This window comes from Coturnix japonica, unplaced genomic scaffold, assembly GCF_054131305.1.
Source record: "Coturnix japonica strain WE unplaced genomic scaffold, WE-NBRP24 Scf139, whole genome shotgun sequence".
NCBI classification, from domain to species: domain Eukaryota; kingdom Metazoa; phylum Chordata; class Aves; order Galliformes; family Phasianidae; genus Coturnix; species Coturnix japonica.
In genome coordinates this window covers 2,603-130,205 of record NW_028189042.1, presented here as the reverse complement: position 1 = coordinate 130,205, position 127,603 = coordinate 2,603, and the positions used below count along the sequence as shown (strand labels likewise).

Genomic DNA, 127,603 nt, shown 5'->3' with positions numbered 1-127,603 from the left:
TAGGGCCGCTATGGGGGGATATGGGGTGTATATGGGGCCGCTATGGGGTCAGTGGGGGGATATGGGGGTATAGGGCCGCTATGGGGGGATATGGGGGGTATATGGGGTCAATAGGGGGATATATGGCCGCTATGGGGGGATATGGGGGGATATAGGGCCGCTATGGGGGGATATGGGGGGTATAGGGCCAATATGGGGGGATATGGGGCCAGTATGGGGGGATATGGGGGGTATATGGGGGGATATGGGGCCAATATGGGGGGATATGGGGGTATGGGGCCAATATGGGGGGATATGGGGGGATATGGGGGGATATGGGGGGTATAGGGCCGGTATGGGGCCAATATGGGGGGATATGGGGGGATATGGGGTCAGTGTGGGGGGATATGGGGGGTATAGGGCCAATATGGGGGGATATGGGGCCAATATGGGGGGATATGGGGGGTATAGGGCCGCTATGGGGGGATATGGGGGGTATAGGGCCAATATGGGGGGATATGGGGCCGGTATGGGGGATATGGGGGGATATAGGGCCAATATGGGGGGATATGGGGGTATAGGGCCAATATGGGGGGATATGGGGGGTATATGGGGTCAATATGGGGGGATATGGGGGGATATGGGGGGATATGGGGGGATATGGGGCCAATATGGGGGGATATGGGGGGCATAGGGCCAATATGGGGGGATATGGGGGGTATATGGGGTCAATAGGGGGATATATGGCCGCTATGGGGGGATATGGGGGGATATAGGGCCAATATGGGGGGATATGGGGGGTATATGGGGTCAATAGGGGGATATAGGGCCAATATGGGGGGATATGGGGGGATATAGGGCCAATATGGGGGATATGGGGGGATATAGGGCCAGTATGGGGGGATATGGGGGATATAGGGGGTCAGTGGGGACTATAGGGGTCAATGGGGGGATATAGGGCCGCTATGGGGGGATATGGGGGGATATGGGGGGTATAGGGCCGGTATGGGGTCAGTGGGGAGATATAGGGCCAGTATGGGGTCAGTGGGGACTATAGGGGGTCAGTGGGGACTATATGGGGTCAATGGGGGGATATAGGGCCGCTATGGGGGGATATGGGGGGATATGGGGGGATATAGGGCCGCTATGGGGTCAGTGGGGAGATATAGGGCCGCTATGGGGGGATATGGGGCCGGTATGGGGTCAGTCGGGGGATATAGGGTCGCTATGGGGGGATATGGGGGGATATGGGGGGCTATGGGGGGATACAGGGCCGGTATGAAAGGATATGGGGGGATATGAGGGGTATAGGGCCGCTATGGGGTCAGTGGGGGGATATGGGGGATATAGGGCCGCTATGGGAGGATATGGGGGATATAGGGCCGCTATGGGGGGATATGGGGGCATATAGGGCCGCTATGGGGGGATATGGGGGGATATAGGGCCGATATGGGGGGATATGGGGGGTATAGGGCCGCTATGGGGTCAGTGAGGGGATATAGGGCCACTATGGGGGATATGGGGGATATAGGGCCGCTATGGGGTTAATGGGGGCTATATGGGTCAATAGGGGGATATAGGGCCGCTATGGGGTCAGTGGGGACTATATGGGGTCAATGGGGGGATATAGGGCCGATATGGGGGGATATGGGGACTATATGGGGTCAATGGGGGATATAGGGCCGATATGGGGGGATATGGGGGATATAGGGCCGCTATGGGGTCAGTGGGGGGATATAGGGCCGCTATGGGGGATAGTGGGGGGATATGGGGGGCTATGGGGGGATATGGGGGATATAGGGCCGCTATGGGGGGATATGGGGGATATAGGGCCGCTATGGGGGATATGGGGGGATATGGGGTCAATATGGGGGGATATGGGGGGTATAGGGCCAATATGGGGGGATATGGGGGGTATATGGGGTCAGTGGGGGATATAGGGCCGCTATGGGGGGATATGGGGGGTATATGGGGTCAATAGGGGGATATAGGGCTGCTATGGGGGGATATGGGGCTGGTATGGGGTCAGTGGGGGGATATAGGGCCGCTATGGGGGGATATGGGGGGATATAGGGCCAATATGGGGGGATATGGGGGGTATATGGGGTCAATGGGGAGATATAGGGCCGCTATGGGGGCAATAGGGGGGATATAGGGCCAATATGGGGGGATATGGGGGGTATATGGGGTCAATAGGGGGATATAGGGCCGCTATGGGGGGATATGGGGGGATATAGGCCAATATAGGGGGATATGGGGCCGGTATGGGGTCAGTGGGGGGATATAGGGCCGCTATGGGGGGATATGGGGTCGGTATGGGGTCAGTGGGGGGATATAGGGCTGCTATGGGGGGATATGGGGCCGGTAATGGGGTCAGTGGGGGGATATAGGGCCGCTATGGGGGAATATGGGGGGATATGGGGGGCTATGGGGGGATATAGGGCCGGTATGAAAGGATATGGGGGGATATGGGGGGTATAGGGCCGCTACGGGGTCAGTGGGGGGATATGGGGGGTATAGGGCTGCTATGGGGGGATATGGGGGGTATAGGGCTGCTATGGGGTCAGTGGGGAGATATAGGGCCGCTATGGGGTCAGTGGGGGATATAGGGCGCTATGGGGTCAGTGGGAGGATATAGGGCTGCTATGGGGGGATATGGGGGGTATAGGGGGGGATATGGGGGGATATAGGGCCGCTATGGGGGGATATGGGGGGTATAGGGGGGATATGGGGGGATATAGGGCCGCTATGGGGGATATGGGGGATATAGGGCCGCTATGGGGCCAATATGGGGGATATGGGGGGTATAGGGGGGGATATGGGGGGATATAGGGCCGCTATGGGGGGATATGGGGGGTATAGGGGGGGATATGGGGGGATATAGGGCCGCTATGGGGGGATATGGGGGATATAGGGCCGCTATGGGGCCAATATGGGGGGATATGGGGGGTATAGGGGGGGATATGGGGGGATATAGGGCCGCTATGGGGGGATATGGGGGGTATAGGGGGGGATATGGGGGGATATAGGGCCGCTATGGGGGGATATGGGGGAATATAGGGCCGCTATGGGGCCAATATGGGGGGATATGGGGGGATATGGGGTCAGTGTGGGGGGATATGGGGGGTATATGGGGTCAATAGGGGATATGGGGCCAATATGGGGGGATATGGGGGATATAGGGCCGCTATGGGGGGATATGGGGGTATATGGGGTCAATAGGGGGATATAGGGCTGCTATGGGGGATATGGGGCTGGTATGGGGTCAGTGGGGGATATAGGGCCGCTATGGGGGGATATGGGGGGATATAGGGCCAATATGGGGGATATGGGGGGTATAGGGCCGCTATGGGGGGATATGGGGGGCTATGGGGGGATATAGGGCCGCTATGGGGGGATATGGGGGGATATGGGGGATATAGGGCCGCTATGGGGGAATATGGGGGATATAGGGCGCCTATGGGGGGATATGGGGGGTATAGGGCCGCTATGGGGGATATGGGGGGATATAGGGCCGCTATGGGGGGATATGGGGGGTATAGGGCTGCTATGGGTCAGTGGGGAGATATAGGGCCGCTATGGGGGGATATGGGGGGATATGGGGGGCTATGGGGAGATATGGGGGGTATAGGGCCAATATGGGGTCAGTGGGGGGATATAGAGCTGGTATGGGGTCAGTGGGGACTATATGGGGTCAATGGGGGATATAGGGCCGCTATGGGGGGATATGGGGGGATATGGGGGGTATAGGGCCGGTATGGGGTCAGTGGGGGGATATAGGGCCGGTATGGGGGGATATGGGGACTATATGGGGTCAGTGTGGGGATATAGGGCCGCTATGGGGTCAGTGGGGGGATATAGGGCCGCTATGGGGTCAGTGGGGAGATATGGGGCCGCTATGGGGTCAGTGGGGAGATATAGGGCCGCTATGGGGTCAGTGGGGGGATATAGGGCCGCTATGGGGGGATATGGGGGATATAGGGCCGCTATGGGGGGATATGGGGGGATATGGGGTCAATGGGGGGATATAGGGCCGCTATGGGGGGATATGGGGGATATAGGGCTGCTATGGGGTCAGTGGGGAGATATAGGGCCAGTATGGGGTCAGTGGGGACTATATGGGGTCAATGGGGGGATATAGGGCCGGTATGGGGTCAGTGGGGGGATATAGGGTCGCTATGGGGGGATATGGGGGGATATGGGGGGTATAGGGCCGCTATGGGGTCAGTGGGGGGATATAGGGCCGATATGGGGGGATATGGGGGATATAGGGCCGCTATGGGGGGATATGGGGGGATATAGGGCCGATATGGGGTCAGTGGGGGGATATAGGGCCTCTATGGGGTCAGTGGGGAGATATAGGGCCGCTATGGGGTCAGTGGGGACTGTATGGGGTCAATAAGGGGATATAGGGCCGCTATGGGGTCAGTGGGGGGATATAGGGCCGCTATGGGGGGATATGGGGGGTATAGGGCCGCTATGGGGGGATATGGGGGATATAGGGCCAATATGGGGCCAATATGGGGGGATATGGGTGGTATAGGGCCGCTATGGGGTCAGTGGGGAGATATAGGGCCGGTATGGGGGGACATGGGCGGTATAGGGCTGCTATGGGGGATATGGGGGATATAGGGCCGCTATGGGGTCAGTGGGGACTATATGGGGTCAATAAGGGGATATAGGACCGCTACGGGGTCAGTGGGGGGATATAGGGCCGCTATGGGGGGATATGGGGGATATAGGGCCGCTATGGGGTCAGTGGGGGGATATAGGGCCGCTATGGGGGGATATGGGGGGATATAGGGCCGCTATGGGGGGATATGGGGGGATATAGGGCCGCTATGGGGGTATATGGGGGATATAGGGCCGCTATGGGGGGATATGGGGGGATATAGGGCCGCTATGGGGTCAGTGGGGAGATATAGGGCCGCTATGGAGGGATATGGGGGATATAGGGCCGCTATGGAGGGATATGGGGGGATATAGGGCCGCTATGGGGGGATATGGGGGGTATAGGGCCGCTATGGGGTCAGTGGGGAGATACAGGGCCACTATGGGGGGATATGGGGGATATAGGGCCGCTATGGGGGGATATGGGGGGATATAGGGCTGCTATGGGGTCAGTGGGGAGATATAGGGCCGCTATGGAGGGATATGGGGGATATAGGGCCGCTATGGAGGGATATGGGGGGATATAGGGCCGCTATGGGGGGATATGGGGGGTACAGGGCCAATGTGGGGTCAGTGGGGGGATATAGGGCCAATATGGGGGGATATGGGGGGATATAGGGCCGCTATGGGGTCAATGGGGAGATATAGGACCGCTATGGGGTCAGTGGGGACATTATGGGGTCAATAGGGACAATATGGGGTCAGTGGGGACTATATGGGGTCAATGGGGGGATATAGGGCCGGTATGGGGTCAATGGGGTCAATGGGGACTATATGGGGTCAATGGGGCCAATATGGGGTCAATGGGGGGATATAGGGCCGATATGGGGTCAGTGGGGGGATATAGGGCCAGTATGGGGACTATATGGGGTCAGTAGGGGATCAATGGGGACAATATGGGGTCAATGGGGACTATATGGGGTCAATAGGGACTATATGGGGTCAGTGGGGACTATATGGGGTCAATAGGGACTATATGGGGTCAGTGGGGACTATATGGGGTCAATAGGGACTATATGGGGTCAGTGGGGAATATATGGGGTCAGTGGGGGCTATATGGGGTCAGTAGGGACAATATGGGGTCAGTGGGGACATAATGGGGTCAGTGGGGACTATATGGGGTCAGTGGGGGCTATATGGGGTCAATAGGGACTATATGGGGTCAGTGGGGGCTATATGGGGTCAGTGGGGGCTATATGGGGTCAGTGGGGACAATAGGGGGTCAATGGGGACTATATGGGGTCAATGGGGAGATATAGGGCCGGTATGGGGTCAGTGGGGAGATATAGGGCCGGTATGGGGTCAGTGGGGACTATATGGGGTCAGTGGGGAGATATAGGGCCGGTATGGGGTCAGTGGGGACTATATGGGGTCAGTGGGGACAATAGGGGGTCAATGGGGACAATAGGGGGTCAATGGGGACTATATGGGGTCAATGGGGAGATATAGGGCCGCTATGGGGTCAGTGGGGACTATATGGGGGATATAGGGGCTATAGGGTGGTACAGGAGGGATATGGGGGGCTATGGGGCGGGATATGGGGGGATATGGGGGGTATGGGGGGATATGGGGGGATACAGGGGGAATATGGGGGCTATAGGGGGGGATATGGGGGGATTATAGGGACTATAAAGGGGTACAGGGGGGATATGGGGGATATGGGGGGATATGGGGGACTATAGGGGGTATGGGGGAGGTATGGGGACAATATGGGTCCATCTATGGGTCGATCTATGGGGCCGTCTATGGGGCCATCTATGGGGCCATCTATGGGGCCCATATGGGTCCATCTATGGGTCCATCTATGGGGCACCCATGGGTCCATCAATGGGTCCATCTATGGGGTCCATATGGGTCCATCTATGGGGCCCATATGGATCCCATCTATGGGTCCATCTATGGGTCCATCTATGGGGCCCATATGGATCCCATATAGGTCCATCTATGGGTCCATCTATGGGTCCATCTATGGGTCCCATATGGATCCCATATAGGTCCATCTATGGGTCCATCTATGGGTCCATCTATGGGTCCCATATGGATCCCATATAGGTCCATCTATGGGTCCATCTATGGGTCCATCTATGGGTCCCATATGGATCCCATATAGGTCCATCTATGGGTCCATCTATGGGTCCATCTATGGGTCCCATATGGATCCCATATAGGTCCATCTATGGGTCCATCTATGGGTCCATCTATGGGTCCATCTATGGGTCCCATATGGATCCCATATAGGTCCATCTATGGGTCCATCTATGGGACACCCATGGGTCCATCAATGGGTCTATCTATGGGGTCCATATGGGTCCATCTATGGGTCCATCTATGGGTCCCATATGGGTCGATCTATGGGTCCATCTATGGGGCCCATATGGGTCCATCTATGGGTCCCATATGGGTCGATCTATGGGTCCATCTATTGGTCCATCTGTGGGTCCATCTATGGGGCCCATATGGGTCCATCTATGGGTCCATCTATGGGTCCATCTATGGGGTCCATATGGGTCGATCTATGGGGCACCCATATGTCCCATATGGGTCCATCTATGGGTCCCATATGGATCCATCTATGGGTCCATCTATGGGTCCATCTATGGGTCCATATGGGTCGATCTATGGGTCCATCAATGGGTCTATCTATGGGGTCCATATGGGTCCATCTATGGGGTCCATATGGGTCCATCTATGGGGTCCATATGGGTCCATCTATGGGTCCATCTATGGGGCCCATATGGGTCCATCTATGGGTCCATCTATGGGTCCATCAATGGGTCTATCTATGGGGTCCATATGGGTCCATCTATGGGTCCATATGGGTCGATCTATGGGTCCATCAATGGGGCCCATATGGGTCGATCTGTGGGTCCCATGGGTCCAACTATGGGTCCATCAATGGGGCCCATATGGGTCCATCTATGGGGCACCCATGGGTCCATCAATGGGTCTATCTATGGGGTCCATATGGGTCCATCTATGGGGCACCCATGGGTCCATCAATGGGTCTATCTATGGGGTCCATATGGGTCCATCTATGGGTCCCATGGGTCCATCTATGGGTCCATCTATGGGGCCTATATGGGTCAATCTATGGGTCGATCTATGGGGCACCCATATGTCCCATATGGGTCCATCTATGGGTCCATCTATGGGTCCATCTATGGGGTCCATATGGGTCCATCTATGGGTCCATCTATGGGTCCATCTATGGGTCCCATATGGATCCCATATGGGTCGATCTATGGGTCCATCTATGGGTCCATCTATGGGTCCCATATGGATCCCATATGGGTCGATCTATGGGTCCATCTATGGGGCACCCATGGGTCCATCAATGGGTCCATCTATGGGGTCAATATGGGTCCATCTATGGGTCGATCTATGGGGCACCCATGGGTCCATCAATGGGTCTATCTATGGGGTCCATATGGGTCCATCTATGGGGTCCATATGGGTCCATCTATGGGTCCATCTATGGGTCCATCTATGGGTCCATATGGGTCCATCTATGGGTCCATCAATGGATCCATCTATGGGGTCCATCTATGGGTCCATCTATGGGGCACCCATGGGTTCATCAATGGGTCTATCTATGGGGTCCATATGGGTCCATCTATAGGGTCCATATAGGTCGATCTATGGGTCCATCTATGGGTCCATATGGGTCGATCTATGGGTCCATCAATGGGGCCCATATGGGTCGATCTGTGGGTCCCATGGGTCCAACTATGGGTCCATCTATGGGGCCTATATGGGTCAATCTATGGGTCCATCAATGGGGCCCATATGGGTCCATCTATGGGTCCCATATGGATCCCATATGGGTCCATCTATGGGTCCATCTATGGGTCCATCTATGGGTCAATCTATGGGTCCATCTATGGGTCAATCTATGGGTCCATCTATGGGGCCCATATGGGTCCATCTATGGGTCCATCTATGGGGCCCATATGGGTCCATCTATGGGTCCATATATGGGTCCATCAATGGGTCCATCTATGGGTCCATCTATGGGTCCCATATGGATCCCATATAGGTCCATCTATGGGTCCATCTATGGGGCACCCATGGGTCCATCAATGGGTCTATCTATGGGGTCCATATGGATCCATCTATGGGTCCATCTATGGGTCCATCTATGGGTCCATCTATGGGTCCATCTATGGGGCACCTGTGGGTCCCATATGGATCCCATATGGGTCCATCTATGGGTCCATCTATGGGTCCCATATGGGTCCATCTATGGGTCCATCTATGGGTCCATCTATGGGTCCATCAATGGATCCATCTATGGGTCTATGTATGGGGCCCATATGGGTCCATCTATGGGTCCATCTATGGGTCCCATATGGGTCGATCTATGGGTCCATCTATGGGGCCCATATGGGTCCATCTATGGGTCCCATATGGGTCGATCTATGGGTCCATCTATTGGTCCATCTGTGGGTCCATCTATGGGGCCCATATGGGTCCATCTATGGGTCCATCTATGGGTCCATCTATGGGGTCCATATGGGTCGATCTATGGGGCACCCATATGTCCCATATGGGTCCATCTATGGGTCCCATATGGATCCATCTATGGGTCCATCTATGGGTCCATCTATGGGTCCATATGGGTCGATCTATGGGTCCATCAATGGGTCTATCTATGGGGTCCATATGGGTCCATCTATGGGGTCCATATGGGTCCATCTATGGGGTCCATATGGGTCCATCTATGGGTCCATCTATGGGGCCCATATGGGTCCATCTATGGGTCCATCTATGGGTCCATCAATGGGTCTATCTATGGGGTCCATATGGGTCCATCTATGGGTCCATATGGGTCGATCTATGGGTCCATCAATGGGGCCCATATGGGTCGATCTGTGGGTCCCATGGGTCCAACTATGGGTCCATCAATGGGGCCCATATGGGTCCATCTATGGGGCACCCATGGGTCCATCAATGGGTCTATCTATGGGGTCCATATGGGTCCATCTATGGGGCACCCATGGGTCCATCAATGGGTCTATCTATGGGGTCCATATGGGTCCATCTATGGGTCCCATGGGTCCATCTATGGGTCCATCTATGGGGCCTATATGGGTCAATCTATGGGTCGATCTATGGGGCACCCATATGTCCCATATGGGTCCATCTATGGGTCCATCTATGGGTCCATCTATGGGGTCCATATGGGTCCATCTATGGGTCCATCTATGGGTCCATCTATGGGTCCCATATGGATCCCATATGGGTCGATCTATGGGTCCATCTATGGGTCCATCTATGGGTCCCATATGGATCCCATATGGGTCGATCTATGGGTCCATCTATGGGGCACCCATGGGTCCATCAATGGGTCCATCTATGGGGTCAATATGGGTCCATCTATGGGTCGATCTATGGGGCACCCATGGGTCCATCAATGGGTCTATCTATGGGGTCCATATGGGTCCATCTATGGGGTCCATATGGGTCCATCTATGGGTCCATCTATGGGTCCATCTATGGGTCCATATGGGTCCATCTATGGGTCCATCAATGGATCCATCTATGGGGTCCATCTATGGGTCCATCTATGGGGCACCCATGGGTTCATCAATGGGTCTATCTATGGGGTCCATATGGGTCCATCTATAGGGTCCATATAGGTCGATCTATGGGTCCATCTATGGGTCCATATGGGTCGATCTATGGGTCCATCAATGGGGCCCATATGGGTCGATCTGTGGGTCCCATGGGTCCAACTATGGGTCCATCTATGGGGCCTATATGGGTCAATCTATGGGTCCATCAATGGGGCCCATATGGGTCCATCTATGGGTCCCATATGGATCCCATATGGGTCCATCTATGGGTCCATCTATGGGTCCATCTATGGGTCAATCTATGGGTCCATCTATGGGTCAATCTATGGGTCCATCTATGGGGCCCATATGGGTCCATCTATGGGTCCATCTATGGGGCCCATATGGGTCCATCTATGGGTCCATATATGGGTCCATCAATGGGTCCATCTATGGGTCCATCTATGGGTCCCATATGGATCCCATATAGGTCCATCTATGGGTCCATCTATGGGGCACCCATGGGTCCATCAATGGGTCTATCTATGGGGTCCATATGGATCCATCTATGGGTCCATCTATGGGTCCATCTATGGGTCCATCTATGGGTCCATCTATGGGGCACCTGTGGGTCCCATATGGATCCCATATGGGTCCATCTATGGGTCCATCTATGGGTCCCATATGGGTCCATCTATGGGTCCATCTATGGGTCCATCTATGGGTCCATCAATGGATCCATCTATGGGTCTATGTATGGGGCCCATATGGGTCCATCTATGGGTCCATCTATGGGGCCCATATGGGTCGATCTATGGGGCACCCATATGTCCCATATGGGTCCATCAATGGGTCCCATATGGGTCCATCAATGGGGTCCATATGGGTCCATCTATGGGTCGATCTATGGGTCCCATGGGTCGATCTATGGGTCCATGTGTGGGTCCCCCCGCCCCATAGATACGGGTTCCTGCTGGACCAGGCCTTGAGACTATAGGGGGATCTATGGGGCCATCAATGGGTCCATCTATGGGTCCATCTATGGGTCCAACAATGGGGCCCATATGGGTCCATCTATGAGTCCATCTATGGGGCCATCAATGGGTCGATCTATGGGTCCATCTATGGGTCCATCTATGGGGCCCATATGGGTCCATCTATGGGTCCATCTATGAGTCCATCTATGGGTCCATCTATGGGTCCATCTATGGGTCAATCTATGGGTCCATCTATGGGGCCCATATGGGTCGATCTATGGGTCCATCTATGGGTCCATCTATGGGTCCATCTATGGGTCCATCTATGGGTCCATTTATGGGGTCGATCTATGGGGCACACATGGGTCCATATGGGTCGATCTATGGGTCCATCAATGGGTCCATCTATGGGGTCCATATGGGTCCATCTATGGGTCCATATGGGTCGATCTATGGGTCCATCAATGGGGCCCATATGGGTCGATCTGTGGGTCCCATGGGTCCATCTATGGGTCCATCTATGGGGCCTATATGGGTCAATCTATGGGTCCATCTATGGGGCCCATATGGGTCCATCTATGGGTCCATCTATGGGTCAATCTATGGGTCCATCTATGGGGCCCATATGGGTCGATCTATGGGTCCATCTATGGGTCCATCTATGGGGTCCATCTATGGGTCCATATGGGTCGATCTATGGGTCCATCAATGGGGCCCATATGGGTCGATCTATGGGTCCATCTATGGGTCCCATGGGTCGATCTATGGGGCACCCATGGGTCCATATGGGTCCATCTATGGGGCCCATATGGATCCCATATAGGTCCATCTATGGGTCCATCTATGGGGCACCCATGGGTCCATCAATGGGTCCATCAATGAGTCCATCTATGGGTCCATCTATGGGTCCATCTATGGGTCAATCTATGGGTCCATCTATGGGGCCCATATGGGTCGATCTATGGGTCCATCTATGGGTCCATCTATGGGTCCATCTATGGGTCCCATATGGGTCCATGTGTGGGTCCCCCCGCCCCATAGATACGGGTTCCTGCTGGACCAGGCCCTGATCATCTGTAAGCGCCGCGGGGACAATTACGAGACCAAGGACGTGGTGGAACTTCAGCACCACCAGGTGCGGGACAGCGACAGCGGAGCCAAGGACGGAAAGAAGGTCCCACATCCAACCCCATAGAGACCGACCCCATAGAGACCGACCCCATAACCTGCCCCATAACCTGCCCCATAACCTGCCCCATAACCACCCCTATAACCCCATAGAGACCCCATCCCATAACCTGCCCCATAACCTGCCCCATAACCTGCCCTATAACCTGCCCCATAACCACCCCTATAACCCCATAACCTGCCCCATAACCTGCCCCATAACCTGCCCCATAACCTGCCCCATAACCCCATAACCCCATAGAGACCCCACCCCATAACCCCATATTAACCCCATAACCTGCCCCATAACCACCCCTATAACCCCATATTAATCCCATAACCTGCCCCATAACCTGCCCCATAACCTGCCCCATAACCACCCCTATAACCCCATAGAGACCGACCCTATAACCTGCCCCATAACCTGCCCCATAACCTGCCCCATAACCTGCCCCATAACCACCCCTATAACCCCATAACCTGCCCTATAACCTGCCCCATAACCTGCCCCATAACCTGCCCCATAACCTGCCCCATAACCTGCCCTATAACCCCATAACCTGCCCTATAACCTGCCCCATAACCTGCCCCATAACCTGCCCCATAACCAACCCTATAACCCCATAGAGACCCCACCCCATAACCCCATAACCCCATAACCTGCCCCATAACCACCCTTATAACCCCATAACCCCATAGAGACCCCACCCCATAACCCCATAACCCCATAGAGACCCCACCCCATAACCACCCCTATAACCCCATAACCTGCCCTATAACCCCATAGAGACCCCACCCCATAACCCCATATTAACCCCATAACCTGCCCCATAACCTGCCCCATAACCTGCCCCATAACCACCCCTATAACCCCATAACCTGCCCTATAACCCCATAACCTGCCCTATAACCCCATAGAGACCCCACCCCATAACCTGCCCCATAACCTGCCCCATAACCTGCCCCATAACCACCCCTATAACCTGCCCCATAACCACCCCTATAACCCCATAACCCCATAGAGAACCCCACCCTATAACCCTATAACCCCATAGAGACCCCACCCCATAACCTGCCCCATAACCTGCCCCATAACCTGCCCCATAACCCCATAACCCCATAGAGACCCCACCCCATAACCTGCCCCATAACCTGCCCCATAACCTGCCCCATAACCACCCCTATAACCCCATAACTTGCCCCATAACCTGCCCCATAACCTGCCCCATAACCACCCCTATAACCCCATAACCTGCCCCGTAACCACCCCTATAACCCCATAGAGACCCCACCCCATAACCTGCCCCATAACCTGCCCCATAACCCCATAACCTGCCCCATAACCTGCCCCATAACCTGCCCCATAACCTGCCCCATAACCACCCCTATAACCCCATAGAGACCCCACCCTATAACCTGCCCCATAACCTGCCCCATAACCCCATAACCCCATAGAGACCCGACCCTATAACCTGCCCCATAACCTGCCCCATAACCTGCCCCATAACCCCATATTAACCCCATAACCTGCCCCATAACCTGCCCCATAACCACCCCTATAACCACCCCTATAACCCCATAGAGACCGACCCTATAACCTGCCCCATAACCTGCCCCATAACCTGCCCCATAACCACCCCTATAACCCCATAACCCCATAGAGAACCCCACCCTATAACCCTATAACCCCATAGAGACCCCACCCTATAACCTGCCCCATAACCTGCCCCATAACCTGCCCCATAACCACCCCTATAACCCCATATTAACCCCATAACCTGCCCCATAACCTGCCCCATAACCTGCCCCATAACCTGCCCTATAACCCCATAACCCCATAACCTGCCCCATAACCTGCCCTATAACCCTATAGAGACCCCCACCCCATAACCTGCCCTATAACCCCATAACCTGCCCTATAACCCCATAACCCCATAGAGAACCCCACCCTATAACCCCATATTAACCCCATAACCCCATAGAGACCCCCACCCCATAACCTGCCCTATAACCCCATAGAGAACCCCACCCCATAACCCCATAACCACCCCTATAACCCCATATTGGACCCCATAACCCCATAACCTGCCCTATAACCCCATAACCCCATAGAGAACCCCACCCCATAACCTGCCCCATAACCCCATAGAAGACCCCACCCCATAACCACCCCTATAACCCCATAGAGAACCCCACCCCATAACCTGCCCTATAACCCCATAACCCCATAGAGAACCCCACCCTATAACCTGCCCTATAACCCCACTCCATAACCTCATAGAGAACCCCACCCTATAACCTGCTCTATATCCCCATAACCCCATATCCACCCCATAACCCCATAACCCCATATTGGATCCTATAACCCCATAACCCTATATCCACCCCACAACCCCATAACCCCATATCCACCCCATAACCCCATAACCCCATAACCCCATAACCCCATATCCACCCCATAACCCCATAACCCCATAACCACCCCATAACCCCATAACCCCATAACCCCATATCCACCCCATAACCCCATAACCCCATAACCCCATAACCACCCCATAACCCCATAACCCCATAACCCCATACCCACCCCATAACCCCATAACCCCATAACCCCATATCCACCCCATAACGCCATAACCCCATAACCCCATAACCCCATAACCCCATATCCACCCCATAACCCCATATAACCCCATAACCCCATAACCCCATAACCCCATATAACCCCATAACCCCATATCCACCCCATAACCCCATATAACCCCATAACCCCATAACCCCATATCCACCCCATAACCCCATATAACCCCATAACCCCATAACCCCATAACCCCATAACCCCATATAACCCCATAACCCCATATCCACCCCATAACCCCATAACCTGCCCTATAACCCCATAACCCCATATCCACCCCATAACCCCATAACCCCATAACCCCATAACCCCATAACCCCATATCCACCCCATAACCCCATAACCCCATAACCCCATATCCACCCCATAACCCCACAACCCCATATCCACCCCATAACCCCATATCCACCCCATAACCCCATATCCACCCCATAACCCCATAACCCCATATCCACCCCATAACCCCATATCCACCCCATAACCCCATAACCCCATAACCCCATAACCCCATATCCACCCCATAACCCCATAACCCCATAACCCCATAACCCCATATCCACCCCATATCCACCCCATAACCCCATAACCCCATAACCCCATAGACCCCATAACCCCATAACCCCATATCCACCCCACAACCCCATAACCCCATAACCCCATAACCCCATAACCCCATATCCACCCCATAACCCCATAACCCCATAACCTGCCCTATAACCCCATAACCCCATAACCCCATAACCCCATATCCACCCCATAACCCCATAACCCCATAACCCCATAACCCCATATAACCCCATATAACCCCATAACCCCATAACCCCATAACCCCATATAACCCCATAACCCCATAACCCCATATAACCCCATAACCCCATAGACCCCATAACCCCATAACCCCATAACCCCATAGACCCCATAACCCCATAACCCCATATCCACCCCATAACCCCATAACCCCATAACCCCATAACCTGCCCTATAACCCCATAACCCCATAACCCCATAACCCCATAACCCCATAACCCCATAACCCCACAACCCCATAACCCCATATAACCCCATATAACCCCATATAACCCCATATAACCCCATAACCCCATATAACCCCATAACCCCATAACCCCATATAACCCCATAACCCCATATAACCCCATAACCCCATAACCCCATATAACCCCATAACCCCATATAACCCCATAACCCCATAACCCCATATAACCCCATAACCCCATATAACCCCATAACCCCATAACCCCATATAACCCCATAACCCCATAACCCCATATAACCCCATAACCCCATATAACCCCATAACCCCATAACCCCATATAACCCCATAACCCCATAACCCCATATAACCCCATAACCCCATATAACCCCATAACCCCATATAACCCCATATAACCCCATATAACCCCATAACCCCATATAACCCCATAACCCCATAACCCCATAACCCCATAACCCCATATAACCCCATAACCCCATAACCCCTATAAACCCCATAACCCCATACCCCATAACCCCATAACCCCATATCCACCCCATAACCCCATAACCCCTATAAACCCCATAACCCCATACCCCATAACCCCATAACCCCATATCCACCCCATAACCCCATAACCCCATAACCCCATAACCCCATAACCCCACAACCCCATAACCCCATAACCCCATAACCCCATAACCCCATATCCACCCCATAACCCCATAACCCCATAACCTGCCCTATAACCCCATATCCCCATAACCCCATAACCCCATAACCCCATATCCACCCCATAACCCCATAACCCCATAACCCCATAACCCCATAACCCCATAACCCCATAACCCCATAACCCCATAGACCCCATAACCCCATAACCCCATATCCACCCCATAACCCCATAACCCCATAACCCCATAACCTGCCCTATAACCCCATAACCCCATAACCCCATAACCCCATAACCCCATAACCCCATAACCCCATATCCACCCCATAACCCCATAACCCCATAACCCCACAACCCCATAACCCCATATAACCCCATATAACCCCATATAACCCCATATAACCCCATAACCCCATATAACCCCATAACCCCATAACCCCATATAACCCCATAACCCCATATAACCCCATAACCCCATAACCCCATATAACCCCATAACCCCATATAACCCCATAACCCCATAACCCCATATAACCCCATAACCCCATATAACCCCATAACCCCATAACCCCATATAACCCCATAACCCCATATAACCCCATAACCCCATAACCCCATATAACCCCATAACCCCATAACCCCATATAACCCCATAACCCCATATAACCCCATAACCCCATAACCCCATATAACCCCATAACCCCATATAACCCCATAACCCCATAACCCCATATAACCCCATAACCCCATATAACCCCATAACCCCATAACCCCATATAACCCCATAACCCCATATAACCCCATAACCCCATAACCCCATATAACCCCATAACCCCATAACCCCATATAACCCCATAACCCCATATAACCCCATAACCCCATAACCCCATATAACCCCATAACCCCATAACCCCATATAACCCCATAACCCCATATAACCCCATAACCCCATATAACCCCATATAACCCCATATAACCCCATAACCCCATATAACCCCATAACCCCATAACCCCATAACCCCATAACCCCATATAACCCCATAACCCCATAACCCCTATAAACCCCATAACCCCATACCCCATAACCCCATAACCCCATATCCACCCCATAACCCCATAACCCCATAACCCCATAACCCCATATCCACCCCATAACCCCATAACCCCATATAACCCCATAACCCCATAACCCCATATAACCCCATATAACCCCATATAACCCCATAGTGGTCCCACACATTACTGCTGGTTCCCAATGGCGGCCTTCAGGGCTACGAGCTGCACTTCAAGACCCGCGACATCAAGAACAAATGGCTGGAGCAGTTTGAGATGGCGCTGTATGGAAACCCCATAGATCTTATGGGGTTATGGGGTTATGGGGTTATGGGGTCTCTATGGGGGTATGGGGTATATGGGGTCTATGCGGTATATGGGGTTTGGGTGACTCTATATGGGGTCTATGGGGTCTATGGGGTTGGATGTGGCTGGAGCAGTTTGAGATGGCGCTGTATGGAAACCCCATAGATCTTATGGGGTTATGGGGTTTATAGGGTCTGTGGGGTTATGGGGTTATGGGGTTATGGGGTTATGGGGTATATGGGGTCTATGGGGTCTGTGGGGTCTGTGGGGTCTGTGGGGTCTGTGGGGTATATGGGGTCTATGGGGTCTATGGGGTTGGATGTGGCTGGAGCAGTTTGAGATGGCGCTGTAGGGCACCCTATAGATTTATTCTATAGGGTTATATAGGGTTATATAGGGGATATGGGGTTATTATGGGGTTATGGGGTTTATAGGGTATATGGGGTCTGTGGGGGCTATGGGGTATATGGGATATATGGGGTATATGGGGTATATGGGGGCTAAGGGGTATATGGGGTATATGGGGTATATGGGGTTGTGGGGTGGATATGGGGTTATGGGGTGGATATGGGGTATATGGGGTTATGGGGTTATGGGGTGGATATGGGGTTATGGGGTTATGGGGTTATGGGGTTATGGGGTGGATATGGGGTTATGGGGTTATGGGGGTTATGGGGTTGTGGGGTTATGGGGTTATGGGGTTATGGGGTTATGGGGTTGTGGGGTTATGGGGTGGATATGGGGTTATGGGGTTATGGGGGTTATGGGGTTGTGGGGTTATGGGGTTATGGGGTTGTGGGGTTATGGGGTGGATATGGGGTTATGGGGTTATGGGGGTTATGGGGTTGTGGGGTTATGGGGTTATGGGGTTATGGGGTTATGGGGTTATGGGGTTGTGGGGTTATGGGGAGGATATGGGGTTATGGGGAGGATATGGGGTTATGGGGTTATGGGGTGGATATGGGGTTATGGGGTTATGGGGTTATGGGGTTAATATGGGGTTATGGGGTTATGGGGTTTATAGGGGATATGGGGTGGATATGGAGTTATGGGGTGGATATGGGGTTATGGGGTTATGGGGTTATGGGGTTATGGGGTTATGGGGTTATGGGGTTATGGGGTATGGGGTTATGGGGTTATGGGGTATGGGGTTATGGGGTTATGGGGTGGATATGGGGTTATGGGGTTATGGGGTTATGGGGTTATGGGGTTATGGGGTTATGGGGTTATGGGGTTGTGGGGTGGATATGGGGTTATGGGGTGGATATGGGGTGGATATGGGGTTATGGGGTGGTGGGGTGGATATGGGGTTATGGGGTTATGGGGTGGATATGGGGTTATGGGGTTGTGGGGTGGATATGGGGTTATGGGGTGGATATGGGGTTATGGGGTTATGGGGTTTATGGGGTATATGGGGGCTATGGGGTCTATGGGGTCTATGGGGTCTATGGGGGCTATGGGGTATATGGGGTCTATGGGGGCTATGGGGACTATGGGGTCTATGGGGTCTATGGGGTTTGGGTGACCCTATATGGGGGCTATGGGGTTTATGGGGTTTGGGTGACCCTATATGGGGGCTATGGGAGCTATGGGGTCTATGGGGGCTATGGGAGCTATGGGCTCTATGGGGTCTGTGGGGTCTATGGGGTCTGTAGGGCCTATGGGGTCTATGGGGTCTATGGGGTCTATGGGTTGGATATGGGGTTATGGGGTTATGGGGTCTGTGGGGTATATGGGGTCTGTGGGGTCTATGGGGGTGTATGGGGTCTGTGGGGTTTATAGGGTCTATGGGGGTCTATGGGTTCTATGGGGTATATGGGGTCTGTGGGGTCTATGGGGGCTATGGGGTTTGGGTGACCCTATATGGGGCCTATGGGGTCTATGGGGTTGGATGTGGCTGGAGCAGTTCGAGATGGCGCTGTAGGGAAACCCCATAGATGTTATGGGGTTATGGGGTTATGGGGTCTGTGGGGTCTGTGGGGTCTGTGGGGTCTATGGGGGTATATGGGAGCTATGGGGTCTATGGGGTCTATGGGAGCTATGGGGTCTATGGGGGTTGGGTGACCCTATATGGGGAGCTATGGGGTCTATGGGGGCTATGGGGTCTATGGGGTTTGGGTGACCCTATATGGGGGCTATGGGATCTGTGGGGTCTATGGGGTTATGGAGTTTATAGGGTATATGGGGTCTATGGGGTATATGGGGTCTATGGGGTCTATGGGGTTTATAGGGTATATGGGGTCTGTGGGGTATATGGAGTCTATGGGGTTGGATGTGACTGGAGCAGTTCGAGATGGCGCTGTAGGGAAACCCCATAGATGTTATGGGGTTATGGGGGCTATGGGGTATATGGGGTGGATATGGGGTTATGGGGTTATGAGGTTAATATGGGGTTATGGGGTTATGGGGTTATGGGGTTATGGGGTGGATATGGGGTTATGGGGTTATGGGATTAATATGGGGTTATGGGGTTATGGGGTTTATAGGGGATATGGAGTTATGGGGTCTGAGGGGTCTGTGGGGTGTATGGGGTATATGGGGTATATGGGATATATGGGGTCTATGGGGTCTATGGGCTCTATGGGGTTATTATGGGGTCATTATGGGCTCTATAGGGCTCTATAGGGCTCTATGTTGTCTATGGGGTGTGTGCTGTGCCCCCGCAGCTCCAACGTGTTTCCCGCACACGCTCAGTCGGACGGACACGACTTCGCCATGTGCTCATTCGAGGAGACCACGACATGCAGGGCCTGTACCATGCTATTGAGGTGGGTATAGGGGATATAGGGTTATATAGGGTTATTATGGGGTCATATAGGGGATATAGGGTCATATAGGGTTATTATGGGGTTATGGGTTACTGCAGGGCCTGTACCATGCTATTGAGGTGGGATATAGGGGATATAGGGGATATGGGGTTATATAGGGTCATATAGGGGATATAGGGTATGGGGAGACCACAACCTGCAGGGCCTGTACCACGTTAATGAGGTGGGACATATAGGGTTATATGGGGTTATATAGGGTTATTATGGGGTCATATAGGGTTATATAGGGGATATAGGGTCATATAGGGTTATTATGGGGTTATTATGGGGTCATATAGGGTTATATGGGGTTATATGGGGTTATATGGGGTTATATGGGGTTATATGGGGTTATATAGGGTTATTATGGGGTCATATTGGGTTATTATAGGGTTATATGGGGTTATATGGGGTTATATGGGGTTATATGGGGTTATATGGGGTTATATGGGGTTATTATGGGGTTATATAGGGTTATTATGGGGTTATATAGGGTTATTATGGGGTTATATAGGGTTATTATGGGGTTATATGGGGTTATATGGGGTTATAGGGTTATATGGGGTTATATGGGGTTATATGGGGTTATATAGGGTTATTATGGGGTTATATAGGGTTATTATGGGGTTATTATGGGGTTATGGGGTTATTATGGGGTTATATGGGGTTATGGGGTTATATAGGGTTATATGGGGTTATATGGGGTTATATAGGGTTATAGGGTTATATGGGGTTATATGGGGTTATATGGGGTTATATGGGGTTATATGGGGTTATATGGGGGATATATGGGGTTATATGGGGTTATATGGGGTTATATGGGGTTATATGGGGTTATATGGGGTTATATGGGGTTATATAGGGGATATATGGGGTTATATGGGGTTATATGGGGGATATATGGGGTTATATGGGGTTATATGGGGTTATATGGGGTTATATGGGGTTATTATGGGGTTATATGGGGTTATATAGGGTTATATGGGGTTATATGGGGTTATAGGGTTATATGGGGTTATATGGGGTTATATGGGGTTATGGGGTTATATGGGGTTATATGGGGTTATTATGGGGTTATATGGGGTTATAGGGTTATATAGGGTCATATGGGGTCATATAGGGTCATATAGGGTTATTATGGGGTTATGGGTTACTGTAGGGCCTGTACCATGCTAATGAGGTGGGATATGGGGTTATATAGGGGACATAGGGTCATATAGGGTTATAGGGTTATTATGGGGCCTGTACAATGCTATTGAGGTGGGACATATAGGGTTATATGGGGTTATATGGGGTTATATGGGGGATATAGGGTCATATAGGGGATATAGGGTTATAGGGTTATAGGGTTATATATAGGGTTATATAGGGTTATATAGGGTTATAGGGTATGGGGAAACAATGACCTGCAGGGCCTGTGCCATGTTATTGAGGTGGGTATGGGGTTATATGGGGTTATGGGGTTATAGGGTTATATAGGGTTATATGGGGTTATTATGGGGTTATATAGGGTTATATGGGGTTATATGGGGGATATAGGGGATATAGGGTATGGGGAAACAATGACCTGCAGGGCCTGTACCATGCTAATGAGGTGGGGTATATGGGGTTATATGGGGTTATAGGGTTATATAGGGGATATAGGGTTATATAGGGGATATAGGGTTATATAGGGGATATAGGGTTATATAGGGGATATGGGGTTATTGTTATGGGGTTATGGGATTATGGGGCTTTGGGGTGGGGGGATATAAGGGGTATGGGGTTATGGGGTTATTATGGGGTTATAGGGTTATTATGGGGTTATATAGGGTTATTATGGGGTTATTATGGGGTTATGGGTTACTGTAGGGCCTGTGCCATGCTAATGAGGTGGGATATATGGGGTTATATGGGGTTATATAGGGGATATAGGGTTATTATGGGGTTATATAGGGGATATAGGGTCATATAGGGTTATTATGGGGTTATGGGGTTATGGGGTTATAGGGGATATAGGGTTATAGGGGATATAGGGTATGGGGAGACCACAACGTGCAGGGCCTGTACCATGCTATTGAGGTGGGGTATAGGGTTATATGGGGTTATATAGGGGATATAGGGTCATATAGGGTTATATAGGGGATACAGGGTCATATAGGGTTATATAGGGGATACAGGGTCATATAGGGTTATATAGGGGATATAGGGTCATATAGGGTTATATAGGGGATATAGGGTCATATAGGGTTATATAGGGGATACAGGGTCATATAGGGTTATTATGGGGTTATGGGGTTATTATGGGGTTATGGGTTACTGCAGGGCCTGTACCATGCTAATGAGGTGGGATATATAGGGTTATATGGGGGATATAGGGTTATAGGGTCATATAGGGTCATATAGGGTTATTATGGGGTTATGGGGTTATTATGGGGTTATTATGGGGTTATTATGGGGTTATGGGTTACTGCAGGGCCTCTGCCATGCTAATGAGGTGGGATATAGGGTTATATAGGGTTATATAGGGGATATATGGGGTCATATAGGGTTATATAGGGGATATATGGGGTTATATAGGGTTATATAGGGTCATATAGGGTTATATAGGGGATATATGGGGTTATATAGGGTTATATAGGGGATATATGGGGTTATATAGGGTTATATAGGGGATATATGGGGTTATATAGGGTTATATAGGGGATATATGGGGTTATATAGGGTTATATAGAGGATATATGGGGTTATATAGGGTTATATAGGGGATATGGGGTTATTATGGGGTTATTATGGGGTAATGGGTTACTGTAGGGCCTGTACCATGTTATTGAGGTGGGGTATATGGGGTTATATGGGGTTATATGGGGTTATATAGGGTTATAGGGGATATAGGGTTATAGGGGTTATAGGGTTATTATGGGGTTATTATGGGGTTATGGGGTTATATAGGGTTATAGGGTTATTATGGGGTTATTATGGGGTTATATGGGGTTATATAGGGTTATTATGGGGTTATGGGGTTATTATGGGGTTATGGGGTTATTATGGGGTTATATAGGGTTATTATGGGGTTATATGGGGTTATTATGGGGTCATATAGGGTTATATGGGGTTATATAGGGTTATTATGGGGTTATATAGGGTTATATGGGGTCATATAGGGTTATTATGGGGTTATGGGTTACTGCAGGGCCTGTACAATGCTAATGAGGTGGGGATATATAGGGTTATATGGGGTTATATAGGGGATATAGGGTCATATAGGGTTATAGGGTCATATAGGGTTATATGGGGTTATGGGTTACTGTAGGGCCTGTGCCATGCTAATGAGGTGGGTTATGGGGTTATATGGGGTTATTATGGGGTTATAGGGTTATATGGGGTTATATAGGGTTATAGGGTTATATGGGGTTATATAGGGTTATAGGGTTATATGGGGTTATATAGGGTTATAGGGTTATGATGGGGTTATGATGGGGTTATGATGGGGTTATGATGGGGTTATGATGGGGTTATTATGGGGTTATTATGGGGTTATTATGGGGTTATTATGGGGTTATGGGGTTATAGGGGATATAGGGTTATAGGGGATATAGGGTTATAAGGGATATAGGGTATGGGGAAACAACGACCTACAGGGCCTGTACCATGCTAATGAGGTGGGGATATATGGGGTTATATAGGGTTATATAGGGGATATAGGGTTATTATGGGGTCATATAGGGTTATTATGGGGTTATGGGGTTATAGGGGATATAGGGTTATTATGGGGTTATTATGGGGTTATTATGGGGTTATTATGGGGTTATGGGGAAACAACGACCTGCAGGGCCTGTGCCATGCTAATGAGGTGGGACATATGGGGTTATATAGGGTTATATAGGGGATATAGGGGATATAGGGTTATAGGGTTATATAGGGGATATAGGGTTATATAGGGTTATAGGGGATATAGGGTTATTGTGGGGTTATTATGGGGTTATTATGGAGTTATGGGTTACTGCAGGGCCTGTACCATGTTAATGAGGTGGGATATATAGGGTTATATGGGGGATATAGGGGATATAGGGTTATTATGGGGTTATAGGGTTATGGGTTATGGGGTTATTATGGGGTTATAGGGTTATATAGGGTTATAGGGTCATATAGGGGATATAGGGTTATTATGGGGTTATGGGGTTATGGGGTTATTATTGGGTTATTATGGGGTTATTATGGGGTTACGGGGTTATTATGGGGTTATAGGGTTATTATGGGGTTATTATGGGGTTATGGGGTAACAACGACCTGCAGGGCCTGTACAATGCTAATGAGGTGGGGATATATAGGGTTATATGGGGGATATAGGGTTATAGGGTTATAGGGGATATAGGGTTATAGGGTTATAGGGGATATAGGGTTATAGGGTTATAGGGGATATAGGGTTATAGGGTTATTATGGGGTTATGGGGTTATAGGGGATATGGGGTATGGGGAAACAACGACCTGCAGGGCCTGTACCATGCTAATGAGGTGGGATATAGGGTTATATAGGGGATATAGGGTTATATAGGGTTATATAGGGTTATAGGGTCATATAGGGGATATGGGGTTATTATGGGGTTATGGGGTGGGGGCATATAGGGTTATGGGGTTATGGGGTTATGGGGGGGGGTGATATAGGGGGTATGGGGTATGGGGTTATGGGGGGGTTATGGGGTTATGGGGGTATGGGGTGGAGGGATATAGGGGGTATTTGGTTATGGGGTTATAGGGGGTTATGGGGTCTGGGGGGGTTATGGGGTGGTTATGGTGTATTTGGGGGGGGGTTATAGGGTGGGGGGTTATGGGGTGGTTATGGGGTTATTGGGTGGGGGGGGTTATGGGGTGGTTATGGGGTTATTGGGTGGGGGGGGTTATGGGGTGGTTATGGGGTTATGGGGGGGTTATGGTGTATTAGGGGGGGGTTATAGGGTGGGGGGGTTTTGGGGTGGTTATGGGGTTATGGGGGGGTTATGGGGATATGGGGGATTATGGGGGGGTGATATAGGGGGTATGGGGGGGGTTATGGGGTTATAGGGTGGTTATGGGGTTGGGGGGGAATGAAGTGGTTTGGGGACATGGGGGGATATAGGGGGTATGGGGGGGTTATGGGGGGGAATGGGGGCTATGGGGAAGGGGGGGGTTATGGGGTGGGGGGCGTTATAGGGTGGGGTGGGGGTGGATGGGAGGGTTATAGAGTTATGGGGTGGAGGGGGATATGGGGGGGTTATAGGGTAGGGGGTGTTATGGGGTTGGGGGTAGGGTTATGGGGTGGGGGGTTAATGGAGTGGGGGGGTTATGGGGTGGGTGTGGTTATGGGGTGGGGGGGTTGGATGTACTAATGGTTCCCCTTTTTTCCCCCCCCCAACCCATTAACCCCCCCCCAAATCCCACTGAACCCATAACCCACCCCACATCCCACCCCATAACCTGCCCCATAACCCACCCCATAACCCCACCCCATAACCCACCCCATAACCCACCCTATAATCCTATAACCCACCCCATAACCCACCCTATAACCCACCCCATAACCCCTATAACCCACCCTATAACCCACCCCATAACCCCATAACCCCCATAACCCCATAACCCCATAACCCCATAACCCCATAACCCTATAACCCACCCCATAACCCCATAACCCCATAACCCCATAACCCCATAACCCTATAACCCCATAACCCCATAACCCCATAACCCCATAACCCCATAACCCCATAACCCATAACCCCATAACCCCATAACCCCATATCCCACCCCATAACCCCATAACCCCATAACCCCATAACCCCATAACCCCATAACCCATAACCCCATAACCCCATAACCCCATAACCCCATATCCCACCCCATAACCCCATAACCCCATAACCCCATAACCCCATAACCCCATAACCCCATAACCCACCCCATAATCCCATAACCCACCCCACAACCCTATAACCCCATAACCCCGTATCCCATAACCCTATATCCCACCCCATAACCCACCCCATAACCCCATAACCCCATAACCCTATAACCCCACATCCCATAACCCCATATCCCATATCCTATAACCCCATAACCCTATAACCCACCCCATAACCCCATATCCCATAACCCCATAACCCCCATAACCCCAAAACCCCATAACCCCATAACCCCATATCTCACCCCATATCCCACCCCATAACCCCATAACCCCATAACCCACCCCATAACCCCATAACCCCATAACCCACCCCATAACCCTATAACCCACCATATAACCCACCCCATAACCCCATAACCCCATAACCCACCCTATATCCCACCCCATATCCCATAACCCCATAACCCCATAACCCTATAACCCCATAACCCCATAACCCCACATCCCATAACCCCATATCCCATATCCCATAACCCCATACCCCGCCCCACACCCCGCCCCATAGAGGCACGTTCTATCAGGGCTATCGCTGCTCCCGTTGCCGGGCGCCGGCTCATAAGGAATGTCTGGGCAGGGTGGGCAGCTGTGGGGCCGGTGAGTTATAGGGCCGCTATGGGGCGGGTATAGGGCGGGTATAGGGCGGGTATAGGGCGGGTATAGGGCCGGTGAGTTATAGGGCCGCTATGGGGCCGCTATAGGGCCGGTATAGGGCCGGTATAGGGCCGGTATAGGGCGGGTATAGGGCGGGTATAGGGCGGGTATAGGGCGGGTATAGGGCGGGTATAGGGCCGGTGAGTTATAGGGCCGCTATAGGGCCGCTATAGGGCGGGTATAGGGCCGGTATAGGGCGGGTATAGGGCCGGTGAGTTATAGGGCCGCTATAGGGCGGGTATAGGGCCGGTATAGGGCGGGTATAGGGCCGGTGAGTTATAGGGCCGCTATAGGGCTGCTATAGGGCGGGTATAGGGCCGGTATAGGGCGGGTATAGGGCCGGTGAGTTATAGGGCCGCTATAGGGCGGGTATAGGGCCGGTATAGGGCGGGTATAGGGCCGGTGAGTTATAGGGCCGCTATAGGGCTGCTATAGGGCGGGTATAGGGCGGGTATAGGGCCAGTGAGTTATAGGGCCGCTATGGGGCCGCTATAGGGCGGGTATAGGGCGGGTATAGGGCGGGTATAGGGCGGGTATAGGGCCAGTGAGTTATAGGGCCGCTATAGGGCCACTATAGGGCCGCTATAGGGCGGGTATAGGGCGGGTATAGGGCCGCTATAGGGCGGGTATAGGGGCGGTGAGTTATAGGGCCGCTATAGGGCGGGTATAGGGGCGGTATAGGGTTATGGGGTGGGTTATAGGGTGGGGGTTATGGGGTTATAGGGTGGGTTATGGGGTGGGTTATGGGGTTATGGGGTGGGTTATGGGGTTATAGGGTGGGCTATGGGGTGGGTTATGGGGTTATAGGGTGGGTTATGGGGTTGTGGGGTGGGTTATGGGGTTATGGGGTTATAGGGTTATGGGGTGGGTTATAGGGTGGGTTATGGGGTTATGGGGTTATGGGGTTATGGGGTGGGTTATGGGGTGGGTTATGGGGTTATAGGGTGGGTTATGGGGTTATGGGGTGGGATATGGGGTTATAGGGTGGGTTATGGGGTTATAGGGTTATGGGGTGGGATATAGGGTGGGTTATGGGGTTATGGGGTGGGTTATGGGGATATGGGGTGGGTTATGGGGTGGGTTATGGGGTTATAGGGTGGGTTATGGGGTTATGGGGTTATGGGGTGGGTTATAGGGTGTGTTATAGGGTTATGGGGTGGGTTATAGGGTGGGTTATAGGGTGGGTTATGGGGTGGGTTATAGGGTGGGTTATGGGGTTATGGGGTGGGTTATAGGGTGGGTTATGGGGTTATGGGGTGGGTTATAGGGTGGGTTATGGGGTTATGGGGTGGGTTATGGGGTTATGGGGTTATGGGGTGGGTTATAGGGTGGGTTATGGGGTGGGTTATGGGGTGGGTTATGGGGTTATAGGGTGGCTTATGGGGTTATGGGGTGGGTTATGGGGTTATGGGGTGGGTTATAGTGTGGGGGTTATAGGGGGGGTTATAGGGTGGGTTATGGGGTGGGTTATGGGGTGGGGTTATAGGGGCAGTTATAGGGCCGGTATAGGGCCGCTATGGGGCGGGTATAGGGCCGGTGAGTTATAGGGCCGCTATGGGGCTGCTATAGGGCGGGTATAGGGCGGGTATAGGGCCGGTGAGTTATAGGGCCGCTATAGGGCCGGTATAGGGCCACTATAGGGCGGGTATAGGGTCGCTATAGGGCGGGTATAGGGCGGGTATAGGGCCGGTGAGTTATAGGGCCGCTATAGGGCCGCTATAGGGCGGGTATAGGGTCGCTATAGGGTCGGTATAGGGCCGCTATAGGGCCGGTATAGGGCCGGTATAGGGCCGGTATGGGGTCGGTTATGGGGTGGGTTATGGGGTGGGGTTATAGGGGCGGTTATAGGGGCTGGTATAGGGCCGGTATAGGGGCGGGTATAGGGGCGGTATAGGGCCGTTATAGGGCGGGTTATGGGGTGGGTTATGGGGTGGGGTTATAGGGGCGGTTATAGGGCCGTTATAGGGGCAGGTATAGGGCAGGTTATAGGGTCGGTTATAGGGGTGGGGATATGGGGATATGGGATATGGGGTGGGTTATGGGGTTATAGGGTGGGTTATGGGGTGGGGTTATGGGGTGGGGGGGTTAAAAGGGGTCTGGGGGGGATATGGGGTGGGTTATGGGGTTATGGGGTGGGGTTATGGGGTGGGGTTATGGGGTGGGTTATGGGGTGGGTTATAGGGCGGGGTATGGGGTAGGTTATGGGGTTATGGGGTGGGTTATGGGGTTATAGGGTGGGTTATGGGGTTATGGGGTGGGTTATGGGGTTATAGGGTGGGATATGGGGTTATGGGGTGGGATATAGGGTTATAGGGTGGGTTATGGGGTGGGTTATGGGGTTATGGGGTGGGGTATGGGGTGGGTTATAGGGTGGGTTATGGGGTTATGGGGTGGGTTATGGGGTTATAGGGTGGGTTATGGGGTGGGTTATGGGGTTATGGGGTGGGTTATAGGGTGGGTTATGGGGTTATAGGGTGGGTTATGGGGTGGGTTATGGGGTTATGGGGTGGGTTATGGGGTGGGTTATGGGGTTATAGGGTGGGTTATGGGGTTATAGGGTTATGGGGTGGGTTATGGGGTGGGTTATGGGGTTATAGGGTGGCTTATGGGGATATAGAGTGGGGTATGGGGTTATGGGGTGGGATATGGGGTTGGTTATAGGGTCGGTTATGGGGTGGGGTATGGGGTTATGGGGTGGGATATAGGGTGGATTATGGGGTGGGGTTATAGGGTGGGGGGGATTTTGGGTATGGGGTGGGTTGTGGGGTAGGTTATAGGGTGGGTTATGGGGTTATGGGGTGGGTTATGGGGTGGGTTGTGGGGTTATGGGGTGGGTTATAGGGTGGGGTTATGGGGTGGGTTATGGGGTTATGGGGTGGGGTTATGGGTTGGGTTATAGGGTGGGGATATGGGGATATGGGGTGGGTTATGGGGTTATAGGGTGGGTTATGGGGTTATGGGGTGGGTTATGGGGTTATGGGGTGGGTTATGGGGTTATAGGGTGGGTTATGGGGTTATAGGGTGGGTTATGGGGTTATGGGGTGGGTTATGGGGTTATAGGGTGGGTTATAGGCTTATGGGGTGGGTTATAGGGTTATGGGGTGGGCTATGGGGTGGGTTATAGGGTGGGGTTATGGGGTGGGTTATAGGGTGGGGTTATGGGGTGGGTTATGGGGCCAACAGCCCCCCGCCCCGTAACTAACATTCCTCTCCCTATATCAGATCCCAGCTCCGGAACCAGGAAGGTAATGGGGTCAATGGGGTTTTGGGGTCCCCTTTATGGGGTCTCAATGGGGTTTGGGGTCTCAATGGGGTTTGGGGTCCCAATGGGGCTTGGGGTCTCAATGGGGTTCTATGGGGTTCCCCTTTTAGGGTCTCAATAGGGTTTGGGGTCCCCTTATGGGGTCTCAGTGGGGTTTGGGGTCCTAATGGGGTTTGGGGTCCCCCTTTTGGGGTCTTAATGGGGTTTGGGGTCTCAATGGGGTTTGGGGTCTTAATGGGGTTTGGGGTCCTCCTTATAGGGTCTCAATGGGGTTCTATGGGGTCCCCCTTATGGGGTCCCAATGGGGTTTGGGATCTCAGTGGGGTTTGGGGTCCCCTTTATGGGGTCTTAATGGGGTTTGGGGTCCCCCTTATAGGGTCTCTATGGGGTTTGGGGTCTCAATGGGGTTTGGGGTCTTAATGGGGTTTGGGGTCTCAATGGGGTTCTATGGGGTCCCCCTTATGGGGTCTCAATGGGGTTTGGGGTCCCAATGGGGTTTGGGGTCTCAATGGGGTTTGGGGTCCCCCTTTAGGGTCTCAATGGGGTTTGGGGTCTCAATGGGGTTCTATGGGGTCCCCCTTATGGGGTCTCAATGGGGTTTTCTATGGGGTCTCAATGTGGTTCTATGGGGTCTCACTGTGTTTCTATGGGGTCTCAATGGGGTTTTCTATGGGGTCTCAATGGGGTTTGGGGTCTCAATGGGGTTTGGGGTCCCCCTTTTAGGGTCCCAATGGGGTTTGGGGTCTCAATGGGGTATTAGGTTCCCCCTTATGGGGTCTCACTGTGGTTCTATGGGGTCTCAATGGGGTTTTCTATGGGGTCTCAATGGGGTTTTCTATGGGGTCTCAATGGGGTTTGGGGTCTCAATGGGGTTTGGGGTCTCTATGGGGTTTTCTATGGGGTCTCAATGGGGTTTGGGGTCTCACTGTGGTTCTATGGGGTCTCAATGGGGTTTGGGGTCTCAATGGGGTTTTCTATGGGGTCTCAGTGGGGTTTTCTATGGGGTCTCAATGGGGTTTGGGGTCTCAATGGGGTTTGGGGTCTCAATGGGGTTTTGGGGTCTCTATGGGGTTTTCTATGGGGTCTCAATGGGGTTTGGGGTCTCAATGGGGTTTTCTATGGGGTCTCAATGGGGTTTGGGGTCTCAATGGGGTTTGGGGTCTCAATGGGGTTTTCTATGGGGTCTCAATGGGGTTTTCTATGGGGTCTCAATGGGGTTTGGGGTCTCAATGGGTTTCTATGGGGTCTCAATGGGGTTTGGGGTCTCAATGGGGTTTTCTATGGGGTCTCAATGGGTTTCTATGGGGTCTCAATGGGGTTTGGGGTCTCAATGGGGTTTTGGGGTCTCTATGGGGTTTTCTATGGGGTCTCAATGGGGTTTGGGGTCTCAATGGGGTTTTCTATGGGGTCTCAATGGGGTTTGGGGTCTCAATGGGGTTTGGGGTCTCAATGGGGTTTTCTATGGGGTCTCAATGGGGTTTTCTATGGGGTCTCAATGGGGTTTGGGGTCTCAATGGGTTTCTATGGGGTCTCAATGGGGTTTGGGGTCTCAATGGGGTTTTCTATGGGGTCTCAATGGGTTTCTATGGGGTCTCAATGGGGTTTGGGGTCTCAATGGGGTTTTGGGGTCTCTATGGGGTTTTCTATGGGGTCTCAATGGGGTTTGGGGTCTCAATGGGGTTCTATGGGGTCTCAATTGGGTTCTATGGGGTCTCAATGGGGTTTGGGGACTCAATGGGGTTTGGGGTCTCAATGGGGTTTTCTATGGGGTCTCAATGGGGTTTGGGGTCTCAGTGGGGTTTTCTATGGGGTCTCAATGGGGTTTGGGGTCTCAATGGGGTTTGGGGTCTCAATGGGGTTTGGGATCTCAATGGGGTTTGGGGTCTCAATGGGGTTTTCTATGGGGTCTCAGTGGGGTTTTCTATGGGGTCTCAATGGGGTTTGGGGTCTCAATGGGGTTTGGGGTCTCAATGGGGTTTTGGGGTCTCTATGGGGTTTTCTATGGGGTCTCAATGGGGTTTGGGGTCTCAATGGGGTTTTCTATGGGGTCTCAATGGGGTTTGGGGTCTCAATGGGGTTTGGGGTCTCAATGGGGTTTTCTATGGGGTCTCAATGGGGTTTTCTATGGGGTCTCAATGGGGTTTGGGGTCTCAATGGGTTTCTATGGGGTCTCAATGGGGTTTGGGGTCTCAATGGGGTTTTCTATGGGGTCTCAATGGGTTTCTATGGGGTCTCAATGGGGTTTGGGGTCTCAATGGGGTTTTGGGGTCTCTATGGGGTTTTCTATGGGGTCTCAATGGGGTTTGGGGTCTCAATGGGGTTTTCTATGGGGTCTCAATGGGGTTTGGGGTCTCAATGGGGTTTGGGGTCTCAATGGGGTTTTCTATGGGGTCTCAATGGGGTTTTCTATGGGGTCTCAATGGGGTTTGGGGTCTCAATGGGTTTCTATGGGGTCTCAATGGGGTTTGGGGTCTCAATGGGGTTTTCTATGGGGTCTCAATGGGTTTCTATGGGGTCTCAATGGGGTTTGGGGTCTCAATGGGGTTTTGGGGTCTCTATGGGGTTTTCTATGGGGTCTCAATGGGGTTTGGGGTCTCAATGGGGTTCTATGGGGTCTCAATTGGGTTCTATGGGGTCTCAATGGGGTTTGGGGACTCAATGGGGTTTGGGGTCTCAATGGGGTTTTCTATGGGGTCTCAATGGGGTTTGGGGTCTCAGTGGGGTTTTCTATGGGGTCTCAATGGGGTTTGGGGTCTCAATGGGGTTTTCTATGGGGTCTCAATGGGGTTTTGGGGTCTCAATGGGGTTTTCTATGGGGTCTCAATGGGGTTTGGGGTCTCAATGGGGTTTGGGGTCTCAATGGGGTTTGGGATCTCAATGGGGTTTTGGGGTCTCTATGGGGTTTTCTATGGGGTCTCAATGGGGTTTGGGGTCTCAATGGGGTTTTCTATGGGGTCTCAATGGGGTTTGGGGTCTCAATGGGGTTCTATGGGGTCTCAATTGGGTTCTATGGGGTCTCAATGGGGTTTTGGGGTCCCCCTTATGGGGTCTCAATGGGGTTTGGGGTCTCAATGGGGTTTGGGGTCTCTATGGGGTTTTCTATGGGGTCCCACAGGTGAAATCCCACAGGCCGGGCCATGACAAACAGGATCTGGGTGAGTAAAGATTTGGGGTCGGGGGGTTTATGGGGTCAAACCTTATAGGGTCGGGTTCTATGGGGTCTCATGTTGGGTTCTATGGGGTCAAACCTTATAGGGTCGGGATTTATGGGGTCACAGGTTGGGTTCTATGGGGTCAAACCTTATAGGGTCGGGATTTATGGGGTCTCATGTTGGGTTCTATGGGGTCAAACCTTATAGGGTCGGGATTTATGGGGTCTCATGTTGGGTTCTATGGGGTCAAACCTTATAGGGTCGGGATTTATGGGGTCTCATGTTGGGTTCTATGGGGTCAAACCTTATAGGGTCGGGTTCTATGGGGTCTCATGTTGGGTTCTATGGGGTTAAACCTCATAGGGTCGGGATTTATGGGGTCTCATGTTGGGTTCTATGGGGTCAAACCTTATAGGGTCGGGATTTATGGGGTCGCAGGTTGGGTTCTATGGGGTCAGACCTTATAGGGTCGGGTTCTATGGGGTCTCATGTTGGGTTCTATGGGGTCAAACCTTATAGGGTCGGGATTTATGGGGTCTCATGTTGGGTTCTATGGGGTCAAACCTTATAGGGTCGGGATTTATGGGGTCACAGGTTGGGTTCTATGGGGTCAAACCTTATAGGGTCGGGTTCTATGGGGTCTCAGGTTGGGTTCTATGGGGTCAAACCTTATAGGGTCGGGTTCTATGGGGTCTCATGTTGGGTTCAATGGGGTCAAACCTTATAGGGTCGGGATTTATGGGGTCTCATGTTGGGTTCTATGGGGTCAAACCTTATAGGGTCGGGATTTATGGGGTCTCATGTTGGGTTCTATGGGGTCAAACCTTATAGGGTCGGGATTTATGGGGTCTCATGTTGGGTTCTATGGGGTCAAACCTTATAGGGTCGGGATTTATGGGGTCTCATGTTGAGTTCTATGGGGTCAAACCTTATAGGGTCGGGATTTATGGGGTCTCATGTTGGGTTCTATGGGGTCAAACCTTATAGGGTCGGGATTTATGGGGTCACAGGTTGGGTTCTATGGGATCAAACCTTATAGGGTCGGGATTTATGGGGTCACAGGTTGGGTTCTATGGGGTCAAACCTTATAGGGTCGGGTTCTATGGGGTCTCATGTTGGGTTCTATGGGGTCAAACCTTATAGGGTCGGGTTCTATGGGGTCTCATGTTGGGTTCTATGGGGTCAAACCTTATAGGGTCGGGTTCTATGGGGTCTCATGTTGGGTTCTATGGGGTCAAACCTTATAGGGTCGGGATTTATGGGGTCTCATGTTGGGTTCTATGGGGTCAAACCTTATAGGGTCGGGATTTATGGGGTCACAGGTTGGGTTCTATGGGATCAAACCTTATAGGGTCGGGATTTATGGGGTCTCATGTTGGGTTCTATGGGGTCAAACCTTATAGGGTCGGGATTTATGGGGTCTCATGTTGGGTTCTATGGGGTCAAACCTTATAGGGTCGGGATTTATGGGGTCTCATGTTGGGTTCTATGGGGTCAAACCTTATAGGGTCGGGTTCTATGGGGTCTCATGTTGGGTTCTATGGGGTCAAACCTTATAGGGTCGGGTTCTATGGGGTCTCATGTTGGGTTCTATGGGGTTAAACCTTATAGGGTCGGGATTTATGGGGTCGCTGGTTGGGTTCTATGGGGTCAAACCTTATAGGGTCGGGTTCTATGGGGTCTCATGTTGGGTTCTATGGGGTCAAACCTTATAGGGTCGGGATTTATGGGGTCTCATGTTGGGTTCTATGGGGTCAAACCTTATAGGGTCGGGTTCTATGGGGTCAAACCTTATAGGGTCGGGATTTATGGGGTCTCATGTTGGGTTCTATGGGGTCAAACCTTATAGGGTCGGGATCTATGGGGTCTCATGTTGGGTTCTATGGGGTCAAACCTTATAGGGTCGGGTTCTATGGGGTCTCATGTTGGGTTCTATGGGGTCAAACCTTATAGGGTCGGGATCTATGGGGTCTCATGTTGGGTTCTATGGGGTCAAACCTTATAGGGTCGGGATTTATGGGGTCTCATGTTGGGTTCTATGGGGTCAAACCTTATAGGGTCGGGATTTATGGGGTCACAGGTTGGGTTCTATGGGGTCAAACCTTATAGGGTCGGGATGTATGGGGTCACAGGTTGGGTTCTATGGGGTCAAACCTTATAGGGTCGGGTTCTATGGGGTCACAGGTTGGGTTCTATGGGGTCAAACCTTATAGGGTCGGGTTCTATGGGGTCTCATGTTGGGTTCTATGGGGTCAAACCTTATAGGGTCGGGTTCTATGGGGTCTCATGTTGGGTTCTATGGGGTCAAACCTTATAGGGTCGGGTTCTATGGGGTCTCATGTTGGGTTCTATGGGGTCAAACCTTATAGGGTCGGGATTTATGGGGTCACAGGTTGGGTTCTATGGGGTCAAACCTTATAGGGTCGGGATGTATGGGGTCACAGGTTGGGTTCTATGGGGTCAAACCTTATAGGGTCGGGTTCTATGGGGTCTCATGTTGGGTTCTATGGGGTCAAACCTTATAGGGTCGGGATTTATGGGGTCTCATGTTGGGTTCTATGGGGTCAAACCTTATAGGGTCGGGATTTATGGGGTCACAGGTTGGGTTCTATGGGGTCAAACCTTATAGGGTCGGGATTTATGGGGTCTCATGTTGGGTTCTATGGGGTCAAACCTTATAGGGTCGGGTTCTATGGGGTCTCATGTTGGGTTCTATGGGGTCAAACCTTATAGGGTCGGGATTTATGGGGTCTCATGTAGGGTTCTATGGGGTCAAACCTTATAGGGTCGGGATTTATGGGGTCACAGGTTGGGTTCTATGGGGTCAAACCTTATAGGGTCGGGTTCTTTGGGGTCCCATGTTGGGTTCTATGGGGTCAAACCTTATAGGGTCGGGATTTATGGGGTCACAGGTTGGGTTCTATGGGGTCAAACCTTATAGGGTCGGGATTTATGGGGTCTCATGTTGGGTTCTATGGGGTCAAACCTTATAGGGTCGGGTTCTATGGGGTCTCATGTTGGGTTCTATGGGGTCAAACCTTATAGGGTCGGGTTCTATGGGGTCTCATGTTGGGTTCTATGGGGTCAAACCTTATAGGGTCGGGATTTATGGGGTCTCATGTAGGGTTCTATGGGGTCAAACCTTATAGGGTCGGGTTCTATAGGGTCTCATGTTGGGTTCTATGGGGTCAAACCTTATAGGGTCGGGATTTATGGGGTCTCATGTTGGGTTCTATGGGGTCAAACCTTATAGGGTCGGGTTCTATGGGGTCAAACCTTATAGGGTCGGGTTCTATGGGGTCTCATGTTGGGTTCTATGGGGTCAAACCTTATAGGGTCGGGTTCTATGGGGTCTCATGTTGGGTTCTATGGGGTCAAACCTTATAGGGTCGGGTTCTATGGGGTCACAGGTTGGGTTCTATGGGGTCAAACCTTATAGGGTCGGGATTTATGGGGTCGCTCTTTGGGTTCTATGGGGTCAAACCTTATAGGGTCGGGTTCTATGGGGTCTCATGTTGGGTTCTATGGGGTCAAACCTTATAGGGTCGGGATTTATGGGGTCTCATGTTGGGTTCTATGGGGTCAAACCTTATAGGGTCGGGTTCTATGGGGTCTCATGTTGGGTTCTATGGGGTCAAACCTTATAGGGTCGGGTTCTATGGGGTCTCATGTTGGGTTCTATGGGGTCAAACCTTATAGGGTCGGGATTTATGGGGTCTCATGTTGGGTTCTATGGGGTCAAACCTTATAGGGTCGGGATTTATGGGGTCACAGGTTGGGTTCTATGGGGTCAAACCTTATAGGGTCGGGTTCTATGGGGTCTCATGTTGGGTTCTATGGGGTCAAACCTTATAGGGTCGGGTTCTATGCGGTCTCATGTTGGGTTCTATGGGGTCAAACCTTATAGGGTCGGGATTTATGGGGTCTCATGTCGGGTTCTATGGGGTCAAACCTTATAGGGTCGGGATTTATGGGGTCTCATGTTGGGTTCTATGGGGTCAAACCTTATAGGGTCGGGATTTATGGGGTCTCATGTTGGGTTCTATGGGGTCAAACCTTATAGGGTCGGGATTTATGGGGTCTCATGTTGGGTTCTATGGGGTCAAACCTTATAGGGTCGGGTTCTATGGGGTCTCATGTTGGGTTCTATGGGGTCAAACCTTATAGGGTCGGGATTTATGGGGTCTCATGTTGGGTTCTATGGGGTCAAACCTTATAGGGTCGGGATTTATGGGGTCACAGGTTGGGTTCTATGGGGTCAAACCTTATAGGGTCGGGTTCTATGGGGTCTCATGTTGGGTTCTATGGGGTCAAACCTTATAGGGTCGGGTTCTATGCGGTCTCATGTTGGGTTCTATGGGGTCAAACCTTATAGGGTCGGGATTTATGGGGTCTCATGTCGGGTTCTATGGGGTCAAACCTTATAGGGTCGGGATTTATGGGGTCTCATGTTGGGTTCTATGGGGTCAAACCTTATAGGGTCGGGATTTATGGGGTCTCATGTTGGGTTCTATGGGGTCAAACCTTATAGGGTCGGGATTTATGGGGTCTCATGTTGGGTTCTATGGGGTCAAACCTTATAGGGTCGGGTTCTATGGGGTCTCATGTTGGGTTCTATGGGGTCAAACCTTATAGGGTCGGGATTTATGGGGTCGCAGGTTGGGTTCTATGGGGTCAAACCTTATAGGGTCGGGTTCTATGGGGTCAAACCTTATAGGGTCGTGCTGTATGGGCTCATATGGTGTCCTTCTGTCCCCGACCCTATAAGGGCTGCCCAAGATGGAGGCCATCCAACCCTATAACGGGATCCCCCCCCCACCCGGCAATGGGGGCCCGGCCCTACAACTCAACCCGGGGGACGTGGTGGAGGCAACGGTGGCCGAGGTGGAACAACTATGGTGGCAGGTATGGGGGCTATAGGGCCGGGTATGGGGTCTATAGGGGAGATATGTGGTCTATATGGCAGGTATGGGGGCTATAGGGCCGGGTATGGGGTCTATAGGTTATGGGGTCTATAGGGCCATTATGGGGTCTATAGGTTATGGGGTCTATAGGTTATGGGGTCTATAGGGCCATTATGGGGTCTATAGGGCAGGTATGGGGGCTATAGGGTCGGGTATGGGGTCTATAGGTTATGGGGTCTATAGGGCCGGGTATGGGGTCTATAGGTTATGGGGTCTATAGGGCCGGGTATGGGGTCTATAGGTTATGGGGTCTATAGGGCCATTATGGGGTCTATAGGGCCGGGTATGGGGTCTATAGGTTATGGGGTCTATAGGGCCATTATGGGGTCTATAGGGTCGGGTATGGTGTCTATAGGTTATGGGGTCTATAGGGTCGGGTATGGGGTCTATAGGTTATGGGGTCTATAGGGCAGGTATGGGGGCTATAGGGTCAGGTATGGGGTCTATAGGGTCGGGTATGGGGTCTATAAGTTATGGGGTCTATAGGGCCATTATGGGGTCTATAGGGCAGGTATGGGGTCTATAGGGTCGGGTATGGGGTCTATAGGGGAGATATGGGGTCTATAGGTTATGGGGTCTATAGGGTCGGGTATGGGGTCCATAGGGCCATTAAGGGGTCTATAGGGCAGGTGTGGGGGCTATAGGGCAGGTATTGAGGCTATGGGGCACCTATAGGGTCTATAGGGTATGGGGTCTATAGGTTATGGGATCTATAGGGCCATTATGGGGTCTATAGGGTCGGGAATGGGGTCTATAGGTTATGTGGTCTATAGGGCCGGGTATGGGGTCCATAGAGCCATTATGGGGTCTATAGGGCCATTATGGGGTCTATAGGGGCAGGTATGGGGTCTATAGGGTCGGTTATGGGGTCTATAGGTTATGGGGTCTATAGGGCCGGGTATGGGGTCTATAGGGCCATTATGGGGTCTATAGGGCCATTATGGGGTCTATAGGGTCGGGTATAGGGTCTATAGGTTATGGGGTCTGTAGGGTCGGGTATGGGGTCTATAGGTTATGGGGTCTATAGGGCCGGGTATGGGGGCTACAGGGTTGGGTATGGGGTCTATAGGTTATGGGGTCTATAGGGCCATTATGGGGTCTATAGGGCCGGGTATGGGGTCTATAGGTTATGGGGTCTATAGAGCCATTATGGGGTCTATAGGGCCGGGTATGGGGTCTATAGGTTATGGGGTCTATAGGGCCGGGTATGGGATCTATAGGGCCATTATGGGGTCTATATGGTCGGGTATGGGGTCCATAGGTTATGGGGTCTATAGGGTCGGGTATGGGGTCTATAGGTTATGGGGTCTATAGGGCCATTATGGGGTCTATAGGGCCGGGTATGGGGTCTATAGGTTATGGGGTCTATAGGGTCGGGTATGGGGTCTATAGGTTATGGGGTCTATAGGGCCATTATGGGGTCTATAGGTTATGGGGTCTATAGGTTATGGGGTCTATAGGGCCGGGTATGGGATCTATAGGGCCATTATGGGGTCTATAGGGCCGGGTATGGGGTCTATAGGGCCATTATGGGGTCTATAGGGCAGGTATGGGGGCTATAGGGTCGGGTATGGAGTCTATAGGTTATGGGGTCTATAGAGCAGGTATGGGGGCTATAGGGTTGGGTATGGGGTCTATAGGTTATGGGGTCTATAGGGTCAGGTATGGGGTCTATAGGGGAGATATGTGGTCTATAGGGCAGGTATGGGGGCTATGGGGCAGGTTATGGGGTGGTTATGGGGTCTATATGTTATGGGGTCTATAGGGCCATTATGGGGTCTATAGGGCCATTATGGGGTCTATAGGGCAGGTATGGGGGCTATAGGGCCGGGTATGGGGTCTATAGGTTATGGGGTCTATAGGGTCGGGTATGGGGTCTATAGGTTATGGGGTCTGTAGGGCCATTATGGGGTCTATAAGTTATGGGGTCTATAGGGCCATTATGGGGTCTATAGGGCAGGTATGGGGGCTATAGGGTCGGGTATGGGGTCTATAGGTTATGGGGTCTATAGGGCCATTATGGGGTCTATATGGCATGTATGGGGTCTATAGGGCCGGGTATGGGGTCTATAGGTTATGGGGTCTATAGGGCAGGTATGGGGTCTATAGGTTATGGGGTCTATAGGGTAGGGTATGGGGTCTATAGGGTCGGGTGTAGGGTCTATAGGTTATGGGGTCTATAGGGTCAGGTATGGGGTCTATAGGGTCGGGTATGGGGTCTATAGGTTATGGGGTCTATAGGGCCATTATGGGGTCTATAGGGCCGGGTATGGGGTCTATAGGTTATGGGGTCTATAGGGCCGGGTATGGGGTCTATGGGGCAGGTATGGGGCCATAGGGCCATTATGGGGTCTATAGGGCAGGTATGGTGTCTATAGGGCCATTATGGGGTCTATAGGGACAGGTTTGGGGTCTATGGGGCAGGTATGGGGTCTATAGGGCAGGTATGGGGTCCATTGGGCCATTATGGGGTCTATAGGGCAGGTATGGAGTCTATAGGGAAGATATGGGGTCAATAGGGCTGGTTAAGGTGTCTATAGGGCAGGTATGGGGTGTATGGGGTCTATAGGGCAGGTATGGGGTGTATGGGGTCTATAAGGCAGGTATGGAGTCTATAGGGAAGATATGGGGTCAATAGGGCTGGCTATGGGGCGGTTATGAGGTCAATAGGGGCACTAATGGGGTCTATAGGGCAGTTATGGGGTCTATAGGGCCTTTATGGGGTCTATAGGGCAGGTATGGGGGCTATAGGGTCGGGTATGGAGTCTATAGGTTATGGGGTCTATAGGGCAGGTATGGGGTCTATAGGGTTGGGTATGGGGTCTATAGGTTATGGGGTCTATAGGGTCAGGTATGGGGTCTATAGGGGAGATATGTGGTCTATAGGGCAGGTATGGGGGCTATGGGGCAGGTTATGGGGTGGTTATGGGGTCTATAGGTTATGGGGTCTATAGGGCCATTATGGGGTCTATAGGGTCGGGTATGGGGTCTATAGGTTATGGGGTCTATAGGGCCATTATGGGGTCTATAGGGCCATTATGGGGTCTATAGGGTCGGGTATGGGGTCTATAGGTTATGGGGTCTATAGGGTCAGGTATGGGGGCTATAGGCAGGTATGGGGTCTATAGGGGAGATATGTGGTCTATAGGGCAGGTATGGGGGCTATGGGGCAGGTTATGGGGTGGTTATGGGGTCTATTGGTTATGGGGTATATAGGGACAGGTATGGGGTCTATAGGGCCATTATGGGGTCTATAGGGCAGGTATGGGGGCTATAGGGCCGGGTATGGGGTCTATAGGTTATGGGGTCTATAGGGCCGGGTATGAGGTCTATAGGTTATGGGGTCTGTAGGTTATGGGGTCTATAGGGCCATTATGGGGTCTATAGGGCCAGGTATGGGGTCCATAGGGCCATTATGGGGTCTATAGGGCAGGTATGGGGTCTATAGGGAAGATATGGGGTCAATAGGGCTGGTTAAGGTGTCTATAGGGCAGGTATGGGGTGTATGGGGTCTATAGGGCAGGTATGGGGTGTATGGGGTCTATAAGGCAGGTATGGAGTCTATAGGGAAGATATGGGGTCAATAGGGCTGGCTATGGGGCGGTTATGAGGTCAATAGGGGCACTAATGGGGTCTATAGGGCAGTTATGGGGTCTATAGGGGCAGGTATGGGGTCTATAGGGCAGGTATGGGGTGTATGGGGTCTATAAGGCAGGTATGGAGTCTATAGGGAAGATATGGGGTCAATAGGGCTGGCTATGGGGCGGTTATGAGGTCAATAGGGGCACTAATGGGGTCTATAGGGCAGTTATGGGGTCTATAGGGCAGGTATGGGGTCTATAGGTTATGGGGTCTATAGGTTATGGGGTCTATAGGGCAGGTATGGGGTCTATAGGGCCGGGTATGGGGTCTATAGTGCCATTATGGGGTCTATAGGGCCGGGTATGGGGTCCATAGTGCCATTATGGGGTCTATAGGGCAGGTATTGGGGCTATGGGGCAGCTATAGGGTCTGTAGGTTATGGGGTCTATAGGTTATGGGGTCTATAGGGTCTGGGTATGGGATCCATAGGGCCATTATGGGGTCTATAGGGCAGGTATTGGGGCTATGGGGCAGCTATAGGGTCTATAGGTTATGGGGTCTATAGGTTATGGGGTCTATAGGGCAGGTATGGGGTCTATAGAGCCATTATGGGGTCTATAGGGCCGGGTATGGGGTCTATAGGGCAGGTATGGGGTGTATGGGGTCTATAGGGCAGGTATGGGGTCTATAGGGCCATTATAGGGTCTATAGGGCAGGTATGGGGTCTATAGGGCTGGTATGGGGTCAATAGGGGCAGATCCCCTATAAACTTTATGGGGCCCATATGGGGTTTTTTCTATAGGGCCGGAACGTGATCAATGGGGAGACGGGCTGGTTCCCCTGCTCTGCTGTCAGACCCTATATCTGTGTGAGTATGGGGACCCCAAAACCCTATAGGAAACCCTATAAGGAACCCTATAACAACTAAAACCCTATAAGAGACCCTAACACCTCCAAACCCTATAAGAAACCCTATAGGAGACCCTATAACACCTCCAAACCCTATAAGAAACCCTATAGGAGACCCTATAAGAAACCTTATAAGAAACCCTATAAGAAACCCTATAAGAAACCCTATAAGAGACCCCATAGGAAACCCTATAAGAAACCCTATAACAACTAAAACCCTATAAGAGACCCTATAACACCTCCAAACCCTATAAGAAACCCTATAGGAGACCCTATAAGAAACCCTATAAGAAACCCTATAAGAGACCCTATAAGAGACGCTATAAGAGACCATATAAGAAACCCTATAAGAAACCCTATAAGAGACCCTATAAGTGACCCTATAAGAGACCCTATAAGAAACCCTATAAGAAACCCTATAAGAAACCCTATAAGAGACCCTATAAGTGACCCTATAAGAAACCCTATAAAAAACCCTATAAGAGACCCTATAAGAGACCCTATAAGAGACCCTATAAGATACCCTATAAGTGACCCTATAAGAGACCCTATAAGAAACCCTATAAGAAACCCTATAAGAAACCCTATAAGAGACCCTATAAGAAACCCTATAAGAGACCCTATAAGTGACCCTATAAGAGACCCTATAAGGGACCCTGTAAGAAACCCTATAAGAGACCCTATAAGAAACCCTATAAGAAACCCTATAAGAGACCCTATAAGAGACCCTATAAGAAACCCTATAAGAAACCTTATAGGAGACCCTATAAGAAACCCTATAAGAAACCCTAAAAGAGACCATATAAGAAACCCTATAAGTGACCCTATAAGGGACCCTATAAGAAACCCTATAAGAGACCCTATAAGAAACCCTATAAGAAACCGTATAAGGGACCCTATAAGTGACCCTATAAGATACCCTATAAGAAACCCTATAAGAAACCCTATAAGAGACCCTATAAGAAACCCTATAGGAGACCCTATAAGAAACCCTATAAGAAACCCTATAAGAGACCCTATAAGTGACCCTATAAGAGACCCTATAAGAGACCCTATAAGAAACCCTATAAGTGACCCTATAAGAAACCCTATAAGAGACCCTATAAGAGACCCTATAAGAAACCCTATAGGAAACCCTATAAGGAACCCTATAACAGCTAAAACCCTATAAGAGACCCTATAACACCTCCAAACCCTATAAGAAACCCTATAGGAGACCCTATAACATCTTCAAACCCTATAAGAAACCCTATAGGAAACCCTATAAGAAACCCTATAACAACTAAAACCCTATAAGAGACCCTAACACCTCCAAACCCTATAAGAGACCCTATAGGAGACCCTATAAGAAACCCTATAAGAAACCCTATAAGAGACCCTATAAGAAACCCTATAAGAAACCCTATAAGAGACCCTATAGGAAACCCTATAAGAAACCCTATAACAATTAAAACCCTATAAGAGACCCTATAACACCTCCAAACCCTATAAGAAACCCTATAAGAGACCCTATAAGAAACCCTATAAGAGACCCTATAAGAAACCCTATAGGAAACCCTATAAGAAACCCTGTAATAACTAAAACCCTATAAGAGACCCTAACACCTCCAAATCCTATAAGAAACCCTATAGGAGACCCTATAAGAGACCCTATAAGAGACCCTATAAGAAACCCTATAAGAAACCCTATAAGAGACCCTATAAGAGACCCTATAAGAAACCCTATAAGAAACCCTATAAGAGACCCTATAAGAAACCCTATAAGAAACCCTATAAGAAACCCTATAAGAGACCCTATAAGGGACCCTATAAGGGACCCTATAAGAGACCCTATAAGAAACCCTATAAGAGACCCTATAAGGGACCCTATAAGAAACCCTATAAGAAACCCTATAAGAGACCCTATAAGAGACCCTATAGGAAACCCTATAAGAAACCCTATAACAACTAAAACCCTATAAGAGACCCTGTAACACCTCCAAACCCTATAAGAAACCCTATAGGAGACCCTATAAGAAACCCTATAGGAAACCCTATAAGGAACCCTATAACAACTAAAACCCTATAAGAGACCCTAACACCTCCAAACCCTATAAGAAACCCTATAGGAGACCCTATAAGAGACCCTATAAGAGACCCTATAAGAAACCCTATAAGAGACCCTATAAGGGACCCTATAAGAAACCCTATAAGAAACCCTATAACAACTAAAACCCTATAAGAGACCCTATAACACCTCCAAACCCTATAAGAAACCCTATAGGAGACCCTTTAAAGGACCCTATAAGAAACCCTATAAGATACCCTATAAGAGACCCTATAAAAAACCCTATAACAATATATATAGGGTGGGTCTATGGGATATGGGGTCGTCTATGGGGTCGTCTATGGGATATAGGGTCGTCTATGGGGTCTCTATGGGATATAGGGTCGTCTATGGGGCTGTCTATGGGATATGGGGCCGTCTATGGGGTCTTCTATGGGATATGGGGTTGTCTATGGGGTCTTCTATGGGATATGGGGTCGTCTATGGGGTCGTCTATGGGATATGGGGCCATCTATGGGGTCGTCTATGGGATATAGGGTGGGTCTATGGGATATGGGGTGTCTATGGGGTCGTCTATGGGATATGGGGTCTTTATGGGGTCATTATGGGATATGGGGTTGTCTATGGGATATAGGGTTGTCTATAGGGTCGTCTATGGGATATGGGGTTGTCTATGGGGCCTTCTATGGGATATAGGGTGGGTCTATGGAATATAGGGTCCTCTATGGGGTCGCCTATGGGATATAGGGTCATCTATGGGGTCGTCTATGGGATATGGGGTCTTTATGGGGTCATTATGGGATATAGGGTCGTCTATGTGATATAGGGTGGGTCTATGGGATATGGGGTCATCTATGGGGTATCTATAGGATATGGGGTCTTTATGGGGTCATTATGGGATATAGGGTTGTCTATGGGATATGGGGTCGTCTATGTGGTTGTCTATGGGATATGGGGTCTTCTATGGGGTCATTATGGGATATAGGGTCGTCTATGGGATATGGGGGGTCTATGGGGTTGTCTATGGGATATGGGGTCTTCTATGGGGTCATTATGGGATATGGGGTCGTCTATGGGATATAGGGTCATCTATGGGATATGGGGCCATCTATGGGGTCGCCTATGGGCTATGGGGTCGTCTATGGGATATGGGGCCATCTATGGGATATAGGGTGGGTCTATGGGGTCTTTATGGGATATGGGGTGTCTATGGGATATGGGGTTTTTATGGGGTCATTATGGGATATAGGGTCGTCTATGGGATATGGGGTCTTTATGGGGTCATCTATGGGATATGGGGTTTCTATAGGATATGGGGTCTTTATGGGATATGGGGTGTCTATGGGATATAGGGTCGTCTATGGGATATGGGGTTTTTATGGGGTCATCTATGGGATATGGGGTGTCTATGGGATATGGGGTTTTTATGGGGTCATTATGGGATATAGGGTCGTCTATGGGATATGGGATCTTTATGGGGTCATTATGGGATATAGGGTCGTCTATGGGATATGGGATCTTTATGGGGTCATTATGGGATATAGGGTCGTCTATGGGATATGGGATCTTTATGGGGTCATTATGGGATATAGGGTCGTCTATGGGATATGGGATCTTTATGGGGTCATTATGGGATATAGGGTCGTCTATGGGATATGGGATCTTTATGGGGTCATTATGGGATATAGGGTTGTCTATGGGATATGGGGTTTTTATGGGGTCATTATGGGATATAGGGTCATCTATAGGATATGGGATCTTTATGGGGTCACCCCCGGCCCCATAGATCCCCCATATGTTCCTCTGCCCCACAGGCTCCGCTGCCGGATCTGTCTGCCTTCCTCTGGTCAGTATTGGGGTCCCCTATATCCCTTATAGGGTCACCCTATAGAGCCCCATACACCCCATAGCGATGTCACCCCATAGCTGCCCCATAAGTGCCCCATAGCTGCAACGTAAGTGCCCCATAGCTGCCCCATAGCCACCCCATAAGTGCCCCATAGACCCCATAGCTGCCCCATAGATCCCATAGCCGCCCTGTAGACCCCATAGCCTCCCCATAGCCACCCCATAGCCACCCCATAGACCCCATAGCCACCCCATAAACCCCATAGACCCCATAGCCATCCCATATCCGCCCCATAAGTGCCCCATAGACCCCATAGACCCCATAGCCACCCCATAGACCCCGTAGCCACCCCACAGACCCCATAGCCACCCCATAGACCCCATATCTGCCCCATAGACCCCATAGCCACCCCATAGACCCCATAGACCCCATAGCCTACCCATAAGTGCCTCATAGACCCCATATCTGCCCCATAGACCCCATAGACCCCAGAGACCCCATAGACCCCATAGCCACCCCATAGACCCCATAGCCACCCCATAAGTGCCCCATAGCTGCCCCATAGACCCCATATCTGCCCCATAAGTGTCCCATAGACACCATAACCACCCCCATAGACCCCATAGACCCCATAGCCACCCCATAGACCCCATATCAGCCCCATAAGTACCCCATAGACCCCATAGCCACCCCATAGACCCCATAGCCACCCCATAGACCCCATAACCCCATAGACCCCATAACCCCATAACCCCATAACCCCATAGACCCCATAACCCCATAACCCCATAACCCCATAACCCCATAGACCCCATAACCCCATAGACCCCATAGACCCCATAACCCCATAACCCCATAGACCCCATAACCCCATAACCCCATAACCCCATAGACCCCATAACCCCATAGACCCCATAGCCACCCCATAGTCACCCCATAGACCCCATATCTGCCCCATAGACCCCATAGCCACCCCATAAACCCCATAGACCCCACAGCCGCCCCATAGACCCCATAGCCACCCCATAGACCCCATAGCCGCCCCATAGACCCCATAGACCCCATAGACCCCATAGCCACCCCATAAGTGCCCCATAGCTGCCCCATAGCCACCCCATAGACCCCATAGCCGCCCCATAGCCACCCCATAGACCCCATAGCCACCCCATAGACCCCATAGCCATCCCATATCTGCCCCATAAGTGCCCCATAGACCCCATAGCTGCCCCATAGACCCCGTAGCCACCCCATAGACCCCATAGACCCCATAGCCACCCCATAGACCCCATAGCCGCCCCATAGACCCCATAGCCATCCCATATCCGCCCCATAAGTGCCCCATAGACCCCATATCCGCCCCATAAGTGCCCCATAGACCCCATAGCTGCCCCATAGACCCCATATCTGCCCCATAAGTGTCCCATAGACACCATAACCACCCCCATAGACCCCATAGACCCCATAGACCCCATAGCCGCCCCATAGCCGCCCCATAGACCCCATAGCCGCCCCATAGACCCCATAGACCCCATATAACCCCATAACCCCATAACCCCATAACCCCATAGACCCCATAACCCCATAACCCCATAACCCCATAACCCCATAACCCCATAACCCCATATAACCCCATATACCCCATATAACCCCATAACCCCATAGACCCCATAACCCCACAACCCCATACCCCATCCCCCAGGTACGCCGGCCCCATAGATCGGGCTCAGGCTGAGCAGCTGTTGTGGGGTCGCTGTGACGGGACGTTCCTGGTGCGGCAACGGGGCAGGGAACAGCGGGAGTTCGCCATCAGCATCAAGTAACGCTATGGGGGCTATGGGGGACTATGGGGTTTTATGGGGTTTCTATGGGGTTAATGGGGTTTTATGGGGTTTATGGGGTTTCTATGGGGTTTTTATGGGGTTTATGGGGTTTCTATGGGGTTTGGGGGTTCTATGGGGTTCCTATGGGGGGCTATGGGGCACTATGGGGGGCTATGGGGTGGCTATGGGGTCTATGGGGTCTATGGGGTGGCTATGGGGTTTCTATGGGGTTTGGGGGTTCTATGGGGTTCTATAGGGGGCTATGGGGTTCCTATGGGGTTCCTATGGGGTTTCTATGGTGTCTCTATGGGGTTTTAATGGGGTTTCTATGGGATCTATGGGGTTTTTATGGGGTTTATGGGGTCTATGGGGGGCTATGGGGTTATATGGGGTTTTATGGGGTTTATGGGGTCTATGCGGTTTCTATGGGGTTTATGGGGTTTTTATGGGGTTTTTATGGGGTTTTATGGGGTCTATGGGGTTTCTATAGGGTCTATGGGGTGGCTATGGGGTCTATGGGGGACTATGGGGTTTCTATGAGGTTTCTATGGGGTTAATGGGGTTTCTATGGGGTTAATGGGGTTTTATGGGGTCTATGGGGTTCCTATGGGGTCTATGGGGTTCTATGGGGTTCCTATGGGGTTCTATGGGGTTCCTATGGGGGGCTATGGGGGTCTATGGGGGGCTATGGGGTCTGGGTGTTCTATGGGGTTCTATAGGGGGCTATGGGGTTTCTATGGCGTTCCTATGGGGCCTCTATGGGGTTTGGGGTTCCTATGGGGTTTCTATGGGATCTATGGGGTTTTTATGGGGTTTTATGGGATTTATGGGGTCTATGGGGTGGCTATGGGGTCTATGGGGTGGCTATGGGGTTTGGGGGTTCTATGGGGTTCCTATAGGGGGCTATGGGGTCTATGGGGGACTATGGGGTTTCTATGGGGTTTCTATGGGGTTAATGGGGTTTATGGGGTTCTATGGGGTTCCTATGGGATTTCTATGGGGTTTTATGGGGGCTATGGGGGGCTATGGGGTTTCTATGGGGTTTGGGGTTTTAATGGGGTCTATGGGGCAGCTATGGGGTCTATGGGGCGGCTATGGGGTTTTATGGGGTGTATGGGGCGGCTATGGGGTTTTAAGGGGTTTATGGGGTCTATGGGGTTTCTATGGGGTTTTATGGGGTTCCTATGGGGGGCTATGGGGGTCTATGGGGGGCTATGGGGTTCTATGGGATTCCTATGGGGGGCTATGGGGGGCTATGGGGTTTATGGGGCACTATGGGGGCTATGGGGTTCTATGGGGTCTATGGTGCGGCTATGGGGTTGTATGGGGTCTATGGGGTTTCTATGGGGTTAATGGGGTTTTATTGGGTCTATGGGGTTTCTATGGGGTTAATGGGGGTTTATGGGGTTTTATGGGGTTCTATGGGGCCTATGGGGTTTTAATGGGGTTTCTATGGGGTTTTTATGGGGTCTATGGGGTTTCTATGGGGTCTATGGGGGACTATGGGGTCTATGGGGTCTATGGGGTTAATGGGGTTTCTATGGGGTTAATGGGGTTTCTATGGGGTTAATGGGGTTTCTATGGGGTTCTATAGGGGGCTATGGGGTCTATGGGGTTCCTATGGGGGGCTATGGGGTTTATGGGGTTCCTATGGGGTTTGGGGTTCCTATGGGGGGCTATGGGGTTTCTATGGGGTTCTATGGGGTTTTTATGGGTTTTATGGGGTTTATGGGGTTTTTATGGGGTTTTGGGGTTTATGGGGTTTTATGGGGTTAATGGGGGTTTATGGGGTCTATGGGGTTTTATGGGGTTTATGGGGTTTCTATGGGGTCTATGGGGTTTATGGGGTTTATGGGGTTTTTATGGGGTCTATGGGGTTTCTATGGGGTCTATGGGGTGGCTATGGGGTCTATGGGGTGGCTATGGGGTTCTATAGGGGGCTATGGGGTTTATGGGGGGCTATGGGGTCTGGGGGTTCTATGGGGTCTATGGGGTTTTAATGGGGTTTCTATGGGGTTTCTATGGGGGTCTATGGGGTTTTTATGGGGTCTATGGGGCGGCTATGGGGTTTCTATGGGGTTTTTATGGGGGTTTATGGGGTTTTATGGGGTTTATGGGGTTTTAATGGGGTTCTATGGGGGGCTATGGGGGTCTATGGGGGGCTATGGGGGGCTATGGGATTCCTATGGGGGGCTATGGGGTTTATGGGGCACTATGGGGGCTATGGGGTTCTATGGGGTTCTGTGGGGGGCTATGGGGTTTCTATGGGGGTTTATGGGGTTTCTATGGGGTTTGGGGTTTTTATGGGGTTTATGGGGTTTCTATGGGGTTTTATGGGGTTTATGGGGTTTTATGGGGTTCTATGGGGGGCTATGGGGGTCTATGGGGTTTGGGGGTTCTATGGGGTTCCTATGGGGGTCTATGGGGGGCTATGGGGTCTGGGGGTTCTATTGGGTTACTATGGGGTTACTATGGGGTTTCTATGGGGTATATGGGGTTTTTATGGGGTTCCTATGGGGTTTCTATGGGGTTTGGGGGTTCTATGGGGTTTCTATGGGGGGCTATGGGGGTTCTATGGGGTCTATGGGGCACTATGGGGGGCTATGGGGTTTCTATGGGGTTTCGGGTTTCTATGGGATTTCTATGGGTTTTTATGGGGTTTATGGGGTTTATGGGGTTTATGGGGTTTTTATGGGGTATATGGGGTTTATGGGGTTCTATGGGGTTCCTATGGGGGGCTATGGGGGTCTATGGGGGGCTATGGGGTCTGGGGGTTCTATGGGGTTCTATAGGGGGCTATGGGGTTCCTATGGGGTTCCTATGGGGTTTCTATGGTGTCTCTATGGGGTTTGGGGTTCCTATGGGGTCTATGGGGTTCTATGGGGCCTATGTGGTTTGGGGATTCTATGGGGTTCCTATGGGGTTCCTATGGGGCTTCTATGGGGTTTCTATGGGATTTCTATGGGGTTTCTATGGGGTTAATGGGGTTTTATGGGGTCTATGGGGTTTTTATGGGGTTTCTATGGGGTCTATGGGGTTTTATGGGGTTTCTATGGGGTTCCTATGGGGTTTGGGGGTTCTATGGGGTTTATGGGGTTCTATAGGGGGCTATAGGGTTTATGGGGGGCTATGGGATTTCTATGGGATTCCTATGGGGGGCTATGGGGGACTATGGGGTTTCTATGGGGTCTATGGGGTGGCTATGGGGTCTATGGGGTGGCTATGGGGTCTATGGGGTAGCTATGGGGTTTATGGGGTTTTTATGGGGTTTTATGGGGTTTATGGGGTTTTATGGGGTTTGGGGGTTCTATGGGGTTCCTATGGGGTTCTATGGGGTTCCTATGGGGGGCTATGGGGTTCTATGGGGGGCTATGGGGGGCTATGGGGGACTATGGGGTTTCTATGGGGTCTATGGGGCAGCTATGGGGTCTATGGGGCGGCTATGGGGTCTATGGGGTGGCTATGGGGTTCTATGGGGTTTATGGGGTTTTATGGGGTCTATGGGGTGGCTATGGGGTTTCTATGGGGTTTATGGGGTTTCTATGGGGTTTATGGGGTTTTATGGGGTTTGGGGGTTCTATGGGGTTCCTATGGGGTTCTATGGGATTCCTATGGGAGGCTATGGGGGGCTATGGGGTTTATGGGGCACTATGGGGGCTATGGGGTTCTATGGGGTTCTATGGGGTTTTTATGGGGTTTATGGGGTTTTATGGGGTTTTATGGGGTTTATGGGGTTTCTATGGGGTTTTATGGGGTTTTATGGGGTTTATGGGGTTTATGGGATTTCTATGGGGTTCCTATGGGGGGCTATGGGGTTTCTATGGGGTTTATGGGGTTTTATGGGGTTTTATGGGGTTTATGGGGTTTTTATGGGGTCTATGGGGTTCTATGGGGTTCCTATGGGGTTCTATGGGATTCCTATGGGAGGCTATGGGGGGCTATGGGGTTTATGGGGCACTATGGGGCCTATGGGTTTCTATGGGGTTCTATGGGGTTTCTATGGGGTTCTATGGGGTTTCTATGGGGTTTTATGGGGTTTATGGGGTTCTATGGGGTTTCTATGGGGTTTATGGGGGACTATGGGGTTTCTATGGGGTTTCTATGGGGTTTGGGGTTTCTATGGGTTTCTATGGGGTTTCTATGGGGTCTATGGGGTTTTATGGGGTTTCTATGGGGTCTATGGGGTTTTAATGGGGTTTAAGGGGTTTATGGGGTTTCTATGGGGTTTCTATGGGGTTTCTATGGGGTTCCTATGGGGTTTCTATTGGGTCTGGGGGTTCTATGGGGTTCCTATGGGGGACTATGGGGGTCTATGGGGGGCTATGGGGTCTGGGGGTTCTATTGGGTTACTATGGGGTTACTATGGGGGTTCTATGGGGTATATGGGGTTTCTATGGGGTTTTATAGGGTTTGGGGTTCCTATGGGGTTCTATGGGGTTTCTATGGGGTTCCTATGGGGTCTGGGGGTTCTATGGGGTTCTATAGGGGGCTATGGGGTTTATGGGGGACTATGGGGTTTCTATGGGGTTCCTATAGGGTTCTATGGGATTCCTATGGGGCGGCTATGGGGTTTTATGGGGTTTTATGGGGTTTATGGGGTTTTTATGGGGTTTATGGGGTTGGGGGGGGGGGGCTATGGGGTTATATGGGGTTTTATGGGGTTTTTATGGGGTTTCTATGGGGTTCTATGGGGTTTTTATGGGGTTAATGGGGTTTTATGGGGTCTGAGGGTTCTATGGGGTTTCTATGGGGTTCTATGGGGTTCCTATGGGGGGCTATGGGGGTCTATGGGGGGCTATGGGGTCTGGGGTTTCTATGGGGTTTCTATGGGGTTTGGGGGTTCTATGGGGTTCCTATGGGGGGCTATGGGGGGCTATGGGGTTTCTATGGGGTTTGGGGTTTTATGGGGTTTTATGGGGTTTCTATGGGGTCTGGGAGTTCTATAGGGTTCTATAGGGGGCTATGGGGTTCATGGGGGGCTATGGGATTTCTATGGGGCACTATGGGGGGCTATGGGGTTTTTTCTATGGGGTTTGGGGTTTTTATGGGGTTTTTATGGGGTTTATGGGGTTTTTATGGGGTTTATGGGGTTTTATGGGGGTTATGGGGTTTTTATGGGGTTTATGGGGTTTTTATGGGGTTTATGGGGTTTTATGGGGGTTATGGGGTTTTTATGGGGTTTATGGGGTTTTTATGGGGTTTATGGGGTTTTATGGGGTTTATGGGGTTCTCTAGTGGGCTATGGGGCACTATGGGGGGCTATGGGACGTTATGGGGTTTCTATGGGGTTTATGGGGTCTATGGGGTTAATGGGGTTTTTATGAGGTCTATGGGGCAGCTATGGGGTTTTATGGGGTTTATGGGGTTTATGGGGTTTTTATGGGGTCTATGGGGTTGGAGGGGGGGCTATGGGGTTCTATGGGGCCTATGGGGTTTCTATGGGGTTCTATGGGGGGCTATGGGGGTCTATGGGGGGCTATGGGGGGCTATGGGGTTTCTATGGGGTTTGGGGTTTCTATGGGGTCTGTGGGGTTTTAATGGGGTCTATGGGGCGGCTATGGGGTTTTATGGGGTTTTTATGGGGTTTTATGGGGTTTTATGGGGTTTATGGGGTTTTATGGGGTTTGGGGTTTCTATGGGGTTCTATAGGGGGCTATGGGGTTTATGGGGGGCTATGGGATTTCTATGGGGCACTATGGGGGACTATGGGGTCTATGGGGTTTTATGGGGTTAATGGGGTTTTATGGGGTTTTATGGGGTTTCTATGGGGTTTATGGGGTTTTATGGGGTTTCTATGGGGTTTTATGGGGTTTCTATGGGGTTTTTATGGGGTTTATGGGGTTTTATGGGGTTTTTATGGGGTTTCTATGGGGTTTTATGGGGTTTCTATGGGGTTCTATGGGGTTTCTATGGGGTTTATGGGGTTTTATGGGGTTTATGGGGTTTCTATGGGGTTTTTATGGGGTTTATGGGGTTTCTATGGGGTTTTATGGGGTTTATGGGGTTTCTATGGGGTTTCTATGGGGTCTGGGGGTTCTATGGGGTTTTTATGGGGTTTATGGGGTTTTATGGGGTTTTTATGGGGTTCTATAGGGGGCTATGAGGTTTATGGTGGACTATGGGGTTTCTATGGGGTTTCTATGGGGTTTCTATGGGGTTTGGGGTTTCTATGGGTTTCTATGGGGTTTTATGGGGTTTGGGGTTTCTATGGGATTCTATGGGGTTTCTATGGGGTTTTATGGGGTTTATGGGGTTTATGGGGTTTCTATGGGGTTCTATAGGGGGCTATGATGTTTATGGTGGACTATGGGGTTTCTATGGGGTTTCTATGGGGTTTGGGGTCTCTATGGGGTTCCTATGGGGTTTCTATGGGGTCTGAGGGTTCTATGGGGTTTCTATGAGGTTTCTATGGGGTTTATGGGTTGGGGGGGGGCTATGGGGTTCTATGGGGTTTATGGGGTTTATGGGGTTCCTATGGGGTTTTTATGGGGTTTCTATGGGGTTTTATGGGGTTAATGGGGTTTATGGGGTTAATGGGGTTTTTATGGGGTTTATGGGGTTCCTATGGGGTTTCTATTGGGTCTGGGGGTTCTATGGGGTTCCTATGGGGTTCTATGGGATTCCTATGGGGGGCTATGGGGTTTATGGGGCACTATGGGGGCTATGGGTTTCTATGGGGTTCTATGGGGTTTTATGGGGTTTATGGGGTTTATGGGGTTTTTATGGGGTTTTATGGGGTCTATGGGGTTTATGGGGTCTATGGGGTTTTTATGGGGTTTATGGGGTTTTTATGGGGTTTCTATGGGGTTTATGGGGTTTTATGGGGTTTATGGGGTCTATGGGGTTTTTATGGGTCTATGGGGTCCTATGGGGTTTATGGGGGTTTTATGGGGTTTCTATGGGGTTTTATGGGGTTTTATGGGGTTTTCATGGTATCTATGGGGTTTTTATGGGGTTTTTATGGGGTTTCTATGGGGTTTTTATGGGGTTTTTATGGGGTTTCTATGGGGTTTCTATGGGGTTTTATGGTGTTTTATGGGGTTTTCATGGTTTCTATTGGGTTGTATGGGTATTTATGGGGTTTCTATGGGGTTTCTATAGGGTTTTATGGGGTTTTATGGCGTTTTAAGAGGTTTTTTGGGGTTTATGGGGTTTCTATGGGGTTTTTATGGGGTTTTATGGGGTTTTTATGGTTTCTATGGGGTATTTATGGGGTTTTATGGGGTTTTTATGGGGTTTCTATGGGGTTTTTATGGGGTTTTCATGGTTTCTATGGGGTTCTATGGGGTTTTTATGGGGTTTTTATGGGGTTTTTATGGGGTTTTATGGGGTTTTCATGGTTTCTATGGGGTTTTTATGGGGTTTCTATGGGGTTTTTTGGGGTTTTTATGGGGTTTTCATGGTTTTTATGGTTTCTATGGGGTTTATATGGGGTTTCTATGGGGTTTTTATGGGGTTTCTATGGGGTTTCTATGGGGTTTCTATGGGGTCTTATGGGGTTTTCATGGTTTCTATGGGATTTTATGGGGTTTTATGGGGTTTTTTGGGGTTTATGGGGTTTCTATGGGGTTTTTATGGGGTTTTATGGGGTTTTTATGGTTTCTATGGGGTATTTATGGGGTTTTGTGGGGTTTTTATGGGGTTTCTATGGGTTTTCTATGGGGTTTATGGGGTTTATGGGGTTTCTATGGGGTTTTTATGGGGTTTTTATGGGGTTTTATGGCATTTTATGGCATGTTAAGAGGTTTTTGGTGTTTATGGGGTTTCTATGGGGTTCTTATGGGGAATTTATGGGGACTTTTGGGGTTTCTATGGGGTTTTATAGGGTTTCTATGGGGTTTTTATGGTTTCTATGGGGTATTTATGGGGTTTCTATGGGGTTTTTATGGGGTTTTTATGGTTTCTATGGGGTTTGTATGGGGTTTGGGGGTTGTATGGGGTTCCTATGGGGTTTCTATGGGGTCTGGGTGTTCTATGGGGTTTCTATGGTGTCCCTATGGGGTTTCTATGGGGTTTCTATGAGGTCTGGAGGTTCTATGGGGTTTCTATGGTGTTTATGTGGTTTTATGGGGTTTATGGGGTTTCTATGGGGTTTTTATGGGATTTTATGGGGTTTTATGGCATTTTAAGAGGTTTTATGGAGTTTATGGGGTTTCTATGGGGTTCTTATGGGGTATTTATGTGGATTATGGGGTTTCTATGGGGTTTTTATGGGGTTTTATGGGTATTTATGGGGTTCTATAAGGTTTTATGGGGTTTATGGGATTTCTATGGGTTTTTATGGGGTTTATGGGGTTTCTATGGGTTTTATGGGGTTTTTATGGGGTTTTATGTTTTTTTATGGCATTTTTAGAGGTTTTATGGGGTTTTTATGGGGTTTTTATGGGGTTTTTATGGGGTTTTATGGGGTTTTCATGGTTTCTATGGGGTTTTTATGGGGTTTTATGGCGTTTTAATAAGTTTTATGGGGTTTATGGGGTTTCTATGGGGTTTATGGGGTTTCTATGGGGTTCTTATGGGGAATTTATGGGGATTTTGGGGTTTCTATGGGGTTTTATAGGGTTTCTATGGGGTTTTTATGGGTTTTTATGTTTTTTATGGCGTTTTTAGAGGTGTTATGGGGTTTTTATGGGGCTTTTATGGGGTTTTCATGGTTTCTATGGGGTATTTATGGGGTTTTATGGGGTTTTCGTGGTATCTATGGGGTTTTCATGGGGTTTCTATGGGGTATTTATGGGGTTTTATGGGGTTTTATGGGGTTTTCATGGGGTTGTATGGGGATTTCATGGTTTCTATGGAGTTTTTATGGGGTTTTATGGGGTTTTTATGGGGTATTTATGGGGTTTTCATGGTTTCTATGGGGTTTTTATGGGTTTTCTATGGGGTTTTATGGTGTTTTCATGGTTTCTATGGGGTTTCTATGGGGTTTTTATGGGGTTTTTATGGGGTTTCTTTGGGGTTTTATGGGGTTTTCATGGTTTCTATGGGGTTTTTAAGGTTTCTATGGGGTTTTTATGGGGTTTCTATGGGGTTTCTATGGGGTTTTTATGGGGTTTTTATGGGGTTTTTATGGGGTTTCTATGGGGTTTTTATGGGGTATTTATGGGGTTTTATGGGGTTTTATGGGGTTTTTATGGGGTTTCTATGGGGTTTTCGTGGTTTCTATGGGGTTTCTATGGGGTTTTTATGGGGTTTTTATGGGGTTTTTATGGGGTTTCTATGGGGTTTCTATGGGGTTTTATGGGGTTTTTATGGGGTATTTATGGGGTTTTATGGGGTTTTCATGGTTTCTATGGGGTTTTATGGGGTTTTTATGGGGTTTTTATGGGGTTTTTATGGGGTTTCTATGGGGTTTTCATGGTTTTTATGGGGTTTTATGGGGTTTGGGGTTTCTATGGGGTTTTATGGGGGTTTATGGGGTTTTATGGGGTTTCTATGGGGTTTTTATGGGGTTTATGGGGTTTTATGGGGTTTGGGGTTTCTATGGGGTTTCTATGGGGTTCCTATGGGGTTTTATGGGGTTTTCATGGTTTCTATGGGGTTTCTATGGGGTTTTATGGGGTTTTATGGGGTTTTATGGGGTTTCTATGGGGTTTTATGGGGTTTTCATGGTTTCTATTGGGTTTCTATAGGGTATTTATGGGGTTTCTATGGGGTTTCTATGGGGTTTTTATGGTTTCTATGGGGTTTTTATGGGGTTTTCGTGGTTTCTATGGGGTTTTTATGGGGTTTCTATGGGGTTTCTATGGGGTTTTTATGGGGTTTCTATGGGGTTTCTATGGGGTTTTTATGGGGTTTTATGGGTTTTCATGGTATCTATGGGGTTTTTATGGGGTTTCTATGGGGTTTTTATGGGGTTTTATGGGGTTTCTATGGGGTTTTTATGGGGTTTTTATGGGGTTTTATGGGGTTTCTATGGGGTTTTTATGGGGTTTCTATGGGGTTTTATGGGGTTTCTATGTGGTTTTTATGGGGTTTTTATGGGGTTTCTATGGGGTTTCTATGGGGTTTTTATGGTTTCTATGGGGTATTTATGGGGTTTCTATGGGGTTTTTATGGGGTTTCTATGGGGTTTTCATGGTTTCTATGGGGTTTTATGGGGTTTTTATGGGGTTTTTATGGGGTTTTTATGGGGTTTCTATGGGGTTTTTATGGGGTTTCTATGGGGTTTTTATGGGGTTTTCATGGTTTCTATGGGGTTTCTATGAGGTTTGTATGGGGTTTTATGGGGTTTCTATGGGGTTTTTATGGGGTCTTATGGGGTTTTCATGGTTTCTATGGGGTTTTTATGGGGTTTTATGGGGTTTTTATGGGTTTTTATGGGGTTTTCATGGTTTCTATGGGGTTTCTATGGGGTTTTTATGGGGTTTTATGGTTTCTATGGGGTTTTTATGGGGTTTTTATGGGGTTTCTATGGGATTTTCATGGTTTCTATGGGGTTTCTATGGGGTTTTCATGGGGTTTTCATGGGGTATTTATGGGGTTTTATGGGGTTTTCATGGTTTCTATGGGGTTTTTATGGGGTTTTATGGGGTTTTCATGGTTTTTATGGGGTTTCTATGGGGTTTTTATGGAGTTTTATGGGGTTTTTATGGGGTTTCTATGGGGTTTTATGGGGTTTTATGGGGTTTCTATGGGGTTTTTATGGGGTTTCTATGGGGTTTCTATGGGGTTTCTATGGGGTTTTATGGGGTTTCTATGGGTTTCTATGGGGTTTCTATGGGGTTTTTATGGGGTTTTTATGGGGTTTTTATGGGGTTTCTATGGGGTTTTCATGGTTTCTATGGGGTTTTTATGGGGTTTCTATGGGGTTTTATGGGGTTTTTATGGTTTTTATGGGGTATTTATGGGGTTTTATGGGGTTTTATGGGGTTTTCATGGTTTCTATGGGGTTTCTATGGGGTTTATGGGGTTTCTATGGGGTTTTTATGGGGTTTCTATGGGGTTTTCATGGTTTTTATGGGGGTTTTATGGGTTTTTATGGGGTTTTTATGGGGTTTTATGGGGTTTTCATGGTTTCTATGGGGTTTTTATGGTGTTTTATGGGGTTTTCATGGTTTCTATGGGGTTTCTATGGGGTTTTTATGGGGTATTTATGGGGTATTTATGGGGTTTTTATGGGGTTTTTATGGGTTTTTATGGGGTTTTCATGGTTTCTATGGGGTTTTTATGGGGTTTCCATGGGGTTTTATGGGGTTTTTATGGGGTTTTTATGGGGTTTTCATGGTATCTATGGGGTATTTATGGGGTTTTATAGGGTTTTTATAGGGTTTTTATGGGGTTTCTATGGGGTTTTTATGGGGTTTCTATGGGGTTTTTATGGGGTTTTTATGGGTTTTTATGGGGTTTTCATGGTTTCTATGGGGTATTTATGGGGTATTTATGGGGTTTTCATGGTTTCTATGGGGTTTTTATGGGGTTTCTATGGGGTTTTCATGGTTTCTATGGGGTTTTTATGGGGTTTTATAGGGTTTCTATGGGGTTTTTATGGGGTTTTTATGGGGTTTCTATGGGGTTTTATGGGGTTTCTATGGGGTTTTTATGGGGTTTTTATGGGGTTTCTATGGGGTTTTTATGGGGTTTCTATGGGGTTTTTATGGGGTTTCTATGGGGTTTTTATGGGGTTTCTATGGGGTTTTATGGGGTTTTCATGGTTTCTATGGGGTTTTATGGGGTTTTATGGTATTTCTATGGGGTTTATGTGGTTTTATGTGGTTTCTATGGGGTTTATGGGGTTTCTATGGGGTTTTTATGGGGTTTTATGGGTATTTATGGGGTTCTATAAGATTTTATGGGGTTTATGGGATTTCTATGGGGTTTTTATGGGGTTTATGGGGTTTTTATGGGGTTTCTATGGGGTTTGGGGTTTCTATGGGGTTTCTATGGGGTCTGGGGGTTCTATGGGGTTTCTATGGGGTCTGGGGGTTCTATGGGGTTTCTATGGGGTCCCTATGGGGTTTCTATGGGGTTTCTATGAGGTCTGGAGGTTCTATGGGGTTTCTATGGGGTTTCTATGGGGTTTATGTGGTTTTATGGGATTTCTATGGGGTTTTTATGGGGTTTTTATGGGGTTTTATAGGGTTTCTATGGGGTTTTCATGGTTTCTATGGGGTTTCTATGGGGTTTCTATGGGGTTTTTATGGGGTTTTTATGGAGTTTTTATGGGGTTTCTATGGGGTTTTTATGGGGTTTATGGGGTTTTATGGGGTTTATGGGGTTCTATAGTGGGCTATGGGGCACTATGGGGGGCTATGGGGGGCTATGGGGTTTCTATGGGGTTTGGGGTTTCTATTGGGTCTGGGGGTTCTATGGGGTTCCTATAGGGTTTCTATGGGGTTCTATGGGGTTTCTATGGGGTTCTATGGGGTTTTTATGGGGTTTTATGGGGTTTTTATGGGGTTTCTATGGGGTTTTCATGGTTTCTATGGGGTTTTATGGGGTTTTTATGGGGTTTCTATGGGGTTTTTATGGGTTTTTATGGGGTTTTTATGGGGTTTTCATGGTTTCCATGGGGTTTTTATGGGGTTTCTATGGGGTTTTTATGGTTTCTATGGGGTTTTATGGGGTTTTATGGTATTTCTATGGGGTTTATGTGGTTTTATGTGGTTTCTATGGGGTTTATGGGGTTTCTATGGGGTTTTTATGGGGTTTTATGGGTATTTATGGGGTTCTATAAGATTTTATGGGGTTTATGGGATTTCTATGGGGTTTTTATGGGGTTTATGGGGTTTTTATGGGGTTTCTATGGGGTTTGGGGTTTCTATGGGGTTTCTATGGGGTCTGGGGGTTCTATGGGGTTTCTATGGGGTCTGGGGGTTCTATGGGGTTTCTATGGGGTCCCTATGGGGTTTCTATGGGGTTTCTATGAGGTCTGGAGGTTCTATGGGGTTTCTATGGGGTTTCTATGGGGTTTATGTGGTTTTATGGGATTTCTATGGGGTTTTTATGGGGTTTTTATGGGGTTTTATAGGGTTTCTATGGGGTTTTCATGGTTTCTATGGGGTTTCTATGGGGTTTCTATGGGGTTTCTATGGGGTTTCTATGGGGTTTTTATGGGGTTTTTATGGAGTTTTTATGGGGTTTCTATGGGGTTTTTATGGGGTTTATGGGGTTTTATGGGGTTTATGGGGTTCTATAGTGGGCTATGGGGCACTATGGGGGGCTATGGGGGGCTATGGGGTTTCTATGGGGTTTGGGGTTTCTATTGGGTCTGGGGGTTCTATGGGGTTCCTATAGGGTTTCTATGGGGTTCTATGGGGTTTCTATGGGGTTCTATGGGGTTTTTATGGGGTTTTATGGGGTTTTTATGGGGTTTCTATGGGGTTTTCATGGTTTCTATGGGGTTTTATGGGGTTTTTATGGGGTTTCTATGGGGTTTTTATGGGTTTTTATGGGGTTTTTATGGGGTTTTCATGGTTTCCATGGGGTTTTTATGGGGTTTCTATGGGGTTTTTATGGTTTCTATGGGGTTTTTATGGGGTTTTATGGGGTTTTTATGGGGTTTCTATGGGGTTTGGGGTCTCTATGGGGTTCCTATGGGGTTCCTATGGGGTTTCTATTGGGTTCCTATGCGGGGCTATGGGGTCTGGGGGTTCTGTGGGGTTTCTATGGGGTTTCTATGGGGTTTTATGGGGTTTATGGGGTTTTATGGGGTTTGGGGTTTCTATGGGGATTCTATGGGGTTTCTATTGGGTCTGGGGGTTCTATGGGTTTTTTGGGGGGTTTATGGGGTTTATGGGATTTCTATAGGGTTTCTATAGGGTTTCTATGGGCTTTCTATGGGGTTTTATGGGGTTTCTATGGGGCACTATGGGGGCTATGGGGTTCTATGGGGGTCTGAGGGTTCTATGGGGTTTCTATGGGGTTTCTATGAGGTTTATGGGGTTGGGGGGGGGCTATGGGTTTCTATGGGGCCTATGGGGTTTTAATGGGGTTCTATGGGGGGCTATGGGGGGGAATGGGGGGCTATGGGGTTCCTATGGGGTTTGGGGTTTCTATGGGGTCTGGGGGTTCTATGGGGTTTCTATGGGGTTTCTATGGGGTCTGGGTTTTCTATGGGGTTTCTATGGGGTTCCTATGGGGTTTCTATGGGGGGCTATGTGGGTCTATGGGGTTCCTATGGGGTCTGGTGGTTCTATGGTATTTCTATGGTGTTTATGTGGTTTTATGGGGTTTCTATGGGGTTTTATGGGGTTTTATGGCTTTTTAAGAGATTTTATGGGGCTTATGGGGTTTTATGGGGTTTTCATGGTTTCTATGGGGTTTTTCTGGGTTTTTATGGGGTATTTATGGGGTTTCTATGGGGTTTTATAGCGTTTCTATGGGGTTTCTATGGGGTTTTTATAGGGTTTCTATGGGGTTTCTATGGGGTTTCTATGGGGTTTTATGGGGTTTTATGGGGTTTTCATGGTTTCTATGGGGTTCTATGGGGTTTCTATGGGGTTTCTATGGGGTTTTCATGGGGTTTCTATGGGGTTTTATGGGGTTTTATGGGGTTTTCATGGTTTCTATGGGGTTCTATGGGGTTTCTATGGGGTTTCTATGGGGTATTTATGGGGTTTCTATGGGGTTTTTATGGGGTTTCTATGGGGTTTTATGGGGTTTTTATGGGGTTTTTATGGGGTTTTATGGGGTTTTTATTGGGTATTTATGGGGTTTCTATGGGGTTCTATGGGGTTTTCATGGTTTCTATGGGGTTTTTATGGGGTTTTTATGGGGTTTTATGGGGTTTTATGGGGTATTTATGGTGTTTTATGGGGTTTTCATGGTTTCTATGGGGTTTCTATGGGGTTTTCATGGTTTCTATGGGGTTTTTATGGGGTTTCCATGGGGTTTTATGGGGTTTTTATGGGGTTTTTATGGGGTTTTCATGGTATCTATGGGGTATTTATGGGGTTTTATAGGGTTTTTATAGGGTTTTTATGGGGTTTCTATGGGGTTTTTATGGGGTTTCTATGGGGTTTTTATGGGGTTTTTATGGGTTTTTATGGGGTTTTCATGGTTTCTATGGGGTATTTATGGGGTATTTATGGGGTTTTCATGGTTTCTATGGGGTTTTTATGGGGTTTCTATGGGGTTTTCATGGTTTCTATGGGGTTTTTATGGGGTTTTATAGGGTTTCTATGGGGTTTTTATGGGGTTTTTATGGGGTTTCTATGGGGTTTTATGGGGTTTCTATGGGGTTTTTATGGGGTTTTTATGGGGTTTCTATGGGGTTTTTATGGGGTTTCTATGGGGTTTTTATGGGGTTTCTATGGGGTTTTTATGGGGTTTCTATGGGGTTTTTATGGGGTTTCTATGGGGTTTTATGGGGTTTTCATGGTTTCTATGGGGTTTTATGGGGTTTTATGGTATTTCTATGGGGTTTATGTGGTTTTATGTGGTTTCTATGGGGTTTATGGGGTTTCTATGGGGTTTTTATGGGGTTTTATGGGTATTTATGGGGTTCTATAAGATTTTATGGGGTTTATGGGATTTCTATGGGGTTTTTATGGGGTTTATGGGGTTTTTATGGGGTTTCTATGGGGTTTGGGGTTTCTATGGGGTTTCTATGGGGTCTGGGGGTTCTATGGGGTTTCTATGGGGTCTGGGGGTTCTATGGGGTTTCTATGGGGTCCCTATGGGGTTTCTATGGGGTTTCTATGAGGTCTGGAGGTTCTATGGGGTTTCTATGGGGTTTCTATGGGGTTTATGTGGTTTTATGGGATTTCTATGGGGTTTTTATGGGGTTTTTATGGGGTTTTATAGGGTTTCTATGGGGTTTTCACGGTTTCTATGGGGTTTCTATGGGGTTTTTATGGGTTTTTATGGGGTTTCTATGGGGTTTTATGGGATTTTCATGGTTTTTATGGGGTTTCTATGGGGTTTTTATGGGGTTTACTGGTTTCTATGGGGTTTTTGTGGGATTTCTATGGGGTTTCTATGGGGTTTTTATGGGGTTTTTATGGGGTTTTTATGGGGTTTTATGGCGTTTTAATAAGTTTTATGGGGTTTATGGGGTTTCTACGGGGTTTATGGGGTTTCTATGGGGTTTATGGGGTTTCTATGGGGTTCTTATGGGGAATTTATGGGAACTTTTGGGGTTTCTATGGGGTTTTATAGGGTTTCTATGGGGTTTTTATGGTTTCTATGGGTTATTTATGGGGTTTCTATGGGGTTTTATGGGGTTTTTATGGGGTTTTTATGGGGTTTTATGGGGTTTTTATGGTTTCTATGGGGTTTTTATGGGGTTTCTATGGGGTTTCTATGGGGTTTTCATGGTTTCTATGGGGTTTCTATGGGGTTTTTATGGGGTTTCTATGGGGTTTCTATGGGGTTTTATGGGGTTTTATGGGGTTTTCATGGTTTCTATGGGGTTTTATGGGGTTTGATGGGGTTTTTATGGGGTTTTATGGGGTTTTTATGGGGTTTCTATGGGGTTTCTGTGGGGTTTTCATGGTTTCTATGGGGTTTCTATGGGGTTTTTATGGGGTTTTTATGGGGTTTTTATGGGGTTTTATGGGGTTTTTATGGGGTTTCTATGGGGTTTTTATGGGGTTTTTATGGGGTATTTATGGGGTTTCTATGGGGTTTTTATGGGGTTTTTATGGGGTTTTATGGGGTTTTATGGGGTTTTCATGGTTTCTGTGGGGTTTTTATGGGGTTTCTATGGGGTTTATGGGGTTTTTATGGTTTCTATGGGGTTTCTATGGGGTTTTATGGGGTTTTATGGGGTTTTCATGGTTTCTATGGGGTTTTTATGGGGTTTTCATGGTATCTATGGGGTCTCTATGGGGTTTTTATGGGGTTTTATGGGGTTTTTATGGGTTTTTATGGGGTTTTTATGGTTTCTATGGGGTTTCTATGGGGTTTCTATGGGGTTTTATGGGGTTTTATGGGGTTTTCATGGTTTCTATGGGGTATTTATGGGGTTTCTATGGGGTTTCTATGGGGTTTTATGGGGTTTTATGGGGTTTTCATGGTTTCTATGGGGTATTTATGGGGTTTTTATGGGGTTTCTATGGGGTTTTTATGGGGTTTCTCTGGGGATTTATGGGGTTTTCATGGTTTCTATGGGGTTTCTATGGGGTTTTTATGGGGTTTTATGGGGTTTTCATGGTTTCTATGGGGTTTTTATGGGGTTTTATGGGGTTTTCATGGTTTCTTTGGGGTTTCTATGGGGTTTTTATGGGGTTTTTATGGGGTTTCTATGGGGTTTTTATGGGGTTTTATGGGGTTTTCATGGTTTCTATGGGGTTTTATGGGGTTTTCATGGTTTCTATGGGGTTTTTATGGGGTTTTTATGGGGTTTTTATGGGGTTTTATGGGGTTTCTATGGGGTTTCTATGGGGTTTTCATGGTTTCTATGGGGTTTATGGGGTTTCTATGGGGTTTCTATGGGGTTTATGGGGTTTCTATGGGGTTTCTATGGGGTATATGGGGTTTCTATGGGGTTTTTATGGGGTTTTTATGGGGTTTCTATGGGGTTTTTATGGGGTTTTATGGGGTTTTATGGCGTTTTAAGAGGTTTTTTGGGGTTTATGGGGTTTCTATGGGGTTCTTATGGGGAATTTATGGGGATTTTGGGGTTTCTATGGGGTTTTTAAGGGGTTTTTATGGGGTTTTTATGGGGTTTTATGGGGTTTTTATGGTTTCTATGGGGTATTTATGGGGTTTCTATGGGGTTTTTATGGGGTTTCTATGGGGTTTTCATGGGGTTATTATGGGGTTTTATGGGGTTTTTATGGTCTTTATGGGGTTTTATGGGGTTTTATGGGGTTTTCATGGTTTCTATGGGGTTTCTATGGGGTTTTTATGGGGTTTTATGGGGTTTTCATGGTTTCTATGGGGTTTTTATGTGGTTTCTATGGGGTATCTATGGGGTTTTATGGGGTTTTTATGGGGTTTCTATGGGGTTTTCATGGTTTCTATGGGGTTTTTATGGGGTTTCTATGGGGTTTCTATGGGGTTTTCGTGGTTTCTATGGGGTTTCTATGGGGTTTTTATGGGGTTTTATGGGTTTTTATGGGTTTCTATGGGGTTTTTATGGGGTTTTATGGGGTTTTATGGGGTTTTATGGGGTATTCATGGTTTCTATGGGGTTTCTATGGGGTTTTTATGGGGTGTTTATGGGGTTTTATGGGGTTTTTATGGTATCTATGGGGTTTTTATGGGGTTTTCATGGTTTTCATGGTTTCTATGGGGTTTTTATGGGGTTTCTATGGGGTTTCTATGGGGTTTCTATGGGGTTTGGGGTTTCTATGGGGTTTCTATGGGGTTTCTATGGGGTTCTATGGGGTTTCTATGGGGTTCTATGGGGTTTCTATGGGGTTTCTATGGGGTTTCTATGGGGTTTCTATGGGGTTTGGGGTTTTATGGGGTTTGGGGTTTCTATGGGGTTTTATGGGGTTTTTATGGGGTTTCTATGGGGTTTCTATAGGGTTTTATGGGGTTTTATGGGGTTTTAAGGGGTTTTTATGGGGTTTCTATGGGGTTTTTATGGGGTTTTATGGGGTTTTCATGGTTTCTATGGGGTTTTTATGGGGTTTTATGGGGTTTTATGGGGTTTTCATGGTTTCTATGGGGTTTTTATGGGGTTTCTATGGGGTTTTTATGGGGTTTTTATGGTTTCTATGGGGTTTTTATGGTTTCTATGGGGTTTTTATGGGGTTTTCATGGTTTCTATGGGGTTTTTATGGGGTTTTTATGGGGTTTTTATGGGGTTTCTATGGGGTTTTATGGGGTTTTTATGGGTTTTTATGGGGTTTTCATGGTATCGATGGGGTTTCTATGGGGTTTCTATGGGGTTTTATGGGGTTTTATAGGGTTTTTATAGGGTTTTTATGGGGTTTTTATGGGGTTTTTATGGGGTTTTATGGGGTTTTTATGGTTTCTATGGGGTTTTTATGGGGTTTCTATGGGGTTTCTATGGGGTTTTCATGGTTTCTATGGGGTTTCTATGGGGTTTTTATGGGGTTTCTATGGGGTTTCTATGGGGTTTTATGGGGTTTTATGGGGTTTTCATGGTTTCTATGGGGTTTTATGGGGTTTGATGGGGTTTTTATGGGGTTTTATGGGGTTTTTATGGGGTTTCTATGGGGTTTCTGTGGGGTTTTCATGGTTTCTATGGGGTTTCTATGGGGTTTTTATGGGGTTTTTATGGGGTTTTTATGGGGTTTTATGGGGTTTTTATGGGGTTTCTATGGGGTTTTTATGGGGTTTTTATGGGGTATTTATGGGGTTTCTATGGGGTTTTTATGGGGTTTTTATGGGGTTTTATGGGGTTTTATGGGGTTTTCATGGTTTCTGTGGGGTTTTTATGGGGTTTCTATGGGGTTTATGGGGTTTTTATGGTTTCTATGGGGTTTCTATGGGGTTTTATGGGGTTTTATGGGGTTTTCATGGTTTCTATGGGGTTTTTATGGGGTTTTCATGGTATCTATGGGGTCTCTATGGGGTTTTTATGGGGTTTTATGGGGTTTTTATGGGTTTTTATGGGGTTTTTATGGTTTCTATGGGGTTTCTATGGGGTTTCTATGGGGTTTTATGGGGTTTTATGGGGTTTTCATGGTTTCTATGGGGTATTTATGGGGTTTCTATGGGGTTTTTATGGGGTTTTATAGGGTTTCTATGGGGTTTTATAGGGTTTCTATGGGGTTTCTATGGGGTTTTATGGGGTTTCTATGGGGTTTTTATGGGGTTTTATGGGGTTTTTATGGGGTTTCTATGGGGTTTTATGGGGTTTTTATGGGGTTTTCATGGTTTCTATGGGGTTTCTATGGGGTTTCTATGGGGTTTCTATGGGGTTTTTATGGGGTTTTATGGGGTTTCTATGGGGTTTCTATGGGGTTTCTATGGGGTTTTTATGGTTTCTATGGGGTTTTATGGGGTTTTATGGGCTTTTATAGGGTTTCTATGGGGTTTCTATGGGGTTTCTATGGGGTTTTTCATGGTTTCTATGGGGTTTTTATGGGGTTTTCGTGGTTTCTATGGGGTTTCTATGGGGTTTTATGGGGTTTCTATGGGGTTTTTATGGGGTTTCTATGGGGTTTTATGGGGTTTCTATGGGGTTTTTATGGGGTTTTTATGGGGTTTCTATGGGGTTTTATGGGGTTTTCATGGTTTCTATGGGGTTTTTATGGGGTTTCTATGGGGTTTCTATGGGGTTTTATGGGGTTTCTATGGGGTTTTTATGGGGTTTCTATGGTTTCTATGGGGTTTTTATGGGTTTCTATGGGGTTTCCTATAGGTTCCGCTCGGAGGTGAAGCACATCAAGGTGTTGGTGACTCAGGGTTTGTTCCGCCTCAATGACAAGAAGGGATTCAAGGGGCTGCAGGTCAGTCCTGCCCCATAGCGCCCCATAAGTGACCCCATAGGGACCCATAGAGACCCATAGGGACCCATAGCGCCCCATAGCGACCCATAGAGACCCATAGGGACCCATAGAGACCTATAGGTATCCATAGGGACCCATAGAGACCCATAGGGACCCATAGAGACCTATAGGGACCCATAGGGACCCATAGAGACCCATAGCGCCCCATAAGTGACCCCATATGGACCCATAGAGACCCATAACTGACCCCATAGAGACCCATAGGGACCCATACCAACCCGTAGAGACCCATAGAGACCCATAAAGACCCATAGAGACTCACAGAGACCAATAGAGACACATAACTGACCCCATAGAGACCCATAGGGACCCATAGAGACACATAGAGACCCATAGGGACCCATAGAGACCCATAGCGACTCACAGAGACCCATAGAGACCCATAGGGACCCATAGAGACCCATAGAGACCCATAACTGACCCATAGAGACCCATAGAGAGACATAGGGACCCATAGAGACCCATAGCGACTCACAGAGACCCATAGAGACCCATAGCGACCCATAGAGACCCATAGGGACCCATAACTGACCCCATAGGGACCCATAGAGACCCCATAGAGACCAATAGAGACCCATAGAGACCCATAGCGACCCGTAACTGACCCCATAGGGACCCATAGAGACCCATAGAGACCCATAGAGACCCATAGCGACCCATAGAGACCCATAGCGACCCATAGCGACTCATAGAGACCCATAGAGACCTATAGAGACCCATAGAGACCCATAGAGACCCTTAGGGACCCATAGGGACCCATAACTGACCCCATAGGGACCCATAGAGACCCCATAGAGACCAATAGAGACCCATAGAGACCCATAGAGACGCATAGAGACCCATAACTGACCCCATAGAGACCCATAGAGATCCATAGAGACCCATAGGGACCCATAGAGACCCATAGAGACCCATAGAGACACATAGGGACCCAAAGAGACCCATAACTGACCCCATAACTGACCCCATAGCGCCCCATAGCGAACCCATAGAGACCCATAACTGACCCCATAGGGACCCATAGAGACCCATAGCGACCCATAGAGACCCATAGGGACCCATAGAGACCCATAGAGACCCATAGGGACCAATGGAGACCCATAGCGACTCATAGAGACACATAGAGACCTATAGGGTCCCATAGAGACCCATAGAGACCCATAGAGACCCATAGGGACCCACAGGGACCCATAACTGACCCCATAGGGACCCATAGAGACCCCATAGAGACCAATAGAGACCCATAGAGACCCATAGTGACCTCATAGAGACCCATAGAGATCCATAGAGACCCATAGAAACCCATAGAGACCAATAGCGACTCATAGAGACCCATAGCGACTCATAGAGACCCACAGAGACCCATAGGGACCCATAGAGCCCCATAGCGACTCATAGAGACCCATAGAGACCTATAGGGACCCATAGCGACCCATAGAGACTCATAGGGACCCATAGCGACCCATAGAGACCCATAGAGACCCATAGAGACCCATAACTGACCCCATAGGGACCCATAGAGACCTATAGGGTCCCATAGAGACCCATAGAGACCCATAGAGACCCATAGGGACCCATAACTGACCCCATAGGGACCCATAGAGACCCCATAGAGACCAATAGAGACCCATAGAGACCCATAGTGACCCCATAGAGACCCATAGAGACCCATAGAGACCCATAGCGACCCATAGAGACCCATAGGGACCCATAGAGACCCATAGAGACCCATAGAGACCCATAGCGACCCATAGGGACCCATAGAGACCCATAGGGACCCATAGGGACCCATAGAGACCCATAGAGACCAATAGAGACCCATAGAGACCCATAGAGACCAATAGGGACCCATGGCGCCCCATAACTGACCCCATAGGGACCCATAGCGCCCCATAGCGACCCCATAGAGACCCATAACTGACCCTATAGGGACCCATAGAGACCCATAGGGACCAATGGAGACCAATAGCGACTCATAGAGACCCATAACTGACCCCATAGGGACCCATAGCGCCCCATAGCGACCCCATAGAGACCCATAACTGACCCTATAAGGACCCTTAGAGACCCATAGGGACCAATAATGACCCATAGAGACACATAGGGACCCATAGGGACCCATAACTGACCCCATAGGGACCCGTAACTGACCCCATAGGGACCCATAGAGACCCATAGAGACCAATAGAGACCCATAGAGACCCATAGAGACCAATAGAGACCCATAGAGACCCATAGCGACCCATAACTGACCCCATAGGGACCCATAGCGCCCCATAGCAACCCCATAGAGACCCATAACTGACCCTATAAGGACCCATAGAGACCCATAGGGACCCATAATGACCCATAGAGACACATAGGGACCCATAGGGACCCATAACTGACCCCATAGGGACCCATAGGGACCCATAGAGACCAATAGAGACCCATAGCGACTCATAGAGACCCATAGGGACCCATAGAGACCCATAGAGACCCATAGAGACCCATAGCGACCCATAGAGACCCATAGAGACCCATAGAGACCCATAGGGACCTATAGGGACCCATAGAGACCCCATAGAGACCCCATAGAGACCCCATAGAGACCCATAGAGACCCATAGAGACCTATAGGGACCCATAGAGACCCATAGAGACCCATAGCGACCCATAGGGACCCATAACTGACCCCATAGGGACCCATAGAGACCCCATAGAGACCAATAGAGACCCATAGAGACCCATAGTGACCCATAGAGACCCATAGAGACCCATAGGGACCCATAGAGACCCATAGAGACCCATAGAGACCAATAGGGACCCATAGCGCCCCATAAGTGACCCCATAGGGACCCATAGAGACCCATAGGGACCCATAGGGACCAATGGAGACCCATAGAGACCCATAACTGACCCCATAACTGACCCCATAGCTCCCCATAGTGACCCCATAGAGACCCATAACTGACCCCATAGGGACCCATAGTGACCCATAGAGACTCATAGCTACCCATAACTGACCCATAGCGACCCATAGAGACCCATAGGGACCCATAGAGACCCATAGAGACCTCATAGAGACCAATAGAGACCCATAGAGACCCATAGGGACCCATAACTGACCCCATAGGGACCCATAGAGACCCATAGGGACCAATGGAGACCCATAGAGACCCCATAGAGACCCATAGAGACCCATAACTGACCCTATAGGGACCCATAGAGACCCATAGAGACCCATAGAGACCCATAGGGACCTATAGGGACCCATAGAGACCCATAGGGACCCATAGAGACCAATAGAGACACATAGGGACCCATAGAGACCCATAGAGACCCATAGGGACCCATAACTGACCCCATAAGGACCCATAGAGACCCATAGAGACCAATAGAGACCCATAGAGACCCATAGAGACCCATAGCGACTCATAGAGACCCATAGAGACCCATAGAGACACATAGAGACCAATAGAGACCCATAGGGACCCATAGAGACCCATAGAGACCCATAACTGACCCATAGAGACCCATAACTGACCCCATAGAGACCCATAGAGACCCCATAGAGACCAATAGAGACCCATAGAGACCCATAGAGACCCATAACTGACCCCATAGAGACCCATAGAGACCCATAGAGACCCATAACTGACCCCATAGAGACCCATAGAGATCCATAGAGACCCATAGAGACCCATAAGGACCCATAGGGACCCATAGCGACCCATAGGGGTCTATGGGGTGACCCTATATGTGGTTATGGGGTTTTGTCCCCCCTATAGGACCTGGTTCAGTTCTATCAGTGCTCTATGGGGTGGGGTATGGGGTCCTTATGGGGTCCTTATAGGGTATGGGGTGGTTATGGGGTATGGGGTCCTTATGGGGTATGGGGTGGTTATGGGGTGACCCCATATGTGGTTATGGGGTTTTGGTGTCACCCCATATAGGATCCCATAACCCCCTATAGGACCTGGTGTGGTTCTATAGGGCTCTATGGGGTGGGGTATGGGGTCCTTATGGGGTCCTTATAGGGTTATGGGGTGGTTATGGGGTATGGGGTGGTTATGGGGTATGGGGTGGTTATGGGGTCCTTATAGGGTATGGGGTGGTTATGGGGTGGATATGGGGTGTGGGGTGGTTGTGGGGTATGGGATGGTTATGGGGTGGTTATGGGGTATGGGGTGGTTATGGGGTATGGGCTGGTTATGGGGTATGGGGTGGTTATGGGGTATGGGGTGGTTATGGGGTCCTTATAGGGTATGGGGTTCTTATGGGGTATGGGGTGGTTATGGGGTGGTTATGGGGTGGTTATGGGGTCCTTATAGGTTATGGGGTGGTTATGGGGTGGTTATGGGGTGGTTATGGGGTCCTTATAGGGTATGGGGTCCTTATAGGGTATGGGGTGGTTATGGGGTCCTTATAGGGTATGGGGTCCTTATAGGGTATGGGGTGGTTATGGGGTCCTTATAGGGTACGGGGTTCTTATGGGGTCCTTATAGGGTATGGGGTTCTTACGGGGTATGGGGTGGTTATGGGGTGGTTATGGGTTCCTTATAGGGTATGGGGTGGTTATGGGGCGGGTGTGGGTTGGGGTGGTTATGGGGTCCTTATAGGGGATGGGGTGGTTATGGGGTATGGGGTGGTTATGGGGTATGGGGTGGTTATGGGGTATGGGGTGGTTATGGGGTGACCCCATATGTGGTTATGGGGTTTTGGTGTCACCCAATATGGGATCCCATAACCCCCTATAGGACCTGGTGTGGTTCTATAGGGCTCTATCGGGTGGGGTATGGGATCCTTATGGGGTCCTTATAGGGTATGGGGTGGTTATGGGGTCCTTATAGGGTATGGGGTGGTTATGGGGTATGGGGTCCTTATAGGGTATGGGGTGGTTATGGGGTATGGGGTCCTTATAGGGTATGGGGTGGCTATGGGGTCCTTATAGGGTATGGGGTTCTTATGGGGTCCTTATAGGGTATGGGGTGGTTATGGGGTATGGGGTGGTTACGGGGTCCTTATATGGTATGGGGTGGTTGTGGGGTGGTTATGGGGTCCTTATAGGGTATGGGGTGGTTATGGGGTGTGGGGTGGTTATGGGGTATGGGGTGGTTATGGGGTCCTTATAGGGTATGGGGTGGTTATGGGGTATGGGGTGGTTATGGGGTATGGGGTGGTTATGGGGTGACCCCATATGTGGTTATGGGGTTTTGGTGTCACCCCATATATAATCCCATAACCCCCTATAGGACCTGGTGTGGTTCTATAGGGCTCTATGGGGTGGGGTATGGGGTCCTTATGGGGTCCTTATAGGGTTATGGGGTGGTTATGGGGTAATGGGTGGTTATGGGGTCCTTATAGGGTATGGAGTGGTTATGGGGTATGGGGTGGTTATGGGGCATGGGGTGGTTATGGGGTGACCCCATATGTGGTTATGGGGTTTTGGTGTCACCCCATATAGGATCCCATAACCCCCTATAGGACCTGGTGTGGTTCTATAGGGCTCTATGGGGTGGGGTATGGGGTCCTTATGGGGTCCTTATAGGGTTATGGGGTGGTTATGGGGTTGTTATGGGGTGGTTATGGGGTCCTTATAGGGTATGGGGTGGTTATGGGGTATGGGGTCCTTATAGGTTATGGGGTGGTTATGGGGTATGGGGTGGTTATGGGGTATGGGGTGGTTATAGGGTATGGGTGGTTATGGGGTATGGGGTGGTTATGGGGTCCTTATAGGGTATGGGGTGGTTATGGGGTATGGGGTGGTTATGGGGTATGGGGTGGTTATGGGGTCCTTATAGGGTATGGGGTGGTTATGGGGTCCTTATAGGTTATGGGGTGGTTATGGGGTGGTTATGGGGTGGTTATGGGGTTCTTATAGGGTATGGGGTGGTTATGGGGCGGGTGTGGGTTGGGGTGGTTATGGGGTCCTTATAGGGTATGGGGTCCTTATAGGGTATGGGGTGGTTATGGGGTATGGGGTGGTTATGGGGTATGAGGTGGTTATGGGGTCCTTATAGGTTATGGGGTGGTTATGGGGTGGTTATGGGGTGGTTATGGGGTCCTTATAGGGTATGGGGTCCTTATAGGGTATGGGGTGGTTATGGGGTATGGGGTGGTTATGGGGTATGGGTGGTTATGGGGTATGGGGTGGTTATGGGGTCCTTATAGGGTATGGGGTCCTTATAGGGTATGGGGTGGTTATGGGGTATGGGGTGGTTATAGGGTATGGGTGGTTATGGGGTATGGGGTGGTTATGGGGTCCTTATAGGGTATGGGGTCCTTATAGGGTATGGGGTGGTTATGGGGTATGGGGTGGTTATGGGGTCCTTATAGGGTATGGGGTGGTTATGGGGTCCTTATAGGGTATGGGGTGGTTATGGGGTATGGGGTGGTTATGGGGTGTGGGATTGTTATGGGCTATGGGGTGGTTATGGGGTGGTTATGGGGTTCTATGGGGTGACCCCATAAGTGGTTATGGGGTGTGGGGTGGTTATGGGGTGGTTATGGGGTGACCCCATAAGTGGTTATGGGGTTTTGTTATAGGACCTGGTTGAGTTCTATCAGTGCCATTCCCTCAAGGACTGTTTTAAGGCCCTGGACACGGCCCTATTAGTGCCCTATAAGGAGCCCCACAGCAACAGCAGCACCAGCTCACATGGTACGGTGGGGGGTTATGGGGTCCTTATAGGGTCCTTATGGGGTCCTTATGGGTTATGGGGTTATGGGGTTATGGGGTTATGGGGTTATGGGGTCCTTATAGGGTCCTTATAGGGTATGGGGTTATGGGGTATGGGGTTATGGGTTATGGGTTATGGGGTTATGGGGTTATGGGGTTATGGGGTTATGGGGTTATGGGGTCTATGGGGTTATGGGGATATGGGGTTATGGGGTTATGGGGTTATGGGGTTATGGGGTTATGGGGTTATGGGGTTATGGGGTTATGGGGTATGGGGTTATGGGGTTATGGGGTTATGGGGTTATGGGGTCCTTATAGGGTATGGGGTCCTTATAGGGTATGGGGTTATGGGGTTATGGGGTTATGGGGTGTGGGGTTATGGGTTATGGGGTTATGGGGTTATGGGGTTATGGGGTTATGGGGTGTGGGGTTATGGGGTATGGGGTTATGGGGTTATGGGGTTATGGGGTTATGGGGTGTGGGGTTATGGGGTATGGGGTTATGGGGTTATGGTGTCCTTATAGGGTCCTTATGGGGTCCTTATAGGGTATGGGGTTATGGGGTATGGGGTTATGGGGTTATGGGGTTATGGGGTTATGGGGTTATGGGGGTTATGGGGTTATGGGGTATGGGGTTATGGGGTTATGGGGTTATGGGGTATGGGGTTATGGGGTTATGGGGTATGGGGTTATGGGGTTATGGGGTTATGGGGTCCTTATAGGGTCCTTATGGGTTATGGGGTTATGGGGTATGGGGCTATGGGGTTATGGGGTCCTTATAGGGTCCTTATGGGTTATGGGGTTATGGGGTTATGGGGTTATGGGGTTATGGGGTTATGGGGTTATGGGGTCTATGGGGTTATGGGTTATGGGGCATGGGGTTATGGGTTATGGGGTTATGGGGTGTGGGGTTATGGGGTTATGGGGTATGGGGTTATGGGGTCCTTATGGGGTTATGGGGTCCTTATAGGGTATGGGGTTATGGGGTTATGGGGTTATGGGGTCCTTATAGGGTATGGGGTTATGGGGTTATGGGGTCCTTATAGGGTATGGGGTTATGGGGTTATGGGGTTATGGGGTTATGGGGTATGGGGTTATGGGGTTATGGGGTATGGGGTTATGGGGTTATATGGGGTCTTTATGGGGTTATGGGGTTATGGGGTTATGGGGTCCTTATAGGGTCCTTATGGGGTATGGGGTTATGGGGTTATGGGGTTATGGGGTTATGGGGTCCTTATGGGGTATGGGGGCCTTATGGGGTACGGGGTCCTTATAGGGTATGGGGTGGTTATGGGGTGTGGGGTGGTTGTGGGGTGTGGGGTGGACATGGGGTGGTTATGGGGTATGGGGTCCTTATAGGGTATGGGGTGGTTATGGGGTGTGGGGTGGTTGTGGGGTGTGGGGTGGACATGGGGTGGTTATGGGGTATGGGGTCCTTATAGGGTATGGGGTGGTTATGGGGTGTGGGGTGGTTGTGGGGTGTGGGGTGGACATGGGGTGGTTATGGGGTATGGGGTCCTTATAGGGTATGGGGTGGTTATGGGGTGTGGGGTGGTTATGGGGTCCTTATAGGGTATGGGGTGGCTATGGGGTCCTTATAGGGTATGGGGTGGTTTGGGGGTACTTATAGGGTATGGGGTGGGTGTGGGGTGGGGGGGCCTTATGGGGTCCTTATAAGGTATGGGGTCGTTATAGGGTATGGGGTGGTTATGGGGTATGGGGTGGTTATGGGGTATGGGGTGGTTATGGGGTCCTTATAGGTTATGGGGTGGTTATGGGACGGGTGTGGGGTGGGGTGGTTATGGGGTCCTTATAGGGGATGGGGTGGTTATGGGGTGTGGGGTCCTTATGAGGTCCTTATAGGGTATGGAGTCCTTATAGGGTCCTTATGGGGTACGGGGTCCTTATAGGTTATGGGGTGGTTATGGGGCGGGTGTGGGATGGGGTGGTTATGGGGTCCTTATAGGGTATGGGGGCCTTATAGGGTCCTTATGGGGTACGGGGTCCTTATAGGGTATGGGGTGGTTATGGGGTCCTTATGGGGTCCTTATAGGGTATGGGGTCCTTATAGGGTATGGGGTGGTTATGGGGTGTGGGGTGGATATGGGGTATGGGGTGGGTGTGGGGTATGGGATCCTTATGGGGTCCTTATAGGGTATGGGGTGGTTATGGGGTATGAGGTGGTTATGGGGTCCTTATAGGGTATGGGGTGGTTATGGGGCGGGTGTGGGGTGGGGTGGTTATGGGGTCTTTATAGGGTATGGGGTGGTTATGGGGTATGGGGTGGTTATGGGGTATGGGGTGGTTATGGGGTCCTTATAGGGTATGGGGGCCTTATGGGGTATGGGGGCCTTATAGGGTATGGGGTGGTTATGGGGTATGGGGTGGTTATAGGGTCCTTATAGGGTATGGGGTGGTTATGGGTTCTGGGCTGGTTATGGGGTGGTTGTGGGTCACTTATGGGGTGGTTATGGGGTGGTTGTGGGTCACTTATGGGGTGGTTATGGGTTCTGGGCTGGTTATGGGGTGGTTGTGGGTCACTTATGGGGTGGTTATGGGTTCTGGGTTGGTTATGGGGTGGTTGTGGGTCACTTATGGGGTGGTTATGGGTTCTGGGCTGGTTATGGGGTGGTTGTGGGTCACTTATGGGGTGGTTATGGGTTCTGGGTTGGTTATGGGGTGGTTGTGGGTCACTTATGGGGTGGTTATGGGTTCTGGGCTGGTTATGGGGTGGTTGTGGGTCACTTATGGGGTGGTTGTGGGTCACTTATGGGGTGGTTATTGGTTCTGGGCTGGTTATGGGGTGGTTGTGGGTCACTTATGGGGTGGTTATGGGTTCTGGGTTGGTTATGGGGTGGTTGTGGGTCACTTATGGGGTGGTTATGGGTTCTGGTTGTGGGTCACTTATGGGGTATGGGTTCTGGGCTGGTTATGGGGTGGTTGTGGGTCACTTATGGGGTGGTTATGGGCTCTGGGCTGGTTATGGGGTGGTTGTGGGTCACTTATGGGGTGGTTATGGGTTCTGGGCTGGTTATGGGGTGGTTGTGGGTCACTTATGGGGTGTGGGTTCTGGGTTGGTTATGGGGTGGTTGTGGTTCACTTATGGGGTGGTTATGGGTTCTGGGTTGGTTATGGGGTGGTTGTGGGTCACTTATGGGGTGGTTATGGGTTCTGGGTTGGTTATGGGGTGGTTGTGGGTCACTTATGGGTTGTGGGTTCTGGGTTGGTTATGGGGTGGTTGTGGGTCACTTATGGGGTGTGGGTTCTGGGTTGGTTATGGGGTGGTTGTGGGTCACTTATGGGGTGGTTATGGGTTCTGGGTTGGTTATGGGGTGGTTGTGGGTCACTTATGGGGTGGTTGTGGGTCACTTATGGGGTGGTTATGGGTTCTGGGCTGGTTATGGGGTGGTTGTGGGTCACTTATGGGGTGGTTATGGGTTCTGGGCTGGTTATGGGGTGGTTGTGGGTCACTTATGGGGTGGTTGTGGGTCACTTATGGGGTGGTTATGGGTTCTGGGCTGGTTATGGGGTGGTTGTGGGTCACTTATGGGGTGGTTATGGGTTCTGGGCTGGTTATGGGGTGGTTGTGGGTCACTTATGGGGTGGTTGTGGGTCACTTATGGGGTGGTTATGGGTTCTGGGCTGGTTATGGGGTGGTTGTGGGTCACTTATGGGGTGGTTATGGGTTCTGGGCTGGTTATGGGGTGGTTGTGGGTCACTTATGGGGTGGTTGTGGGTCACTTATGGGGTGGTTATGGGTTCTGGGCTGGTTATGGGGTGGTTGTGGGTCACTTATGGGGTGGTTATGGGTTCTGGGTTGGTTATGGGGTGGCTGTGGGTCACTTTTGGGGTGGTTATGGGTTCTGGGTTGGTTATGGGGTGGTTGTGGGTCACTTATGGGGTGGTTATGGGTTCTGGGTTAGTTATGGGGTGGTTGTGGGTCACTTATGGGGTGGTTATGGGTTCTGGGTTGGTTATGGGGTGGTTGTGGGTCACTTATGGGGTGGTTATGGGTTGGTTATGGGGTGGTTGTGGGTCACTTATGGGGTGGTTATGGGTTCTGGGTTGGTTATGGGGTGGTTGTGGGTCACTTATGTGGTGGTTATGGGTTCTGGGTTGGTTATGGGGTGGTTGTGGGTCACTTATGGGGTGGTTATGGGTTCTGGGCTGGTTATGGGGTGGTTGTGGGTCACTTATGGGGTGGTTGTGGGTCACTTATTAGGTGGTTATGGGTTCTGGGCTGGTTATGGGGTGGTTGTGGGTCACTTATGGGGTGTGGGTTCTGGGTTGGTTATGGGGTGGTTGTGGGTCACTTATGGGGTGGTTATGGGTTCTGGGTTGGTTATGGGGTGGTTGTGGGTCACTTATGGGGTGGTTGTGGGTCACTTATGGGGTGGTTATGGGTTCTGGGCTGGTTATGGGGTGGTTGTGGGTCACTTATGGGGTGGTTATGGGTTCTGGGCTGGTTATGGGGTGGTTGTGGGTCACTTATGGGGTGGTTATGGGTTCTGGGTTGGTTATGGGGTGGTTGTGGGTCACTTATGGGGTGGTTATGGGTTCTGGGCTGGTTATGGGGTGGTTGTGGGTCACTTATGGGGTGGTTATGGGTTCTGGGCTGGTTATGGGGTGGTTGTGGGTCACTTATGGGGTGGTTATGGGTTCTGGGTTGGTTATGGGGTGGTTGTGGGTCACTTATGGGGTGGTTATGGGTTCTGGGTTGGTTATGGGGTGGTTGTGGGTCACTTATGGGGTGGTTATGGGTTCTGGGTTGGTTATGGGGTGGTTGTGGGTCACTTATGGGGTGGTTATGGGTTCTGGGTTGGTTATGGGGTGGTTGTGGGTCACTTATGGGGTGGTTGTGGGTCACTTATGGGGTGGTTGTGGGTCACTTATGGGGTGGTTATGGGTTCTGGGTTGGTTATGGGGTGGTTGTGGGTCACTTATGGGGTGTGGGTTCTGGGTTGGTTATGGGGTGGTTGTGGGTCACTTATGGGGTGGTTATGGGTTCTGGGTTGGTTATGGGGTGGTTGTGGGTCACTTATGGGGTGGTTATGGGTTCTGGGCTGGTTATGGGGTGGTTGTGGGTCACTTATGGGGTGGTTATGGGTTATGGGGTGGTTATGGGGTGGTTGTGGGTCACTTATGTGGTGGTTATGGGTTCTGGGCTGGTTATGGGGTGGTTGTGGGTCACTTATGGGGTGGTTATGGGTTCTGGGCTGGTTATGGGGTGGTTGTGGGTCACTTATGGGGTGGTTATGGGTTATGGGGTGGTTGTGGGTCACTTATGGGGTGGTTATGGGTTCGTTATGGGGTGGTTGTGGGTCACTTATGGGGTGGTTTTGGGTTCTGGGCTGGTTATGGGGTGGTTGTGGGTCACTTATGGGGTGGTTATGGGTCACTTATGGGGTGGTTATGGGTCACTTATGGGGTGGTTATGGGGTGGTTGTGGGTCACTTATGGGGTGGTTGTGAGTCACTTATGGGGTGGTTATGGGGTGGTTGTGGGTCACTTATGGGGTGGTTATGGGTTGGTTATGGGGTGGTTGTGGGTCACTTATGGGGTGGTTGTGGGTCACTTATGGGGTGGTTGTGGGTCACTTATGGGGTGGTTGTGGGTTCTGGGTTGGTTATGGGGTGGTTGTGGGTCACTTATGGGGTGGTTGTGGGTCACTTATGGGGTGGTTATGGGCTGGTTATGGGGTGGTTGTGGGTCACTTATGGGGTGGTTGTGGGTCACTTATGGGGTGGTTATGGGTCGGTTATGGGGTGGTTGTGGGTCACTTATGGGGTGGTTATGGGTTCTGGGTTGGTTAGGGGGTGGTTGTGGGTCACTTATGGGGTGGTTATGGGTTCTGGGTTGGTTATGGGGTGGTTGTGGGTCACTTATGGGGTGGTTGTGGGTCACTTATGGGGTGGTTATGGGGTGGTTGTGGGTCACTTATGGGGTGGTTATGGGTTCTGGGCTGGTTATGGGGTGGTTGTGGGTCACTTATGGGGTGGTTATGGGTTCTGGGTTGGTTATGGGGTGGTTGTGGGTCACTTATGGGGTGGTTGTGGGTTCTGGGTTGGTTATGGGGTGGTTGTGGGTCACTTATGGGCTGGTTATGGGGTGGTTGTGGGTCACTTATGGGGTGGTTGTGGGTCACTTATGGGGTGGTTATGGGGTGGTTGTGGGTCACTTATGGGGTGGTTGTGGGGTATGGGGTGGTTATGGGGTGGTTGTGGGTCACTTATGGGGTGGTTATGGGTTCTGGGTTGGTTATGGGGTGGTTGTGGGTCACTTATGGGGTGGTTATGGGTTCTGGGCTGGTTATGGGGTGGTTGTGGGTCACTTATGGGGTGGTTGTGGGTCACTTATGGGCTGGTTATGGGGTGGTTGTGGGTCACTTATGGGGTGGTTGTGGGTCACTTATGGGGTGGTTGTGGGTCACTTATGGGGTGGTTGTGGGTCACTTATGGGGTGGTTGTGGGTCACTTATGGGGTGGTTATGGGTTCTGGGCTGGTTATGGGGTGGTTATGGGTCACTTATGGGGTGGTTATGGGTCACTTATGGGGTGGTTGTGGGTCACTTATGGGGTGGTTATGGGTCACTTATGGGGTGGTTGTGGGTCACTTATGGGGTGGTTGTGGGTCACTTATGGGGTGGTTATGGGTCACTTATGGGGTGGTTGTGGGTCACTTATGGGGTGGTTATGGGTCACTTATGGGGTGGTTGTGGGTCACTTATGGGGTGGTTGTGGGTCACTTATGGGGTGGTTATGGGTCACTTATGGGGTGGTTATGGGTTCTGGGTTGGTTATGGGGTGGTTATGGGTCACTTATGGGGCTGCCCCACATCTCCCCACAGGTTCCTCTCGTTGTTTGGGGTCGGCCAAAGTTCGTTACGATTTTTGTGCCCGGGATCGAAGTGAATTGAGCCTGAATCAGGGGGAAGTGGTGAAAGTCATCAGCAAAAGGGGGCAGACGGGATGGTGGAAAGGGGAGATATATGGCAGGGTACGGACCCATAGACCCCATAGAGCCCATAGACCCCATAGACCCCATAGATTGACCCCATAGACCCCATAGACCCCATTGACCCCATAGACCCCATAGATAGACCCTACGGATCCCATAGACCCCATAGAATCCATAAATACCCATTGACCCCATAGATTGAGGCCACAGACCACATAGACCCAATAGATCGCATAGATAGACCCTACAGATCCCATAGACCCCATAGATCCCATAGATAGACCCTACGGATCCCATAGATACCATTGACCCCATAAATACCCATTGACCCCATAGATTGAGGCCACAGACCCCATAGACACCATAGACCTCATAGACCCCGTAGATTGACCCCATAGACCCAATAGACCCCATAGACCCCATAGACCCCATTGACCCCATAGATTGTGGCCACAGACCCCATAGACCACATAGACCCCATAAATACCCATAGACCCCATAGATAGACCCTACAGATCCCATAGACCCATAGATGGACCCATAGACCCCATAGATGGACCCATAGACCCAATAGACCCCATAGACCCCATAGATGGACCCATAGACCCCATAGACCCCATAGACCCCATAGACCCCATAGATGGACCCATAGACCCCATAGACCCCATAGACCCCATAGATGGACCCATAGACCCCATAGACCCCATAGACCCCATAGACCCCATAGATGGACCCATAGACCCCATAGACACCATAGACCCCATAGACCCCATAGATGGACCCATAGACCCCATAGACCCCATAGATAGACCCTATAGACACCATAGACCCCATAGATTGACCCATAGACACCATAGACCCCATTGACCCCATAGACCACATAGAGCCCATAGACCCCATAGACCCCATAGACCCCATAGACCCCATAGACCCCATAGATGGACCCATAGATGGACCCATAGACCCATCAGCAAAAGGGGGCAGCCGGGGTGGTGGAAAGGGGAGATCTACGGCAGGGTACGGACCCATAGATTGACCCATAGATTGACCCATAGATTGACCCATAGACCCCATAGACCCCATAGACCCCATAAATCCCATAGAAAGACCCTACGGATCCCATAGACCCCATAGATCACATAGACCCCATTGACCCCATAGACCCCATAGATTGACCCATAGACACCATAGACTCCATAGACCCCATAGATTGACCCCATAGACCCCATAGACCACATAGAACCCATAGATAGACCCTACGGATCCCATAGATCCCATAGATCCCATAAATACCCATTGACCCCATAGATTGACCCCATAGACCCCATAGATTGACCCATAGACACCATAGACCCCATAGACCCCATGGACCCCATAGAGCCCATAGACCCCATAGATAGACCCTACGGCTCCCATAGACCCCATAGATCCCATAGATCCCATAGATAGACCCTACGGATCCCATAGACCCCATAGATCCCATAGATAGACCCTACGGATCCCATAGACCCCATAGATCCCATAGATAGACCCTACGGATCCCATAGATACCATAGACCCCATAGATGGACCCATAGACCCCATAGACCCCATAGACCCCATAGACCCCATAGATGGACCCATAGACCCCATAGACACCATAGACCCCATAGACCCCATAGATAGACCCCATAGACCCCATAGACACCATAGACCCCATAGACTGACCCCATAGACCCCATAGACCCCATAGATTGACCCATAGACCCCATAGACCCCATAGATAGACCCTACGGATCCCATAGACACCATAGATCCCATAGATAGACCCTACGGATCCCATAGATACCATAGACCCCATAGATGGACCCATAGACCCCATAGACCCCATAGACCCCATAGACCCCATAGATGGACCCATAGACCCCATAGACACCATAGACCCCATAGACCCCATAGATAGACCCCATAGACCCCATAGACACCATAGACCCCATAGACTGACCCCATAGACCCCATAGACCCCATAGATTGACCCATAGACCCCATAGACCCCATAGATAGACCCTACGGATCCCATAGACACCATAGATCCCATAGATAGACCCTACGGATCCCATAGATACCATAGACCCCATAGATGGACCCATAGACCCCATAGACCCCATAGACCCCATAGACCCCATAGATGGACCCATAGACCCCATAGACACCATAGACCCCATAGACCCCATAGATAGACCCCATAGACCCCATAGACACCATAGACCCCATAGACTGACCCCATAGACCCCATAGACCCCATAGATTGACCCATAGACCCCATAGACCCCATAGATAGACCCTACGGATCCCATAGACACCATAGATCCCATAGATAGACCCTACGGATCCCATAGATACCATAGACCCCATAGATGGACCCATAGACCCCATAGACCCCATAGACCCCATAGACCCCATAGATGGACCCATAGACCCCATAGACACCATAGACCCCATAGACCCCATAGATAGACCCCATAGACCCCATAGACACCATAGACCCCATAGACTGACCCCATAGACCCCATAGACCCCATAGATTGACCCATAGACCCCATAGACCCCATAGATAGACCCTACGGATCCCATAGACCCATAGATGGACCCATAGACCCCATAGATGGACCCATAGACCCCATAGATGGACCCATAGACACCATAGATTGACCCATAGACCCCATAGACCCCATAGATAGACCCTACGGATCCCATAGACCCATAGATGGACCCATAGACCCCATAGATGGACCCATAGACCCCATAGATGGACCCATAGACACCATAGATTGACCCATAGACCCTTCAGCAAAAGGGAGCAGCCGGGCTGGTGGAAAGGGGAGATCTACGGCAGGGTACGGACCCATAGATTGACCCATAGATTGACCCATAGATTTACACATAGACACCATAGATGGACCCATAGATGGACCCATAGACACCATAGATTGACCCATAGATTGACCCATAGATTGACCCGTAGATTGACCCATAGATTGACCCATAGACACCATAGACCCCATAGAGCCCATAGACCCCATAGATAGACCCTACATATCCCATAGACCCCATTGACCCCATAAATACCCATAGACTCCATAGATTGAGGCCACAGACCCCATAGACCCCATAGACCCCATAGATTGACCCATAGACCCCATAGATTGACCCATAGACACCATAGATGGACCCATAGATGAACCCCATAGATGGACCCATAGATGGACCCCATAGATGGACCCATAGATTGACCCATAGACCCCATAAATACCCATTGACCCCATAGATTGAAGCCATAGACCCCACTGACCCCACAGACCCCATAGTCAGACCCCATAGACCCCACAGACCCCATAGACCCCATAGACCCCATAGACCCCATAGATGGACCCATAGACCCCATAGACACCATAGACCCCATAGACCCCATAGATGGACCCATAGACCCCATAGATAGACCCATAGACCCCATAGATCCCATAGATGGACCCATAGACCCCTCAGCAAAAGGGGGCAGCCGGGGTGGTGGAAAGGGGAGATCTACGGCAGGGTACGGACCCATAGATTGACCCATAGATTGACCCATAGATGGACCCATAGATTGACCCATAGACACCATAGATTGACCCATAGATTGACCCATAGACACCATAGAACCCATAGATGGACCCATAGACCCCATAGATGGACCCATAGACACCATAGACCCCATAGATTGACCCATAGACACCATAGATTGACCCATAGATGGACCCATAGATTGACCCATAGATGGACCCATAGACCCCATAGATAGACCCTACGGATCCCATAGACCCCATAGATGGACCCATAGAGGGGGCAGCCGGGCTGGTGGAAAGGGGAGATCTACGGCAGGGTGCGGACCCATAGACCCCATAGACCCCATAGACCCCATAGATTGACCCCATAGACCCCATAGATCCCATAGATAAACCCTATGGATCCCATAGACCCCATAGATGGACCCATAGACCCCATAGACCCCATAGACCCCATAGATGGACCCATAGACCCCATAGACCCCATAGATCCCATAGATCCCATAGATAGACCCATAGAGGGGGCAGCCGGGGTGGTGGAAAGGGGAGATCTATGGCAGGGTACGGACCCATAGACACCATAGACCACATAGACCCCATAGACCCCATAGATTGACCCATAGACACCATAGACCCCATAGACCCCATGGACCCCATAGAGCCCATAGACCCCATAGATAGACCCTACGTATCCCATAGACCCCATTGACCCCATAAATACCCATAGACCCCATAGACTGAGGCCACAGACCCCATAGACCCCATAGACCCCATAGACCCCATAGATTGACCCATAGACACCATAGATGGACCCATAGACCCCATAGATTGACCCATAGATGGACCCATAGAGGGGGCAGCCGGGCTGGTGGAAAGGGGAGATCTACGGCAGGGTACGGACCCATAGACACCATAGATTGACCCATAGACCACATAGACCCCATAGACCCCATAGACCCCATAAATCCCATAGATAGACCCTACGGATCCCATAGACCCCATAGACCCCATAAATACCCATTGACCCCATAGATTTAGGCCACAGACCACATAGACCCCATAAATACCCATAGAACCCATAGATTGACCCATAGACCCCGTAGATGGACCCATAGACCCCATAAATACCCATAGACCCCATAGATTGACCCATAGACCCCATAGATCCCAGAGACCCCATAGACCCCATAGATAGACCCATAGAGGGGGCAGCCGGGGTGGTGCAAAGGGGAGATCTATGGCAGGGTACGGACCCATAGACCCCATAGATTGACCCATAGACCCCATAAATACCCATTGACCCCATTGATTGAGGCCACAGACCCCATAGACCACATAGACCCCATAGACCCCATAGATTGACCCATAGACACCATAGACCCCATAGATTGTCACCATAGACCCCATAGATGGACCCATAGATGGACCCCATAGATGGACCCATAGATGGACCCATAGACCCCATAAATACCCATTGACCCCATAGATTGAAGCCACAGACCCCATAGACCACATAGACCCCATAGATGGACCCATAAATGGACCCCATAGATAGACCCCATAGACCCCATAGATTGACCCCATAGATGGACCCCACAGATAGACCCCATAGACCCCATAGATTGACCCCATAGACCCCATAGACCCCATAGATTGACCCCATAGACCCCATAGACCCCACAGACCCCATAGATTGACCCCATAGACCCCACAGACCCCACAGACCCCATAGATTGACCCCATAGACCCCATAGACCCCATAGACCCCATAGATAGACCCCATAGACCCCACAGACCCCATAGACAGACCCCATAGACCCCACAGACCCTATAGATAGACCCCATAGACCCCATAGATTGACCCCATAGACCCCATAGATTGACCCCATAGACCCCATAGACCCCACAGACCCCATAGATAGACCCCATAGACCCCACAGACCCCATAGACAGACCCCATAGACCCCACAGACCCCATAGATTGACCCCATAGACCCCACAGACCCCATAGACAGACCCCATAGACCCCATAGACCCCATAGATAGACCCCATAGACCCCACAGACCCTATAGATAGACCCCCACAGACCCCATAGATAGACCCCATAGACCCCACAGACCCCATAGACCCCATAGACCCCACAGACCCCATAGATTGACCCCATAGACCCCACAGACCCCATAGACAGACCCCATAGACCCCACAGACCCCATAGATAGACCCTATAGACCCCATAGACCCCATAGACCCCACAGACCCCACAGACCCCATAGACAGACCCCATAGACCCCACAGACCCCATAGATAGACCCTATAGACCCCATAGACCCCATAGACACCATAGACCCCATAGACCCCATAGATTGACCCCATAGACCCCCACAGACCCCATAGATTGACCCCATAGACCCCATAGACCCCATAGATTGACCCCATAGACCCCATAGACCCCACAGACCCCATAGATTGACCCCATAGACCCCACAGACCCCATAGATTGACCCCATAGACCCCATAGACCCCACAGACCCCATAGATTGACCCCATAGACCCCACAGACCCCATAGTCAGACCCCATAGACCCCACAGACCCCATAGACCCCACAGACCCCATAGACAGACCCCATAGACCCCACAGACCCCATAGATTGACCCCATAGACCCCATAGATTGACCCCATAGACCCCATAGACCCCACAGACCCCATAGATTGACCCCATAGACCCCACAGACCCCATAGTCAGACCCCATAGACCCCACAGACCCCATAGACAGACCCCATAGACCCCACAGACCCCATAGATTGACCCCATAGACCCCACAGACCCCATAGACAGACCCCAAAGACCCCATAGACCCCACAGACCCCATAGTCAGACCCCATAGACCCCATAGACCCCATAGATAGACCCCATAGACCCCACAGACCCCATAGATTGACCCCATAGACCCCACAGACCCCATAGACAGACCCCAAAGACCCCATAGACCCCACAGACCCCATAGTCAGACCCCATAGACCCCATAGACCCCATAGATAGACCCCATAGACCCCACAGACCCCATAGATTGACCCCATAGACCCCATAGACCCCATAGACCCCATAGATTGACCCCATAGACCCCATAGACCCCATAGATTGACCCCATAGACCCCACAGACCCCATAGATTGACCCCATAGACCCCATAGACAGACCCCATAGACCCCACAGACCCCATAGATTGACCCCATAGACAGACCCCATAGACCCCACAGACCCCATAGACAGACCCCATAGACCCCACAGACCCCATAGATTGACCCCATAGACAGACCCCATAGACCCCACAGACCCCATAGACAGACCCCATAGACCCCACAGACCCCATAGATTGACCCCATAAGACCCCTCACCCCATATATTTCCGCCCCATAGGTCGGCTGGTTCCCATCAAACTACGTGGAGGAGGATTACGAGTATTGCTGACCATGGGACCCATAAGTGGCCCCATAGATCCCATAACCCACCCCATAACCACCCTATAACCCAACCCATAACCCCCACCCCATAACCACCCTATAACCCAACCCATAACCCCCACCCCATAACCACCCTATAACCCACCCCATAACCACACTATAACCCACCCCATAACCCCCACCCCATAACCACCCTATAACCCACCCCATAACCCACACCCTATAACCCCATAGAGCCCATAACCCACCCCACAACCCACCCTATAACCCCCACCCCATAACCACGACCCTATAACCCCCACCCCACAACCCACCCTATAACCCACCCTATAACCCCCACCCCATAACATACCCCATAACCTCACCCCATAACCCACCCCATAACCCACCCCATAACCCCCACCCCATAACCCAACCTATAACCCACCCCATAACCCCCACCCCATAACCCACCCCATAACTCACCCCATATCCCACCCCACAACCCACCCCATAACCCCCACCCCATAACCCCCACCCCATAACCCACACCCCATAACCCACACCCTATAACCCCATAGAGCCCATAACCCACCCCACAACCCACCCTATAACCCACCCTATAACCCCCACCCCATAACCCACCCCATAACCCACCCTATAACCTCCACCCCATAGCCCATCCTATAACCCCCACCCTATACCCCATATAACCCCCACCCCATAACCCACCCCATAACGCACCCCATAATCCATAGACCCCATAAACCCCACCCCATAACCCCCACCCCATAACCCCCACCCTATAACCCACCCCATAACCCCCATCCTATAACCCACCCCATAACACACCCCATAACCCCCACCCCATAACCCCCACCCCATAACCCACACCACAACCCACCCCATAACCCACCCCATAACCTCACCCCATAACCCACCCCATAACCCCCACCCCATAACCCAACCTATAACCCACCCCATAACCCCCACCCCATAACCCACCCCATAACTCACCCCATAACCCACCCCATAACCCACCCCACAACCCACCCCATAACCCCCACCCCATAACCCCATCCCATAAACCCACCCCATAACCCCCACCCCATAACCCACCCCATACCCACCCCATAACCCACCCCATAACCCACCCTATAACCCCATAACCCCCACCTTATAACACCCACCCCATAACCCACCCTATAACCCCATAACCCCCACCCTATAACCCACCCCATAACCCCATCCTATAACCCACCCCATAACCCCATAACCCACCCCCATAACCCACCCCATAACCCCCATCCTATAACCCACCCCATTACCCCATAACCCACCCCATAACCCACCCTATAACCCACCCCATAACCCACACCCTATAACCCCATAGATCCCATAACCCACCCCATAACCTACACCCTATAACCCATAGAGCCCATAACCCACCCATAACCTACACCCCATAACCTACACCCCATAACCTACACCCCATAACCCCATAACCCCAATAACCCCATAACCCTATAACCCACCCCATAACCCCATAACCCACCCATAACCCACCCTATAACCCCATAACCCACCCCATAACCCTATAACCCACCCCATAACCCCATAACCCACCCCATAACCCTATAACCCACCCCATAACCCCATAACCCACCCCATAACCCTATAACCCACCCCATAACCCCATAACCCACCCCATAACCCTATAACCCACCCCATAACCCCATAACCCACCCCATAACCCTATAACCCACCCTATAACCCCATAACCCACCCCATAACCCTATAACCCACCCCATAACCCCATAACCCACCCCATAACCCTATAACCCACCCCATAACCCCATAACCCACCCCATAACCCTATAACCCACTCCATAACCCTATAACCCACTCCATAACCCTATAACCCACCCCATAACCCCATAACCCACCCCATAACCCAACCTATAACCCACCCCATAACCCCATAACCCACCCTATAACCCCATAACCCACCCCATAACCCCATAACCCACTCCATAACCCTATAACCCACCCCACAACCCTATAACCCACCCCATAACCCCCATAACCCCATAACCCCATAACCCATGTGGGGGGGGGGGGGGATTAATATAGAGCTTCAATCTTTCTGAATCGTTAAAAAAGTGCATTTATTTGGTTCATTTTGGGCTGAAATGGGGTGAAAATGGCTGGGGGGGGGGGTTATGGTGTTATGGGGTGTTATGGGGTTATAGGATATAGGATATGGGTTATGGGGTTATGGGGTTATGGGGTTATTTGGGGTTATGGGGTTATGGGGTTATGGGGTTATGGGGTTATGGGGTTATGGGGTTATGGGGGTTATGGGGTTATGGGGTTATGGGGTTATGGGGGTTATGGGGTTATGGGGTTATGGGGTTATGGGGTTATAGGGTTATGGTGTTATGGGGTTATGGGGTTATGGGGTTATGGGGTTATAGGGTTATGGGGTTATGGGGTTATGGGGTTATGGGGTTATGGGGTTATGGGGGTTATGGGGTTATGGGGTTTTGGGGTTATGGGGTTATGGGGTTTTGGGGTTATGGGGTCCTTATGGGGTTATGGGGTTATGGGGTTATGGGGGTTATGGGGTTTTGGGGTTATGGGGTTATGGGGTTTTATGGGGTTATGGGGTTATGGGGGTTATGGGGGTTATGGGGTTATGGGGTTATGGGGTTATGGGGTTATAGGGTTATGGGGTTATGGGGTATGGGGTTATGGGGTTATGGGGTTATGGGGTTATGGGGTTATGGGTTATGGGGTTATGGGGTTATGGGGTTATGGGGTTATGGGGTGGATATGGGGTTATGGGGTTATGGGGTTATGGGGATATGGGGTTATGGGGTTATGGGGTTATGGGGTTATGGGGTTGTGGGGTTATGGGGTGGATATGAGGTTATGGGGTGGATATGGGGTTATGGGGTTATATGGGGTTATGGGGTTATGGGGTTATGGGGTTATGGGGTTATGGGGTTATGGGGGTTATGGGGTTATGGGGTTGTTATGGGGTTTTATGGGGTTTTATGGGGTTTTATGGGGTTTTATGGGGGGGGTCAGCAGTCCCAGCTCCTCTCACAGATCCAATGGTGGAGGTGGGAGCAGCGATCGTCCATCCACGTCCCATTGGGAACCATTGAACCACAGTCCTTGGGGTCGGGGTCTGCGTTGTCCTGCCAGGCCAACCAGTAGCTGGGGGGGAAATAGGGGGAAATTGGGGGAAATAGGGCAAAAAGCGGGGGGGATTTGGGGGGGAATAGGGGGGGAAATGGGGCAAAAAGTGGGGGGGATTTGGGGGGGAATAGGGGGGGAAATGGGGCAAAAAGTGGGGGGGATGTGGGGGGGGAAATGGGGAGGGAAATAGGGGAGGAAATGGGGGGAAATGGGGAAATGGGGGGGGGAGGAAATGGGGGGGAAGTGGGGGAAATAGGAGGGAAATAGGGAGGAAATGGGGGGCAATGGGGTAGGAAGTGGGAAGGAAGGGGGAGGAAGGAAGGGGGGAAATGGGGAGGAAGTGGGGTAGGAAAGGGGGAGTAAGTGGGAGGGAAATGGGGAGAGAGGGGGAGGAAATGGGTAGAAAGTGGGAGGGGAAATAGGGGGGAAATGGGGGGGAGTGGGGGGGAAGTGGGGCAGGAAATAAGGGGAAAGTGGGGGAGGAAATGGGGCAGGAAGTGGGGAGGAAATGGGGGAGGAAGTGGGGTGGAAATGGGGGGGAGTGAGGAGGAAATGGGGCAGGAAATGGGGGAGATGCCGGGGGGAGTGGGGAGGAAAAGGGGAGGAAATAGGGGGGAAATGAGACAGGAGTTGGGGGAGGAAATGAGGGAGGAAGTGGGGAGGAAATTGAGGGGAAATAGGAGGAAGTAGGGAGGAAATGGGAGAGGAAGGAAGGGGGGATAGAGGGGATAGAAGGGAAGGAAATGGGGAAGAAGTGGGGGGGAAATGGGGGGTAAATGGGGAGGAAATGGGGCAGGAAATGGGGAGGAAATTGAGGAGGAAGTGGGGGGAAATAGAGGGGAAGCGGGGGAGGAAGTGGGGAGGAAAGAAGGGGGAAATGGGGAGGAAGTGGGGGAGGAAATGTGGGGGGAAATGGGGGAGGAAATGGGACAGGAAGGCGGGGGGGTAGGGGGGAAAGAAGGGAAGGAAATGGGGAGTAAATGGGGGGGGAAATAGGGAGGAAATAGGGGAGGAAGTGGGGGGGGAATAGGGGAGGGAGTGGGGAGGAAATGGGGCAAGAAATGGGGAGGAAGGAAGGAAGGAAGGAAGGAAGGAAGGAAGGAAGGAAGGAAGGAAGGAAGGAAGGAAGGAAGGAAGGAAGGAAGGAAGGAAGGAAGGAAGGAAGGAAGGAAGGAAGGAAGGAAGGAAGGAAGGAAGGAAGGAAGGAAGGAAGGAAGGAAGGAAGGAAGGAAGGAAGGAAGGAAGGAAGGAAGGAAGGAAGGAAGGAAGGAAGGAAGGAAGGAAGGAAGGAAGGAAGGGAGGAAGGGAGGAAAGGGGAGGAAGGAAGGGGGGGGAAGGGGGGCAGGGAGTGAGGGGGAAATGGGAAGTGGGGTAGGAAATGGGGGGAAGTGGGGAGGAAATGGGGGAGGAAATGGGGGAGGAAATGGGGGGGAAATGGGGCAAAAAGAGGGGGGCATGTGGGGGGGAAGTGGGGGAGGAAATTGGGGGGAAATAGGGGGAAGTGGGGGAGGAAATGGGGCAGGAAATGGAGGAGGAAGTGGGGAGGAAATGGGTAGGAAGTGAGGGGGAAATTGGGGGGGAAATGGTGAGGAAAGGGGAGGAAATGAGGGAGGAAATGGGGGGAAAGAAGGGAAGGAAATAAGGGGAAATGGGGGGAAATGGGGAGGAAATGGGGGGGAAAAGGAGGGGATATGGGGAGGATATGGGGCAGGAAGTGGGGAGGAAATAGAGGGGAAATGGGGAGGAAATGGGGAGGAAATGGGGAGGAAATGGGGGGGAAATGGGGAGGAAGTGGGGGAGGAAGGAAGGGGGGTAGGGGGGAAAGAAGGGAAGGAAATAGGGAGGAAATGGGGAGGAAATGGGGAGGAAGTGGGGGGGAAATAGGGAGGAAGGGGGGAGAAATGGGGAGGAAATGGGGGGGGAAATGGGGAGGAAGTGGGGCAGGAAATGGGGAGGAAGTGGGGAGGAAATGGGGGGGAAATGGGGGAGGAAATAGGGGAGGAAATAAGGGGAAATGGGGAGGAAATGGGGGGAAGAAGTGGGGGGGAAGTGAGGAGAGAGGGAGGAGGAAATAGGGGGGAAGTGGGGAGGAAGTGGGGAGAAAATAGGGGAGGAAATTGGGGGGAAATAGGGGAGGAAATGGGGGAGGGAGAAATGGGGGGTAGGGGGGAAAGAAGGGAAGGAAATGGGGAGGAAATGGGGGGGGACATTGGGGGGAAATGGGGAGGAAGGGGGGAGAAATGGAGAGGAAACGGGGGGGGGAATGGGGAGGAAATGGCGAGGAAATGGGGAGGAAGTGGGGGGGGAAATAGGGGGGAAATGGGGGGGAAATAGGGGAGGAAATAAGGGGAAATGGGGGGAAATGGGGAGGAAGTGGGGGAGGAAATGTGGGGGGAAATGGGGGAGGAAATGGGAAAGGAAGGCGGGGGGGTAGGGGGGAAAGAAGGGAAGGAAATGGGGAGTAAATGGGGGGGGAAATGGGGAGGAAATAGGGGAGGAAGTAGGGAGAAAGTGGGGAGGAAATGGGGGGAAAAGGGGGGGAAATGGGGAGGAAATAAGGGAGGAAAGGGGGAGGAAGTGGGGAGGAAGTGGGGGGGAAATGGGGGGGAAATGGGGGGGAAATGGGGGGGAAGTGAGGCAGGAAATGGGGGGAAATGTGTGGGGAAATGGGGGGAAAGGGGGAGGAAGTGGGGGGAAATGGGAGGGGAAATAAGGGGGAAGTGAGGGGGAAATGGGGAGGAAAAGGGGCAGGAAATGGGGAGGAAGTGGGGGAGGAAGGAAGGAGGGGTAGGGGGGAAAAAAGGGAAGGAAATGGGGAGGAAATGGGGAGGATGTGGGGGGGAAATAGGGAGGAAGGGGGGAGAAATGGAGAGGAAATGGGGGGCGAAATGAGGAGGAAGTGGGGCAGGAAATGGGGAGGAAATAGGGAGGAAATAGGGGGGAAGTGGGGCAGGAAGTGGGGGAGGAAGGAAGGGGGGTAGGGGGGAAAAAAGGGAAGAAAATGGGGAGGAAATGGGGGAGGAAATGGGGAGAAAATGGGGGTAGGAAGTGGGGCAGGAAGTGGGGGGGAAATGGGGAGGAAATATGGGGGGAAATGGGGGGGAAATGGGGCAGGAAATGGGGGGAAATGGGGGGAAATGGGGGAGGAAGGAGGGGGGGGAAATGGGGGGAAAGAAGGGAAAGAAATGGGGAGGAAGTGGGGGGGAAGTGAGGAGAAAATGGGGGGGGAAATAGGGAGGAAATGGGGAGGAAATAGAGAGGAAATAGGGAGGAAGTGGGGGGAAATAGGGAGGAAGTGGGGCAGGAAATGGGGAGGAAGTGGGGGGGGAAATAGGGGGAAATGGGGGGGAAATAGGGGAGGAAATAAGGGGAAATGGGGGGAAATGGGGAGGAAATAGGGGGGCAATGGGGCAGGAAGTGGGAAGGAAGGGGGAGGAAGGAAGGGGGGAAATGGGGAGGAAGTGGGGGGAAATAGGGGGGAAATAGGGAGGAAATGGGGGGCAATGGGGTAGGAAGTGGGAAGGAAGGGGGAGGAAGGAAGGGGGGAAATGGGGAGGAAGTGGGGTAGGAAAGGGGGAGTAAGTGGGGGGGAAATGGGGAGAGAGGGGGAGGAAATGGGTAGAAAGTGGGAGGGGAAATAGGGGGGAAATGGGGGGGAGTGGGGGGGAAGTGGGGCAGGAAATAAGGGGGAAGTGGGGGAGGAAATGGGGCAGGAAGTGGGGAGGAAATGGGGGAGGAAGTGGGGTGGAAATGGGGTAGGAAATGGGGGAGATGCTGGGGGGAGTGGGGAGGAAAAGGGGAGGAAATAGGGGGGAAATGAGACAGGAGTTGGGGGAGGAAATGAGGGAGGAAGTGGGGAGGAAATTGAGGGGAAATAGGGAGGAAGTAGGGAGGAAATGGGAGAGGAAGGAAGAGGGGATAGAGGGGATAGAAGGGAAGGAAATGGGGGAGAAAGTGGGGGGGAAATAGGGAGGAAATGGGGAAATGGGGGGGGAATAGGGGAGGAAATGGAGGAGGAAGTGGGGGAAATAGAGGGGAAGCGGGGGAGGAAATGGGGGGAAATTGGGGGGAAATAAGGAGGAGATAGGGGGGGAAATGGGGAGGAAAGGTGGAGGAAGTAGGGCAGGAAATAAGGGGGAAGTGGGGAGGAAATGGGGCAGGAAATGGGGAGGAAGTGGAGCAGGAAGTGGGGAGGAAGTGGGGGGGAATAGGGGGGAAGTGAGAAGGAAATGGGGGGGAAATGGGGAGGAAGTGGGGGGAAAGAAGGGAAGGAAATGGGGAGGAAGTGGGGGGAAATAGGGAGGAAGTGGGGGGGAAATGGGGGGGAAATGGGGAGGAAGTGGGGCAGGAAGTGGGGCAGGAAGTGGGGGGAAATGGGGAGGAAATGGGGAGGAAGTGGGGAGGAAATGGGGGGGGAAATGGGGGGGAAATGGGGAGGAAATGGGGGAGGAAATAAGGGGAAATGGGGGGGAATGGGGAGGAAGTGGGGGGGAAATGGGGGGGAAATAGGGGAGGAAATAAGGGGAAATGGGGGGAAATGGGGAGGAAATGGGGCAGGAAGTGGGGGAGGAAATGGGGGGGAAATAGGGGGGAAATGGGGGGGAAGTGGGGGGGAAGTGGGGGGAAGTGGGGCAGGAAATGGGGGAGGAAGGAGGGGGAGGAAATGGGGGGGAAATGGGGAGGAAATGGGGAGGAAATAGGGGGAGTGGGGGGGAAGTGGGGCAAAAAGTGGGGGGGATTTGGGGGGGAAGTGGGGGGGGAAATAGGGGAGGAAGTGGGGGGGGGAAGTGTGGTGGAAGTGGGGGAGGAAATTGGGGGGAAATAGGGGGGAAGTGGGGGAGGAAATAGGGCAGGAAATGGAGGAGGAAGTGGGGGGAAGTGGGGAGGAAATGGGGGGCAATGTGGAGGAAGTGGGGAGGAAGGAAGGGGGGTAGAGGGGAAAGAAGGGAAGGAAATGGGGGGGGAAATGGGGAGGAAATAGGGCAGGAAATGGGGGGAAATGGGGGAGGAAATGGGGGGAAATGGGGAGGAAGTGGGGCCAGGAAATGGGGAGAGAGGGGGAGGAAGTGGGGCAGAAAGTGGGGCAGGAAATGGGGAGGAAGTGGGGGGGAAATAGGGGGGAAATGGGGAGGAAATAGGGGAGGAAATAAGGGGAAATGGGGGGAAATGGGGAGGAAATAAGGGAGGAAAGGGGGAGGAAGTGGGGAGGAAGTGGGGGGGAAATAGGGGGGAAATGGGGGGGGAGTGGGGGGAAAGAAGGGAAGGAAATGGGGGGAAATGGGGAGGAAATGGGGCAGGAAATGGGCAGGATATGGGGAGGAAGTGGGGGAGAAATAGGGGGGAAATGGGGAGGAAATAGGGAAGAAATGGGGAGGAAGTGGGGCAGGAAGTGGGGGAGGAAATGGAGAGGAAATGGGGGGGAAAGGGGGAGGAAATGGGGAGGAAGTGGGGAGGAAATGGGGCAGAAAGTGGGGGAGGAAGGGGGGAAATGGGGAGGAAATAGGGGGGAAGTGGGGCAGGAAGTGGGGGAGGAAGGAAGGGGGGTAGGGGGGAAAGAAGGAAACGAAATAGGGAGGAAATGGGGAGGAAACAGGGGAGAAATGGGGGAGGAAAGGGGGAGGAAATGGGGGGAAGAAGTGGGGGGGAAGTGAGGAGAGAGGGAGGAGGAAATAGGGGGGAAGTGGGGAGGAAGTGGGGAGAAAATAGGGGAGGAAATGGGGTGAAATAGGAGAGGAAGTGGGGGAGGAAGAAAGGGGGGGTAGGGGGTAAAGAAGGGAAGGAAATGGGGAGGAAATGGCGAGGAAATGGGGAGGAAGTGGGGGGGAAGTGGGGGAGGAAATACGGGGGAAGTGAGGGGGAAATTGGGGGGGAAATTGGGGGGGAAATGGGGCAGGAAATGGGCAGGATATGGGGAGGAAATGGGGAGGAAGTGGGGGAGGAAGTGAGGAGGAAAGGAGGAGGAAATGGGGGGGAAAGGGGGAGGAAATAGGGTGAGAGGGGGAGGAAATGGGGCAGGAAATGGGGCAGGAAATGGGGAGGAAGTGGGGGGGAAAATAGGGGGGAAATGGGGGGGAAATAGGGAAGGAAATAAGGGGAAATGGGGGGAAATGGGGAGGAAGTGGGGGGGAAATGTGTGGGGAAATGGGGGGGAAATAGGGGAGGAAATAAGGGGAAATGGGGAGGAAATGGGGCAGGAAATGGGCAGGATATGGGGAGGAAATGGGGAGGAAGTGGGGGAGAAATAGGGGGGAAATGGGGCAGGAAGGAGGGGGAGGAAATGGGGGTAAATGGGGAGGAAAGAAGGGAAGGAAATGGGGAGGAAATGGGGGGGAAATGGGGAGGAAATAGGGGAGGAAGTGGGGAGGAAATGGGGAGGAAATTGGGGGGAAATAGGGAGGAAATAGGGAGGAAGTGGGGGAAGGAAGGAAAGGAAAGAAGTAAATTGCACTGAGCCCCATTTTAGCAGCTCAAAACGACCCTTTTCACCCTCTTTTCCCCCCATTTTCCCCCCCCAATGACCCTTTTATCCCCCCCACCCCATATTTATGGGGTGACTTTATGGGATCCCGAACCTGACGCTGACTGTGTCCCCATTGATCCACATCCACGATCCCTCCGTCTCCTCGTCTGTCAGCCCCAACCAATACGTGTTGCTGCCGTTGATGTTGTTCTTCAGAAAGCCCTAAAAATGATTAAAATTCATTAAAACACCCCAAAAAAACCCACTTGTTGTCGAAAAAGGGCCCAAAAATGCCCTAAAAAATGAGGATTTCGGGGGTTTGGGGACGTTTTTCGAGGCCCGAGTGTCAAAATTGCCCTAAAAAATGAGGATTTGGGGTTTTTTGGGGGGTTTTGGGGGGGCCTATTGTCAAAAAAGAGTCCAAAATTGCCCTAAAAAATGAGGATTTTGGAGTTTTTTGGGGGGTTTTTGGAGGCCCAAGTGTCAAAATTGCCCTAAAAATTGAGGATTTGGGGTTTTTTGGAGGTTTTTGGAGGCCCAAGTGTCAAAATTGCCCTAAAAAATGAGGATTTGGGGGTTTTTGGGTGTTTTTTCGAGGCCTTTTGTCAAAAAAAGAGACAAAAATTGCCCTAAAAGAGTCAAAATTGCCCTAAAAAAATGAGGATTTCTGGATTTTGGGGGGGTTTTGGAGGCCCAAGTGTCAAAATTGCCCTTAAAAATGAGGATTTCGGGTTTTTGGGGGGTTTTTGGGGGGCCTATTGTCAAAAAAGAGTCCAAAATTGCCCTAAAAAATGAGGATTTCGGGTTTTTTTGGGGGGGGTTTCGGGGACTTTTTGTCAAAAAAAGAGTCAAAAATTGCCCTAAAAGAGTCAAAATTGCCCTAAAAAATGAGGATTTTGGGGGTTTTGGGGGTTTTTGGAGCCCCAAGTGTCAAAATTGCCCTAAAAAATGAGGATTTGGGGTTTTTTGGGTGGTTTTTCGAGGCCTTTTGTCAAGAAAAAAAGACAAAAATTGCCCTAAAAGAGTCAAAATTGCCCTAAAAAATGAGGATTTCGGGGGTTTTTGGGTGGTTTTTCGAGGCCTTTTGTCAAGAAAAGAGAGAAAAATTGCCCTAAAATAGTCAAAATTGCCCTAAAAAATGAAGGATTTCGGGGTTTTTTGGGTGGTTTTTCGAGGCCTTTTGTCAAAAAAGAGTCCAAAATTGCCCTAAAAGAGTCAAAATTGCCCTAAAAAATGAGGATTCATGGGGTTTTGGGGGGTTTTTTGGAGGTCCAAGTGTCAAAATTGCCCTAAAAAATGAGGATTTCAGGTTTTTGGGTGGTTTTTTGGGGGGCCTATTGTCAAAAAGAGTCCAAAATTGCCCTAAAAAATGAGGATTTCTGTTTTTTTGGGGGTTTTTGGAGGCCCAAGTGTCAAAATTGCCCTAAAAATGAGGATATGGGGGGGTTTTGGGGGGGTTTGGGAGGCCTATTTTCAAAAGAGTCCAAAATTGCCCTAAAAAATGAGGATTTTGGAGTTTTTTGGGGGGTTTTTGGAGACCCAAGTGTCAAAATTGCCCTAAAAATGAGGATTTCGGGTTTTTGGGGGGACCTGTTGTCGAAAAAGAGTCCAAAAATGCCCTAAAAAATGAGGATTTCGGGGGTTTGGGGACATTTTTCGAGGTTCGAGTGTCAAAATTGCCCTTAAAAATGAGGATTTCGGGTTTTTTGGGGGTTTTTTGGAGGCCCAAGTGTCAAAATTGCCCTAAAAAATGAAGATCTGGCAGGTTTCTGGGGGGTTTTTTGGGGTCCAAGTGTCAAAATTGCCCTAAAAAAATGAAGATTTTGGGGTTTTTTGGGGGTTTTGGGTGACCAACCTGTTCCTGATCCGAGTTGACGATGACCAAATGAGCCCCTTGATCCTCGCAAACCTCCTTCGCATCCTCCCAGTTCATCTTCTCAACGGAGAAGGAATAACAGCTCCCTTCAAAGACCTTCCAACCCGCCAAGCATTTCTTATCGGGTAGAACTCTACAGATCCGGGCTGAAAAGAGCAGAAAATCACCCCAAAAATCACCCCAAAAATCAGTATTTTCTCAGTCTTTTGGGGTCTTTTATGTACTAAGACCATCCCAATGTGGTTCTACCTGCCATATCTTGAAGCTCTCTGTAATATCCTCGCATCCCAACCTTCAACTTGGTCTGATCGCGATGTGAATCCGACAGCTCCTGGAGCACTGGGGGGGTAGAAAAGGGTCAATTTTCCTTCCTGATATGCCATAATTGGGGTTAATTGGATCTCAGGGCCATTAATGGATGGAGAATGAAGGGTTGGCCAACTACACGTTGGGTTCTATGGGTCTTCAGCTCCTTATCAAGGCCATCAATGGGGTAAGGGTTGGGGTTAGGGTCAAAGAGTGAAGGGTTGGGTCAGATTTCCTTCTTTCCATCCCATAATTGAAGTTAATTGGATCTCAGGGCCATTAATGGACAGAGAACGAAGGGTTGGCCAACTACATGTTGGGTTCTATGGATCTTCAGCTCCTTATCAAGGCCATCAATGGGGTTAGGGTTAGGGTTAGGGTCAAAGAGTGAAGGGTTGGGTCAGATTTCCTTCTTTCCATCCCATAATTGAGGTTAATTGGATCTCAGGGCCATTAATGGACGGAGAACGAAGGGTTGGCCAACTACACGTTGGGTTCTATGGGTCTTCAGCTCCTTATCAAGGCCATCAATGGGGTTAGGGTTAGGGTTAGGGTCAAAGAGTGAAGGGTTGGGTCAGATTTCCTTCTTTCCATCCCATAATTGGGGTTAATTGGATCTCAGGGCCATTAATGGATGGAGAACGAAGGGTTGGCCAACTACACGTTGGGTTCGATGGATCTTTAGCTCTTTATTGGGTCAGATTTCCTTCTTTCCATCCCATAATTGGGGTTAATTGGATCTCAGGGCTATTAATGGATGGAGAATGAAGGGTTGGCCAACTACACGTTGGGTTCTATGGGTCTTCAGCTCCTTATCAAGGCCATCAATGGGGTTAGGGTTAGGGTTAGGGTTGCGGTTAGGGTCAAAGAGTGAAGGGTTGGGTCAGATTTCCTTCTTTCCATCCCATAATTGGGGTTAATTGGATCTCAGGGCCATTAATGGACAGAGAATGAAGGGTTGGCCAACTACACGTTGGGTCGGATTTCCTTCTTTCCATCCCATAATTGGGGTTAATTGGATCTCAGGGCCATTAATGGACGGAGAACGAAGGGTTGGCCAACTACACGTTGGGTTCTATGGATCTTTAGCTCTTTATTGGGTCAGATTTCCTTCTTTCCATCCCATAATTGGGGTTAATTGGATCTCAGGGCCATTAATGGATGGAGAACGAAGGGTTGGCCAACTACACATTGGGTTCTATGGATCTTCAGCTCCTTATCAAGGCCATCAATGGGGTTAGGATTAGGGTTAGGGTCAAAGAGAGAAGGGTTGGCCAACTACACATTGGGTTCTATGGATCTTCAGCTCCTTATCAAGGCCATCAATGGGGTTAGGGTTAGGGTTAGGGTCAAAGAGAGAAGGGTTGGCCAACTACACGTTGGGTCAGATTTCCTTCTTTCCATTCCATAATTGGGGTTATTTGGATCTCAGGGCCATTAATGGACAGAGAATGAAGGGTTGGCCAACTACACGTTGGGTTCTATGGGTCTTCAGCTCCTTATCAAGGCCATCAATGGGGTTAGGGTTGGGGTTAGGGTCAAAGAGTGAAGGGTTGGCCAACTACACGTTGGGTCAGATTTCCTTCTTTCCATCCCATAATTGGGGTTAATTGGATCTCAGGGCCATTAATGGACGGAGAACGAAGGGTTGGCCAACTACACGTTGGGTTACCCCAATATTCAGCCCCTTATCAAGGCCATCAATGGACAAAGACTGAAGGGTTGGCAAAGACTGAAGGGTTGGCCAACTACACGTTGGGTTCTATGGGTCTTCAGCTCCTTATCAAGGCCATCAATGGGGTTAGGGTTAGGGTTAGGGTTAGGGTCGAAGAGTGAAGGGTTGGCCAACTACACGTTGGGTCAGATCTCATTCCTTCCATCCCATAATTGGGGTTAATTGGATCTCAGGTCCATTAATGGATGGAGAATGAAGGGTTGGCCAACTATACGTTGGGTTCTATGGATCTTTAGCTCTTTATTGGGTCAGATTTCCTTCTTTCCATCCCATAATTGGGGTTATTTGGATCTCAGGGCCATTAATGGACAGAGAACGAAGGGTTGGCCAACTACACATTGGGTTCTATGGATCTTTAGCTCTTTATTGGGTCAGATTTCCTTCTTTCCATCCCATAATTGGGGTTAATTGGATCTCAGGGCCATTAAGGGATGGAGAACAAAGGGTTGGCCAACAACACGTTGGGTTGCCCCAATATTCAGCCCCTTATCAAGGCCATAAATGGACAAAGACTAAAGGGTTGGTAAAGAATGAAGGGTTGGCCAACTACACGTTGGGTTCTATGGGTCTTCAGCTCCTTATCAAGGCCATCAATGGGGTTAGGGTTAGGGTTAGGGTTAGGGTCAAAGAGTGAAGGGTTGGGTCAGATTTCCTTCTTTCCATCCCATAATTGGGGTTAATTGGATCTCAGGGCTATTAATGGACGGAGAACAAAGGGTTGGCCAACTACACGTTGGGTTACCCCAATATTCAGCCCCTTATCAAGGCCATCAATGGACAAAGACTGAAGGGTTGGCAAAGACTGAAGGGTTGGCCAACTACACGTTGGGTTCTATGGATCTTCAGCTCCTTATCAAGGCCATCAATGGGGTTAGGGTTAGGGTTGGGGACAAAGAGTGAAGGGTTGGGTCAGATTTCCTTCTTTCCATCCCATAATTGAGGTTAATTGGATCTCAGGGCCATTAATGGACGGAGAACGAAGGGTTGGCCAACTACACGTTGGGTTCTATGGATCTTCAGCTCCTTATCAAGGCCATCAATGGGGTTAGGGTTAGGATTAGGGTCGAAGAGTGAAGGGTTGGCCAACTACACGTTGGGTCAGATCTCGTTCCTTCCATCCCATAATTGGGGTTAATTGGATCTCAGGGCCATTAATGGACGGAGAACGAAGGGTTGGCCAACTACACGTTGGGTTCCATGGATCTTCAGCTCCTTATCAAGGCCATCAATGGGGTTAGGGTTAGGGTTAGGGTCAAAGAGTGAAGGGTTGGGTCAGATTTCCTTCTTTCCATCCCATAATTGGGGTTAATTGGATCTCAGGGCCATTAATGGATGGAGAATGAAGGGTTGGCCAACTACACGTTGGGTTCTATGGATCTTTAGATCCTTATCAGACCAATCAATGGGGTTAGGGTTAGGGTTAGGGCTAGGGTTAGGGTCAAAGAGTGAAGGGTTGGGTCAGATTTCCTTCTTTCCATCCCATAATTGGGGTTAATTGGATCTCAGGGACATTAATGGATGGAGAACGAAGGGTTGGCCAACTACATGTTGGGTTACCCCAATATTCAGCCCCTTATCAAGGCCATAAATGGGGTTAGGGTTAGGGTTAGGGTTAGGGTTAGGGTCAAAGAGTGAAGGGTTGGCCAACTACTCTTTGGGTTCTGTGGATCTTTAGATCCTTATTAAGCCCATCAATGGATAAAACTAAAGGGTTGGCAAAGACCAAAGGGTTGGCCAACTACACGTTGGGTTCTATGGATCTTCAGCTCCTTATCAAGGCCATCAATGGGGTTAGGATTAGGGTTAGGGTCAAAGAGTGAAGGGTTGGCCAACTACACATTGGGTTCTATGGATCTTTATCTCCTTATCAGGCCCATCAATGGACAAAGGACCCAAACATGAACATCAAGGCAATAAAACCCCAATGGACCTACTTTGAACCTGGCTCTGGGAGTAGTTCGACCTCAAGAGCTCCAGCTCCGCCATGATTTCCATCTCTGGAAGAGAAAAGATGGAAGAAACGAGGTGACGTCTATGAGCGAGGCCCATAAGTGACTGATTTAATGACTTGTGGGGCAGAGGGAATGGGGTTTATATGGGGGAATGGGAGATATGGGGCAGCATAGGAACCATTGGGGAACCCTAAAACCATCATGGTGAGGTTGGGAGCTTTAAAACTCAATGGGAAGCAATGGAAGAAACGAGGTGATGTCTATGAGCGAGGCCTATAAGTGATTGATTTAATGACTTGTGGGGCAGAGGGAATGGGGTTTGATATTGGGGGAGGGATATGGGGCAGCATAGGAACCATTGGGGAACCCTAAAACCATCATGGTGAGGTTGGGAGCATTAAAACTCAATGGGAAGCAATGGAAGAAACGAGGTGATGTCTATGAGCGAGGCCTATAAGTGACTGATTTAATGACTTGTGGGGCAGAGGGAATGGGGTTTATATGGGGGAAGGGATATGGGGCAGCATAGGAACCATTGGGGAACCCTAAATCCATCGTGGTGAGTTTGGGAGCATTAAAACTCAATGGGAAGCAATGGAAGAAACGAGGTGATGTCTATGAGCGAGGCCTATAAGTGACTGATTTAATGACTTGTGGGGCAGAGGGAATGGGGTTTATATGGGGGAAGGGATATGGGGCAGCATAGGAACCATTGGGGTACCCATAAAACAATCATGGTGAGGTTGGGAGCATTAAAACTCAATGGGAAGCAATGGAAGTAAGTGATGTCTATGAGCGGGGCCTATAAGTGATTGATTTAATGACTTGTGGGGCAGAGGGAATGGGGTTTATATGGGGGGAGGGATATGGGGCAGCATAGGAACCATTGGGGAACCCTAAAACCATCACAGTGAGGTTGGGAGCATTAAAACTCAATGGGAGGCAATGGAAGTAAGTGATGTCTATGAGCGAGGCCTATAAGTGACTGATTTAATGACTTGTGGGGCAGAGGGAATGGGGTTTATATGGGGGGGGGATATGGGGCAGCATAGGAGCCATTGGGGAACCCTAAAACCATCGTGGTGAGGTTGGGAGCATTAAAACTCAATGGGAAGCAATGGAAGTAAGTGATGTCTATGAGCGAGGCCTATAAGTGACTGATTTAATGACTTGTGGGGCAGAGGAAATGGGGTTTATATGGGGGGGGGGGGATATGGGGCAGCATAGGAACCATTGGGGAACCCTAAAGCCATCACAGTGAGGTTGGGAGCATTAAAACTCAATGGGAAGCAATGGAAGTAAATGAGGTTGTGAGCTACGGCCTCAAGTCATTCCAGCCAACAAATGTCTTATTTTAGCCCTAAAAATGCCCTTTTTTTTCACTATATTTCCCCAATTCTGGTGTTTCGCCACCAAATGGGGCCACTCACGTTTCATCACGGCCAACACCAAAAGCAAAAGCCAAAGCAAGAAGCTCAGGGTCACCAGAACGTAAAGGATGGTTGACGATGGGCAACGACGTCCAGGGCTGGGCATGGGGTCACCTGCAGGGGGATCGAGATCTGGATCCATTGGATCCCATTGGGATCCCCCATAGATCCTGTTCCATTGGATCCCATTGGGATCCCAAACTCCATGGTCCTATTCCATTGGATCCCATTGGGATCCCAAAATCCATGGTCCCGTTCCATTTGATCCCATTGGGATCCCCCATAGATCCCGTCCCATCTGATCCCTTTGGGATCCCCCATTAATCCCTATGGGATCCCCCATTGGTCCTATTCCATTGGATCCCATTGGGATCCCCCATTAATCCCTTTGGGATCCCTCATTAAGACCAATGGGATGCCCCATTAATCCCTATGGGATCCCCCATGGTCCCATTCCATTCGATCCCATTGGGATCCCCCATTAATCCCTATGGGATCCTTCATTAAGACCTATGGGATCCCCCATTAATCCCTATGGGATCCACCCTTGGTCCCATTCCATAGGATCCCATTGGGATCCCCAGATCCATGGTCCTATTCCATTGGATCCCATTGGGACCCCAAACTCCATGGTCCTATTCCATTGGATCCCATTGGGATCCCAAACTCCATGGTCCTATTCCATTGGAACCCATTGGGATCCCCCATTAATCCCATTGGGATCCCCCATTAATCCCTTTGGGATCCCTCATTAAGACCAATGGGATGCCCCATTAATCCCTGTGGGATCCCCCATGGTCCCATTCCATTTGATCCCATTGGGATCCCAAAATCCATGGTCCTATTCCATTGGATCCCATTGGGATCCCAAAATCCATGGTCCTATTCCATTGGATCCCATTGGGATCCCCCGTATATCCCATTACATTTGATCCCTATGGGATCCCCCATTAATCCTGTCCCATCTGATCCCTTTGGGATCCCCCATTAATCCCTATGGGATCCCTCATTAATCCCTATGGGATCCCCCATTAATCCCTATGGGATCCCCTGTGGTCCCATTCCATTCGATCCCTTTGGGATCCCCCATTAATCCCATTGGGGTCCCCCATAGATCCCGTTCCATTTGATCCCATTGGGATCCCCCATATATCCTGTTACATTTGATCCCTATGGGATCCCCCAATAATCCTGTCCCATCTGATCCCTTTGAGATCCCCCATTATTCCCTATGGGATCCCCCATTGTTCCCCTCCCATCTGATCCCTTTGGGATTCCCCATTGATCCCTATGGGATCCCCCATTAATCCCTTTGGGATCCCCTATTAATCCCTTTGGGATCCCCTATTAATCCCATTCCATTTGATCCCATTGGGATCCCCCATTAATCCCTTTGGGATCCCCCATGGTCCTGCTCCATTTGATCCCATTGGGATCCCCTATGATCCCGTTCCATGCAATCCCATTGGGATCCCCCATTAATCCCTATGGGATCCCCCATGATCCCGTTCCATTTGATCCCTTTGGGATTCCCCATTAATCCCTATGGGATCCACCCTTGGTCCCATTCCATAGGATCCCATTGGGATCCCAAAATCCATGGTCCTATTCCATTGGATCCCATTGGGATCCCAAACTCCACGGTCCTATTCCATTGGATCCCATTGGGATCCCAAACTCCATGGTCCCATTCCATTGGATCCCATTGGGATCCCAAAATCCATGGTCCTATTCCATTGGATCCCATTGGGATCCCAAAATCCATGGTCCTATTCCATTGGATCCCATTGGGATCCCCCATTAATCCCTTTGGGATCCCCCATTAATCCCTATGGGATCCCTCATTAATCCCTATGGGATCCCTCATTAAGACCTTTGGGATCCCCCATTAATCCCTGTGGGATCCCCCGTGGTCCCATTCCATAGGATCCCATTGGGATCCCAAACTCCATGGTCCTATTCCATTGGAACCCATTGGGATCCCCCCATTAATCCCGTTCCATTGGATCCCATTGGGATCCCAAACTCCATGGTCCTATTCCATTGGATCCCATTGGGATCCCAAACTCCATGGTCCCGTTCCATTTGATCCCATTGGGATCCCCCATTAATCCCGTTCCATTTGATCCCATTGGGATCCCAAACTCCATGGTCCTATTCCATTGGATCCCATTGGGATCCCAAAATCCATGGTCCTATTCCATTGGATCCCATTGGGATCCCCCAAAGATCCTGTTCCATTGGATCCCATTGGGATCCCCCAAAGATCCTGTTCCATTGGATCCCATTGGGATCCCAAAATTCATGGTCCTATTCCATTGGATCCCATTGGGATCCCCCATTAATCCCTTTGGGATCCCCCATTAATCCCTATGGGATCCTTCATTAAGACCTATGGGATCCCCCATTAATCCCTATGGGATCCCCCGTGGTCCCGTTCCATTTGATCCCTTTGGGATCCCCCATTAATCCCTATGGGATCCCCCATTGGTCCTATTCCATCTGATCCCTTTGGGATCCCCCATAGATCCCATTCCATTTGATCCCATTGGGATCCACCATTGATCTCATTCCATATAACCCCTATGGGATCCCCCACTGATCCCTATGGGATCCCCCATTATTCCCTATGGGATCCCCCATTGATCCCTATGGGATCCCCCATTGATCCCATTCCATTCGATCCCTTTGGGATCCCCCATTGATCCCTATGGGATCCCCCATTATTCCCTATGGGATCCCCCATTAATCCCTATGGGATCCCCCATTATTCCCTATAGGATCCCCCACTGATCCCTATTGGATCCCCCATTGATCCCATTCCATTCGATCCCATTGGGATCCCCCATTGATCTCATTCCATATAACCCCTATGGGATCCCCCATTAATCCCTATGGGATCCCCCATTATTCCCTATGGGATTCCCCATTAATCCCTATGGGATCCCCAATTATTCCCTATGGGATCCCCCATTAATCCCTATGGGATCCCCCATTAATCCCTATGGGATCCCCAATTATTCCCTATGGGATCCCCCATTATTCCCTATGGGATCCCCCATTAATCCCTATGGGATCCCCAATTATTCCCTATGGGATCCCCCACTGATCCCTATGGGATCCCCCATTGATCCCTATGGGATCCCCCATTAATCCCTATGGGATCCCCAATTATTCCCTATGGGATCCCCCACTGATCCCATTCCATTCGATCCCATTGGGATCCCCCATTAATCCCTATGGGATCCCCCATTAATCCCTGTTGGATCCCCCATTATTCCCTATGGGATCCCCCATTATTCCCTATGGGATCCCCCATTGATCCCATTCCATTTGATCCCATTGGGATCCCCCATTAATCCCTATGGGATCCCCCATTGATCCCTATGGGATCCCCCATTAATCCCTATTGGATCCCCCATTATTCCCTATGGGATCCCCTAGTATTCCCTATGGGATCCCCCATTGATCCCATTCCACTCGATCCCATTGGGATCCCCCATTAATCCCTATGGGACCCTCATGGCCCCATTCCATTCGAACCCTTTGGGATCCCCCATTAATCCCTATGGGATCCCTCATTGTTCCCTATGGGATCCCCCATTAATCCCTATGGGATCCCCCATTGATCCAATTCCATTCGATCCCATTGGGATCCCCCATTATTCCCTATGGGATCCCCCATTAATCCCTATGGGATCCCCCACTGATCCCTATGGGATCCCCCATTATTCCCTATGGGATCCCCCATTAATCCCTATGGGATCCCCCATTGATCCCTATGGGATCCCCCATTAATCCCTATGGGATCCCCCACTGATCCCTATGGGATCCCCCATTATTCCCTATGGGATCTTCCATTGATCCCTATGGGATCCCCCATTAATCCCTATGGGATCCCCCATTATTCCCTATGGGATCCCCCATTAATCCCTATGGGATCCCCCATTATTCCCTATGGGATCCCCCATTAATCCCTATGGGATCCCCCACTGATCCCTATGGGATCCCCCATTATTCCCTATGGGATCCCCCATTAATCCCTATGGGATCCCCCATTGATCCCTATGGGATCCCCCATTAATCCCTATGGGATCCCCCACTGATCCCTATGGGATCCCCCATTATTCCCTATGGGATCTTCCATTGATCCCTATGGGATCCCCCATTAATCCCTATGGGATCCCCCATTATTCCCTATGGGATCCCCCATTGATCCCTATGGGATCCCCCATTATTCCCTATGGGATCCCCCATTAATCCCTATGGGATCCCCCATTGATCCCTTTAGGATCCCTCATTAATCCCTATGGGATCCCTCATTAATCCCTATGGGATCCCCCATTAATCCCTATGGGATCCTCCATTATTCCCTATGGGATCCCCCATTAATCCCTATGGGATCCCCCATTGATCCCATTCCATTCGATCCCATTGGGATCCCCCATTGATCCCTATGGGATCCCCCATTAATCCCTATTGGATCCCCCATTAATCCCTATGGGATCCCCCATTCTTCCCTATGGGATCCCCCATTAATCCCTATGGGATCCCCCATTAATCCCTATGGGATCCCCCACTGATCCCATTCCATTCGATCCCATTGGGATCCCCCATTGATCCCTATGGGATTCCCCATTATTCCCTATGGGATCCCCCATTGATCCCATTCCATTCGATCCCATTGGGATCCCCCATTATTCCCTATGGGATCCACGATTGATCCCATTACATTCGATCCCATTGGGATCCCCCATTAGTCCCTATTGGATCCCCCATTAATCCCATTCCATTTGATCCCTATGGGATCCCCCATTATTCCCTATGGGATCCCCCATTGATCCCTATGGGATCCCCCATTAATCCCTATGGGATCCACATTAATCCCTATGGGATCCCCCATTGATCCCATTCCACTCGATCCCTTTGGGATCCCCCATTATTCCCTATGGGATCCCCCACTGATCCCATTCCATTCGATCCCATTGGGATCCCCCATTGATCCCTATGGGATCCCCCATTATTCCCTAATGGATCCCCCATTAATCCCTATGGGATCCCCCATTATTCCCTAATGGATCCCCCATTAATCCCATTGGGATCCCCTATTAATCCCATTCCATTCGATCCCATTGGGATCCCCCATTGATCCCTATGGTATCCCCCATTAATCCCTATGGGATCCCCATTAATCCCTATGGGATCCCCTATTGATCCCATTCCATTCGATCCCATTGGGATCCCCCATTAATCCCTATGGGATCCCCCATTAATCCCTATGGGATCCCCCATTGATCCCATCCCATCTGATCCCTTTGGGATCCCCCATTGATCCCTATGGGGTCCCCCATTAATCCCATTGGAATCCCCCATTATTCCCTATGGGATCCCCCATTATTCCCTATGGGATCCCCCACTGATCCCTATGGGATCCCCCATTATTCCCTATGGGATCCCCCACTGATCCCATTCCATTCGATCCCATTGGGATCCCCCATTATTCCCTATGGGATCCCCCATTAATCTCTATGGGATCCCCCACTGATCCCTATGGGATCCCCCATTATTCCCTATGGGATCCCCCATTAATCCCTATGGGATCCCCCATTGATCCCTATGGGATCCCCCATTAATCCCTATTGGATCCCCCATTAATCCCTATGGGATCCCCCATTGATCCCTATGGGATCCCCCACTGATCCCATTCCATTCGATCCCATTGGGATCCCCCATTATTCCCTATGGGATCCCCCATTGATCCCTATGGGATCCCCCATTAATCCCTATGGGATCCCCCATTGATCCCTATGGGATCCCCCATTATTCCCTATGGGATCCCCCATTGATCCCTATGGGATCCCCCATTGATCCCATTCCACTCGATCCCTTTGGGATCCCCCATTGAATTCAATAGGACTCACCCGTCTTTACGGGGTTTGATGGCGCTTCCCCAGCCAAGATATAAACCCCTATAAAGAAATAGCCAAAAAGTGATGGGTTTAGGGTGATTTTAGGGTATTTTGGGGTATTTTGGGGTGATTTTGGGGTATTTTAGGGTGATATTGGGGTATTTTGGGGTATTTTAGGGTGATTTTGGGGTATTTTAGGGTGATTTTGTGGATATATTGTGGTGATTTGGGGTATTTTGGGGTGATTTTGGGGTATTTTGGGGTGATTTGGGGGTATTTTAGGGAGATTTTGGGGTATTTGGGTGATTTTGGGGTAAATTAGGATGATTTTGGGGTATTTGGGTGATTGTGGGGTATTTTCGGGTGATTTTGAGGTGATTTTGGGGTATTTTAGGGTTTTTTGGGGGTATTTTGGGGTATTTTGGGGTGATTTTGGGGTATTTTGTGGTGATTTTGGGGTATTTTAGGCTGATTTTGGGGTATTTTGTGGTGATTTGGGGGTATTTTAGGGTGATTTTGGGGGTATTTTGGGGTGATTTTGGGTATTTTGGGGTATTTTAAGGTGATATTGGGGTGATTTTGGGTATTTTAGGGTGATTTTGGGGTATTTTAGGGTTTTTTGGGGGTGTTTTAGGGAGATTTTAGGGTATTATAGAGTGATTTTGGGGCATTTTAGGGTGATATTGGGGTGATTTTAGGGTGATTTTGGGGTATTTTGGGGTATTTTAAGGTGATATTGGGGTGATTTTGGGGTATTTTACGGTGATTTTGGAGTATTTTAGGCTTTTTTTGTGTATTTTAGTGTGATTTTGGGGTGTTTTGGGGTTTTTTGGGGTGTTTTGGGGGTATTTTAGGGTGATTTTGGTGTATTTTGGGGTGATTTGGGGGTATTTTAGGGAGATTTGGGGGTATTTTGGGGTATTTTAGGGTGATTTTGGGGTATTTTGTGGTGATTTGGGGGTATTTTAGGGTGTTTTGGGGTATTTTAGGGAGATTTGGGGTATTTTAGGGTGATTTTGGGGTGTTTTAGGGTGTTTTGCGGTATTTTAGGGTGATTTTGGGGTATTTTAGGGTGTTTTGGGGGTATTTTGGGGGTTTTGGGGTATTTTAGGGTGATTTTGGGGTATTTTGGGGTGTTTTAGGGTGATTTTGGGGTATTTTAGGGTGATTTTGGGGTATTTTAGGGTGATATTGGGGTGATTTTGGGGTATTTTACGGAGGTTTTGGGGTATTTTGGGGTGATTCTGGGGGTATTTTAGAGAGATTTTGGGGTGATTTTGGGGTTTTTTAGGGTGATTTTGGGGTATTTTGGGGGTTTTGGGGGTATTTTAGGGAGATTTTGGGGTATTTTAGGGTGATTTGGGGGATATATTGTGGTGATTTTGGGGTAATTCAGGGTGATTTTGGGGTATTTGGGTGATTTGGGGGTATTTTAGGGTGATTTTGGGGGTATTTTGGGGTGATTTTGGGGTGATTTTGGGGTATTTTGGGGTATTTGGGGGTATTTTAGGGTGATTTTGGTGTATTTTGGGGTGATTTGGGAGTATTTTAGGGTGATTATGGGGTATTTTAGGGTGATTTTGGGGAATTTTGGGGGTTTTGGGGGTATTTTGTGGTGATTTTGGGGTATTTTAGGGTGTTTTGGGGTATTTTAGGGTGTTTTGGGGTATCTTATGAAGATTTTGGGGTATTTTAGGGTGATTTGGGTGTATTTTAGGGTGATTTGGGGGTATTTTACGGAGGTTTTAGGGTATTTTGTGGTGATACTGGGGGTAATTTAGGGTGTTTTGGGGTATTTTAGGGAGATTTTGGGGTATTTGGGGGTATTTTAGGGTGATATTGGGGTGATTTTAGGGTGATTTGGGGGTATTTTGGGGTGTTTGGGGGGTATTTTGGGGTGTTTGGGGGGTATTTTGGGGTATTTTAGGGTGTTTTTCAGTATTTTAGGGTGATTTGGGGTACTTTAGGGTGATTTTGGGGTCATTTCAGGTGTTTTTAAGGGATTTTGGGGTGAATCTGGGGTATTTGGGGGTGATTTTGAGGTATTTTAGGGTGTTTTTAGGATATTTTGGGGTGGTTTTTTGGGTATTTTGGTGTGATTTTGGGTTATTTTGCGGTGATTTGGGGGTATTTTGGGTTGTTTTTAGGGTATTTTGGGGTGATTTTGATGTATTCTAGGGTGTTTGTTGGTATTCTGGGGTGATTTTAGGGTATTTTATGGTGATTTTGGGGTATTTTAGGGTCTTATTAGGGTATTTTGGGGTGTTTTTTGGGTATTTTGGGGTGTTTTGTGGGTATTTTGATGTGTTTTTAGGTTATTATAGGGTGGTTTTGGGGTATTTTGGAGTGATATTGGTGTATTTTGGGGTGATTTTGGTGTATTTTGGGGTGGTTTTAGGGTATTTTGGGGTGTTTTTAGGTTGTTATAGGTTGATTTGGGGGTATTTTAGGGTGATTTTGTGGTATTTTCGGGTGATACTGGGGTATTTTAGGGTGTTCTTAGGTTATTTTGGGGTGTTTTTGGGGTATTTTGGGGGTGTTTTTAGGTTAATTTTCGGTTATTTTGGGGTATTTTGGGGTGATATTGGGGTATTTTGGGGTGTTTTTAGGGTATTTTGGGGGTATTTTGGTTGTTTTTAGGTTATTATTGGGTGATTTTGGGGTATTTTGGGGTGATTTTGGGGTATTCTGGGGTATTTTAGGGTGATTCTGGGGCATTTTAGGGTGATTTTGGGGTACTTGGGGGTGTTTTTAGGGTATTTTGGGGTGATTTGGGGGTATTTTGGGGTGTTTTTAGGTTAATATAGGTTGATTTGGGGTATTTTTGGGTATTTTAGGATAATTTTGGGGTATTATAGTGTGATTTGGGGGTATTTTAGGCTGATTTTGGGGTATTTTAGGGTGATTTTGGTTTGATTTTGGGGTATTTTGGGGTGATTTTGGGGAATTTTAGATAGTTTTTGGTGTATTTTGAGGTGATTTGGGGTGATTTGGGGGTATTTTGGGGTGAAATTGGGGTATTTTGGGGTGATTTGGGGGTATTTTAGGTAGTTTTTGGTGTATTTTGAGGTGATTTGGGGTGATTTGGGGGTATTTTGGGGTGATTTTGGGGTATTTGGGGTTGTTTTTGGGGTATTTTGGGGAGATTTTGGGTGATTTGGGGTATTTTAGGGTGATTTGGGGGTATTTGGGGTTGTTTTTGGGTATTTTGGGGAGATTTTGGGTGATTTGGGGGTATTTTGGGGTGATTTGGGGGTATTTTAGGTTGTTTTGGGGGTATTTTAGGGAGATTTGGGGTGATTTTGGAGTATTTTGGGGTGATTTGGGTGTATTTTGGGGTGAAATTGGGGGGATTTGGGTCCTACCTGCGCTTCCCCCTTTGCTCTGTAGATCCTCATTGGATGGGGCTGGTTTGGAGCCACGATCCGACCCCGACACCGAGACGTCGTCGTAGTCGTCGTCATCAGCAAAGCTGGCGGGGGACGCTATGGGGCAGAGGACAACTTATGGGGCAGGGAACAACATATGGGGTAGGGAACAATATATGGGGCAGAACAATGTATGGGGCTGGACATCATATGGGGCAGAGAACAATATATGGGGCAGAGGACAATATATGGGGCAGAACATTATATGGGGCAGAACATTATATGGGGCAGAACATCATATGGGACAGGGATGTTGTTCCCTAACAATATATGGGGCAGAGCAATATATGGGGCAGAGAACAATATATGGGGCAGGGAACAAGATATGGGGCAGGGAACAATATATGGGGCAGAACAATGTATGGGGCTGGACATCATATGGGGCAGAGAACAACTTATGGGGCAGAACAATATATGGGGCAGAACAATATATGGGGCAGAGGACAATATATGGGGCAGGGAACAATATATGGGGCAGAACAATATATGGGGTAGGGAACAATATATGGGGCAGGGAACAAGATATGGGGCAGAGGACAATATATGGGGCAGAACAATATATGGGCCAGGGAAAAATATATGGGGCAGAACAAGATATGGGGCAGGGAACAATATATGGGGCAGAACAATATATGGGGCAGAACAATGTATGGGGTAGGGAACAATATATGGGGCAGAGGACAATATATGGGGCAGGGAACAATATATGGGGCAGAGGACAATATATGGGGCAGGGAACAATATATGGGGCAGAACAAGATATGGGGTAGGGAGCAATATATGGGGCAGAGGACAATATATGGGGCAGGGAACAATATATGGGGCGGAACAATGTATGGGGCAGGGAATAGTATATGGGGCAGAACAATATATGGGGCAGGGAATAATATATGGGGCAGAGAACAATATATGGGGCAGAACAATATATGGGGCTGAGAACAACTTAGGGGGCAGAGGACAATATATGGGGCAGAACAATGTATGGGGTAGGGAACAATATATGGGGCAGAGGAAAATATATGGGGCAGAACAATATATGGGGCAGAGGAAAATATATGGGGCAGAGAACAATATATGGGGCAGAGAACAACTTATGGGGCAGAGGACAATATATGGGGCAGAACAATATATGGGGCAGAGGACAATATATGGGGCAGAACAAGATATGGGGCAGAACAAGATATGGGGCAGCGAACAATACATGGGGCAGAACAATATATGGGGTAGGGAGCAATATATGGGGCAGAGGACAATATATGGGGTAGGGAACAATATATGGGGCAGAACAATATATGGGGCAGGGAACAATATATGGGGCAGAACAATATATGAGGCAGAACAATATATGGGGCAGGGAACAATATATGGGGCAGAGGACAAGATATGAGGCAGAACAATGTATGGGGCTGGACATCATATGGGGCAGAACAGTATATGGGATAGTGAACAATATATGGGGCAGGGAACAATATATGGGGCAGGGAACAATATATATAGGGCAGAACAATATATGGGGCAGAGGACAACATATGGGGAAGAACAATGTATGGGGTAGGGAACAATATATGGGGCAGAGGACAATATATGGGGCAGGGAACAATATATGGGGCAGAACAAGATATGGGGCAGAGGACAATATATGGAGCAGGGAACAATATATGGGGCAGAGCAATATATGGGGCAGAGCAATATATGGGGTAGGGAACAATATATGGGGCTGAGAACAATATATGGGGCAGAACAATGTATGGGGCTGGACATCATATGGGGCAGAGAACAATATATGGGGCAGAGAACAATATATGGGGCAGAGAACAACTTATGGAGCAGGGAACAATATATGGGGCAGAACAATATATGGGGCAGAGGACAGTATATGGGGTAGGGAACAATATATGGGGCAGGGAACAATATATGGGGCTGAGAACAATATATGGGGTAGGGAACAATATATGGGGCAGGGAACAAGATATGGGGCAGAACAATATATGGGGTAGGGAACAATATATGGGGCAGGGAACAACTTATGGGGCAGAGAACAACTTATGGGGCAGAGATATGGGGTGATCCCATTGGTGGATCCCTTCCATTGCTGTGATCCCATTGGTGGATCCCTTCCACTGTGTGGATCCCATTGGAGGATCCCTCCCATTGGGTTGATCCCATTGGTGGACCCCATCCATTGGGTTAATCCCATTGGTGGATCCCTTCCATTGGGTTGATCCCATTGGTGAATCCCTCCCATTGGGTTGATCCCATAGGTGGACCCCATCCATTGGGTTAATCCCATTGGCCGATCCCTTCCATTGCTGTGATCCCATTGGTGGATCCCTTCCATTGGGTGGACCCCATTGGTGGATCCCTCCCATTGGTGCGATCCCATTGGTGGATCCCTTCCACTGTGTGGATCCCATTGGTGGATCCCATCCATTGGGGTAATCCCATTGGTGGATCCTTTCCACTGGTGCGATCCCATTGGTGGATCCCTTCAATTGGGACGATCCCATTGGTGGATCCCATCCATTGCTGTCATCCCATTGGTGGATTTAGGGATTGAATATCTCCCATCCAACCAATCCCATCCACCTTTAATCGATCCCCATTGGATTCTATGGGTGCTAAGATCCCATTTTAGGGCCAAAAAGTGAAAAAATGGGTCAAAAAAGGCCAAAAAAGGAGAAAATAAAGGACTCACCCGACCTGAAGGGACCAATGGGAGCCACGTTACCTGCGACCGAGTAAATCCCTGCTGGAAAATGGGGCAAAAAAGGGCGATTTTGGGTCATTTTAAGCAAGAATAGGGGTGAAATGGGGCAAAAAAGGGCGATTTTGGGTCATTTTAGGCAAGAATAGGGGGGAAATGGGGCAAAAAAGGGCGATTTTGGGTCATTTTAGGCAAGAATAGGGGGGAAATGGGGCAAAAACGGGCGATTTTGGGTCATTTTAGGCAAGAATAGGGGGGAAATGGGGCAAAAAAGGGCGATTTTGGGTCATTTTAGGCAAGAATAGGGGGGAAATGGGGCAAAAATGGGCGATTTTGGGTCATTTTAAGGAAGAATAGGGGGGAAATGGGGCAAAAAATGGCGATTTTGGGTCATTTTAAGCAAGAATAGGGGGGAAATGAGGCAAAAAAGAACGATTTTGGGTCTTTTTAAGCAAGAATAGGGGGGAAATGGGGCAAAAAAGGGCGATTTTGGGTCATTTTAGGCAAGAATGGGGGAAATGGGGCAAAAAAGGGCGATTTTGGGTCATTTTAGGCAAGAATAGGGGGGAAATGGGGCAAAAAAGGGCGATTTTGGGTCATTTTAAGGAAGAATAGGGGGGAAATGGGGCAAAAAAAGGGCGATTTTGGGTCATTTTAATGCAGAATAGGGGGGAAATGAGGCCAAAAAAGGTGATTTTGGGTCATTTTAGGCAAGAATAGGGGGGAAATGGGGCAAAAAAGGGCGATTTTGGGTCATTTTAAGCAAGAATAGGGGGAAATGGGGCAAAAAAGGGCGATTTTGGGTCATTTAAAGGAAGAATAGTGGGGAAATGGGGCAAAAAAGGGAGATTTTGGGTCATTTTAAGCAAGAATAGTGGGAAATGGGGCAAAAATGGGCGATTTTGGGTCATTTTAAGCAAGAATAGGGGGGAAATGGGGCAAAAAAGGGCGATTTTGGGTCATTTTAAGCAAGAATAGGGGTGAAATGGGGCAAAAAAGGGCGATTTTGGGTCATTTTAAGCAAGAATAGGGGGGAAATGGGGCAAAAAAGGGCGATTTTGGGTCATTTTAAGCAGAAATAGGGGTGAAATGGGGCAAAAAAGGGCGATTTTGGGTCATTTTAAGCAAGAATAGGGGGGAAATGGGGCAAAAAAGGGCGATTTTGGGTCATTTTAATGAAGAATAGGGGGGAAATGGGGCAAAAAAGGGCGATTTTGGGTCATTTTAAGGAAGAATAGGGGGAAATGGGGCAAAAAAGGGCGATTTTGGGTCATTTTAGGCAAGAATAGGGGGGAAATGAGGCAAAAATTGGAGATTTTGGGTCATTTTAAGGAAGAATAGGGGGAAAATGGGGCAAAAAATGGCGATTTTGGGTCATTTTAAGCAAGAATAGGGGGGAAATAGGGCAAAAATTGGCGATTTTGGGTCATTTTAGGCAAGAATAGGGGGGAAATGGGACAAAAAAGGGCGATTTTTGGTCATTTTAGGCAAGAATAGGGGGGAAATGGGGCAAAAAAGGGCGATTTTGGGTCATTTTACGGAAGAATAGGGGGAAATGGGGCAAAAAAAGGCGATTTTGGGTCATTTTAAGCAAGAATTGGGGGGAAATGGGGCAAAAAAGGGCGATTTTGGGTCATTATAGGCAAGAATAGGGGGGAAATGGGGCAAAAAAGGGCGATTTTGGGTCATTTTAAGCAAGAATTGGGGGGAAATGGGGCAAAAAAGGGCGATTTTGGGTCATTATAGGCAAGAATAGGGGGGAAATGGGGCAAAAAAGGGCGATTTTGGGTCATTTTAAGCAAGTATAGGAGTGAAATGGGGCAAAAAAGGGCGATTTTGGGTCATTTTAGGCAAGAATAGGGGGGAAATGGGGCAAAAAAGGGCGATTTTGGGTCATTTTAGGCAAGAATAGGGGGGAAATGGGGCAAAAAATGAGCGATTTTGGGTCATTTTAGGCAAGAATAGGGGGAAAATGGGGCAAAAAAGGGCGATTTTGGGTCATTTTAAGGCAGAATAGGGGCGAAAATGGGGCAAAAAAGGGCGATTTTGGGTCATTTTAAGCAAGAAATAGGGGGGAAATGGGGCAAAAATGGGCGATTTTGGGTCATTTTAGGCAAGAATAGAGGTAAAATGGGGCAAAAAAAGGCGATTTTAGGTCATTTTAGGCAAGAATAGGGGTGAAATGAGGCAAAAAAGGGCGATTTTGGGTCATTTTAGGCAAGAATAGGGATGAAATGGGGTAAAAAAGGGCGATTTGGGGTCATTTTAAGGAAGAATAGGGGGGAAATGGGGCAAAAAAGGGCGATTTTGGGTCATTTTAGGCAAGAATAGGGGGAAATGGGACAAAAAAGGGCGATTTTGGGTAATTTTAAGCAAGAATAGCAAGAATAACACCGATATGGAATTAGCATTGAGATTGGGGGATGAAATGGGGCAAAAACTGGTGATTTTGGGTCATTTTAAGCCAGAATAAGAGAAATATGGATTCAAATAACACCAATATTGATTCAGCATGGACGCTGTGGGGTGAAATGGGGCAAAAAAAGGCAATTTTGGGTCATTTTAAGCAAGATTAGCAAGAATAACACCAATATGGAATCAGCATTGAGGTTGAGGGATGAAATGGGGCAAAACCAGTCGATTTTGGGTCATTTTAGGCAGGAATAGCAAGAATAACACCAATATGGATTCAGCATGGAGGTTGGGGGGAAATGGGGCAAAAAAGGGCGATTTTGGGTCATTTTAAGGAAGAATAAGAGCAATATGGATTCAAATAACACCAATATGGATTCAGCATGGACGCTGTGGGGTGAAATGGGGCAAAAAAAGGCAATTTTGGGTCATTTTAAACAAGATTAGCAAGAATAACACCAATATGGATTCAGCATTGTGGTTGGGGGGGAAATGGGGCAAAAACGGGCAATTTTGGGTCATTTTAAGCCAGAATAGCAAGAATAACACCTATATGGAATCAGCATTGAGGTTGAGGGATGAAATGGGGCAAAACTGGGCGATTTTGGGTAATTTTAAGCCAGAATAAGAGCAATATGGATTCAAATAACACCAATATGGATTCAGCATGGAAGTTATGGGTGAAATTGGGCAAAAACAGGCGATTTTGGGGCAAAACCTGTGGATTTTGGGTCATTTTCAGCAAGAAGAACACTTGTCTGAATTCAGTCTGGAAGTTGGGGTGTGAAAATGGGGCAAAAAATGGCAATTTTGGGTCATTTTAAGCAAGAATAACAAGAATAACACCAATATGGATTCAACATGGAGGTTGGGGGGAAATGGGGCAAAAAAGGGCGATTTTGGGTCATTTTAAGGAAGAATAGGGGGGAAATGGGGCAAAAACAGGCGATTTTGGGTCATTTTAAGCAAGAATAGGGGTGAAATGGGGCAAAAATTGGAGATTTTGGGTTATTTTAAGCAAGAATAGGGGTGAAATGGGGCAAAAAAGGGCGATTTTGGGTCATTTTAAGCAAGAAAACACCCATATTTAGTCCCATTCTCCCTTGCTCCACCCAGCATCAATACACACAACAATCCTCCCCTCCTCCCACCCAACCAAAGAAACAGCCCCAAAATCGTCTTTTTTTACCCCAAATTTACCTGCTTGTCTCGCCAACCTCTTGGCTGGGATGGGAGGGGGACCCAACCAGTTGCCATAAGTCTCTTGTAGGGCCATGGAAGATCCAGATCCGACCCTAAAACATCCTATAAACCATCCTATATCTCATTGAACCCTATGGGAACCCTATGAACCCGGAACCGCCTCCGGTTCCGCCCCATATTAAAGGGTTCCGCCCCATATTGGGTTCAGCCCCATATTAAAGGGTTCCGCCCCATATTAAAGGGTTCCGCCCCATATTGGGTTTGGCCCCATATTGGGTTTGGCCCCATATTGGGTTTGGCCCCATATTGGGTTCAGCCCCATATTGGGTTCAGCCCCATATTAAAGGGTTCCGCCCCATATTGGGTTTGACCCCATATTGGGTTCGGCCCCATATCAGGTTCCTCCCCATATAAAAGGGTTCCGCCCCATATTGGTTTCCGCCCCACATTAAAGGGTTCGGCCCCATATCGGGTTCAGCCCCATATAAAAGGGTTCCAGCCCATATTGTGTTCCGCCCCATATTGGGTTCCGCCCCATATTGGGTTCCGCCCCATATTAAAGGGTTCCACCCCATATCGGGTTCCACCCCATATTGGGTTTGGGCCCATATTGGGTTCCGCCCCATAAAAGGTTTCAGTTCCCCTTAAGAGGGTCTATGGGGTTTTGTCGTATTAATCCGGACCCAGAACCGCCTCCGGTTCCGCCCCATATTGGGTTTGGCCCCATATTGGGTTCTGCCCCATATTGGGTTCCGCCCCATATTAAAGGGTTCCGCCCCATATTAAAGGGTTCCGCCCCATATTGGGTTCCGCCCCATATTAAAGGGTTCCACCCCATATTGGGTTTGGGCCCATATTAAAGGGTTCCGCCCCATATTAAAGGGTTTGGGCCCATATTAAAGGGTTCAGCCCCATATTAAAGGGTTCGGCCCCATATCAGGTTCCGCCCCATATTGGGTTTGGGCCCATAAAAGGGTTTCGGTTCCTCTTAAAGATGAATCGGGTTCTATGGGGTTTTGCCGTCGCGCTCCATTGCCCACGAGTAGAGACGGAGATTTGCATCGACGGAACCAAAAATAGAACTTACGTGTTTTTGCCTGATTCTGGGGTTTTTTTATGGGTGGGGTTTAAGTGGGAACCGGGTTATGGGAACAAATCGGCTCCGAGAAGGGAAATGGACCCCAGAGGGACCCCGACCCCATAGGGACACCATGAGGACCCCAACCCCATAGGGACCCCGACCCCATAGGGACAACATGAAGACCCTGGCCACATAGGGACACGATGAAGACCCCAACCCCATAGGGACACCATGAGGACCCCAACCCCATAGGGACACCATGAAGACCCCGACCCCATAGGGACCCCAACCCCATAGGGACAACATGAGGACCCCAACCCCATAGGGACCCCAACCCCATAGGGACAACATGAAGACCCCAACCCCATATGGACACCATGAGGACCCCGACCCCATAGGGACCCCAACACCATAGGGACAACATGAGGACCCCGACCCCATAGGGACACCATGAAGACCCCAACCCTATAGGGACAACATGAGGACCCCGACCCCATAGGGACACCATAAAGACCCTGACCCCATAGGGACACCATGAAGACCATAACCCCATAGGGACACCATGAGGACCCCAACCCCATAGGGACACCATGAGGACCCCAACCCCATAGGGACAACATGAGGACCCCAACCCCATAGGGACCCCGACCCCATAGGGACACCATGAAGACCCCAACCCCATAGGGACACCATGAGGACCCCAACCCCATAGGGACCCCAACCCCATAGGGACAACATGAGGTCCCCGACCCCATAGGGACAACATGAGGACCCCGACCCCATAGGGACCCCATGAGGACCCCAACCCCATAGGGACACCATGAAGACCCCAACCCCATAGGGACACCATGAGGACCCCAACCCCATAGGGACACCATGAAGACCCCAACCCCATAGGGACACCATGAGGACCCCGACCCCATAGGGACACCATAAAGACCCCGACCCCATAGGGACACCATAAAGACCCCAACCCCATAGGGACCCCGACCACATAAGGACCCCAACCCCATGAAGACCCCGACCCCATAGGGACACCATGAGGACCCCGACCCCATAGGGACCCGGACCACATAAGGACCCCAACCCCATAGGGATCCCAACCCCATAGGGACCCCATAGGGACAATATGAGGACCCCGACCCCATAGGGACCCCGACCCCATAGGGACAACATGAAGACTCCAACCCCATAGAGACGCCATGAGGACCCCGACTCCATAGGGACCCCGACCCCATAGGGACCCCATGAAGACCCCAACATGGGGACAACATGAGGACCCCAACCTCATAGGGACACCATGAGGACCCCGACCCCATAGGGACCCCGACTACATAAGGACCCCAACCCCATAGGGATCCCAACCCCATAGGGACCCCATGAAGACCCCAACCCCATAGGGACACCATGAAGACCCCGACCCCATAGAGACACCATGAAGACCCCGACCCCATAGGGACCCCAACCCCATAGAGACACCATGAAGACCCCAACCCCATAGGGACACCATGAGGACCCCGACCCCATAGGGACCCCGACCCCATAGGGACAACATGAAGACCCCAATGTGGGGACAACATGAAGACCCCGACCCCATAGGGACCCCGACCACATAAGGACCCCAACCCCATAGGGATCCCAACCCCATAGGGACCCCGACCCCATAGGGACCCCGACCACATAGGGACCCCATGAAGACCCCAACCCCATAGGGACACCATGAAGACCCCAACCCCATAGGGACCCCGACCCCATAGGGACAACATGAAGACCCCAACCCCATAGGAACCCCGACCACATAAGGACCCCAACCCCATAGGGACCCCAACCCCATAGGGACACCATGAGGACCCCAACCCCATAGGGACCCCAACCCCATAGGGACAACATGAAGACCCCAACCCCATAGGGACCCCGACCCCATAGGGACACCATGAAGACCCCAACCCCATAGGGACCCCAACCCCATAGGGACACCATGAGGTCCCCGACCCCATAGAGACACCATGAAGACCCCAACCCCATAGGGACCCCAACCCCATAGGGACAACATGAAGACCCCAACCCCATAGGGACCCCAACCCCATAGGGACACCATGAGGACCCCAACCCCATAGGGACACCATGAAGACCCCAACCCCGTAGGGACTCCAACTATGGGGGGGGGGGGAGTGGTAACAGAGGTGTCCCCAAATTGATAAGGGGGTCCCCAAGTTGATAAGAGGGTCCCCAAGGTGATAAGAGAGTCCCCAATGTGATGGGGGAGTCCTCAAGGTGATAAGGGGGTCCCCAAGGTGATAAGGGGGTTCCCAATGAGATAAGGGGGTCTTCAAGGTGATAAGAGGGTCCCCAAGTTGATAAGGGGGTACCCAGTGTGATAATGGGGGCCCCAACGTGATAAGAGGGTCCCCAATGTGATGGGGGGGTCCTCAAGGTGATAAGGGGGTCCCCAATGTGATGGGGGGGTCTTCAAGGTGATAAGAGGTTTCCCAGGGTGATAAGGGGGTCCCCAGTGTGATAATGGGGTCCCCAAGGTGATAAGGGGGTCCCCAGGTTGATAAGGGGATCCCCAAGTTGATAAGGGGGTCCCTAAATTGATAAGGGAGTCCCCAATGTGATAGGGGCGTCACCAAGTTGATAAGAGGTTCCCCAAGGTGATAAGGGGGTTCCCAATGAGATAAGGGGGTCACCAATGAGATAAGGGGGTCCTCAAGGTGATAAGAGGGTCCCCAGGTTGATAAGGGGATCCCCAAGGTGATAAGGGGTCCCTAAATTGATAAGTGAGTCCCCAAGGTGATAAGAGGGTCCCCAGGTTGATAAGGGGGTCCCTAAATTGATAAGGGAGTCCCCAAGGTGATAAGGGGGTCCCCAAGGTGATAAGAGGGTCCCCAGGTTGATAAGGGGTCCCTAAATTGATAAGGGAGTCCCCAATGTGATAAGAAGGTCCCCAATGTGATAAGGGGGGGGGTCCGAATGCCACCACTCATATCACCCCCCCCCCCCATGTCCCAAAGGCAGCAGACTCCCATTGACACAGCCTGGGGGGGGGGGCATTTATTAGGGGGAATATTTGGGGGTGGGGGGGGTTATGGGGGGGTTATGAGGGGGTACGTGGGGGGGGGGGTCACACGTTGATAATGGGGGGGGGGTGGTGACGACGTGGCGGCTCCAGGGTGTCACTTCTGTGGGGAGAAAATGGGGGGGGGGGATGTGGTGGCACCTGGGGGGGGGTGTCCCACCCCTTAAAGGTACAGACACCCCTCTCGCTGTACGACCCCCCTATGACCCTAAATAACCCCCCATAGGACTCCCCATAGGGTCCTGTGCCCCCCATAGGACCATGCCCCCCCCTAATACCCCCATAGATCCCTATGACCCTAAATAGCCCCCCATAACCCCAATAGTTCCCTATGGCCCCCCATGACCCCCCCCATGACCCCCCACTGATCCCTATGACCCTAAATAACCCCCCCCATGCGCCCCCCCCAAGACCCCCCATAGGTCCCTATGGCCCTAAATGACCCCCATAGTTCCCTATGACCCTAAATAACCCCCCATAACCCCCATATAGCCCCCCCCAATGACCCTAAATGACCCCCATAGATCCCTATGACCCTAAATAACCCCCCATAACCCCCATATAGCCCCCCCCCCAATGACCCTAAATGACGCCCATAGTTCCCTATGACCCTAATAAGCCCCCCACCCCCCATATAGCCCCCCCCCATGACCCTAAAGGACACCCATAGGGCCCTATGACCCTAAATAACCCCCATGCCCCTCATAGATCCCTATGTCCCTAAATGACCCCCCATAACCCACCCCAAGACCCCCCATAGAATTCTATGACCCTAAATAACCCCCCCACCCCCTATAAAGGCCCCCCCATGACCCTAAATGACCCCCATATATC

The 127,603-nt window shown here is 50.1% G+C and overlaps 2 protein-coding genes across 14 annotated transcripts; one reads left to right on the top strand and one right to left on the bottom strand.

Moving 5' to 3' along the window:
- Positions 1-11,847: 11,847 nt before the first annotated feature.
- LOC146751099 (proto-oncogene vav-like) lies at positions 11,848-91,419 on the top strand. Of its 13 annotated transcripts, none has more exons than XM_085535605.1 (15): positions 11,848-12,356; positions 17,921-17,988; positions 20,677-20,778; positions 27,243-27,331; positions 30,611-30,633; positions 33,766-33,805; positions 38,571-38,707; positions 43,151-43,216; positions 47,119-47,150; positions 48,853-48,969; positions 69,201-69,288; positions 75,876-75,990; positions 82,855-83,003; positions 89,965-90,026; positions 91,376-91,419. In XM_085535605.1, the coding sequence occupies exons 1-14, from the start codon at positions 12,132-12,134 to the stop codon at positions 90,013-90,015; spliced, it is 1,302 nt and encodes a 433-aa protein (XP_085391731.1). In that variant the 5' UTR covers positions 11,848-12,131; the 3' UTR covers positions 90,016-90,026; positions 91,376-91,419. The 13 variants fall into 13 exon arrangements, 11 of the variants coding, with proteins under 11 accessions (XP_085391731.1, XP_085391730.1, XP_085391734.1 ...); XM_085535604.1 differs by having other exon boundaries at positions 11,849-12,317; positions 17,879-17,988; XM_085535602.1 differs by having other exon boundaries at positions 11,859-12,356; positions 17,879-17,988.
- A 1,193-nt stretch (positions 91,420-92,612) lies between these two features.
- On the bottom strand, positions 92,613-122,750 carry LOC107307528 (C-type lectin domain family 17, member A-like). The gene is made up of 10 exons (XM_085535601.1): positions 122,607-122,750; positions 118,986-119,039; positions 116,228-116,347; positions 112,875-112,922; positions 106,954-107,067; positions 105,506-105,568; positions 101,780-101,869; positions 101,510-101,676; positions 99,767-99,876; positions 92,613-93,212 (listed from the first exon to the last, which is right to left on the bottom strand). Exons 1-10 carry the CDS (start codon positions 122,680-122,682, stop codon positions 93,077-93,079), a joined length of 978 nt encoding a protein of 325 aa, XP_085391727.1. The 5' UTR covers positions 122,683-122,750; the 3' UTR covers positions 92,613-93,076.
- Between the last annotated feature and the right edge of the window lie 4,853 nt (positions 122,751-127,603).

Coding starts and splice junctions, on each gene's coding strand:
- LOC146751099 (XM_085535602.1), top strand. CDS start 12,132: ATGGGTCGATCTATGGGTCCATCTATGGGTCCATCTATGGGTCCATCT. Junction 30,634..33,765: donor CCAGCTCCGGAACCAGGAAG/GTAATGGGGTCA, acceptor GGGGTCCCACAG/GTGAAATCCCACAGGCCGGG. Junction 48,970..69,200: donor GAGTTCGCCATCAGCATCAA/GTAACGCTATGG, acceptor GGTTTCCTATAG/GTTCCGCTCGGAGGTGAAGC.
- LOC107307528 (XM_085535601.1), bottom strand. CDS start 122,682: ATGGCCCTACAAGAGACTTATGGCAACTGGTTGGGTCCCCCTCCCATC. Junction 119,040..122,606: donor GAGGTTGGCGAGACAAGCAG/GTAAATTTGGGG, acceptor CCCATTTTCCAG/CAGGGATTTACTCGGTCGCA. Junction 107,068..112,874: donor ATCAAACCCCGTAAAGACGG/GTGAGTCCTATT, acceptor ATCCCCCTGCAG/GTGACCCCATGCCCAGCCCT.